Source organism: Thalassophryne amazonica, chromosome 23, assembly GCF_902500255.1.
Source record: "Thalassophryne amazonica chromosome 23, fThaAma1.1, whole genome shotgun sequence".
NCBI classification, from domain to species: domain Eukaryota; kingdom Metazoa; phylum Chordata; class Actinopteri; order Batrachoidiformes; family Batrachoididae; genus Thalassophryne; species Thalassophryne amazonica.
In genome coordinates, this window is record NC_047125.1 from 453,441 (window position 1) to 579,437 (window position 125,997).

Sequence of the window (125,997 nt, forward strand, 5' to 3'; positions counted from 1 at the left end):
GGTCTGACGCAGGTCTCTGATCTCGGGTCTGGACGCAGGTCCTCTGATCTCGGGTCTGATGGCAGGGTCTCTGGTCTCAGGTCCTGACACAGTCTCCGGTCTGACGCAGCAGGTCTCTGATCTCGGGTCGACGCAGGGTCTCGGGTCTGACGCAGTTCCTGATCTCGGGTCTGACGCAGGTCTCTGGTCTCCGGTCGACGCAGGTCTCTGATCTCGGGTCTGATGCAGGTCTCTGGTCTCCGGTCTGACGCAGGTCTCTGATCTCAGGTCTGACACAGGTCTCCGGTCTGACGCAGGTCTCTGATCTCGGGTCTGACACAGGTCTCCGGTCTGACGCAGGTCTCTGATCTCGGGTCTGACAGGGGTCTCCGGTCTGACGCAGGTCTCTGATCTCAGGTCTGACAGGGGTCTCCGGTCTGACACTGACAGAAGTCTAACTTGTTAATGAGTTTGGTTTTAGTTCGCTTTGGACTGCACACTTACGTGGACATGCGGTGTCGGAGGGAGTCCATGACAATCAGCCCTCTAGAAACATAAACATCACACGTGACACACGTCACGGCACGTTACTTGGTTAGCAGAGGACTCAAACAACGTTTTCTGCCAGCTGGTTCAAACTCACCGAGTCCTCGGCCTTTCTTCGCAGTGTGCTCCACTCAGGTGATAGCGGTTGTCTCTCTTTTTGGAGACGCTGCACTGTTAAGCTTCTCTCTGCAGGTGCAGCGTCCCCTGCAGGTGAGTGCAGGTCACTTGCAGCGCTGTCTGACATCCTGTAATAGCCGAGCATCTGGCCAGGCCTGGGTGACAGGGATTGAAGGTCATCGGGTTTGACGATTCCAGAAGCAGCTCGGGGTAACCACGACCGTCAGCGTTAACAATAAAACTGGCTCGTTTCACGGACCGCGGCAGGTTGTGATGTACCTGTAGTGGAGGCGGGGTCAGTGATGCCAGTGCTGTCGGGCCCCAGTGTGCACGTCGGTCTCAGTGTCAGCTCCTGCTCTTCTGCGTTGGGACACAGAGAGCTGAAGGTGGGCAGGGACACCGTCGAGGGGCTGAACAAACCGCTCTTCCTGCCAATTTGACCTCCCTAAGACACAAAACACACGAAGAAGAACAGTACTGACGGGTAACGCACGTGGTTACATGATGCCAACCTCACAAACCTTCACAAAGTCAGCACGGACACATTCCACCAGGTTGCCATGGTGGAACTATACCACTATACAGGGTACCACGATAACTAAGAATGACAGATGGTACCATCAGGATGTAAACAAACAAACAAACAAACACTTTGTGGCCCTTTGTAGTGCTTTGTTGCAATTTGTAGTCCATTGTAGTGCTTTGCTGTCCTTTGTAGTCCTTTGCTGTCCTTTGTAGTGCTTTGCTGTCCTTTGGTGAAGTCGGCAAATCTCGAATTAAGTCACATTCACAAGATTTTTGCTCTCAGATGTTGATTGTGATCATTCTGTCTGGGTTCAGGTTCCCAGTTCAAGAAGACGAAATACAACTTTAGTTGTTGTTGTTTGTGCTACTTACATCACTAGATGGCGCCCGCCGAATGGTTAAGCTCCTGGAAAGTAACAGATCAACAAAGGCCTGATCAGATAGGTGATGAAATCCAAAAGCGAAAGGAAATCATGTCAGGAAGCATCATTGTGTCAAAACACAAACAAACAAACAAAAACAAAGAGAGACATAAGGGGGCGGGGCAAACATAGCACATCAACAAGATCCTGCAGAAGCAGTATAAGCACGTAAAAGTATATAAAAAAATTGAAGCAGTGGTTTGTGCACAATCAGATCTTTGGGACATTTTCAAAGGTCAAGTTGTACAAAATTTGCATTTTCCAGTTTCTTATTAAAGTACTAAATTATGTTAAATATCTCCAAAGTCTGACTGCGGATTAAAAGCAAAAGCCTGTTTCAGTCCTCTGAGACATATGTCACAGAAGACCACATGTGGACTCCTGCTGCTGTGAGACATGCCCAGTGGGCTGGGCTACATCCTGCGAGACACACCCACACAGCCTTTGGGAAAAGGGGTGTAGCTAGCAGCAGCTTCTTTCCATTTAAAGCAACAGGCAGAGAGAAAAAAATTATGATCTGCTTTTTAGAGAAAACATGGCTCACAGCGACATCATGTGGAAAGGGGGAGTATTGCGGGTCAGGAGAGGTCCTACCTGAGCTGCAGGGCTTGTTCCACACATTCCAAAAGGCTCCTGCAACAGGAAGACCTGCTGTTTATCCAACTACGGGCCTGGCTGCCTGCTAACAACAGGAGGGAAGGAATCGGGTCCAAGCGGACGTACTCTGATCACGAGGCTGCGCGCTGATCACAAACCAATCATTTACCAATATCCATAATTACAGCACTGGAGCCATGCTGATATACACAGGACTACATCAAAACTCAAATTCTACACAGCCGTGCCCCCACCCCACCCAGCGAGCTGCTGACCAAAAGGGTTTGAACATATCAGACAGGCTGAGTGATGAACGATGCAACACACAGAATTAGAAGATTTCCAGTGTTTAAAATAAAAATTGTGTGTTAAGAACACAGAGGAGAGAGTCAGCATTTAAATACTAAAATAAGTATATTGACACTTACAATTTCGCTGGGACCACCCCTGGACCACCCTAACTGGCTGAGTACGGTCTAGCCCGTTGGCCGAGTACGGTCTAGCCCGTTGGCCGAGTACGGTCTAGCCCGTTGGCCGAGTACGGTCTAGCCCGTTGGCCGAGTACGGTCTAGCCCGCTGGCTGAGTACGGATTAGTCTGTTGGCTGTGCTAACTATGCGAAAAACAACAACAACAACAACAAAATTTTGTGATGGTAATATTTTTAATTATTAGCCTCTGGGATGTTTGTGTCACAAAGCCAATCTAATTGTCCAAAAGAGAAGAGAAAGAGAGAAAGAGGTAAAGAAGTCTTACGGGGAGGTGTCTTCATCTCCTGACAGACTCCAGTCATCGTCATGCTGGAAGGAAAAATGGAACCTTTAGTTGTACTTCACTGCGCTGTCACAAACAATGCTAAGAAATGGTAAGAAAGGCGTGTCACCAAATCAGGGTATGGCTCCGTCACCTTCCTCAGCCGGGGTCCGAACTTCACTCGGTCAACTGCAGAGAAAGACATTGGAACAAGACATCACATGCATCACATATTGATCAAAACACGACAAACAGATAAATTGTCTTCATCCAAAAAACAAAGAAATCAGCAAGGATCAAAGTCCAACAATCATAACTAAAAAGATTAAAAACAGATGTGATAAGGATCAAAGATAATCAATAATGTTCAACAATCAGGATCGTCACTCAAAAATGTGATAAGGATCAATGTTCATCATGATAACTCAAGACAAAACAGCATGATAAGAAACAAAGATCATCACTAAAGTTCAACAATCATGATCAAAGTTCAACAATCAAGATGATAACTCAAGACAAAAAAGCATGACAAGAATCTAAGATCATCATTAAACTTCAACAATCTGGATGATAACTCAAAAACCGTGATGAGGATCAAAGATCAATGTTAAAGTTCACCAATATGGATCAAAGTCCAATGATTAAGATCATAACTCAAGAAAAAACCATGTGATGAGAATCAAAAATCAACATTAAAATTCAACAATCTGGGTTAAAGTTCAGCGATTGGGATCATGACTCAAAAATGTGATAAGAATCAAATATCATCATCAAAGCTCCACAATCAAAATCCAAGTTCAGCAATCAAGATCAAAGGTGAGGACAAAAAACAGATAAAGTTCAAAGATCAACATTAATGTTCAATAATAATGATCCAAGAACAGCGATCAGGAACAAACATCAATAATAATTAATTTGACATATGCCCACATATGCCAGCATTTTTAATAAGGCTGGCATACGCAGGCTACATAAAGGTTAAATTAAATAAAAAATCATGAAGATTAATGCAATCTAAAATCAGTGACCAAGAATAAAGTAAGATCAATGGTCAAGGAAAAAACCACAGGTGACAAGGTCCAAAGATAAACATCAAAGCACAGGATCAAAGCTCAGGATTCTCCTCTTGATCAAAACAAGACAGACATGTACAGTAGGGCAAAAAAGTATTTAGTCAGCCCCTGATTGTGCAAGTTCTCCGACTTATAAAGATGGGAGAGGTGTGTAATTTTCATCATAGGTACACTTCAAGTATGAGAGACAAAATGAGAAAAAAATCCAGAAAATCACATTGTAGGATTTTTAAAGAATTTATTAGGAAATTATGGTGGAAAATAAGTATTTGGTCAATAACAAAAGTTCAGCTCAGTACTGTGTAACATAATATTTGTTGGCAATGACAGAGGTCAAACGTTTCCTGTAAGTCTTCACCAGGTTTGCACACACTGTAGCTGGTATTTTGGTCCATTCCTCCATGCAGATCTCCTCTAGAGCAGTGATGTTTTGGGGCTGTCGCTGGGCAACATGGACTTTCAACTCCCTCAACAAATTTTCTATGGGGTTGAGGCCTGGAGACTGGCTAGGCCACTGCAGGACATTGAAATGCTTTTTACGGAGCCACTCCTTCGTTGCCTGAGCGTGTGTGTTTGGGATCATTGTCATGCTGGAAGACCCAGTCACATTGCATCTTCAATGCTCTCTGTGATGGAAGGAGATTTTGGCTTAAAATCTCATGATACGTGGCCCCGTTCATTCTTCCCTTAACACGGATCAGTCGTCCTGTCCCCTTTGCAGAAAAACAGTCCAAAACCATAATGTTTCCACCCCCATGCTTCACAGTAGATATGGTGTTCTTGGGATGCAACTCAGCATTCTTCTTCCTCCAAACACGACTAGTTGAGTTTTTACCAAAATGTTCTATTTTGTTTCATCTGACCACATGATATTCTCCAAATCCTCTTCTGGATCATCCATATGCTCTCTGGCAAACTTCAGACGGGCCTGGACCCGTACTGTCTTAAGCAGGGGGACACGCCTGGCACTGCAGGATTTGAGTCCCTCTCTGTGTAGTGTGCAGCCTTTGTTACTTTGGTCCCAGCTCTCTGCAGGTCCTTCATCAGGTCCCTCCATGTAGTTCTGGGATTTTTGTTCACCGTTCTCATGATCATTTTGACCCCACAGGATGACATCTTGCGTGAAGCCCCAGATCAAGGGAGATTATCAATAGTCTTGTATGTCTTTCCATTTTCTTACAATTGCCCCACAGTTGATTTATTCACACCAACCTGCTTGACTATTGTAGATTCACTCTTTCCAGCCTGGTGCACATCTACAATGTTCTTCCTGGTGTCCTTTGACAGCTCTTTGGTCTTGGCCATGGTTGAGTTTGGAGTCTGACTGTTTGAGGCTGTGGAGAGGTGTCTTTTATACAGATAACGAGTTCCAACAGGAGCCATTAATACAGGTAACAGGTGGAGGACAGAAGAGTTTCTTAAAGAAAAAGTTACAGGTCTGTGAGAGCCAGAAATCTTGCTTGTTTGTGGGTGATCAAATACTTATTTTCCACCATAATTTACAAATAAATTCTTTAAAAATCCTACAATGTGATTTCCTGGATTTTTTTTTCCTCATTTTGTCTCTCATAGTTGAAGTGAACCTATGATGAAAATTACAGACCTCTCTCATCTTTCTAAGTAGGAGAACTTGCACAATCAGGGACTGACTCAATACTCTTTTTGGCCCCACTGTAAATAATGCAAACATAACTTTGGTCAAGGAATCAAAACAATCAGGATCAAAGGTCAGGACCAGAGATACGTTATCAAGATCAAAGCTTCCAGATTTAAGTGATTTGTTTCAGTGATCAGAAATAAAAGGTCAGTGATCAGGAACAAAGCTCAGGATTAAGGTTGAGCAACATGTAATAAATTTCAGGATCAGAATCACAGTTCAGCATTTAGTGTTGTGTGGGCCGCTGAAGAGGAGGTACTGCTGGCCCACCACCACAAGATGGCGCCCTGCTTGAAGTGCGGGCTTCAAGCACCAGAGGGCATCAGAGCGACCGGGAGTGACAGCTGTCACTCATCATCCGTACCAGCTGTCACTCATCCACTACTCAACACCATCACCATAAAGGCCGGACTGCAACTCCACCTCCCTGCCGAGAAATCAGCTACCATTCAGGTAATTCTCTGCTGTATCGATAACAAATAATAGTCTGATCTCATTTGCAGCCGTTTTCCTGTGACGGTGTACTTATCTGCGCTATTGGCATTTGGTGTGGACAGCGACGGCTTCGCCTCACACCCCAAACCAGATAAGTGGTTAAACAGGAGCTGCACGAGTGTGTGATTGGAGGTGGAGGTGCTCCCTCCTTAAAGAACACAGACTGTGGGATTACTGAGTGTGCGAACTCACACTCATCTGGACTGTCTCTGTTCTCTGCCAGCAGTACCAGGTCTGACTGCTGAAGAGAGCGGCCACCTGGGGCGCAGGGCTTGGCAGCTCCGGTGTTCTTCAGATCCGTTGGTGGTGGAAGCTGTGTGGGATCCGGCTCTTCTCTCGCCAGACGTCTTCTATCGTCGAGCCTGCCCACACGTCACCTTGTGTATAATTGACAGTCACCATATTGTTTTTGTCTGTACTTCGTTGTGCGATTCACAACATTAAATTGTTACTTTTTGGCTTATCCATTTTCCGTTCATTAACGCCCCCTGTTGTGGGTCCGTGTCACGACACTTTCCCAACATTTAGAGCAGTTCACATCTGAGGTCAGTGATAAGGATCAAAGCTCAGGATTAATGGTCCGTGATAAGTAACAAAGGGAAGCGATCGGGATCAAAGCTCAGGATTAATCATATGTGATAAGTAACAAAGGTCAGTGATCAGGATCAAAGCTCAGGATTAATGGTCCGTGATAAGTAACAAAGGGAAGTGATCGGGATCAAAGCTCAGGATTAATCATATGTGATAAGTAACAAAGGTCAGTGATCAGGACTGAAGCTCAGGATTAATGCTACATGATAAGTAACAAAGGTCAGTGATCAGCATCAAAGCTCAGGATTAATGCTATATGATAAGTAACAAAGGTTACTGATCAGGATCAGAGCTCAGGATTAATGCCATGCTAGGGCTTTGGCAGAGGAACGTCCCCTGAGTACCGAACTAGATGTGATCCTGACTGTGTCTGAGAAGGTGGTGGACTGGCTGAAGACTGGCTCCATTGTCCACCACGACCTCCTGGATCTGCATCTGAAAAGCGTCTCAGTGCCTCTGCTTCTGTGCGCCGTCACAGACGTGGGGCGCTGAGCGTGATGTAGTCTTACGTTCCCGCCGCTGTCAATGGGCCTGTTGTGGTGTCCCTCGTGGGTCAGTCTGGCTTCACGCTGGTCTGGGTTCTAACCACAACCTCGCCAACGTACAATGAGCTGGACTCCGGACACACAGACACGCTGGTCCTGAGTCTCATGTGTCATCATTTAACAAAGGCCATTTCTGTGCCCCGTCAAACATCACAAGCAGTGAGCCGCGACACGATGACCATGTGGCGAGGTGACGTCAGCCAGAATGGATCCCGTGCACACTCCCAAACCTGACCTCCCTCTGTTATGAGGGTTGAAGCAAAAGACAAAGGTCCAAGGTGTTGTTTCCAAATTATTCCTGCCCCCAATCAACAGGCAAAATCAGAAATCAGAAAAGCTGAGACATGAACCCTGACTCCGCCCCCTTGAGTGTATGAGCACAATAACTCAAAACAACCAGTGATCTCATCGTATATGTCTCTAAATTAAATTGGCTCAGATGGACAAAGTGGTCACAATCTGGACAACTTTGATCCATCACATTAAAAAACAACAACTTTGTTTTACTTATCTAACATCCCATATGTTTGTCTGCCACCTGGTAGACGGTTTGAGACACAGGATGAATGATTCTGATTAAATTAGGACCAGGTGAACTAAACCCTTTCTTTACTATTATGGTACATATGCTATAACTAGAGCCCACCAAAGCCTAGGTCTGTCCATTAAACCCCTGGTCTGTAAATCAGAGCCTAGATGTATGTATGTATGTATATGTATGTATATATATATGTATGTATGTATGTGTATGTATGTATGTATGTATATGTATGTGTATATTATGTATATATGTGTGTGTTACAGTGTTTTCAAAATACCTGTCTACAGTCTATGTCAGAATATTCTATTACTGTTAATCCCACTATGACTAATTAAATACACCGAACCATTTGTCTTGTATCATAGCTACCTATATGACGTTTGCAGAAAAAAAAAAACGTGTGAAAATCAGTTTAGTATTCAGAGAGTGGCTGCGCCTGCCAAACAGCGCTGAATGCCAGTCGGATGACCGCTCCAAGATGGCGGCCCCACGGCTCGTCAGCGCCAACAGGCGGTAGCGGTCGATGCGGCGTCTACCCTTTATTATGTCTATGATTTCACCATGACGACGTCGTTATTTTGGAGCCCCCCCCCCCCCCCCCCCGATTTGAACGTGTGATCTTTTTTTTTGCTCGGAAACTCTGTTTACATGAATAGATATCGTCACTGATTCTAAACTACAAACAGAAAAAGAATCACTGAAACATTTTCCATCCTTCTCACACACAGACAACAGCGGTAATAACTTATTTCTTTCTTCCCGACAAACACAACAACAAAGTGTGAATATGTTAGATCGGGTTCATAAAATCCACGCTGTGCGGTTTCGGCATGAGTGGACATTCAAGTGCCGACAGCTTAATGTACGAGCTGAGCAGCGGAGGAAATAAAACAACTTCCGCTCAGAGAAACGTTTTTCAAAATAAAGCTCGACGTTTCCTTTTGGCAAGACTAAAATGCGATCCGACACCGGATAAAGCGGAAGAAAATGGATGGATGAAATTACATAATTTAATTTCATGTGAGCGCTTAATAAAAGAGGAACATTAACAACAAAATAGAAGTCAGAGTAAATGTTTTCCCCCCTTCAAATACACTTTGCAGTGCAAGTTTATTTCCATTTCATTAAGTGGCATTTTAATACCTTTTCCCGCATGTTCCAACTTTTTCTGATTTTGGTTTGTCTTACACAGTGGGACATTTTATTTATTAAATTTTAAAATTTGTTGGAAATGTTCACGCAGTTGAGGCCATTTGTGGTGGATTGATCTGCGAACAGTTTAATATTTTTATTGGAATTCCTGTCCGCCTATGTGAATAAGACAATTTGAATGGGATATTCTTTATCTTTAGAATAAAATTAGCAACAGAAAGCACAATTTTGAAATTAACAGAGATAAAAAGATAAACACTTGTGGAGACGGTGAGTTCCTTTCAGCATAGAAGTATTTCTTCTGCTGTCTTGGGATTTTGTGACCTACAACTGTACTGATACAACACCAAGTCACACAACTCAAGTAGAAGTGGACTTATTTACATTTAGTCCAAAAGCCTAACTGGTAACACTTGAGGTGACCAAACACATAAATTGTGTAGTGGCCATTCGAGGGTGTCAACTACAGCCAGGTAGAGGTCAAAGAAGAATTACACAGGGGTCAAAATTTAACAATGCTCCAATCATATTGAAAACTACACCACATTATTAGTCTGATCATAAAGACTCCAAAAAGGAATAGTTTGAACTATCTATGACTGAATGTTATGGAGTGAAAATAGAAAAAAAAATGGTGACAAAGGTTGATTTCAGTTTGTACAGGGGTCAAAAGTTAAAGTTGCCCCAATGTTGGAAAAAAGTGATGCAAATTCTTGGTTGAGCTAAAAGGATTAATAAGTGGAATAGTTTTGACTGTTGAGTGTTTGGTCTCCAAAGTAAAGGTCAAAGAAGGTCAGTGTTTATTGGATTCTATGACATGTGACATATGTTACACTGTAACCTGATAACTGAGCCTGACAGTGCAGACTTTTCCTTTTTAAAACCCTATTAACTCAACCAATAATATGCATCCTTTTTAAAACTAAAGACCACTGTACAAACTGAAATTGACCTTTGTCACTATTTTTTAAAGTTGTTTTTTACCCCATAACATTCAGTCACAGATAGTCCAAACTATACCTTTTGGGGATCTTTATGATCAGACAAATAATGTAGTCTAGTTTAAAATATGACTGGAGCATTTTCAACTTTTGATCCCTGTGCAATCCTTCATGAGCCCCTAACTGGCTTTACCTATCATCCAGGGATGGCCACCGTATATTTCTGTGTGGGCTGAGACAGGATTGTAAGCACTGTTTAGCCACCTTAGGTGGTAGTGAAAGTCTGCTTGACCTGTGGAATAATTTTAGGAACACAACAGTGGTAAAGAAAAAGTTATTTGCAGTTCCTTTGGCACTTAACATGTTTTTAATCATCAGTCTGTCGTTTTTTAACAAGTGACACCAAAAACAGAGCGGTTTGTTTGTTAGAAGAATGAATCTCTTCTCAGGACGTCCCCAAAGCAGCACAATCATCTGAATCAAACACTGAGAATCGATGTGGACTGCAAAGACAGAATATTCACACTTGCATTCAGTCAGAACTCGCAGATCTTGGATGCATTTGATGGTTGATGTCTTGGACTTCAAACCAGGCTGCTCTCATTGCTGAGGAGCAGCTGGCACTGAATCCTGCTGACGAGTTCCTTTCCCAACACGGAGAGCAGTAATATCACTGTCCTTGTGAGCGCACCGCTGTTCTACCACGCCGATTCTTAGTTTCCCGTGTAACCTGGAACCACAACCAAACTGCAACTTTGGTTCCTTTGAGTAAAATTCAGAGTGTCCTTATAGACAAAACATGATCTATAAAAAAAAAAGTCAAATAATCTTTACAAAACTGATTTGGGCTTTTCCAAATCAACATGATTAAAAGTTGTTTAAGTCAAATGTGCTGTAGTTCCTGTGTGATGATGCCTGAACACCACACCAGTCTCTGCCCTCATGTGGTTTGGAGCTGGGCGCAAATCCAGTCACCAACCCCACGTGGAGGTTTCAGCACTCAGGACACCGCCCGCAGAGCCTGATTACGGCATGAATGTCCTACCCAGGATGGAGCAAATACGGGTTGTAGTGTCTTGCTCAACAGCATAAACAGTTCAGTTATACATGTCAAAATAAATGTTCTGTATTTTCCGGAGTATAACTCACACCTGTCAAACTGCCTCCTGAAGAGGAAAAACATATTTGTACAAAGCAGACCTTTATTCCATATGTGGAACTCACTTTTGGGAGTGAGTTTAACAACAGACAGGAACTCAGTGTCGCACATGTGCACACGACAGCATGGGCTGTTACTTAACATAAGAGACTGTTAAATTACAAAAATAAGCAAGATGGACAAATGTGTGTTGGAGAACATACTGGATGTTACTTGAAATGGTTTGGACATGAGGTCTCATCAGATGGACACCGATGGAAAAATGAACAGTGAATTTTTGCAGGAAGCCCCCAGCTTGTGGTGTGTGCCACAAGGACTATTAAATTCAATATAAATAAGCAAGATTAACAAATAAACATGCAGTGGACAACATGTTGGATATTATTTGATGCAGATGAATATGGATTGGTGACCCACAATGTTGAGTACATTTTTTTAAAATTTGCTCTTTTATTTGTCATTTTTGTGCTTTATTGTAGTGCACTTTTATTATCGGAGGTTCTTCTATTTAGTGTTTTGATTTCTGGGAAAGTCTGATATAATTAGCTATACTACTATAATAATAATGAATGTGTGATTTTTCATTGTATAAGTCACACTGACGTTTAGTCACAGGAGCTCCAAAAGTAGTAAATAACTAACTTATTCTCCGGAAAATACAGTGTGTGTGTTTTGTATTTATCATATTGTCCATAGTTGTTTTCACAATTAAATGTATAAAAAGTCCTTTCAGAAAGCTTTCTATCCCGGATGTTCTCTTGACTTTTGTCCACACTGTGTGGTCCGTCAGAATCATCCTTATTAGAACATTTGCAGCTTTACGTGGGCTGTGGCCCACTCAAGTTAGAACTCCAAGGATGTTCACGTCTCGTCTCCACATGTCCACTGACACATCTGGTAGGAGGGCTGAATGCCACACAGGGTCCGTGCCACTGTCAGGTACACTTTGAAACACTGCTTTGTTTCCATCCGTGGAAGCCGTTCGTGGTCGTCTCTGGAGTGAGATGGAGGTCAGTAGCTGTTCTCATGTCCGGTCAGGATGTACAGGTTGCTCAGCGCCGAGGGCTCGTCTGTCGGCGTGCTCTGAAGGATGATGTCCCTGAATAAAGGAGAGAAATATGTGAGAATGCCACAGTATAATGACAGTAATTCATTTTAGTGCATGGGTCTGACTTACGGCCAGTGTTGCCACAGTTACTTTGATAAAGTAATCCAATTACTGATTACTTCTTGAAAAAGTAACTTAGTTACTTTACTGATTACTCAATTGTAAAAGTAACTAAGTTAGATTACTAGTTACTTTTTTAGTTACTTTCTCCAGCTGCCGACAACAACCCTCTGCCACCTCAACATGACAATGATACCTGTTTTGCCAAAACTCACTTTATAGTCACCCTTTCTTGACTTCAATGAATATAAATACTTGTTTTATAAAAAGTAAAATCATCTTTCTTGACCTCATATTAAACTGTTGACAGCACTGTAACAGTAAAACTTGCCATTTCTAACCTACATTGTTTATAAATGTAACTATTAAATTCTAACATTTTTCTAACATTTAAATTCTCTATAAACATTTTACTTGTCGAAATTATTATTATTTAAGTAGTATTAGTAGTTGTAGTAAAAAAACGGCTTCAAACTGGACCTTTAATCTAGGGGTGCTGGGGGGGGCACATCCCTCCCCCACGCCCTCATATCCATCTGGATTCACCCCTGCTTGGCGTTGACGCACAAAGAATGGATAACATTTATTTATGCAGAAAAACATGACCAGATTTACAGGTAAGAAAGTTTTATTGTGTTTTCACATCATGTGGTCCCAGAAAGAGAGTTAGGTGCATTTGAGTGGAAAATAGTGTATAGTTTGTTGACGTGTAGTGGAGGATCAAGCTGTTTTTAAACGGCAGATACGGAGCGGCTCAGCTCAGAATTCTAAATAACAGGAAAAAAAAGCATAAAAATATCTTTGTAAAGCTCAGTGCAAGTGTGCTGTTGTCACCGACTTTAAGAGGTGAGGACGAGTCGTAGCTGCTGGCAGAAAACCGCGGATTGAAAAGTTCACAGCTCGCTGAAAGTGGAGAGTGCAGTTGAACCCCGACCTCCTGCCCATGGACCAAGTTTAATGCTGCTATCAACACCACAATGCAAAATAATAGTAACGCACAGTGACTTGGAGAAGTAACTTTAATCTGATTACTGATTTGGAAAGATTAACGCGTTAGATTACTTGTTACTAAAAAAAAGTGGTCAGATTAGAGTAACGCATTAACTAAGTAACGTGTTTTACCGCATCACTGCTTACGGCGCCAACAACACTTGATTGTGACCTACTTTAACTGGGACAGAAAGACCACAGAGGGCTCACGGGTGAAACCGTTAACATTTGGGGCCACAGAGCATGTCAGAGAAGAGTTTGAAATGGAACCCAAAATGCAGGCAGAAAAAAAAAAAAGGATGGCCGATAGTGAACAGTCAAATTATCTGGGGGTGGTAGACCAACCGAGGACAATCCAGATATCAGTAGAACCACCAAACAGCTGAGAGAGGACAGTCAGAATGTCAGGGGAACAGCAGGACAATCGACAGAAGATGGTCTTCTGGGGCGAAACGGGTGAATAGCCGACAGAGGACGACTGGGACGTCGGGAATGTCCGATTATGAGGTGAACAGCTGGAAAGCCAGCACAGGACAAAGTGATGATCAGTGAGAAAGGATGGAAGGCTGATGGTGGACAGATTGTAAGGAAGGCAGTCATAGCTGACACAAAGTAGGGCAGTGACAGAGGAGTCAGGTCTTTAGGTGGGTGACCCAGTGTTGGCTACACTATGGCAGAGACAGTCGGAGGATGGCTGGGTGGTCCTGCCAGAGGTCAGACATTATCTTCAGGACAGCCAGGTGATCTTTCGTGAGCTGGGACATCCTCTGGAGTGTGACTTGGAGAATCCAGCTAGGTCAACCCTCCAAGGAGGTGACTAGTGGGCAGCAGCAAAGGCGGCACGGTCACGTAAAATGGTATGATTATTGATGCCAAATTCAGTGGCATGGAAGAAACATTAATTCAATAAAAACAGAGGTCAAATGGAGATGTTTAAATAACAAAAATGTTATTTTAAGCATTATTTTAAACATTCAGACATAGTACTTACTAAAACTAGTGCAGTGCCCGTAGACGTTTGTACTTCAATAGAAAACTGGGAGCTTAAGTAGATTTCTCATGGATGGTCATATGAGGTTGTGTTTGAAGGTGGAATGTACAAAGAGGTGTACTTATATATTACTATTTGAATGTAGTATTTCATATTGGGGTTTTTTTTAATCAGTTTTATTATCAATTATAAGAAAATAAAAGGATTCCTATTAAACAGGTTATTGGAAGAGACAGACAGAATTAAACAGAACATTTATATATTTGAAACAGCAAATCCTCAGTACTCCACCTCCTGAACACAGTTTATTTAAACTTGAACTCACAGTAAATATAAGACTGTATTCGGCTTATTTACTTAATGAAACGTTGTACAAATAGTGGGAAATTCTAAGATTTTATTCAGCTGATGTACTGGCTGAAACATTGTACAATTGTAGGAAACTATAAGATTTTATTCACCTTATGCACTTACTGAAATTTTATACAAATAGTAAGAAATTTGTTGCGTTACCAAAAACCAGATTTTAGCAAATGTCTCCTCAGTGTTGTCAAGCTACACTCAGTCACAAGGAACACTGACAGCATGCCATTCACAGTAAAAGTATTTGATGGGATGCTGGCATTAAATGTTTTATTGTGAAATGGTGCCAGCAACATGAATTATCTGATGTTGTTTAACTTTGCTACCAGTAACATCATTGAGCCGGCCATCTTGGAAGTATGAATATTACAATGTTAATCAAAATAAAGGTTCCAAAATAAAGCTTTCGAAAATGACTTCCAAAAAATTTTCATAATAAAGGACGCACATCATTGTGCCATGTGCAAGCCACACCTGAAAGCACACAAACACACACTTTTATAGATAGATACGTAGATTAAAACAGTATGATCGTAGTTCTATATACCTACTGAATAATGACAATAATATTACTGACTGGAGAAAACAACAGATAAATGAGTTTTAATATGACAGTAATGTGCCAAATGTTATATGTCAGGTTGATGATAATGAGGTTGAAGATTTTAGTGAAGATTGGCAGATTCTGCCTGAAGTACCAAGGTGCTGGACCTTCTACTGAGACCAAAATATTCAGGGACTTGGAAAAGTTCTTCTACTTCCCTACCTGTTTGTTCCTAAAACTCTGAACACTCGCGTGTCATCGGTAATCTCTTGTGTTACCTACAAACACACAGGCAGAATTTATTGATGCTGTGCCAACATTAGTTTGACAAATTTTAAAAACCCGGTACCAGCACCTGACCAGGGCGTGGCTCGAGTGTGATCATCACCTGGTTGAATGAAAGCTCCTCCCTTTCAGGCCGTGTTTCCAGAACGCCAGCACGCTGTCCTGCAAACAAAACTGACAGAAAGTGTCACTCAGCTGCCGGTCCGATGCACCGCTCCGTGTTCTAATGGGCACGAGTTGTTTGTTTGTTTGTTGTTTTATACCCAGAGTTTCGATGGCGAAGTCAAAGGTCATTTCAGCAGCCAGCTCTTTAGATGGAAGTCCTTGTAGGTTCACAATCTTCACAGTCTCTGAATGATGAGAAAAGAGGTGCAACAGGTCATGAATCAATATGACAAATGTCTCAGCAATTTTTCCTGAGATGACAGGTGACTTACGTTCGAATGCGATTAGGACGGTGTCTCTGTCCATTTGGGTCACTTGTACTGCCCTGAATGACCCGCTGTCTACAGACGGGAGACAAACACAAGGTCAAAGACTCAATTCACCACATTTGTTGATGATGTGGATTAAATGTGGCCTGTTGGGTCTGTTTTTACTTTTAACAGATTGTTCTGTCTCATTAGTGTCACAGGTTTTTGGACACGTGTCCTGCGGCGTTACGTCCAGTTATGATTCCATGTCCAAAAACCTGTGACACTAATGAGACAGAACAATCTGTTAAAAGTAAAAACAGGCCCAAACAGGCCACATTTTGAGTCAAGGATGAACGCTGTGAAAACAGAACACTGACAGGACTAATATTTTTGGAGAAACTATGGATACTAGCTAATGCTGCTAATTACATTCTGGACTAACACGCCATTCCAGCAGGGGGCGGTAAATCATCATTATATTAAAAGCGTGAATCCGTGCGTGATTTTATTTAGTAAGTGGAATGTAAGTACATATAGAATTGTAAATATATGTTAGTAAAAATAGTCATGGATGACATTGAAATTGAAAACAATTATTTCCGTTGTGGTCCATTTAAAAATCAAATGACAAAATAGAAGTAATAATAAAATAATAATAATAATAATGATGATAATGATAGTGTGTATATGATAGAAACCTAATTTATAAATGCATTAAGACAGTAAATTTACTTTTAAAAAATGACATAATTAACGGAAATAAAAGGGTTGAGTTCTTCTAAAAACTGTGAGGGCTAAGATTCTAAAAACATTCTGGACTCACACACTATTCCAACTCATTATAGAAACTCTGCATAATATATTACCACCCTTGAAAAATGTCAGCTACATATTTTATAAACATCACCCAATCTAGAGCCCATGGATCCCACGGACAACACGCTAGTTACATGTAATATATTAAACTAAAATCCCAGGAACGGTTGGAGGTATGTGATCCTAGTGCTCGTCTATTTACACGGACTAATCTACAGTATCCACACACATCCCACCTGGCTCTGAAACCGGTGTTCCATTCAGCTCCACAATTTCAAATTTCAGCTGCTGACTGGCTGGAGGTTTTCCGTTACTGCAGTCTTTCACTCCAACACACAGCTGGGGAAACTCATCGGTCACCAACACCAACAGCTCGAATATCGGCAGAGACTCTGGCAGCCTCACGGTTATGTGCTGGTGAGAAGAAGACGGAGAAGCAGAAGTGTAAAGTTGAACTCCACCATACGGCTGTCGTCGGTTTCAAGCGTTTAGAAGGCAGATACTGATTTGTTTTTTAGTTTGGATCCTCAGAAGCAGCACAAACCTTTAGCTGCATGATTTCTGCAGCGGCTCATACCAGAGCAGCAGCACCAGGCCCGACGGCACTGCCCACACAGAAACGTACTGACCGTGTACGGGTTTCTCGCTAAGAGACAAGACTTCGTGTTACTTTATTAATGCTGAGCAGCCACACATGAAATTCTGCATCACCTACCTACGCTACATCTCCTGCAACCTTTAGTGTCGGGAATCTTCACGGACATGGAAAACTTCCTGTTGATGGAAAAGTAACACAGTTGGGACGAAAATCCACCTTTACTTGCAGAAACTCCCTTGCTGTAATGATTCTGTTTGACTTCCTTGATATAAGTCACCAAAGCCCAAATTGCTGAATTTCTGCATGCAGTGGGACACACCCACTGAGGCTGTCTCCGCTCTGGAAGACACGCCCACACATTCTGTAGCAGACCAACCGTCCCTCTCTTGACATGTCCTGTTAAAACCTAACATGAAGTATGACCTTTAGCTTAATTTGACCACAAACGCTCAAACATCATAACTGTTTAACTCAAACAGTTTGGAGCCGATATGGATTAAATATGGAGGAAGGGTTGTGTGTCAGTCTCGGGTAAAGTCCTTCCATTGGTGACCTGGGTGTTGGACAGTCGAAGCACGGCGGTCGTTCGTCTCACCTGTGGCTCATCCTCTCAGTGAAGCGGTTGGTGCTCAGGGACAAACTGCCCTGTTTCTTCTGCAGATGTCCTCTCTGGTCAAATAGCGCCGTCAGACTGTGGGAATAAAGCTGGGACGACTTCCCTACAGCACATACAGTTTTTAGTATTATTAAGTGAGCAGCAGAGAAGAATGACAAACTTACTGGATGTTATTTAATGCAGTTTGGTGAAAAGAAATCATCACATGAGCACAGACAGAGAAGGGAACAGTGGAGCTACCACTTCATGCAGCAAGAGGCAAAATGAATTTAATCGATACATTATTTATAATGCAAATGTAGCGGCTGCACTCTCTGCTTCTGCGTTGTGTTGTTGACTCCTCCCACTCACTCCCCTCAGGACGTGAACTCACAATCTCCAGGATTCGTCCTACTGAGGTTTCAAATCTTGGATTCTATGACTTGTGACTTGTTTCCCCGTAACATGATAACTAAGCATGGCACATGGTACAAACTGTTCCTTTAATACCACACTAACTCAACCAATAATTTGCATCACTTTTTACCAAATTGAAGCAACCTTAACTTTTGACCCCTGTACAACTGAAACCAGTCTTTGTCACCATTCTTGTTGTTTTTTTATCCCATGACTCCAGAACATTCAGTCAGAGATTGTCCAAACTGTACCTTTTTGGAATCTTTATGTTCCTACAAATAAATAGTTTAAAATATTATTGGAGTCATTTTTAAATTCTGAACCCTGTGCAATCCTTCAACTGACCCATACCTGGCTGCCTACTGAAAATTCAAGTGGCCAGTCTGTTTTTTTTGTTTTGTTTTGTTTTCCCAAAGAGTAGTATTTGTGCTGAATTTGGTGCTTACATCACCATTTGAAGGATTCATCTGTAAATATTCTGTTAACCGGTGCCGTCCTGTTCACACCGTGTGTGTGTCTCACAACAATTATACTGAATTCATGAGATAATGTCAATTTATGCTTTAAGCATAATCACAGACAAAGAAATCATCAAAAGTCCTTAAAAAATGAGAATGCATGACAGAACTGAACAAAATAATGCATACGTACACTAAAAAAAAAACCCTGATGTGGAGAAACTCTGCAGCAGAACCATCCCTTAGTTTATGCTGCTATAGACGTAGACTGCTGGGGGGGTTCCCATGATGCACTGTTTCTTTCTCTTTTTGCTCTGTATGCACCACTCTCGCATTGTAATCATTAGTTGATCGATCTCTGCTCCCCTCCACAGCATGTCTTTTCCTGGTTCTCTCCCTCAGCCCCAACCAGTCCCAGCAGAAGACTGCCCCTCCCTGAGCCTGGTTCTGCTGGAGGTTTCTTCCTGTTAAAGGGAGTTTTCCTTCCCACTGTAGCCAAGTGCTTGCTCACAGGGGGTCGGTTTGACCGTTGGGGTTTTACATAATTATTGTATGGCCTTGCCTTACAATATAAAGCGCCTTGGGGCAACTGTTTGTTGTGATTTGGCGCTATATAAATAAATTGATTGATTGATTGATTGATTGATTGATGTTCAAGAGCAGAAAATCACATTCAGCAGGTGAGAACTCTGAACTTTAATAGACTGTTATTTTCCATAAGTATTTCATTTATTAGATCTTGAGCTTATTGTAGGTTGTTTTATTGTTCAAGCAGCAAAATGTGACCGAGGAGGAGAAAAAAAACAGGATGAATTCATCACACTAAAATGAACCTAGTCATAATAAAAATACAAGCTGGATATTTTTATGTTATTTTTTTGAAGTTATTAGGCTGCAGCTATACGTTTTATTTATTTCAAAATAACTTACCTCTTATTTTATTCTTATTTATTTCAAATATGGGGAGTCAAATTCAGGCCTGCACTGTTCTCTTCAGTTTATATCAAAGTTTTTCCTGCACATGTCATGTAGTTTTTTCTTCTTTATAAGAGTTTGGTGTTTACATTGTTCTACAAAGTTAAAAAAAACAATAAAATGTTAACACTTTTCTTTATAGCAGCTCTGTAATTTCAGAATGCAACCAAAATGTAGGAATGGATGTATATAAACAAATAAAATGAAGATGACTACAGAAAAACATGCAGGATCATTATGCCCCCCCCAACACATTTTCCGTATCATCCAAAGTTTTCTGATTTGAGGTTGTAAAAAAAAAAACCAACTATTAAAAAATATACATAGCTGAACTGTGTATAGAAAAACTTTATAAGCTGTGTTATCTTTATTCATTCATTTTAAAGGTCAAATGTGTTTTGTGCTCTGAGAAGAATTTTATTTGTGGAAGACGGGACAAAACTGGCTCTGGTTGACGGTAAAGGTTGCAGACCCCTGCTCTGCTAAAACCCGGGCCCTGGCCCTGTGGCTAGAGAGTCCTATTAGCTGTTACTGACTACTGCTGCACCTCAACTCCTACCGGCTTCCGTCACACAAAGACTGCATTAGTCAGCAGAAGTTAATGAGTCAATCCATGTTATTCTACCAGGCACCAACTGAGAGTAAACTGCTTCTTTTTGGTAACTGAACAGATTATACAAGACGGAAACATTTCAATATTCTTTTGTAAACATTATAGAAAAGACTTAGTTTAGCTGGTTTTCTGTTGCTGTTCTTGTTGTATCTCAGTCCAAACAAGTGTTGTACTGAGTAGTATAAAAGTTATATTCCCTCTTTCTATTCCACAGTGTGGTCTTTCGGGTAGAGAGCATGATTTGTTTTATTTACTCATTCACTAAGGATATTTTTTTGTCATTTAGAAGCTGTTGTTTCTGGTAGCATAGCAAAACAATTGTTAATTTTGTGATAAAAGCATGGAATTTGGCACACATATTCTAAATTAATGTTTATTTTCAGATATGGAGCCATCCTGGAGTTGACCTCTAATGAGTTACAGGGGTCAATAAAGAATTACACAGGGGTCAAAATTTAAAAATGCTCCAATCATGTTACATGAGGGGGTTAGTTACCAGATATGGACATCAGCACGTTGTTCATAACATACAGCCACGGGCACCGCTGAGGGAGCAGCTGGAAGAAAAAAGAAGAAAATAAACAAAAAAAAATTGTCAACATTTTTGGGTGACTGACCTTTTTGGATAGTGTTATTTATTGATTTTATTATTATTATTATTATTATTATTATTACTGACCTTCTCCAGCGTATCTTCGTGGAGTTCGTTGAGGTTGAGTGTGTAGGTGCCCTCCTCTGCCCCAAGAATAAGATACTGATCTACAACGGAGAAATCATTCAAGGAACAAACGTTTCATTTTGCCACAACTTTCAGCCGTCAACCTTTCTGGCATTCGAGACCACTCCCCCCAGTTTGGACGCCAACAACAAACCTCTCGTCTTTGGCAGAATCCAGGTGACAGCAGAGTGGATTTTAAGAGGACAGCCATTAAAGACTTTGGAGAAACAGGCTCCCATCTATAAAACGAAACAAAACAAAGGCCTCAGACATGTTCGGGTTCCAACACAAACGGGGCATTCACGACGACAACTCCATTCATACACTCCAGCGCTACTCAAGGATCTTCCAAAAAGACCTAATGGTATAAATACATAGTCAACTTAGGTCACTTGTTATGGTCCAAGACTCACAACCGTAGAGTAAGACGAGAAGCACCGGGACCCTGAAGACTTTGACCCTTGTTCTCCTGCAAAGATACTGGAATGTCCAACGACCTAAAGACTCTATAAGCTATTCTGAGGTGTCTCCAAATCCCAAAGGCAACACTAGATAGATGGGAACCGTCAAGAGGTGGTTGCCACTCAGAACCTAGGGTGGTTTCATGGTGTCAACATTTGGCACTTGTGCATCCTGGCAGAACTGATGTGACCTATATGGGACCCGAGGGCCATTGGTGCTTAACCCCGGATGCTATAGTGTAAAGTGTTTGAGGAACTGACAACCCCCACTGCCTGGATGCAGCTCATGTCTGACACAGGTCACCCGGTCTGATGCAGGTCTCTGATTTCGGGTCTGACGCAGGTCTCTGATCTCCGGTCTGACGCAGGTCTCTGATTTCGGGTCTGACGCAGGTCTCTGATCTTCGGGTCTGACGCAGGTCTCGGGTCTGACGCAGGTCTCCTGATCTCGGGTCTGACGCAGGTCTCCGGTCTGACGCAGGTCTCTGATCTCGGGTCTGACGCAGGTCTCTGATCTCGGGTCTGACGCAGGTCTCTGAGCTCGGGTCTGACGCAGGTCTCTGGTCTCCGGTCTGACGCAGGTCTCTGATCTCAGGTCTGACACAGGTCTCCGGTCTGACGCAGGTCTCTGATCTCGGGTCTGACGCAGGTCTCTGGTCTGACGCAGGTCTCTGATCTCGGGTCTGACGCAGGTCTCTGGTCTCCGGTCTGACGCAGGTCTCTGGTCTCGGGTCTGACGCAGGTCTCTGATCTCGGGTCTGACGCAGGTCTCTGATCTCGGGTCTGACGCAGGTCTCCGGTCTGACGCAGGTCTCTGATCTCCGGTCTGACGCAGGTCTCTGATCTCGGGTCTGACGCAGGTCTCTGATCTCGGGTCTGAGGCAGGTCTCTGGTCTCAGGTCTGACACAGGTCTCCGGTCTGACGCAGGTCTCTGATCTCGGGTCTGACGCAGGTCTCGGGTCTGACGCAGGTCTCTGATCTCGGGTCTGACGCAGGTCTCTGGTCTCCGGTCTGACGCAGGTCTCTGATCTCGGGTCTGATGCAGGTCTCTGGTCTCCGGTCTGACGCAGGTCTCTGATCTCAGGTCTGACACAGGTCTCCGGTCTGACGCAGGTCTCTGATCTCGGTCTGACACAGGTCTCCGGTCTGACGCAGGTCTCTGATCTCGGGTCTGACAGGGGTCTCCGTCTGACGCAGGTCTCTGATCTCAGGTCGGACAGGGGTCTCCCGGTCTGACACTGACAGAAGTCTAACTTGTTAATGCAGTTTTGGTTTTAGTTCGCTTTGGACTGCACACTTACGTGGACAGGCGGTGTCGGAGGGAGTCCATGACAATCAGCCCTCTAGAAACATAAACATCACACGTGACACACGTCACGGCACGTTACTTGGTTAGCAGAGGACTCAAACAACGTTTTCTGCCAGCTGGTTCAAACTCACCGAGTCCTCGGCCTTTCTTCGCAGTGTGCTCCACTCAGGTGATAGCGGTGTCTCTCTTTTTGGAGACGCTGCACTGTTAACTTTCCTCTCTGCAGGTGCAGCGTCCCCTGCAGGTGAGTGCAGGTCACTGCAGCGCTGTCTGACATCCTGTATAGCCGAGCATCTGGCCAGGCCTGGTGACAGGGATTGAAGGTCATCGGGTTTGACGATTCCAGAATCAGCTCGGTGTAACCACGACCGTCAGCGTTACAATAAAACTGGCTCGTTTCACGGACCGCGGCAGGTTGTGATGTACCTGTAGTGGAGGCGGGGTCAGTGATGCCAGTGCTGTCGGGCCCCAGTGTGCACGTCGGTCTCAGTGTCAGCTCCTGCTCTTCTGCGTTGGGACACAGAGAGCTGAAGGTGGGCAGGGACACCGCGAGGGGCTGAACAAACCGCTCTTCCTGCCAATTTGACCTCCCTAAGACACAAAACACACGAAGAAGAACAGTACTGACGGGTAACGCACGTGTTACATGATGCCACCTCACAAACCTTCACAAAGTCAGCACGGACACATTCCACCAGGTTGCCATGGTGGAACTATACCACTATACAGGGTACCACGATAACTAAGAATGACAGATGGTACCATCAGGATGTAAACAAACAAACAAAACAAACACTTGTGGCCCTTTGTAGTGCTTTGTTGCAATTTGTAGTCCATTGTAGTGCTTTGCTGTCCTTTGTAGGTCCTTTGCTGTCCTTTGTAGTGCTTTGCTGTCCTTTGGTGAAGTCGGCAAATCTCGAATTAAGTCACATTCACAAGATTTTTGCTCTCAGATGTTGATTGTGATCATTCTGTCTGGGTTCAGGTTCCCAGTTCAAGAAGACGAAATACAACTTTAGTTGTTGTTTGTTGTGCTACTTACATCACTAGATGGCTCCCGCCGAATGGTTAAGCTCCTGGAAAGTAACAGATCAACAAAGGCCTGATCAGATAGGTGATGAATCCAAAAGCGAAAGGAAATCATGTCAGGAAGCATCATTGTGTCAAAACACAAACAAACAAACAAAACAAAGAGAGACATAAGGGGCGGGCAAACAAGCACTCAACAAGATCCTGCAGAAGCAGTATAAGCACGTAAAAGTATATAAAAAAAATTGAAGCAGTGGGTTGTGCACAATCAGATCTTTGGGACATTTTCAAAGGTCAAGTTGTACAAAATTTGCATTTCCAGTTTCTTATTAAAGTACTAAATTATGTTAAATATCTCCAAAGTCTGACTGCGGATTAAAAGCAAAAGCCTGTTTCAGTCCTCTGAGACATATGTCACAGAAGACCACATGTGGACTCCTGCTGCTGTGAGACATGCCCAGTGGGGCTGGGCTACATCCTGCGAGACACACCCACACAGCCTTTGGGAAAAGGGGTGTAGCTAGCAGCAGCTTCTTTCCATTTAAAGCAACAGGCAGAGAGAAAAAAATTATGATCTGCTTTTAGAGAAAACAGGGCTCACAGCGACATCATGTGGAAAGGGGGGAGTATTGCGGGTCAGGAGAGGTCCTACCTGAGCTGCAGGGCTTGTTCCACACATTCCAAAAGGCTCCTGCAACAGGAAGACCTGCTGTTTATCCAACTACGGGCCTGGCTGCCTGCTAACAACAGGAGGGAAGGAATCGGGTCCAAGCGGACGTACTCTGATCACGAGGCTGCGCGCTGATCACAAACCAATCATTTACCAATATCCATAATTACAGCACTGAGCCATGCTGATATACACAGGACTACATCAAAACTCAAATTCTACACAGCCGTGCCCCCACCCCACCCAGCGAGCTGCTGACCAAAAGGGTTTGAACATATCAGACAGGCTGAGTGATGAACGATGCACACACAGAATTAGAAGATTTCCAGTGTTTAAAATAAAAATTGTGTGTTAAGAACACAGAGGAGAGAGTCAGCATTTAATACTAAAATAAGTATATTGACACTTACAATTTCGCTGGGACCACCCCTGGACCACCCTAACTGGCTGAGTACGGTCTAGCCCGTTGGCCGAGTACGGTCTAGCCCGTTGGCCGAGTACGGTCTAGCCCGTTGGCCGAGTACGGTCTAGACTAGCCCGTTGGCCGAGTACGGTCTAGCCCGCTGGCTGAGTACGGATTAGTCTGTTGGCTGTGCTAACTATGGCGAAAAACAACACAACAACAACAAAATTTGTGATGGTAATATTTTTAATTATTAGCCTCTGGATGTTTGTGTCACAAAGCCAATCTAATTGTCCAAAAGAGAAGAGAAAGAGAGAAAGAGGTAAAGAAGTCTTACGGGGAGGTGTCTTCATCTCCTGACAGACTCCAGTCATCGTCATGCTGGAAGGAAAAATGGACCTTTAGTTGTACTTCACTGCGCTGTCACAAACAATGCTAAGAAATGGTAAGAAAGGCGGTCCACAAATCAGGGTATGGCTCCGTCACCTTCCTCAGCCGGGGTCCGAACTTCACTCGGGTCAACTGCAGAGAAAGACATTGGAACAAGACATCACATGCATCACATATTGATCAAAACACGACAAACAGATAAATTGTCTTCATCCAAAAAACAAAGAAATCAGCAAGGATCAAAGTCCAACAATCATAACTAAAAAGATTAAAAACAGATGTGATAAGGATCAAAGATAATCAATAATGTTCAACAATCAGGATCGTCACTCAAAAATGTGATAAGGATCAATGTTCATCATGATAACTCAAGACAAAACAGCATGATAAGAAACAAGATCATCACTAAAGTTCAACAATCATGATCAAAGTTCAACAATCAAGATGATAACTCAGACAAAAAAGCATGACAAGAATCTAAGATCATCATTAACTTCAACAATCTGGATGATAACTCAAAAACCGTGATGAGGATCAAAGATCATGTTAAAGTTCACCAATATGGATCAAAGTCCAATGATTAAGATCATAACTCAAGACAAAAAACCATGTGATGAGAATCAAAAATCAACATTAAAATTCAACAATCTGGGTTAAAGTTCAGCGATTGGGATCATGACTCAAAAAATGTGATAAGAATCAAATATCATCATCAAAGCTCCACAATCAAAATCCAAGTTCAGCAATCAAGATCAAAGGTGAGGACAAAAAACAGATAAAGTTCAAAGATCAACATTAATGTTCAATAATAATGATCCAAGAACAGCGATCAGGAACAAACATCAATAATAATTAATTTGACATATGCCCACATATGCCAGCATTTTAATAAGGCTGGCATACGCAGGCTACATAAAGGTTAAATTAAATAAAAAATCATGAAGATTAATGCAATCTAAAATCAGTGACCAAGAATAAAGTAAGATCAATGGTCAAGGAAAAACCACAGGTGACAAGGTCCAAAGATAAACATCAAGCACAGGATCAAAGCTCAGGATTCTCCTCTTGATCAAAACAAGACAGACATGTACAGTAGGGCAAAAAAGTATTTAGTCAGCCCCTGATTGTGCAAGTTCTCCGACTTATAAAGATGGGAGAGGTGTGTAATTTTCATCATAGGTACACTTCAAGTATGAGAGACAAAATGAGAAAAAAATCCAGAAAATCACATTGTAGGATTTTTAAAGAATTTATTAGGAAATTATGGTGGAAAATAAGTATTTGGTCAATAACAAAAGTTCAGCTCAGTACTGTGTAACATAATATTTGTTGGCAATGACAGAGGTCAAACGTTTCCTGTAAGTCTTCACCAGGTTTGCACACACTGTAGCTGGTATTTTGGTCCATTCCTCCATGCAGATCTCCTCTAGAGCAGTGATGTTTTGGGGCTGTCGCTGGGCAACATGGACTTTCAACTCCCTCAACAAATTTTCTATGGGGTTGAGGCCTGGAGACTGGCTAGGCCACTGCAGGACATTGAAATGCTTTTTACGGAGCCACTCCTTCGTTGCCTGAGCGGTGTGTTTGGGATCATTGTCATGCTGGAAGACCCAGTCACATTGCATCTTCAATGCTCTCTGTGATGGAAGGAGATTTTGGCTTAAAATCTCATGATACGTGGCCCCGTTCATTCTTCCCTTAACACGGATCAGTCGTCCTGTCCCCTTTGCAGAAAAACAGTCCAAAACCATAATGTTTCCACCCCCATGCTTCACAGTAGATATGGTGTTCTTGGGATGCAACTCAGCATTCTTCTTCCTCCAAACACGACTAGTTGAGTTTTTACCAAAATGTTCTATTTTTGTTTCATCTGACCACATGATATTCTCCAAATCCTCTTCTGGATCATCCATATGCTCTCTGGCAAACTTCAGACGGGCCTGGACCCGTACTGTCTTAAGCAGGGGGACACGCCTGGCACTGCAGGATTTGAGTCCCTCTCTGTGTAGTGTGCAGCCTTTGTTACTTTGGTCCCAGCTCTCTGCAGGTCCTTCATCAGGTCCCTCCATGTAGTTCTGGGATTTTTGTTCACCGTTCTCATGATCATTTTGACCCCACAGGATGACATCTTGCGTGAAGCCCCAGATCAAGGGAGATTATCAATAGTCTTGTATGTCTTCCATTTTCTTACAATTGCTCCCACAGTTGATTTATTCACACCAACCTGCTTGACTATTGTAGATTCACTCTTTCCAGCCTGGTGCACATCTACAATGTTCTTCCTGGTGTCCTTTGACAGCTCTTTGGTCTTGGCCATGGTTGAGTTTGGAGTCTGACTGTTTGAGGCTGTGGAGAGGTGTCTTTTATACAGATAACGAGTTCCAACAGGAGCCATTAATACAGGTAACAGGTGGAGGACAGAAGAGTTTCTTAAGAAAAAGTTACAGGTCTGTGAGAGCCAGAAATCTTGCTTGTTTGTGGGTGATCAAATACTTATTTTCCACCATAATTTACAAATAAATTCTTTAAAAAATCCTACAATGTGATTTCCTGGATTTTTTTTTCCTCATTTTGTCTCTCATAGTTGAAGTGAACCTATGATGAAAATTACAGACCTCTCTCATCTTTCTAAGTAGGAGAACTTGCACAATCAGGGACTGACTCAATACTCTTTTGGCCCCACTGTAAATAATGCAAACATAACTTTGGTCAAGGAATCAAAACAATCAGGATCAAAGGTCAGGACCAGAGATACGTTATCAAGATCAAAGCTTCCAGATTTAAGTGATTTGTTTCAGGTGATCAGAAATAAAAGGTCAGTGATCAGGAACAAAGCTCAGGATTAAGGTTGAGCAACATGTAATAAATTTCAGGATCAGAATCACAGTTCAGCATTTAGTGTTGTGTGGGCCGCTGAAGAGGAGGTACTGCTGGCCCACCACCACAAGATGGCGCCCTGCTTGAAGTGCGGGCTTCAAGCACCAGAGGGCATCAGAGCGACCGGGAGTGACAGCTGTCACTCATCATCCGTACCAGCTGTCACTCATCCACTACTCAACACCATCACCATAAGGCCGGACTGCAACTCCACCTCCCTGCCGAGAAATCAGCTACCATTCAGGTAATTCTCTGCTGTATCGATAACAATAATAGTCTGATCTCATTTGCAGGCCGTTTTCCTGTGACGGTGTACTTATCTGCGCTATTGGCATTTGGTGTGGACAGCGACGGCTTCGCCTCACACCCCAAACCAGATAAGTGGTTAAACAGGAGCTGCAACGAGTGTGTGATTGGAGGTGGAGGTGCTCCCTCCTTAAAGAACACAGACTGTGGGATTACTGAGTGTGCGAACTCACACTCATCTGGACTGTCTCTGTTCTCTGCCAGCAGTACCAGTCTGACTGCTGAAGAGAGCGGCCACCTGGGGCGCAGGGCTTGGCAGCTCCGGTGTTCTTCAGATCCGTTGGTGGTGGAAGCTGTGTGGGATCCGGCTCTTCTCCTCGCCAGACGTCTTCTATCGTCGAGCCTGCCCACACGTCACCTTGTGTATAATTGACAGTCACCATATTGTTTTTGTCTGTACTTCGTTGTGCGATTCACAACATTAAATTGTTACTTTTTGGCTTATCCATTTTCCGTTCATTAACGCCCCCTGTTGTGGGTCCGTGTCACGACACTTTCCCAACATTTAGAGCAGTTCACATCTGAGGTCAGTGATAAGGGATCAAAGCTCAGGATATGGTCCGTGATAAGTAACAAAGGGAAGCGATCGGGATCAAAGCTCAGGATTAATCATATGTGATAATTAACAAAGGTCAGTGATCAGGATCAAAGCTCAGGATTAATGGTCCGTGATAAGTAACAAAGGGAAGTGATCGGGATCAAAGCTCAGGATTATCATATGTGATAAGTAACAAAGGTCAGTGATCAGGACTGAAGCTCAGGATTAATGCTACATGATAAGTAACAAAGGTCAGTGATCAGCATCAAAGCTCAGGATTAATGCTATATGATAAGTAACAAAGGTTACTGATCAGGATCAGAGCTCAGGATTAATGCCATGCTAGGGCTTTGGCAGAGGAACGTCCCCTGAGTACCGAACTAGATGTGATCCTGACTGTGTCTGAGAAGGTGGTGGACTGGCTGAAGACTGGCTCCATTGTCCACCACGACCTCCTGGATCTGCATCTGAAAAGCGTCTCAGTGCCTCTGCTTCTGTGCGCCGTCACAGACGTGGGGCGCTGAGCGTGATGTAGTCTTACGTTCCCGCCGCTGTCAATGGGGCCTGTTGTGGTGTCCCTCGTGGGTCAGTCTGGCTTCACGCTGGTCTGGGTTCTAACCACAACCTCGCCAACGTACAATGAGCTGGACTCCGGACACACAGACACGCTGGTCCTGAGTCTCATGTGTCATCATTTAACAAAGGCCATTTCTGTGCCCCGTCAAACATCACAAGCAGTGAGCCGCGACACGATGACCATGTGGCGAGGTGACGTCAGCCAGAATGGATCCCGTGCACACTCCCAAACCTGACCTCCCTCTGTTATGAGGGTTGAAGCAAAAGACAAAGGTCCAAGGTGTTGTTTCCAATTATTCCTGCCCCCAATCAACAGGCAAAATCAGAAATCAGAAAAGCTGAGACATGAACCCTGACTCCGCCCCCTTGAGTGTATGAGCACAATAACTCAAAAACAACCAGTGATCTCATCGTATATGTCTCTAAATTAAATTGGCTCAGATGGACAAAGTGGTCACAATCTGGACAACTTTGATCCATCACATTAAAAAAACAACAACTTTGTTTTACTTATCTAACATCCCATATGTTTGTCTGCCACCTGGTAGACGGTTTGAGACACAGGATGAATGATTCTGATTAAATTAGGACCAGGTGAACTAAACCCTTTCTTTACTATTATGGTACATATGCTATAACTAGAGCCCACCAAAGCCTAGGTCTGTCCATTAAACCCCTGGTCTGTAAATCAGAGCCTAGATCTGTCCACTCAACATTTGATCTGTCCACTAAACCCTTGGTCTGTCCACAGAAGCCTAGGTCTCTCCACCAAATCTGTGGTCTGTCCACTAAAGCCATGGTCTGTCCAGTAAATCCTTGGTGTGTCCACTAAACCCTTGGTCTGTCCAATAAAGCGTGTGTGTGTGTGTCCTCACACTGTTCCTCAGACAGTGTCCGCTCTGCAGTCTGGTGTTTCTATGAGTGTGCGTGTGTCTCTGTGTCCTCACACTGTTCTTCATAAAGCGTCCGCTTTGCAATCTGGTGTTTCTGTGTGTGTCTGTGTCCTCACACTGTTCCTCAGACAGTGTCCGCTCTGCAGTCTGGTGTTTCTGTGTGTGTCTGTGTCCTCACACTGTCCTCAGACAGTGTCCGCTCTGCAGTCTGGTGTTTCTGTGTGTGTGTGTGTCCTCACACTGTTCCTCAGACAGTGTCCGCTCTGCAGTCTGGTGTTTCTATGAGTGTGCGTGTGTCTCTGTGTCCTCACACTGTTCTTCATAAAGCGTCCGCTTTGCAATCTGGTGTTTCTGTGTGTGTCTGTGTCCTCACACTGTTCCTCAGACAGTGTCCGCTCTGCAGTCTGGTGTTTCTGTGTGTGTCTGTGTCCTCACACTGTTCCTCAGACAGTGTCCGCTCTGCAGTCTGGTGTTTCTATGAGTGTGCGTGTGTCTCTGTGTCCTCACACTGTTCTTCATAAAGCGTCCGCTTTGCAATCTGGTGTTTCTGTGTGTGTCTGTGTGTCTGTGTCCCCACACTGTTCCTCTGCTCTGCAGTCTGGTGTTTCTCTGTGTGTGTGTGTGTGTGTGTGTGTGTGTGTGTGTGTGTGTGTGTGTGTGTGTGGTGTGTGTGTGTGTGTGTGTGTGTGTGTGTCTCCGTGTCCTCACACTGTTCCTCAGACAGTGTCCGCTCTGCAGTCTGGTGTTTCTATGAGTGTGCGTGTGTCTCTGTGTCCTCACACTGTTCTTCATAAAGCGTCCGCTTTGCAATCTGGTGTTTCTGTGTGTGTCTGTGTGTTTGTGTCCCCACACTGTTCCTCTGCTCTGCAGTCTGGTGTTTCTCTGTGTGTGTGTGTGTGTGTGTGTGTGTGTGTGTGTGTGTGTGTGTGTGTGTGTGTGTGTGTGTGTGTGTGTGTGTGTGTGTGTGTGTGTGTGTGTCTCCGTGTCCTCACACTGTTCCTCAGACAGCGTCCGCTCTGCAGTCTGATGTTTGCCTGCTGACTGGATCTTATCAGGAGCCACGTCTCCAATCTGGCAACATAACAGACAAAAGTCCAGCAGTTGGCGAAGTTAAAATTTTTTATCTTCTACCTGCTTGAACAAAAACAAGCAAAACAAGAAACCCTGAACATGCTGAGAACGGTTCATTTGAGCGCTGACCTCAAGCTCGCCATCGTCCATGTTGTGTGTGTGCACGTGGAGCTCAGGGTTGCTGGCCAGGTCCAGCAGCTCAATGACGAGGTTCCGGGTCAGCAGCTGGGTCACGAACGGATGCTGCAGGGAGACGTGAGAGCGCAGTGTTACTGTGATGTCACCATAAGCCACCACACTGATGACCGCAGCCAAACCAACCTGCAGCAGCGTCTCAGCTGACGGCCTTTTTCGAGGGTTTTTGATCAGCGCCATCTTCACAAAACTATGGAAAGCTGCACACCTGCAGCCAAAGTGGAACCAATTCTGGATTCACATCAAATAAACTCACTATGCTAAAGTGTTAGCATGCAGCCTATTATCACCTTGTACAATGTTAGCATGGGGCCTAGCATCAATCAAGACTGTGCATGCTAAAATGTCAACATAACGCTAAGGTATTAGCACAAAGCGTAGCATTGATCAACATAATGCTAAAGTGCTAGCACAAAGCCTAGCATCACTTGACGTAATGCTAAAGGATCAGCACAATCCCTAGCTTAGCTCCACATAATTCTTAGGTGTTAGCAAATAGCTTAAGATTGCGCCACACAATGCTAAAGGGTTAGCACAAAGCTTAGCACTGCTCAACATACAACGTATGATGACCTCCCAAGAATATTCAGGCTAAAAAAAAAAAAATGTTCCAAAGTGTGAACATAAAGAAATTACATATTCAAGTTAAAATTGTTTAAAAAAAAAAAGTCCCCTTTAAATCTGACAAAGTTTTTTTTTTTGTTTTTTTTTTTTTTTTTTTACAGGAAGATATGCAGAGCCTTGAACTCACCACTTGCTTTTCTCTTTGAGTTTGGGAGGCTGGAAGCTGCTCTTGGACATCAACATCAGCGCTCTGAAACATGTTTTTAGCACCATTTATTAAAAACAAACAAACAAACAGATGCTCCCGAAGTCCGCGCCTCACCTCATGGGGTGGAGGTCAAACATGGGCGGCTGCAGCTCGGCCAGCTCGATGGCAGTGATGCCCGTGGCCCAGATGTCACAGAGGTGGTCATACCCGCCCTTCTTCTCCACCGCCGCCACCTCCGGCGCCATCCTGGACACACAAAGACAGCAGGTTCGTTTTTTCTCCACAGCATGTGAACGCACCACCAGAGAATGAGTGGAAACCTGCTGCTGCTGAACAAACACCAGATCTGATCTGGATCTGACCCCTGGTGCAGCAGGACCATTCTGGTTTCTCTTGATTTAAGTGACATGTGACGTGCGTGGCTGTGGGCGTGTCTGGATTATGGGTGAGATCAGGTGGGCGTGCGTGCTTCGTCTCACCAGTAAAGGCGTCCCGATGAAGGACTTCCTCTTGGCCACAGAGGCGCTGATCTCTGCTGCCACCCCAAAATCAGCTGCAGAGAGAAGACAGACACGACATCACACCGAGGAGTATGTGTGTGTGTGTGTGTGTGCACACAAGTGACCCCGAAACAAGGCTACTAACCCAGTTTGACATCTCCGCGGTCCGTCAGGAGGATGTTGGCTCCCTGTACAGACAGGGGACACACACACACACACACACAAACACACACACACACACACACAGTCAGACTGATTACACGGTGACATCAGCACGCGGCGCACAGTGCATGCCGTACCTTTATGTCGCGGTGCATTTTGCCACTTTCATGTAGGTGATGCAAACCCTGGAAAAAAAGACAGCACAGAGTAAAATCAACACTGCATTTTCAGATCAGTATGATGTCTTTAGCCCTGCTGGTTGTAGAGACGTCCTACAAAATGTGTTTCTCTGAATAAGTGTTTGGTGATTTTGACCTTTGTTCTGCTGTAAACATCAACCATCAGGAGACACCCGCCCAACAAAAATTCCATCCACGTCTGGTGAAAATCTGCTCACCTGTGACTCAGACACTCATAACCGATTACACCAGCAGTGTAACAAAAACAGAGTTTGTTTTAGCAAGGGTCAAGGTCATTGGGGTCAAAGGTCAAAATTATAATCTATTTTTTCTTTTCTTTTTCCAGTCTTATGTCCAAACTTGACACATATATGTAGGTAAGAGTCCCAGAATTGCACGGACAATGTCAAATTTAACAAACGGCAGTCATTGGGGTCAAGGTTGTTGGGGAAAAGATCAAAATAGAGGTATTTCATTCCACTTTGGCACAAATGTGGTGTGTGTGTGTGTGTGTATGCTGACCCAAGAATTGACCTTAAAAGCTTTGCTGATTTGTCCCCAAAACTGTCCTTATAAAATTTATTTTCACAAGGTTCAAGGTCAAAGAATTAGACTTTTAGCCTGACTTGGACCAAACCTGCCTCACACTGAGGTGGAGTCCAGAAGTGTCCTGGCAAGGTCACCCAAATGTCAAACACTGGGGTCAAAGGTCAAATCAGCAGTCACTCACTCTGATTTGCACACACGTGTACGTAGGTGGGTTCTGGAATTGCCTAGATGACATCAACTTTGACAAAGGTCAATCACTGAGTAAAGGTCATTTGGATCAAAGTCATGACTGACTGTCTGTCTGTTTGGTCCTTTTACTACCAAACTTGGCAGAAATGAAGGTTTACCCCCCAAACTGCCAGTATAAAATTCACTTTGGCAAAAGTGTCTCACACTGAGGTGGATTCCAAAATTGCCCTGGAAAGGTCAGCCAGAGGTCAGTCATGTATGTGAAGGTCAAGGTCATTGGGGTCACAGTTACACCCTTTGAGCATTTCTAGTGTTTTCCTCAGCTGTCAATAACACTCGACTCCTCCCAACTACAAAAATCACTGGGAATCTCAAACTGAGACATTTTTAAAAGCCAGCATGTTTTTTCCATTTTGCTAGGCTCCTCCCACGTTTGATTAGCCAGATCAGGTGTTTTTCAGCCAATCAGCAGCAGGGGCAGGTGAGGGAGAGTGATGCTGCGTTCACTGTACCTCAGAACTGGGAAAGTTGGAACTCAGACCTCACCTGAAGCGTTTCTCCTGCACACGTATGCGATCTGCTTCTCCTTCAGTGGACCAGTCACTGCAAAGACAAACCCAAGTCAAAGCAACAAAAGATAAAACTCCAACTGTAGCAAACGCATCACAACCCCAATACTTTATAAATCGGCGTGCAGAACACACGTCTTTGGTGAATTCAGAGTATTCTCAGGAATTTATTCTGTAGTTCTTCACAAAGTCCTGCCAGACGGACAAAGTCAAAGTCAGCAGCCCTCAAATTACTACCTCCACCAAAGACAGGACTCTTTTGGCTCCTCCCTTTTTTGCTCAAGGTCACCACAGTGGATCTGATATGATCCACATGTTGACATGGAATTCCAAACCCAGCTCCTCTTCCACGTGAAAACTAGGACACAGGTTGCTAAGAACCTGGGACCTAATGAAACTATTTTAACCCATGACATTTTGGTGTAGATTAAAAGTTCAGGGATGAGGTGCCAAGTTCGGCAATCGGGATCAAAGTTCAGCAATTGGAATTAGAGTTGTGGCAATCAGATCAAAGTTCAGCATCAGAATCAAAGTTTGGTGATCGGGATCAAAGTTAAGCCACCTGAATTAAAGTCTGGCATCAGGATCAAAGTTTAGCAATCAAGATCAAAGTTGCATGATCAGAAGAAAGATTAGGACCACAATCACAGTCAAAAATGAGGTGTGCAATCAAAATCAACGTCATGAAGATCCAGATCAAAAAATGAGTGTTCAGGATCTCATGACTGTCTCTCCATAGGTGCACTTTGATCCAGATCTGAAGGGCAAAAATGTGTTTTCAGGCAAGACTGTTCCACAACAGTGGACCAAGTTTTTGAACTGGTTTGAGGGTTTAACATAAATAAAAAGAGACTATGTGGCCTTGGTGGATGCAGAAACTCTGGTGTGTCCTCAGTATAAATTTGAGAAGTCCTGGATGGCAGCTGCCCAGGCAGACAACTAGTCCATCCCCACCTCCAGGAAGTAAGCATGTGTCCTTGGTCTTCTCCAGCCAATGCGATTTTCAGCACTCAGGCACCTGAGTGCTGACGCTCTCTCACAAGGCAAGTCTTCCAACGGTACCCAAGGGTCATCCAAAGAGACCTGGCACCAAAGACATCCAGTCGTCACCTATAACTGTCCAGGTCTCTCAACCACACAGCAAGACAGGAAGCACCAGGAGTCTAAAGACTTGGGCTTTCTTCTTCTGCAGATATCAGCATCACCAAACACCTCTGTCCAACACCGTCAGCACTGCCCGCAAAGTAACAGCCAGGTTTACACAACCCCACCCAACCCAACATTGAACAGTGTTGGAACCAGAACATATCCCTGAGGAACGCCAGGATTCACTGAGGAAAAACTCAGATTGTGGCCCTGCTCCGCACAGCGCTCACAGTCTTGGTGTACAGGCTCAGTAAAATCCACATTAGTGGCAATGATTAAAGGGGTACCGTGGTAAATGTCCTGCAGGGAACCTCCACCGCAGAACTCCATGCAGATCCACAACTTGGTGTTCCTGCAGAGAAATAACAGCAAGTTACACATGAACTAAACGACAAACTTAAAAGGTCCACAGCAAATTATTAAGATGACTATGACTATTAACGATTACATTATGATAAGTCAGGGGACGAGTGAGGGAAGCCACCAAGACATCAAACACCTCTGAAAAAGTTGACCTTTAGGGTTAAATGGGACGGCTTACCCACCTCGGATCCTGAATGACAGGCAAAGGTCAGACTGTGTTTACGCCCGTTGTCTAAATTGAACAGGTATTAGACGCACAGAAGACAAACAGCACCTGTGGTAACTGCCGAAGTATGCCACAATGTTTTTGTGCTTGCACTCCTTCATCATGGTGATCTCCTGCTGGATGGATGTGATGTCATCACCTGAGCAGATACACGAGGTTTCTCATCACACAACTGCGACCCGGACTCACATGTGTTTACGGACAACGTCTTATATTTGGATGTACCACACACACACCCCAAAAGAAAAGGGTGCAATATAATTACTTGTCAAACAAACTAGCATACATGTGTTAAGCTACTGAGTTAGCAGAGCTGCTAACCAACAATAAGTTAACACGTAACAAGAATTTACTTTATTTGTTTTTCAAGTTAATACTTGGGTATGATTCTATAAGATCTGATTTGATTACATGACATGACAAGCTAGTATGACAGCTCGCGCATTAAGCTAGCACTGACAGCCTTTGTTGTGAGTGGGCTATTGTCGTGAGCTAGCTAGTGCAGGAACTTGACAGATTTACATTTTTAACCAGATCATTCTCATAACCTGATCGTCAGTGAGCGCCTGCTGGCTGGGCTCAGCCCAAAGAGGTAATGTGGACTTTCCATCTCCACCCTGTGGGCTCACCACCTGCAGGGGGAGCCACTGGGGTTGGGCGCACTGTCCCATGGGTGGCAGTGAAAGTCGATGGCCTCAACAGACCAGGCAGCAGAAGCTAGCTATCTGGGTGTGGAACACCACCTTACTGTGGGGGAAGGAGTCGGATCTTGTGCGGGAGGTGGAGCGATACCGGTTAGTTCTGGTGGGCCTCGCCTCCACGCACAGTCTCGGCTCCAGAACCACTCTCCTTGATAGGGGTTGGACCTTATTCTTTCTCTGGAGTTGCCCAGGGTGTGAGGTGCCGGGTGTGAATTGGGAGACTCACGAGTCCCTGGCTGAGCGCCGCTATTTGGAGTTTACCCCAGTAGAGGAGACGTCACCTCCCTGCGCTTTCAGGTTGTGCGTATGCACAAATAGCAGTTTGGAGTATTCGGCCTTGTTGGAGTCCCTGAATGAGTCCTGTATGGGGCTCCAGTGGCGACTCCATTGCTCTGCTGGGGGACTTAAACACATACATTGGGCAATGACAGAGACACCTGGAGAGGCGTAATTGGGATGAAACAGCCTTCCCGATCAAAACCCAGGGGGTCGTTCGTTACTGGACTTCTGTGCTCGTCATCAACTGTCCATAAGGAACACCATGTTCAAACATAAGGATGCTCATAAGTGTACATGGTACCAGAGCACCCTAGGCTGAAGATCGATGATTGATTTTGTGATCGTATCATCATCATTGGGGTGAATGGGAGGCATTATTGTAAAGCACTTTGAGTGTCTGGTGCAGATGGAAAAACGTTATATAAATGCAATCCATTTACCATCTGATCTGAGGCCACATGTTCTGGACAGTCGGGTGAAGAGAGGGGCAGAGCTGTCAACTGATCACCATCTGGTGGCGAGTTGGATCAGAAGGTGGGGGAGGACTTTGGACAGACCTGGTAAGCCCAAGCAGTGCGGGTGAACTGGGAATGTCTGGAGGAGCCCACTTTCTGACAGATCTTCAACTCACACCTCTGGTGGAGCTTTTCTAGCATCCTGTGGAGGAGTGGGCATTGAACCAGAATGGGTAATGTTCAAAGGTTCCATTGCTGAAGGTGCAGCGAGGAGCTGAGGCCTGAAGGTCTTAGGTGCCTCAAGGGGTGGCACCGGTGGTCAGGGAAGCTGTCTGACTGAAGAAGGTGTCCTTCTGGGATATGTTATCTTGGGGGACTCCGGAGGCAGTTGCAAGGTACCAACAGGCCTGAAGGACAGCAACCTCTGCTGTGGGGGAGGCAAAGCAGCAGGTGTGGGAGGAATTCAGACCAACCATGGAGAAGGACTTTCAGTCGGCACTAAGGTGCTTCTGCCAGATCGTGCGGCACCTCAGTAGAGGAAAACAGGGGAACCATCCAAGCTGTCTACAGTAAAGATGGGACTCTGTTGACCTCAACTGAGGATATAATCCGGCACTGGAAGGGACCCTTTGAGGAACTCCTGCATCAGACCGGAGTGCCCTCTATAGTAGGGGCAGACCTGGCAGCTGATGTAGGATTATCATCAATTTCCCTGGTAGGAGTCACTGAATTAGTCAAACAACTCCACAGTAGCAAGGCTCCGGGGGTTGATGAGATCCATCTAGAAATGCTGAAAGCTCTGGGTGTGGAGGGACTGTCTTGGATGAGATGTCTCTTCAACATTGCGTTGAGGTCTGGGACAGTGCCTAAGGAGTGGCAAACTGGGGTGGTGGTCCCAATATTTAAAAAAGGGGACCAGAGAGTGTGTGCTAACTACAGGGGGATCACACTACTGGTAAAGTCTACTCCAGGGTGCTGGAAAAGGAGGGTTTGGTCGATACTTGAACCTCTGACTAAAGAGGAAAAATGCGGGTTCTGTCCTGGTCCGTGGAACAATCGACCAGCTCTTCACTCCCACAAGGATCCTGGAGGGGACCTGGCAGTATGCCCATCCAGTCTACATACGTTTTGTGGGACTTGGAGAAGGCGTATGATCGGGTTACCCCGGGAGATACTGTGAATTTTCCACTCAGGATGACGAGCAGAATATTATTTTACTTCAGTGTGTCCATGTGATGTCACTGTTTGAAGTCCTGACCCAACATGACTTGAATACAGTCAGTTTGAAAGTGTGTTTGTGTAACTTTACCAGGGTCAAGCTTGACAATCTTTATAGCTGCAAGTTCAGACGTCTTGATGTTACGCCCTGAAAGAGATTCAAGAGTTAGGGGTTAGAATTTAAACACGTGTGCTTTTGGTTAAGATCACCAATGGATGCAAACTAAATCCACCGTGGTTAAATGTCACAGTTAAGCTCTGTGTTAGACGTAAATACTTGGCTTGGTATCAAGAACATGTGAATTATCACTGTCCTGACTACAGCCGGAAGAGGGAGACAGACAACTTGCTTCAATTGAAGTCTCTATTATTACCGTGGGAGCGAAAGAGTGATGTTACGAAAGTTACACTTCACCAAGCTTATATACAGGTTTTCAGATATCCTAAGCAGGTTCCCCTGATTCCCCAGTCATAACTCTCCTGCCGTTTCAAATACAGCTGCTACACTTATCTAACCACGGTCAAACTTTGAGACCTCTGACTTTCTGAGATGATAAGTTTAAATTCTCACACAAGCTTTACCAACAAACAGTCTTGTTAAAATGCAAGCATGAAACACAATATATACGAAGAACTTCTAATCCAACAAAAAATAAAGACACGCACTTTGACATTTCTCATCACCCATAATGATTTTTTTATACAAGTATTTTCCTCACAAAGAAGAAAGTGCAGCTAGTAAAACGTTAGAGCTGCGAAAAGGGGACTAGAGAGAAATTTACGTAGGAAGGTAAAGAGAAACCAAAGGCATTTCATATGGATGTAAATGGAGAAGCGCAGTTTGTCAGTAGTGATCAGGAAAAATATATGGAAAAACTTGTCAGAGACAAAAATAGTACAAGAATGTATTGTACGATGATGGTTTTAGAAAGGGAAGGTCGGACAAAATTATACTCTTTGGCTTAGCTTTTGACGTGCTGTACTTAGACTTTAGAAAAGCGATTCAGTTCAGCACGCCAGGTTGATTTACAAGTTACAAAAACGTGGTATCGTAAGTAAAATTAACTGTCGGCTGACAGATTTTCTTCATTGCAGAAAACAGACAGTGTGAGACAGTGGAGAAGTGTTAGCAGAGGCGTCCCACAAGGGTCAGTGCTGGGACCTGTGTTAATTTTGTTATTACATCCACAGCGTTTATTTATTTGTCTGTCTGTCTGTTAGTGGGATTATGCCAAAACTACTTCACGGATTCTCACCAAATTTTCACCACAGATAGATATTAGGGCATGGAAGACTAAATTTCAGATGTGAACCGGATCCGGATTGGCGGATGTCAGAAATCTCTAATTGCTCTTGTTTATTAATGACTTCCCAGAGAGTATATAAACAATTTGTAAAATCTTTGCATGAAGTCATATCATCCAATGTTGTCACTCGCTGATCATGTAGCACTGCAGAAGGATATCGACTGAAGGTGAGACGTGATTAAATATCAATGGAACTGAGTCATTTGAGCCCCGTTTATTTTTCACGACTCTAAGGTATCAGGGCCTGAGAGGTCACGAGTCTCCTCTGGAACCTAATAGAAGCAGATTTAATATCAGAAAGCATAGTTTCTCTGACAGATCAATATGTGTATGATGATTGATTCCTCTCTTTTCCATAAATGTGCTGCCTGAGCCAAACCACAGCTGAGTTTAGACCCTGCAGCAACTTTCAGGAATAGTACACGTGGATAAGACGTTAGCAGACATGAGGTGTGCTGATGTAAGATGTTCCTGCAGCCCTGAGGATGATTGATCACCTGCTGCTGCATTTTTTTCCCCAAACATGGTATCTGAGGAGATCAAGTCCTGCTTGGAACTCAAGCCTGCAAAAGGAATGCTAATGCTAAGTATTAAAGCAGCTAACACGTTTGTTGCATGCCAGAAGAAAACGAGGGATTCAGGGGCTCGCTGATGGTAACAAACCTTAGTTTTACACAGGACGCTGTGATCTTTGTGGAATCATCGGATAAGCTCGGCAAGGAATGACATCTGAGTTTGAGATGGTCCCGGATCAAGACAATGAATCCCTGGACTCAGCCGTCAGAAGTGTGTCTGCATGTGGTCAAAGTGTTGAAGTTACAGAGGCCTTCAGTGATATCTGCTGTCACATTCATGTCTCTGGGTCCTCAGGCTTTGAGACTGAGAGACACTTTAGAAGAGCTCACAGGTTCATGAGGTGCTTGGTGATGCTGATACCTTTGCAGAAGAATGAAGGTCCAAGTCTTTCAGTTCCTGGTGTTGAGTGAAGGTGATGCCTGGAAGTTTTTGAACTCTGTCTCTTTGGAGAATCCTTGGAATGACTTGATGTCAAATGAACAGATACTTAGTGAGACTCAGAAGAGGAGGATTGCTTGCTAGGGATGGAGAGACCACTTACATCAAGGATGAGTCAAGACCAAGACCTAATGAACTTGTCCTTCAAAGAAGATTCTGGGCAGGATGGGGACACTGGGACCTGTCCAGTCCCAGTTCTTAAGTAATCCAAGAACTATTGCTCCCATTGTCTTGACATTTACTCCACAATCCACAGCGGAATGGGACCAGTCTATGCCCACTTCCCAAATGTATTGTGAAAGTATTTTGGGAAATATGTGGATAAGACTGACTGAAAGAAAGTGAACACATTACAAAGAAACCAGCGACACATGTCCAGGGATTTATGTCTCACAGATCTGTCTCAGACTTTTACCCCACAGACTGAAACACCAGAACCGCAAAGAATCCAGAGTCTCAAGTGACTCTCTCACGAACAGTCTTCTGGTCACAACAGAGAACCACTCCCTTGTCTGCCGTCATCTCAGTGCGTCACGCCCACACAAGGTGCTCCATCACCACAGCGTGGACCTACCTCCAGCTCAGCTGGTTTCAGGTCCAGACTGAATTCTGCCAACTCGTTCCCATCTCTTCTCTGAGGCCAGGCTGCAGCAGCAGAGGGTTAAGTGAGGTAGACAGATCCTCACTCCCCAGACACATCTGGAACTCCCCCTGGGGAGGTTAAAGGTGTTCCAGAGACAGATGTGGTCTATAATCCATCCATCATGTTCTGGCTCACATCCCAGGTGGGCATGCCTGAAAACCCTCCTGAGGAAGGCGTCTTGATCACATGCTTGAAACACTTCAGCTGCCTTCCTTTCTACGTTGTACCAAGGTCCTTCTGATGTCAGAGCTCCTCACCTCTGAACATCTGAGTCCATGATCTCATTCTATTAGTTACGACCCAAAGTTCACAGTCATAAGTGAGGTTTTGGAACAGAATTCAGTTTCTCTTTTCGGTTCAGCTCCCGCTTCACCTCAAGAGTCGGAGGTAAAGCAGCATTCCTGCTGACATCTCTTTGATCCTGTTGTCAATGCTTTTAACTTAAAGCAAGTTTAAATTGGTTTTGATTTGTGACTCATCAGTGCTGATTAGTTCATGTTGGTTCAAACAGTTGCACAGTCAGATCAGAGTAACTACATTCAAAGAGCACAAACCTCCGACAAGGAGGTTCCTTTTATTTTTTTATTGTGAGGCCATTCCTTTGAGCTAATTTTCCTTATCTTTCATCGTGATCACAAAGCTTTACTCCTCACTGCTGACTTCTCATCTAAAACACCAATCTTTGATGTTATTTCTGATTCATCATCCTGAACACTGATCTGTGATCCTCAATGCTGACCTTTCATCCTGATCACTGATCTTTGATCCTCACTGTAGATGTTCCATGTTGATCACTGATCTTTAATCCAGATTTGAGTTCAACTCCTCATTGCAAACCTCTGAGCCTGATGACAGAGCTTTGATCTTCACTGATTATCTTTAGTTTTGATTGCTAAGCTTGGATCTTCACTGCTGACCTATCATCCTGATCTTCAACCCTGATCACTGAGTTTTGATTGTGATTGCTGACCTTAATTCTTACCTCTAATATTTGATCCTCAGGGCTGACCTTTCATCCTTCCTTAGCTTTGATCCTTATGACTGATCTTTCATCCTTCCTGTTCTTTGATCCTCACTGCTGACCTTTCATCCTTCCCAGTCTTTGATTCTCACTGCTGAAATTTCATCCTTCCTGATCGTTGATCCTCATGACTGACTTTTCATCCTTCCTGATCTTTGACCCTCACTACTGACCTTTCATCCTTCTCGATCATTGATCCTCACTGCTGACCTTTCATCCTTCCCGATCATTGCTCCTCACTGTTGATATTTCATCTTTCCTGATCTTTTATGCTCACTGCTGACCTTTCATCCTGCCCAATCTTGATCCTCACTGCTGACATTTCATCTGTACCGATCTTTGATCTTCACTACTGACCTTTCATCCTGCTCGATCATTGATCCTCACTGCTGACCTTTCATCCCGATCATGAATCTGGATGATTCTGACCACTAAACCCTGCAGTGAGGATTTATTTACTTATATACTTTACCTTACTGTTTGTGTGTTTTGCTTTGAGCCTATGATCAGGATCAGAGGAACTGGAATCAAGAAGTAAATCCTGACCTTTGATCCTGATCACCGAACTATTCTGCAGTCCTAATAACATCAAAGAAATCAGGATCTGAGAGAGGAATAACAAAGGAATCTGAATTCATGATTGAAGGCAGGATTCACTCCTTGATCTAAATTATTCCTTCCTTCAAAGCCCACATCTTTGAGTTTTATTGAAATCTACAGACGAATGGAAACAAAAAAACACAACATAACCTGCTGTCAGAGGCCAGAATTATTGCAATGACAGAATTTCAGATCTGATCTGGTTTCACATGGTCCAGGAGGACGTGGAGAAGGAGAAACTGCTTCTCACCATCCACATCAAAGAAAACAACATCCAATGGAGGAGCAGCTCGCCGCGGCACAACCTGCGACACGGCTGCAGGCACTTCCTGTTTTCTTTTCCTGTTCGACCGCAGGACTTCCTGTGACTGAAACGACAGGAACCTCTCAGGCGGTTCACGATGCAGCTGAGCCTGAAACAACAGGTGCTGGGGGTTACGTACAGTTAGAGGGCAGGAAACGGACGTGCCACTGCACCTCGTGACCACGCCCAGGTAACCTCTGGAGGTGCTTCGCTTTCTGTTTGAAGCACATGAACGAGGCCCTGAAGGAAAGTGGCCCCAGTACAGACTCACACCCCTTGACCTCAAAATGAAAATCTTTCATGAACTGAAAGAGGATCCAGGCAGAAACACAAACCTGCCGATGACGACTTGGACCCACATTAAGGGACGTGAATCACGTCCCCTCGATGTCCCCGACCAGAAGACTGAATCACATCACATCCTTCAGGTTTGGTTTGGTCCAGTCTAGAGAGCCTGTGACCTCAAACTGAGCACTGAGTGTCAGCTGAGCATCCTCTGAATAATGCTTGTGTCATGAATGTGCACTGAAAACCCCACGCAGCCATGTGTCACGTGCACTGGCAGCGCCACCAAACACGCTAACTGTGGGTGCTAATAATGTGCGATTGTCTCCGGCAAAGACACACCAGGCTGTATGCGTGCATGAATGCTGCACCAACGCAATGGTGCTGCTGCAACTCTACGCTGCTGCAGGGCAACGCTGCTGCAACATAAAGCTGCTGCAACTCAACACTGCCACATCATAAAACTGTTTCAGGGCAACGCTGCTGCAACATAAAGTTGCTGCAACAAGAGGCTGCTGCAGGGCAACGCTACTGTAACATAAAGCTGCTGCAACTCAACACTGCTGCAACATAAAGGTGCTGCAACTCAAGGCTGCTGCAATATAAAGTTGCTGCAACCCGAGGCTGCTGCAGGGCAAACCTGCTGCAACATAAAGCTGCCCACCTCCACCTGTCAGCATTCATCTTCAGTTCTGCATGGAAGCAGCAGCTTCTGTGCTTCAGTTGTGCGGGTGAAGCAGCAGTTTCACTTCTGCAGGTGAAACAACAGTTTCAGTTCTGCAAATGAAGCAGCAGTTTCAGTTATGCAGGTGAAGCAGCAGCTTCAGTTCTGTAGATGAAGCGGCTGCTTTGGTTCTGTAGATGAAGCAAAAGCAGCAGCTTCAGTTCTGCATAAAACACAGAAACTTCGGTTCTGTAGATGAAGCAAAAGCTTCAGCCGTGCAGATGAAAGGGAAGCTTCGGTCATGCAGATGAAACAGAAGCTTTAGTCCTGCAGGTTAAGCAGCAGCTTCAGTTGTACAGGTGAAGCAGCAGCTTTCATTCTGCAGATGAAGCAGCAGCTTTGGTTCTGTAGATGAAGCAGAAGCTTTGGTGCTTCAGGTCTGCGGGTGAAGGCAGTAGCTTTGGTGCTTCAGGTCTGCGGGTGAAGGCAGTAGCTTCATTTGTGCAGGTGAAGCTTCATTTGTGCAAGTGAAGTAGCATCTTCAGTTGTACAGGTGAAGCAGCAGCTTTGGTTCTGTCGATGAAGCAGAAGCTTTGATGCTTCAGTTGTGCAGGTGAAGCACCAGCTCCAGTGGTTCAGGCTGTAGTTGATGCTCATTTGCAATGAAAAGAAACCGAAAACAGCACGTCCGTTGTAACCGACGAACATAAAAAACAAACTGCAAAAACATGTCGGTAAAGCAGAGTTACAGTAAAAGGAGCATCAGTCTGTGTGATAAAACGCCTCATTGCTGCTGCTGTGTAAACAAAACAAAACAAACATCCAGAAACTATCATATTTGTTGTGCAGGCTCTAAGGGGCGCCGACAGCACAGAAAGTCAAATCTCAGACACCTCAATGTTCACAACAACACACAAACACCTTGGTATGTTGGAGTTCCTACTGGACACAAGCCTCGAGTGTCCTTGGTCCCACTGTGAAGGGGTTTGCCAGGAGAGATCTTGGTATGAGGATGTTTCAAAAGTAACAAACCCCAGCTAAAACCTCCACAAAGCGCCTAGGCACCAGGGCGTATGAAGAATATGGTGCAACTTCTCCCAGTGCTGTGGGGAGACATCTCCTCTGTAACAGCACTCAGCTGAGTCATCCACCAGATCAACGGTGTCATCCACCAGATAGTTCTGATCCTGGACCCCAGCAACAACACCATCAAAGGGCTAAAAGAATCCAGTGAAACTGCATCATTGTAAATTGGTCCATTGGGGAGAAGAAAAAAGATCTCTCACTGCTTCCCCTACTCAAACTTGAGAAGTGGGGCAGGAGATCAAAGGCAGTATTTGAGGAGAGGAAAGGTCACCATCTTGAAGAGAGCCCTCGGATACAAAGCCAGTAATGTTAAGGGTGCAGCTTTAGACCCCGGGTCTGGGGCCCACTGCACTCTAGTAGAAGGAAATTCAAGGCAAATGAAATGAAAAAAAAGACTGTCTGCCCTCAGGGTACCACTGACACCAATCAGGGTTTTAATTTTTGGGAGATTCATCAAAATGTGCAAAAAAATGTAACATTTTGAAATTTTTTAAAAAAATGAATAAATAATCCAGAACAACAATTAAATGGCCCAATTAAATCATGAAGAACATGGCGTATATTTTTTAATATAAACAAAAATATTTTAAATCAGATTTTAAAAATACTAAAATAAATATTTATGTAGTAGAAGAAAAAAATGCTTTTAAGATGAAACTGACGTACAGCGTTACAGCTTCAGTTTTCAGACTCACCTTGAACACATCCCCGTAGGTGCCGCACCCGATCCGGTGGATCAGCTCGTAGTCCTCTAACGGGTCCAGGAACGACACCCCGATCCGGTCCATGTTCCGCCCGGTGATCAGAGCCCCGGGTAACAGGATCGATCCAGCTGGACGACGACGACGCACGCGAGCTGACTGCCGCGCTGCCACACGCTCACGGACACGCGCCTGGCGCTGTGCGCGTGAGCTGCGCGGAGTGGAAAAAAATCACGTATGAGCAAAAACACTTCTCACTACGAGCACGAAGTGTACGCGGCCAAAACACACACACACACACACACCCCACAGACACGCGGAAATGAAACGATTTGTTTAAAATACAACTTTTTTTCCTGCAAAAAATAACAAGAGTCCTGCAGTTGAGTTTATTGGTGTACAATCAGGAGTTTTCTCCTTAGTGACTCTGATACTTATTTTTTAAGAAGAATTTCTGCTGCAAGCACAGACATATCCAATAGGTGGCAGTGTGGTTGACAGTTGAGACGCCATGTAAGTAACAGGTGGTTTTGGGATTGATGTGGTGCATCAAAGTTCATCCAGTTTTAACCACTTTCACCTCGTTACGTGTCCTTTTAAGTCGGCGAGTTACACAAAGCTCAGATTTACTGTTTTTGAGTTATTACAGAATTTTAAATGAAATAAACTTTCCAACGGGCTGTGCATCAGAAATCAAACAGATCAAATTAAACCAAACTATAAATGTTTGAATCATCTCACCAGTGACATCTAGTGGCCAAATACGTGTTACACTCGAGACGGGACACTGCTTGATACCACCTTTAATAAATCTGACAGTTGATTTAAACCGGTTGCCTAAGTAACCATTTGACAGTCTTCCCAAGGATCTCCGAACAGACCTGGTACCAGACTTCCACTCTTCTTTCACTGGTTTGCGCACGACAACCACACAGTAAGACAGGAAGCACCAGGACACTCAACACTTGGTTGGACCTTCATTCTCTCACCAAACACCTTGGTTCAGCAACCTCATGACTCCGTAAGATCTTCCCAGACATCTCTTGATCTCAAAAGTCGAGGACACAGATGCAAACGTCTCTACAAAATCAATCACCACATAGACACACTTCTGATGGGCAAGTTCTGGAAGTCATGAAAAGCCTGGATCGTAATCTTGACAGAGGACAATCACAAAGACACTTGAATTCAGCTTCTCGTGTGCTGCAATCAATCTAGAGGACCCAAGCAGCTGGAGAAGACCAAGGACCAGCCATGGTTTCACCGAGCTGCAGCAGATGGACAGTTGAGAGGTGGGTGTGGACCAGTTGTCCACTCTGGAGGTCGCTATCCAGGACCAGGGGCAAGTCTGTGGTGCAGTGTGCATGCTGCCAGTCCTGACCCACCAGGATAAGTGGGCCAAAATGCCAAATATCGAAGGCAATAAAAATCATCCAAAGATCAATAATTTGTGTCTAAATTGTCCACCTGCAGATGTTAAAATGGACATTTTATTTTTGGAGTGTGAACAAACAGAAACCACATCTGTTTTTATCAGGAATTTATTACTTGCAGACACAAGAACAAAAACCACAAATCGAGCAAACTCTTGCAGAGGCGACTTGCCGGTGCAGTGCAGTCGATCCTCAGCTTCGGCAGAACTAAAGGACGCATACCGTTAAAAAGAACAAAGGCAAAGTAAGGCAACATAGAGCTAGCAGAAGACAATCAGGTGGACGCCGTTACACAGTAACTATCCTAAAAGAAACCCGTCAGATCAAAAGTACAAATCCGTATTTACAGACGTCCGACTGTCAGTCACTTTGGCTTCTAGAACGTCAACAAGCTCCGGAGAAACGACCCATGGTGAGCGTGTACAATCTACAACGGCTAAACCCGCTGTCCTACGAAAACAGAACAAAACGTTCAGTCCTTCACTTCAAACGGGATCTGTGACAGCGGCGTCATCTGTGCACGGAACACGACGAGATCACTTCTTGTATGCCTGAGTGGAAGCGCCATAAAAACAAAAACAAAACACCGCTACGGATTTTCGCTAAAACTAATATTCGAGCGTTTGCGGCTCTTCACAGTATACACGTCTACAGCATCTTGCGCTGGCGCTTCATGAAGGACACAGAGTAATCGCCCGCCTGCGTGCTCTTCTGCCTCTTCATCTGAACTTGTGACTGTGCGGTAAGCTGCAGCTTGATGGCGCTAGAGTTCACTTTAGCCGCACACAGCAGCTCCTTCATCCCTTTCATCTTCTCGCTTTGGAAGGTGACGATGGGACCACCGGGTGAGGGCGCCTGCTGCTGCTGCGGGGATGATGGCGCCGCCTCTGGAGCAGGGGACGTTGGTTTTCCTTCAGTGTCTCCGCCCCTCACGCCCTGCGAGGAGCGCCGGCGGCCCACACCCTCACCGACCTTCTTTGGCTGGGCGTTCGGCGTCGGTGCAGGCGGAGATGTGGGTGCCACCAGAGGAGCAGCGGAAGGCGGGCTTTGCTCCTCCACTTTGGATTCGCGCCTGGGGCCTCGCCGGCGCCCCTCGCGCAGATCATCGCTCAGCTGCTCGTCGTCATCCTGAGACTCCGGCTCTTTGGTGATGATCGACACTTTCTGGCGCACCTGTGAAATCGGACAGAGTGAAGATCAGGCATGAAGCAGATCTCATGCTCACATTCAAAAGCCTGAACCTCTCGGAGTGTCTCACCTGAGCATCAAAGCGGCTCAGGGACTGAACCAGGTAGGTGGCCCAGCCCACGTGGAGCACCGGTGTAGGACTGCCCTCCTCCCATTTGCAGATACCGTCATAGAATTGTAGCAGGTGAGCAAAGCATTCGGGGTCCTGGAGTGCCGAGAGGGCTGCTGCCTGTTTGGGATGGTCCTGGAAGAGACGGAGAGATGAATTCACCCATTCATCCCAACCTGGGGTGGACAAAACCCGACTGTAATTCAGGAGAAACGGTGTGATGGCGTTCAGACAGTTTCACATGCTTGATTTGGTGCCTTTGGTTTCCTTCAAAGGCAAAGCTTTGGTCCAGATTCCATAAACGCAGCCTGCGCTGGCTCGCAGGTCGTTACCTTGTCGGCTCCTTCGCCATCCTCGCCCACTTCTCCAGCGCTCTCGGCTGCAGCAGATGTCTCCTTCAGTAATGTGGGGATAACATCGTTTGCAATGTCAAAGAACTCCTTGTAGATCTCCTCATCCTCACGGAAGTAGTTATAGCTGAAGGAGAGAGAGAGAGAGAGAGCGGGAGGGAGTTTAGTAACGGCAGCAAGGTTCGGCTTAAGCCGCTTTTATTGAGTCATGGCAACAACATAAAGCTTGGGTTGAGAGAGGCTCAAACCAAATCCCCACTGATTCTGGTGCTGGATTTTGTGTGAGATCAATATCAACTAAAACATTCAGAGCAGCAGCACGTTTCTCTATTTGTAGACGCTGTGGAGGTCAAACTGGACGAACAATGGAGAGACAGGAAAAGGAAGCTGAATAATGGAAGGGAATGTGAGGGCCGGCCTGTTTCCCGCCTTCTCCGTCACTGATGGTATTTTTAACAGATGCTTACAAGCAGCAGCTCACGAGCAGCAGTGTTGTTATAGACGAGGAGAGCTGTAACTGTTCACGCACACAACCAACATCAACGGCACCTTCACTGCCACCGTGTGGTCCGGAAATCTCCAAACAAGAAGACAATTTTGAGCACCAAAACATTTCCATCATAAAAAACAGCAACAGAAAATTTACCTCTTGGGAACTTACTGCTCTAACAATGCACTTAGTTTGGTGTTTACACTCCTTTTTTTTAAAAACTCATTCAATATTTATTGTTCACTGGGAAGCATCCACCTGTTGCCAGGCAAATTTAGTTAAAAGCTAATTTAGCAGCTAAACACAAAGACTCATGAAGCTCTGCACATGGATGGAAATCTAAACATTAATATTGCAGCCAATAACTACTTCAAGTTCAAAGGCGTCCTGAAAATGAAGAAAATGAAGTAACACTCCCTCTGTGCTCTGAGCTTTTCCATCCCCAGTTTGGCCACTGCTAGCTCTCCCCACATACACAGAAAGCAGGAATGTTCCTGGGTAAAAACACCAATGGGTAAAACACCAATGGGCCAAAGCACCCCCCCCCCCCCCCCCCCCCCACACACACACACACACATCATAAAGGCTTGTTTTAACACCTAGACCACATGACAGAAAAGTGAAAGTCGCGGCCAGTAGAAGGTAGTGAAAGTGGTTCTGTGTGGCTGCTGCCATGACTGCAGACAGGGGTCACACCTACACACCTCAGGCCTTCTGCCAAAATCAGGTAAGTCCACATGAGCTTTGGCTTAATAAACCCACTCCCAGGCACAAGCATTCCCACCGATATCCAAGTCTGTGTCGCGACCGGTGTCCTGTCACAGCTACATTTGTGACAACTGACCAGTGTAGCAGAATTCAGTAAGCTTCCGGTCTGGTCGTGCTAACACGTAAAGTGTGAACTCACTCCTGCATGACCTGAGCTGCCTGGGCCCAGGCCCGCAGAGCCTCCCGCACGTTCCTGTGTCTGTAGTGGAAACCAGCCAGGTACATGTAGGGGTAGATGTGCTCGTTGTTGTAGTGCTTTTGGGCAGAACCTACAGCCTGCAAAAAATAAAATAAAACTAGCAAAAAGTCACACAAAACAAAATATTCATCATTACATATTATATGTGCTAAAACTTTTGTGTACTATAGGATTCCAAAAAACAATAAAGACAAATTTGCCCATTCAAGCAAACAAGAGATTTCTTGGTTTAATATCTCACTTTTAGGTCACGTTGTGAGAAGTTTTCACTGAAGCTGCTTTTTTTTTTTTTTAAATAATTTATTTGGATTTTTATAATTGCAATGTCAGAATAAAACATGAATAAAATCCTACAACTACGTTTTTAAGAACAAATTCAATGACTTGTAAGACTTTTTAACCCCGTGTTAAATTAATGCTCATAATATGTTCACATGACATGGTCCTGTTTTTGTCCACATCAGTCAATCAAACATAGTAGAGAAGCTTGAATCTTCGACTGGACTGGGTTGCTTGACGCGAGGACCCAGTCCAGTCGAAGATTCAAGCTTCTCTACTATGGAAACCACCTGGACAACTGAGAGCCTACACAGAATCAGTGCAAACACCATGACCAGTGAGTCCTGTATTAAATGTGACACTGCCACACAGTGGCCATATTAAGAACTGCACAGCTACTGTCCAAATACTTAGGAACCTGACTGTATTTACATTAGATGAGCCTGAATTTGGTGCAGATGTTGTTGCCGTGGAAATAAATGCTGCATCTTAACAAGTTTATGAAATCCTAAAGACTTACCTTCAGGTGAATTTCCAGGGGGTTCCCTTTGCCTGGGATTGGATCCTGGTCCTCGAGGTCAGCCAGCGTGCCCATGGCCATGGGATACCTGGGACACGTTACAGAGGCAGGGTAACTAATGCACAAAGCTTGTGCAGCGCGCACTGCATTTTTACTCACTTGACAAACTCACCTGTCCAGGTCACCGCATTCATAGAGCAGCCACAGGAGTTTCTAAGAAACCAGACACAAAACTTTATTTTTGACACAATACAGTACTGATCTGGTGCATCAAAGGTAACCAGCTTCCAATCAGGTTTCCCTCACTATGTGCCCTTTTAATATGGTGAGTTGCAAGTCGACAGCGTTCAGTGTTTTTGAGGTATTACATTCAGAGCCCGGAGGAGATGGACCCAATCGATCACTGCATTATACAGGAGACACGCTGAGGCTTGTCCCAGGAAAAAGCCAGATGCCCATATTTCATGGTAAACTCAGTCCTGGTTCTTTCTGAGACCTAAACGATGGCCAGGGTGTAAGTAAAGTCTGGTGCTCACCTGCTGCAGCTGCAGAAGCTCCGAGCTGTCAGTGTGGAGGTCCAGAGATGGGTTGATGGCACAGACCATGAAGGCCACCTCCATGGCTCGGTCACACTTCATGTAGGAGCCTTTAAGATAAAGCCAACTCTGAAGGAGACAGACATTATACCGTTATTTACTCATTTAAGGCGGGGACACTGAAGCACTGCGTGACCTCACCTTCTCATTCACGCCCAATGTGACCGTTTGTCCTCGCCGATCCTCATTACCCTTTCCATGCCAGGTGACCTCGGCCGTCTCCTCGCCGTTTTTGCCAAAGATCACCCAGGCGTGGTCCTCGGACAGTGCCAGGTGGACGTCCTTCAACCCCAGGACTTGGCAGGCAGCCACCACAGCAAAGGCCACGCCCGAGCTGTCGAGTTTGGTACCTGAATCAAATTTCAAATGAACAATCCTCCATGTGTTGGTCCTACAAACTATGTTTGATTTGACAGAACAACCCTCTTAACTATGGGCCATTCCACGTGACATCAACTTCTTTCACCAACTATTTTCTGGAGTATAAGTCACAGAATCCCTCAGACCAGTTAATAATAGTGACAACAATAACCTGCTGACTTATACTCAAATACGGTATGTGGGGAAAAAACAAACAAATGAATATATAAATTCTACTTACTTCATGGATTTGCATTGTTTTCACATATTTTATAGATTATGGGCCCAATATTTAACATCCAAAATTTTATGTTCATACAAATATTTTTCCTACCAGAAGCTTAAAAAAAGCATGCATGGCACTTTTTTGGAACACACTATTTTATATATATGTTTAAATAGATAATATTATATGCTGCTTTGACTTATATACTGAAAAATCACTTTCATTATCAATAACAAAAATTATGACTATTTATGTAGAACTTTCCAAGGAATCAAAATGGGAAAAAAAAAACAACCTGTGCAACTTTTGAGTTTTTCCTTTTCAATAGTCATTTTTAACAGGTGCAATTTATATCCAGAAAATACATTAATTTTTTTATTTTTCAGTAATTTGAAGGTCCAGAGCTCTAACAACAGCTGATGCTATGATTTGTTTTCAGCGGATGTTCCACCTTCACCATTTTAAAGCAAATAAAAGTTTATTTGGTTATACTGTATTTTTCTTTCTAAAAAAAAAAAAAGATGTTTGAAAATTATTTTTGGATCACAGGTAGATGACATCACGGTCTCATAAAATCCAAAATAACCATTTCCTACCTGACCTTTAAGGGCCCCAAGAGAGAGCAGTTTGGGGATCGGATCCACTTTGAGCCCAATTTTCTCCATATTAAAAAAACGATTCAGGATAATTAATTCTGCACTAAAATGACTAGTAGACCCCAGGTATGGGGTGTGTTGGGGGGGGGGGGGGGGGGGTGGCATTGCCACATCATCATGGATTTTGTTATTATTTTAAAAACTGTTCTTTGAACATCCATAAACTGAAAAGGATGTAAACAGGGAATCTTTTATTAGGCTTAAATGGACAAAACGTACAGGTGGCATGAATCAACAAACAAATAAAATCAAAGCATTATGTTATATTTAGAGAAATGGATCACCAAAGCTGGCAAGAAAACAGGCATCTGTACCCAAAAATAGTGCCACGCTCTCTTGGTTGGACCCTTGTGGATTGAAAACTATTTGGAGTAGGAACCTAATAGTTTGTATTTTTCACATTTGGCCTATAACCTACAAAATATGTGAAAATAAAACAAACCCGACATCAAGACCTGGAACCACCTGCTGATTTCTTATGAGTGTGTTTGTGTATTTGACAGCTGTTATTTAAATTTGTGGCAAACTACACGAAGGCGATGAGAGGCCAAACGGGCCAATCAGAGGAACGTGTGATGACTGACAGGTCAAATAATTGACTTTAATTTGTATGACCTGTGTAGAATCTGTCGGGGAAGACGTAATGAGGCTACCTATAACTGGTTACCATGGTAATACACTCGACCATCATTCAACTGCTGTGAGTGTTTGGGGCAGGGAAAAATGGCCCTGGATCAGGCTGGAACCTACAACCTTGTGAGGTACTTTACATTCGCCCCAGATCTTTGTTTCCCACTGAAAACCCGGGTAAGACTGGAGGTTCCGTACCAGTGATAAGACTGAACAGAGACTGTATGTGGGCCCGGTCCTTGAAGTACGACCTGCTCAGACTGTTCCAGATGACGTCAGACACTTTTTTCACCAGCTCCCTGCTGGACCCCGCAGCAGTCCGTCTGAACTGGGACAGATCTACCGCACCACGGATCTGGGCTGTGAAGCGCTCGTACAGTGCCGAAATCATGCCGAGCTCCACCGTGGGGAAGCAGGAATTGGGACAGTCCGGCTCCAGAGGCTCGAAACGGACCCCCGGAACATTTATGGGGACGACCCGGTTCACAGCCAGGAAGTGCTCGACAAACCCCAGGACCAGGGACAGAAGAGTCAGGTCCGGCTCGGGCTTCAGGAGCTCAGCATCAAACAGCTGAACCACGCCTTCGATACCTCGGAGGGGAAAGTGCTTCTTCTGGGCCGAATGCAAACCCATGCTGCCTGCCGACCGTCGTGCCTCAGATCCACTGCAGAGATCCACACCTGCAGAAGCAGATTCAGCACCAAGTCAACATTTCACCGCAGAATTCATCATCACACAAGAAAAAAGCTCACTGAAGAAATGCTCAAAAAACAAACAAACAAAAAAACAGAACAACAACACAGCAGGATTACAAATCAATGTCATCAAAGTGCAACATGAGTTTGGATTTAGTCGAAGAATTGCTCTTCTGACCATCATGGACCCAAACACCTTCTCCATCATGTTTGATCTTAATTTTTTTCTTTAACCCGCATTAACTTAACTGACCTCAGCAAACCAACTCGGAATAACACAAGATGGTGATTAAATTTTGCAAATGACTGATTTTATTCATTTCTTGCAGACCTATTGACTACTAATCTGAAACACTTACACAAACACCCAGAATTTCCACAACAGCTTCATTCACCTTTTCTGAAACAAATAAATAAATAATAAAAATCACTGAATATTGGGCCTATAAATGTTACATTGTAATAAAAAAGCACATCTGTAAATTATCTGAAACTTTTAAAACATAGCTGAGTTTCTATAATGAACTGCACATAATGTATCAAGCATACACTGATTATTTTCAGAAATATTTAACATAAAGGGATTCTAGCCATGTTAAATGCGTATTTACTCATTTATTCAAACAGATATAAATATCACATAAATGTGTTTTGATTCAAATGTCTGTCAGCTCTATTTCTGTGATGTATGATTGTTTATTGAAACTCATTTTAGGAATATTTTATGTTTATATTGTCTGCATGTTTGGAATTGGATGTTTTTCATTTTTATTGACATTTTAAAACTTATCTCAAACTGATAATGTAAAGCAGTTGGATTTACACACATAATTATTTGTTAATTACTGCATATTATTATTAAACGCCTGATTCCAGCATTAAATTTGTTCTTGGTGTTGACCAGCAGGTGCCACTAGAGAGCAGTGTAATACTTTATTATACTGAATCTTTTTTATGCGTTTCTAACTTACTTTGCGTCACTTTATCAGCATCTGTTTTTAGTGTTTTATCTTGGCCGAGATCTGCGCTCTGGGGGCCCAACAAGCTTATGGAACATATTGATTCAGAAACACATTTATTTGAATAGTGACGTCAGCTGTTCGGCGATCAGTGGGCGGGGCGGAACCGCTTTCAAGACAACATTTAACGATATTATGTTGGATTAAAATCAAACAGAAATGTTCGGTCAAATTATAACAGACCGGAGGCGCCCGTTATCTGAGCGAATGTGCTTAAAGAACTGAATTAGCGTTAGCCTAACTAGCTAACTTAAAGTCATCTTGACGTAAGCAACATATTTAGATTCGTTAACAAAAGTGTTTGACTAAATAATGCTCTAAAAAGTACAAAAATGCGAATCTAAGTGCTGAGTTTAACGAACCGGGACGTGATGGTGACGACGAGGCACGCAGCCAAATAACGGACAGCTAACAAGCTACTTGTTAGCTAAACTCTACACTTCACCCGAATGCTAACCCGGCTAATGCTAGCGGTCCCGCCACCGATCTTTATATTTGGGCCTCATCCACACTCAGACTACAAGAAGCCGCTACGTACCGGTTTTCTCACACAATCACCCACATGTTCTTGTTTGTGTCCGTTTCTTTTACCGCGCAGTTCAGTCTGTGTGAGCCTGAACTCACGCACGGTGACACAGAGCTTCACGTCCACGCAACAACGCAAATTTAACAAACACAGGAACAAAGCGCTTCAGCGCAGCAGGCCCCCGCTGGCCCGATCCCCATGTCTGTAGATCTGCGATAACCGCGCCGACGCTGTCCGGCGGGCATTCTGGGAAATGTAGTTTTTATGTGTTGAGTAGCGGCTCTGAACAAAAAAGAAATAAGAAGAAACAAAGAATGATGAGCGGGGGAGAGAAAGGGAGTGAAGAGAAAAAACGAAAGAAAGAAAAAGCAAGGAGGTGGGGAAGAGAGACAGAAAGAAGAAACAAGTGGTTTTCAGAAGGTAGAGATGCCAAACAATGTAGAGGTAAGATGCGTGATCAAGAGAAAGAAAGACTAAAAGAATTAACTTTTCAGAAGGCTTGAACCCATAAGTCTGCTTGACGACAGACATATAAAGAACCATACACTACTGCTTACTATGTATTGAAATATGGGGTGCCCCAGGGTTCTGTTTTAGGCCTGTTCTATGTGTCTATATACTGTCTCTTCTTGACAGAAAGAACAAGACACTACTTCTAAATCTTCTGCAATGAAATACAGGATACCTCAGAGTTCTGTTTGAGGCCCAGTGGATGTCTGTGTTTACTTAATTTCCCCCCTGCTTTTTTGTAGTATTTGTATTCCATTTGCTTACTTCTTCCTTGATACATTCTTCATATGTCTGTGTTGTGTTTGAACAGACATATAAAGAACCGAACACTACTACTAAATCCTACACAGTACAATATGGGGTACCTCCAGATTCTGTTTAGTTATTTTGTGATTTTTTTTTTTGTTTTTTTAATAAGACATGTAGATTAGGAGAATTATAAGAATTATGGGTAACAAACCATACTGTGAGCCAACAAATCCATTGTTTGCCTGTTTACAAATTTTAAAATTCTGGGACTTGGTTGATTGCATCACAATACAAATTACATATAATGTTAAAATAAACTTGCCTCAATATGAAAATTCATTAAGGTATAACATGTCCAGGATCTGTTTAAAATGAGGGACTCCAGTTATAATTTCAGAGGGCTATTATTTTTGAGAAATTAAAGATGAATTAAACTGCTGTAAAAAGTCATTATGTTTTTGTTAAAGGTGTTAACATTTGGAATAATTGTCCTGATAATATTACATTACTTAGTACCTTAGTTGGCTTTACAAAAATTATAAAATTACTTGTTAGAGTTTGAAGAATTCGGTTTACCGATTTTGTTATTGCTTTTGGGTTTGTGCACTATTGTTTGTCTGGTTGTATTTTGAAATTTTAGTGCATTGATTAAGTTATATAGTTTGTGCACATTTCTTTGGTATTTGTTGTTATGAGTATATTATGCACACATTCTTTAATTTTTATAGTATAAGGGGTGGGTATTTATAAGCTGTTTCTGCCTACAACCTTTTGGCCACATGGGTACACTGTTAAATTGTTCTTTTTAATGAGTTTTTGTTATTGTTCATCGGTGTGCCGAATAAATAAAATTCATTCATTCATTCATGTTGACTAAATTGATTATAGGTCTGAGTGAGCATATGAATGTGTGTCTATGTGTTGGTCCTGCAATGGACTGGCGACTTGTCTGGGGTGTACCCCGACTCTAAGCCAAAGATTGCTCCCCATGGCCATTAATTGGAATGATGTGGTATACAAGATGAATGAATGAAATTCAGATCAAACTGAGATATTGCTCCTGTGAGACACAGACTTCAGTAAAACCAGTATATAAAGTATATAGGATTCATGTCATTCAGCAGTCACCCTACACTGGACAGAGATATTACCAAGGATGGCATTTTTTTCAGTTTACAGAAAATAGTGACAGTTCTGTGTATTCTGTTGTTGGCTGATGCAGAAACATTGTTTCATACTTTTGTTTCATGTTACTTTTGTTGATTATCAATATTATCCCTTTTTGTTCTAACTTGCTGCATACCAGTATTATAGAATTGGTTCATAATGTGACTGGTGGAGTTCCAATCAGAATGTTTGACCATATCGTCCTTGTTGGAGTCTCACTTTGCTGTCTTCCTGATCTGCATTTTCTGTAATTCAATCTGCCCACTGTATCAGTATCAGTCCAACTTTGTTGAGTCTTTTAAATCCAGACTCAAGACTCATCTGATCTCTCTAAAGGTGCATTGACACTTGCACACATTTAACCCCCGAACTTCTGCACAATTCATTGTGACAATGCCACCCACTGTGTTCCCAGCTGGATGCCGTGCTTTGTGCTGCTGGATGCTGCGTATATAAAATAATTATTTCATAGCAAATTAATCATTTTCTCTAAGAGTTTGGCTGATGAAAATGCTTCTAATCGCTTCCGGAATCACAGAGGACCGTTCCAGCTGCAGCTTTTTTCTTTCTCTCTCGTGCACTTCATGAGGTGGAGAACGCATTTGGAATAGTCTGAAAGGTAATTATTTATAATATTTATATTGTAATAGTGGTGGGTCATTGTTGCGTACTACTAGATGCCACATGACTTTGGGGGAAGGATTCAGTTTCATCAAACTCTAATTTTGAGCAGTACAGTATGAGCTGAATGTAGGACTCATCTGTCAATGAACATGACTATTAAATTAATCAGACAAATGCAGGCTCATTTGGATTACAGTAGTGTTTCCTTCATATAGGTAATTTGTTGTTTTTATGTCCGAGCTGCTACCTGATGGTGTACTGTCCGGATCACCTGGATTGCCTCCTGGTGACACTTTCTTATAAAAGTCTTGTTTTGGAAATGGGGACTCCAGGAGAACTGTTTTGAAGAGGATCTTTCAAATAGTGGCAGGATGAAGAAGATGTCTGGCTGGTTCAGAAACAAATAGAAAATTTGAAATTTTGTGGCTCACATTCACAGTTCTTTTTTGGTTTGCACTGGGCCTTGAATGACAACATTGACATTACATTTGAGCCCTGCGTGGCCCATTTAACACTGGCTGTCACCCAAGAGAGGCACATCTCTTTCATATTTGGGCCAGTTCAGGTCCACATAAAACTTAATTTAACCCATGTCACCGATAGCTCATATTTAGGCGACATGAGGACCACATACATAACACTTTGTGTAGTCCAAGTCAGCCTAGGCTCATAATATTTCAGCCATGTGAGACCCACACTACACTTTGTGTCACCCAAATCATTCCAGGCTCATAGTGTTTGAGCCGACACACAATACACACAAGTGCCAGTACTGTACTAAGCGCCTAAAGTGATGCAGATTCAGGTCCAATTAGTGTAAAATGCAATGAAGATGACTTCTTTAAAGTTACTTTAGATTTTTCATTATTACATCAGTTTCTAGGTGTCATCATGTTATCGGTCACGTAGTATTTCCAAAGAATGGACAAGCAGCATCGACGGTGAAGCTGTGCTGTAATAACAAAAGGAGCCAGCAGGGGGCAGGGACGTGCCGTCATGTCGTATTTGGCTGAAAGTGGAACGAAAGTAAACCAGTAAACGATGACATCATGGAAAATAGGCTGTAAGAAAAAAAACCATCAACTAGAAAAAAAATGTATAAAACAGGCATGAAGTTACTTAATGCTAGTCCTTTACCATCAGGTTATCGACGCTTGTCTTCATCAAAAACAATTAAAAATAAAGATTTATTAATTCCGTGAATATGTATGTGTTTTGCGCCGCCGACTCGTCCATGTCATATATAATAGCTAACGACAGACATAAAAATACATTTATTTATTTTTTTTACAGGTGTAAATAATAGCCTCGGCCGTGAATACCGCCATATTTGTTGTGCGCGATGCATTCTGGGAAGCCAAGGGGGGCAAACTCTTCTCTACATTCACGGTGGAATAGCTGAAAGATTTCTTAAAGCAGTCCAAAATAGTCACCTTTTCAAGACGTTTTACCTCCTTTATTAAAAAGGCGCTGTTGTGTTTAGCCGCCGTGGCTTCCCAGAATGCACCGAGACTGTGGCGTCTGTGTTCAGGAATATTCCTCGTGCTGCCTTCACTTGACATCAAACATCCCTACTTCAGCGACAAATGTCGTCAAATACAGTTGTCCTGTGCAAAAACTGGAAATGTAGAAAAAACGAGTCTTGGCAGAAATAAACGAAAACACAAATTCGACCATGTGAAAAAGTTTTCTTTCTTACTGTCACACAGAGAGCTGTGTTTATGAGCAGGAAACTGAGCTGTCGGACAGTGTGCGCGGAGCGTGAAGGCGTCCTGAGCTCTCCCCTCCTCCACCCTCCGCCTCGTTCAGAGCTCCTCGGACACACCGCCGACAAGCGCACGTCTGCTGCCCACCGAGGACCACCGTTTTCATCCTTAACGGCGCACATTTAACCGCTGCCGTGCGGCTGTCGTGTACACCGAGTTAAAATGGATCCACCGAATCAATCCGGGCTGATTTCGTCGTCGCAGGGGGTCGCCGATGGACAAAATTCTGCTGCCAGAGAATCAAAGCTATCCGGTAAGAAAGAGTTAGCATGCTGGTTGATGTGGTTTACCCCCCGTAACGTAGTAAACGACAAATACATATATTTATTTATTATTAATCCTTGTGTATTTGGTGTTGGTTTGTAGCTTTTCGCCCAGTTTTATTTTAAGTTGTTTTGTGAAAACACCTGTCACGAGCAGCTTTAGTTCTTCCGCGCCAAACTCCACGTAGAATTCCCTCAATTTAACGGTACATTATTGGCAAAGAATCCATTAATATCTAATGCTTGCAAGTATAATTTAAGATATTTTTACTAAATAATTCGGCCTTCATATGCATGAACTAAGTAGCACGCAAACGCGTTAATTCTGCTTTCTTAGTGAGCAGCGTTATGATGTTCGAAAGTAAAACTGCGTGATTGGCAGCGACATCTTGCAAACTAACATTTTATTAAAATTCGTGCTGCTCATCGCACTGGATGTGAGCCGAATTTAAGGGCGTGTTTTTAATGAGCCTTACGTAACGATGTTTGAGGTGGATGTGCTTGTTAAGGACCAAAAAAAGACCGCATGAATGTTTGATCAATGAAGTCTGGTGCTAATGTGGAGCTGCTGCTCTGCACTGCAGATGCAATGCTACTGGAACACTGCCATTCAAGGGAGGACCTCTTAAAGGCACACTGCTCACTTTGTGTCAGTATTTTGGTCATGGCAATCAATATCCGGACATAAGAGCTCATAAGACATAAGAGCTGCCTATCTGCTTCTTTTGGAATTACAAACATCATTATTATTTTTTATCATAATATTGTCAGCATTATGAAAAGGGTGCTGTGTTGGAGGGAGTGACCCTTACTGTCTTACCCTCCCTCAGCTGATAGGAGGCGAAATGGTGTGATCAGTGTCGTTGTATGCAGATGAATCAAAAACTGATAAAGGATGATGTGATCACTGTCTTTTGTATACAGATGTCTCAAAAACCCAATGACTGAGTGCTTTGGGTGAAATCTGTGGTTATGTAACCGGCAGAAGAGTTGGTTCATTAACTTTTTAAGCCACCAGACACACTCATATGTTGGGACATAGCTACTTGGTGGCCACTTCTTAAAAAAAAAAAAAGTAGAAAAACAAACCGTAGTAGAAAGTTAACACTTTACAGAAGAATACTTGGTGAAGGCAGCATTTTTTTTTTCCCCCTGCAGCTTCATTTTTCGAAGCGACAACCTGGGCTCACGTCCAAAAGGAAATTGCAGATAAAGCAAGAAGGACATTAAATCATCGGCTGTCCTTCTTGTGCTCAGATGGAATGCATTGAAGTTGGCATGGATAAGATTGCATCTTTGGAAGAAGGCGGTGCCAAAATGGGAGTGTCATCAAGGACCTTTCCTTGGAGTGTGTTTATTATTGCAAAAGTAGCCCTGTCACATCTGTGGGGTTAATGCCCAAATTGAACTGTTTTTTTTTATGTCAGTTTATGGGTTTAAATGGGTACAAAGACTCTGGATCACTGTGTCACAAGCAAGTGTAAAGGTGATGCTTGAAAATGGTTGTAGGGTCGACCACAAGGTGTGGGTTGGTTTTTGACTGACCAGTAAGGGTGTCCGGTTTCTAAATAACAATCCTGCTCCAGCTCTGTCAAGCAGCTAATAAACAAACACAGAAGAAATTGTCTGAGTAGATGGCGCTTGGGTCAGTGGGAATGTGTGTGTGTGTGTGTAGTAGTAGTTTGCCAAATGTAAAATAAATAAAATGTGATATTGAATCTAATTTTAGCTAGAAGGCTAACTGATTCTAAAACTAAGAGTTTATTTTAAAAAGTTTGCATTATTTTGAGGTTGGTTTATATCCAATTAGCTTTATAGTTATTGAAAATAATGGAAAATTAATTGAAAAAACTAAACAAATTTGAATCTGCTTTCATGACAATGGCAGAAAAACCATTATACGGGTCATGAGAGCAGAATCGGTAGTCTCTGAGAGATGGCGACCATTTTGCAGAGTTAATGTCGTGGACAGTAATTTTCTCTGACATGTGGTCTGGTCTTCCAAGTTGAACACAAGGATTTTTCATGACCTCTGTTGTTTTTTTTGTTTGTTTGTTTTTGTTTGTTTGTTTTTTCTGAGACTTTACACAAACACAACATTAGCATTGCATTATGTTATTTTAAGAAGGGTACCACATTTTCTGGAGTATAAGCCACTTGATTTATTTTTTAATGGGCTTTTGCTGTCCTCTGACTTGAACTGTAGTGCACCATAATGATGAATAATAACTACCGATACATCAGTTTCACAGGAGTCAAAGCAGTAAACAGAATAAAACACTAATATTAAAAGAATTAACACCAATAATAAAAGTACACAACACCAATGCACAAAAATCCCCAAATTGAAGAGGTGATTAAATCACGTTTTTCTTGTCTTGTTTCTAATGCTGTGGGCCAGCAATCCAGCTCTATTTGATACTCTTTTCTTTTGTAAACTGTGTAAAATAACACCCAATATGTTGGAAAATACATGTTTATTTGTCCGTCTTTCTTATTTTTGGTATCTGACAGTACTTGCTAAGTAACAGCACAAGCTGTGATGTGCACATGTGCTACACTCAGTTCCTGTCTGTAGTTAATATTGCCCCCAGGGAAACACTGTTACATAGTGAGTTCCACATACAGAAAAAAGATGAAACTTGTACACCAGTGCAACTTATTGTTTTTTCTTCTTCACAGTGCCTTTTTTTTAAAATTATTTATTTATTTATTTAGACAGGTGCAACTTATACTCCAGAAAAAATGGCAAATTATTTTCATCTCACTGTAAGATTATGGCAAAGTTTCCACGGGGGAAGAAGTTCATAGGAAACCCTGAGACATAGTGATTTGGTGCTAGTTACACCTACTGCGTTACTTTTGTAACAGGCGAGTTAATGAGAATGATTTTGTATTTTATTTTTTATTATTGCAGGAGTTACTCAATCCAAGTGCTATTTGATGGCATTAAATTTGCTTGGACAAGCCAAAGAACAGGATGAGTAATCAAAATCACTTTGCAATTTACAAGGCGACAAAAGAAAACAATTTTGAAATGTAAATATCTAGTTACTGCATCTAAGTTAATCAAAGTATTTTTTCACCGTGTGTCAGAAAACAAGAAGATTCATGGTATAAATGGTTCTTGACTGTGTTTTGAGGGATCATCTTAAACCTTTCTGCGATGGTTCAGTCAGATGTGGGTTTTGTCTGTCAGGACTAGAATGTCTGCATCTGGAGTGATTCTGTTTAAGGAGACGTGCACGTGCAGTGCACTACAGAAAACCGTTTAGTCATTGCAGCTCCGCTGAGTCACTGCAACAAAAGGGCCTGCACTCGTACGCATACGTGATTATGATTGATGGAAGATGTCACATTGTTGTTTGTTTTTTTTTTTTTGTTTTTTTTTAGTGCGCTTCTATGGTTTTGTTTTGGCCTCTGTTTGGTGTCTTACTCTTCTTCTTACAGGTCTTCTTACTCATTATTGCAGAAAATACTGCAGATTTTGATTATATTGTGTGGTGACTTGGTCCTTCTGTCAGAAGAAGAGTTAACATTTTGATGGTCATCTTATTCTGAGAAGTACTCAGTCCTGTATAGGCCTGTTGATGCCTGTGCTTATCTCCAGATTGTGCAGCATGAAGTGGCAGGTCATGTAGTTACAAAACCGTTAACTGTGTGTGTGTATGTGTGTGCGCAAAAGATTGTATTTGGTGCCAATATGTCAAATTAAGGAGCGTTATGCTGGAAAGAACATGAAGTGTTAACAGCAAGATGAAGCCTCGAGATTTCGAAACTAAGAGCCAATAGCCTAGGGGCGCCGTGTGCATGCACCACCAACCTAGCAACGCGACGATGTAGTCCATGATGCTGTGCACTGACTTAGTGTACTTCTAAAAAAAAAGAGACTATGTAGTTCCTCAGTCCACCGAAAAATCACGTTAGAAATTTGTCCACCTTTTCATCCTAACAGCTCTTCATACCTCCAGATGGCTTACGGCATAGTGGATTTTTCTTTTTTGTGTGTGTGTTAGCAGAATTAGCAGCGTCAATTAGCTCTTTCAAATTGTCTGCCATCAAAACAAACTCTGCAGTGTTTAGCTAAATGCTTCCCCCAGTAGTGTGAGCATGCGCGGTGGTCGGGGCGTGTAATAGCACCAAAATTACATACTAAAAAAAAGAACTGTTGCATGGTCAGTGAAACACAGCAGCAAATGGTATGAATAATCCATGTCATGTGACAAAACAACCCACCAATCAAATGACAAGAATCCACTCAGCCGTTATTTAAAAAGTAATATCGTTGATGATTATTTATTTTCTATACCCGCTTACTCCAAGTAAGAGCCACGGGGGCAGGAGTCTATCCCACGGTGTAGTACCGTGCCCCCCCAACACACACTCACAGGACAAGTTATGATGACAATTTGGGTCAAAAGACTTGATGTTGAAGTCTGAGCATCAATATCTTACTGCTCACAAAGTGAGTAAAAATGATAGCTACTATCACAGCGTTAAAGTAGATCAAAGTAAAATGAAGCCCCATGGGTTGTCTTTAAAGATGTGTCCTCCTAAATGAACAATGATCCACTCTGTTCGTATCCACAGTCACTAACTGCAGTGTTTCTGAATGTTTTAAGTGTGCCTTTTTATCAAATCCCAATGAGGTACTGCAAGCGTATTCTTTGTAAAAAGGTCTTGATGTTTTATTTATTTATTTATTTTTTGTCCATACGTCGCACCTTGTCATTAGATGCCGGAGCTGTCAGCTGACCCGGGTCACGGTGTCATCGTCTCTCTCTGCTGCTGGGCCCATTTAATGAGTGCCACTAATCACAGAGGAAGTGGCACACTTCAGAATGAGGACCTCATTTCTCAGACTCCATTGCGTCAGCCTTTCAGGGGAAGTTAGTGTGGCGCTGCTGTCCATCTTTGCAATGCTGAAGTAACGCAGTTGATTTTTGTTACATTTGGCTTTTCCTGCCATCCACGTTAAAACAAGTACACGTTAAATCAGGTGACTTGTCTTAAGCTTGTCCTTTTAACCATTCCTGTTTCACTATTTTAGCACTAAGGTCTGTGTAAAATTAGGTGAACAACAACCATTGCTTGATGCTGCTAATATATCCTGTATACGCCTTTTGGTGCCAGTCTACTCCTCTTGGATAGGGTGCCATTCCACCTCAGGTTACTTCCCCATCTAATGGGGCTATGCCACAGAGCACCGTTCCTTCCAGTTTAATCCCAAACAGCTAATTGGGGTGCATCTTGAAGCATCATTGTAACTTTTGGATCCATTTTTGTCAAATTTATACAGACTTGATGACAGTAACTACTATCTATACCATCTGCGCCAGATTTAAAATCGGGATGGATTTTTTGAAATGTTCAAAACATTCAAACATTTTGGCTCTTGAAATTGTTGATAGTGTGCAGTAATGTCCAGATATTTGCAGTCATGAGCACGTCAGACGTGTTTGAACTTCTTTAAATGGGGTATTTGTAGTAACTACAGCTTGAACCTTGTTTGCTCCATCGGGTAAACATTTGAAGCCGAAGCAGCCCTGATGAATGTAGTGGTTTTTGTTCAAAGTTGAACAACTTGATCATGTCTGGTCAAAGAGGCAAACCTGCAGCTGCTGCTATGTGGCAAGATTAAGCCGTTTCATCCTGTTTTTGCACTTTTTTTGGATGGTGGGCGTTCGTAGTAGAATGGCTCCCTGTAAAGTAGCATGATCGTCCGTCAAAGTCTGGTCTACTGTTTGGTAGCCCACTGAGCTACCTGCTCCACATTGTTTGATTAAATGAGCGTTCATCTAATTTTGGAAGTAAAAACGACAAATTAGCAACAAATGTTTCATCTATTTGTATATTATGATTTGTTGTTACGTCTGCCAAGGACGTAATAAAATCATCAGAATTTATTTATCTGTCTGTCTGCCTGTTAGCAGGATTAAGTTAAAACTACTGCACAGATTTTGATGAAAATTTGCCCCACAGATATCATGGCATGAAAGACTCCATTAAATTTTGGAGGTGATCTGGATTCTGGATCAAGATTTCACTTTATATAGGCTGTGAAAGATTACGTCAACACTACTCCACGGATTCTCACCACATTTGCACCACAGATAGATATTAGGGCATGGAAGACTCCACTGAATTTTGGAGGTGATCTGGATCCGGATGTGTAGACGTCAGAAATCTCAGATTGCTCTTGTTTAATCACTTTTGTTTGGATTAAAAGACAACTGAAGGCATCACCATACGCTGGAATGTTATGACAGTTTTTCATTGTTTTCTGGCATTTCGTAGCGTATGGAAAGGTCAGTAATTGAGATATTGGTTGTCTTAAAAACAAACTTGATAAATCAGAATGTTGGCCTGGTGGTATAAGTCATTTGAAGATGTCACAGTTCCAGCTGAGGACAAAGTGGTTTTAATTTTGAGTGCATGTTTAATCCTTGTCCCAGGGATTTCCTCCTGTAAAACACCACCGTTGTCACAATGTGGCAGTTATTTCAAAGAAATGTGCCGTAAAACAGTCAGTGGTAATATCTTTTACCCCAAAAACCATCCATTGAAATGCAACAAACATGTTGGTTGTTGTATTTACAATTTTTTTTATTTTTAATTCAATCCTCAGTGTGTGTCCGTTAATTTGAATATAATTGCCGCGTGTCATCGTGTTTGTTTTGATGTGAGTACTGACGTCTAGTGTCTTTCAAGCTTCTTACTTCTGTTCCGCGACCCCACCGTCGTGGCGTAATCGCGAGCAGAGCTTCAGGCCTGTGTTGCGGTTGAGTAGTGAAGTTGTGGCAGGTCGGAGGGTGCTGGGTGTGTGAATCTGACAGAAAGAATGCTGCACCGCCCGGACACCCTGACCGGCTCGACCTGTATGGGCTCCGGTTGAGCTGAAGTACGGCGCCGCTCCTCCCTGAAACACGTGCACAATCCCAGTCCCGAAGTCTGACTCAGGTTTTAGGTGTGCACGCCTGGCAGGCCCCACCCAGTCACACTGCCAAAGAACAGTGAGCTCTGCTCTCTGAGCTTCACTTGTGACTGAGGATGTGTAAAATCAAACCCTAACCAGTTTTCCGAGTCAAATGTCTCTCTTTGTGTTCCCACGTAGCAACAATAAGTGCATGCCTTAAACGTATTGGAACTTCTTACTGGAGAGTGAATGCATGGCACATCTTATTGAGTTGTTCCACACCAAATCGGCATCCTGGGTGACCTTTGAAGACTTTGATGTCAATTTGACAAACTGTAACCATAAGGGGTGTAGGGAAAATCCCACGGATTTCACTGGAAAGTACCAAGACTTATGCCCCTCTACATTTTAGCTGCCACGCCACTTTTCCTGCACTCACACATCAGTGTTGCAGCTTGTGATGGTTTTTGAAAGGTCATATCTTTATTTCCAAATGACATGGAAAGCTGACAGCTGTCAGTACCTTCACACATTACCTCCACTTAATGTATGATTACTGGGAAAAATATGCAGCTCATAACTTTGAATGTTCACGATAAACTGTTAGGAAAATCACTGCGCAGTTCTCAAAAATATGATTTAATAAAGACCCGAAGATGGGCGTCTTGCTGCTGCTTCTTCTTCTTTCAAGTTTATTGGTGGATTGCAAGCCAACATGGTGCATCACCGCCACCTACTGCGAAGGAGGTGTTCATGAACCAAGACTTCAAAAAATATGTTCGTGAACTGATTTGTTTGTAAAGAGAGCCGTTCGAAACCCGAGGTCCCACTGTATGCGTTATAGATTTTGACCTCGAGGTGTGGGGTCAGCTGTAGATCTCAAATATTCTACTGGATATTTGTGATTTGAGAAATTAACTATAGGCGGATGCAAGCATTTCCAGAATATACAACAGATCACAGCTTTATAGCAATTTATAAATGGTCATGGTACAAAAAAAAAAAAAAACTCCTGTTGCATCTCAAGCTTTGAGGATTCTCATGACTATGTAGATGGTTAGCAGTGAGAATGGGGTGGTCTCCGTTGCAAATTTTGCATACCATACCATATTGTGTACGTTTTTGGTACAGTAAAAAACCTGACAATCTGAAGACTATTGTGAGCAATTGGGAAAGATTTTAAAAAACAAAGCATTGTGATGTGATGAATCACGATCTACACAGTGTGAATAATTGGGTTGAATTGGTGCAGATTGGGAGTACTCTTGTGTAACAGTATATAGTAATGGGGACCTACGGTTCTCTGAACCTGCTCAATGAAAAGCGTGTCCCACTCTTCAACAGAAGACAGTTGTAGATGTCATCGGACATTTTGGCTTTTTGGTACCTGTCAAGTCAATTTCTAGTTTTCTGTCTCATGTAGGCATAAAGTTCTGACCTTTCATAAACTCTTGCAGGCATCCATGAAGAATGGGACATAATTCAGAAACCCCTTGGAACTTTTTTCACTAAAATTTTAAAATTTTTCAAGGTGCCATTAAAGGTGTTTGCGGTGAAGTTTTCATCAGAATCTGAAGTGGTCACCCAGACGCCGTGGAATGACTTTTCAGTCATACAGCATGGTGTAGAGTTGCTAAGGCTGAATAAGTTGTGAAATGTTTTACTGGGTGCGGTGGGTCAGCATGATGTTCTGCCTCTTGGATGATCATTCTTCTGTCCTTCTTATTTTTTCAGATTCCTTTCTTTCTTCTTCGCCTGTATCTCTCATTCAGTCTCCTCAAGGCAAGTGTATGGTTGTGTTTTGCTGCTCGTCTGCTCTCTCTTTGCTGGCCTGCTGCTGTTCCGCTCCCCCCTCCATCCCTCTTTCTAGTGCCCCTCTCCAGCACGTGACACTCAACATAGAAGTGCGGTGAACCTTTAACGAAGCCTCGACCCCTGCTTCTCATCTAAATATCTGCCAGCCGACATCTTCCCCCAGCACGACTTACCCTCGGGTTCATGCATGAATTCACTGCTGGCCAAGCAGCAGTGACATATTGCATTTGTAACTTTCTTTTTTCCGCCACCGTCCATATCTTGTGCTCAGGAAACAAATCCACTCGAACCTGCTGGTTGATTTTTCTTTATTTCCTCCTGATGGTTACAGATGATAACCGGCATATCAATCAGCACCTGTTCAGATGTCTTGCACATGCTGATTTTACCCATATGTACAGTGTCTCTAAAAACAAATCACCTCTCTGGACTTTTACATGTGTTTATTTTTAGTGACTTCAAAATAATTTATTTTTTTTAACATAAAAATGTTCACATAACCTTTAATTTCCACAGCATAATCTACATTAATTAAAATTGATAAAAAAAAACCTCATGCATTCCTTCATGGAGCTTCTCAGCTATGGACCCCCCAGGACCAAAGATTTGTGATCGACTCAAACTTGAATCTTTAAAAAAAATACTGTTTTTTAGTCGACTGGTGATGCAACAGACAAAAGTCGCTTTATACACCATCTCTGCTGTCACAGCCACAGATGTTTATACGGGCCCTGTTTTCCACCGGGCACAAAGCACCACATGGTGCAATGCAAGTGTTTTTGCTTGTTTCCACCAGACGTAGTTCCAGTTTTTACATCTACGATCTCTAAATCACAAGTGCACTTATGCTCATGTATTTGTTAGTCTAGAAAAGAGGTGTGTTCAGGGCATTTGCGCCATAGACTGGGGTTGGGCAGTGAGACGATTCAATTGTCCATCATGATGTGCAGACACAATCACGATGCCACAACCTACGCCTAATTCTGTTGTCCTTGGTGTAACATTTTCCTCAGAGATCAAATTGCACACAAACTGCACTCAACAAAAATATAAATGCAACACTTTTGGTTTTGCTCCCATTTTGTATGAGATGAACTCAAAGATCTAAAACTTTTTCCACATACACAATATCACCATTTCCCTCAAATATTGTTCGCAAACCAGTCTAAATCTGCGATAGTGAGCACTTCTCCTTTGCTGAGATAATCCATCCCACCTCACAGGTGTGCCATATCAAGATGCTGATTAGACACCATGATTAGTGCACAGGTGTGCCTTAGACTGCCCACAATAAAAGGCCACTCTGAAAGGTGCAGTTTTGTTTTATTGGGGGGGATACCAGTCAGTATCTGGTGTGACCACCATTTGCCTCATGTAGTGCAACACATCTCCTTTGCATCATCCGTGAAGCGAACACCTCTCCAGCGTGCCAAACGCCAGCGAATGTGAGAATTTGCCCACTCAAGTCGGATACAACGACGAACTGGAGTCAGGTTGACACCCCAATGAGGACGACGAGCATGCAGATGAGCTTCCCTGAGACGGTTTCTGACAGTTTGTGCAGAAATTCTTTGGTTATGCAAACTGATTGTTTCAGCAGCTGTCCGAGTGGCTGGTCTCAGACGATCTTGGAGGTGAACATGCTGGATGTGGAGGTCCTGGGCTGGTGTGGTTACACGTGGTCTGCGGTTGTGAGGCTGGTTGGATGTACTGCCAAATTCTCTGAAACGCCTTTGGAGACGGCTTATGGTAGAGAAATGAACATTCAATACAGGAGCAACAGCTCTGGTTGACATTCCTGCTGTCAGCATGCCAATTGTACGCTCCCTCAAATCTTGCGACATCTGTGGCATTGTGCTGTGTGATAAAACTGCACCTTTCAGAGTGGCCTTTTATTGTGGGCAGTCTAAGGCACACCTGTGCACTAATCATGGTGTCTAATCAGCATCTTGATATGGCACACCTGTGAGGTGGGATGGATTATCTCAGCAAAGGAGAAGTGCTCACTATCACAGATTTAGACTGGTTTGTGAACAATATTTGAGGGAAATTGTGATACTGTGTATGTGGAAAAAGTTTTAGATCTTTGAGTTCATCTCATACAAAATGGGAGCAAAACCAAAAGTGTTGCGTTTATATTTTTGTTGAGTATACTATGTACTTTTAAGTAGTGTCAGCCAGAGAGCGCACAAGTAAAGGATGGCAGTAGCTGTAGTGTACCATACACAGCAGTTGTAAAGCAAGATATCAAGAAGAGTTTGCCTACCTGGAGTTGTGCATACATGTGAGGGGGACACTTAAATACACCTTCTCCTGACTTGCCTTATGGCAGGTAGGCAACCTGTTCCAGAAAGAGCCATGAGGGTGCAGGTTTTCTTTGCAACCACTGACTCCACCAGGTGATTTCACTGATTAACTGATTCCATCTGCTCAAAGTGATATTAATCAGTAAAATCACCTGGTGGAGTCAGTGGTTGCAAAGAAAACCTGCACCCTCATGGCTCTTTCTGGAACAGGTTGCCTACCCCTGCCTTATGGTGTGCAGGATTCGGCTGCTCCGACGGCAGCCAGATGACAGGTTGTTGGGAAACATCAGCTGTGTATTACTCGGCTCAGAAGGGTAATAAATAAATGGCAGTTATTTATCATTTACCAGCCAACTTTGTGTTAAGCACTTTAAAACAACCACAGTGCACCAGAGTGCTGTACAGAAGAATAAATAAAAATAATTACAAAAGACATGTCACATAAAACTGTAAACAAAATACAACTAAAATAATAAAAATCCATAAAACATGAGTAAAAAAATAACCATACGACAAAAACAATAAAATTAAATAAATAAATGAAGTCAACATTTTAATAGGTGTCAAAGGCCAAGGAGAAAATTTAATTTATAGACACCCCCCCCCCCCAACAATTTCATCATACATCATTATAGTTAACTGCTGAAATGATGACTTTCCAATTGGGTAGACAGCGCCCAACGCTTCCGTCAACCAGCAAAAAAACATGGTCTAAAGTCCAGCGTGGAGTGTTCCTGGTATTTAGAGGGCGTCCTAGCCTAAAGGCCTCACATGGCAGATTCCCAACGCCTACACTTTGCACACATCTCATCTTCAGCCGCTTATCTGGAATCAGCTCTAGCAGGGGACCCCAGACATCCCTTTCCCATGCCACATTGACCACCTCTGATTGGGGGATCCTGAGGCATTCCCTGGCCAGTGTGGAGATACAGTCTCTCCATCTAGTCCTGGGTCTTACCCGGGGTCTCCTCCCAGATGGATGTACCTGGTACACCTCCCTAGGGAGGCCCCCAGAAGGCATCCTTACCAGATGCCTGAACCACCTCAGCTGGCTCCTTTCAACATAAAGGAGCAGCGGCTCTACTCCGAGCTCCCCGCGGATGACCAGACTTCACCTTATCTCTGCACACAGGGATGTGCAATATCACATCGTTGGACCATGACGTGAACACCAAAATTAACAACATAACTAATGCAAGGCAAAATTTTAATAACTGTGGCTGTCAAATATTTCAGCACTGCTTTTATTTTATCTTTACTGGGGCAGTTTGGATGGTGGCAGGTGGACGAACCGGAGATCTTGACTTTACACAGTGTGGGAAACAAAAGCGTAGGGTGTTGATGATGCATCATTAGGATTAGAGCGTGATTGATATATCAGTTGGTCGATTAATATAGACCAATATGGGTCTCGCACAAACGTAACAGTATTGGCGTTATTTTTTGCTAACGTGGAAGCTTTTATTTTTTCAAATAAACAATGCAGAAAAACTCTTTGGGTGTTGGAAATGGTGTCATTACATAGTTTGTCCAGGAGATGGTGGTCCAATAGCCTTGTTTAAAATACTGTTGAGCATGTGCTTGGTCCCCCATCACCCTGGGTCACATGGTCACATTAGCTGCAAGAGACGGAGGCAGAGTGAACAACTGCCGTTCATATTCAATCACAGTGGCCATTTTACAGTGGCAAAGGACATGTGGTCCCTATGCTAACAGCTAGGCGGGGCCAAACTAGACGAAGTTTCTTTTATGCAAATGCTGGCTGGCAGGACATGGTGACTGCCAATCCAAGTGAAGGCAGCAAGACATACTTTAGCTGGTTGTTGGTCATAGTTATGGTTAAATATTTTTAATAAACTTCACTCTGAAACTGTAAAACATCAAGTCTGTTACGTTTCTTTGTCATAAGGGTTTGATAATGAAATGAATTATACGTATACAGTATATCTGCAGATATGTTGGTATCATAACATTTTTACTGTAGAATTATTTTTTTCCTACTTTACTTATTTGGGCACCTTAAAACAGTAAAAATATATAAATGTCTGCGGAGGTGAGTGCTTTCTGTGGGCACTCCATCATGTCCAAACAAAGAGGCTTTGCACAAATTGGCTCATTCTACATTTTCCACTTTTTCTAATGTATTCTCAATCTGTACATGTGGGGGGATTCAAGGACAAACCGAAAGTGTATAGCAGCTAGAAGTCTGATCCGTTTAAACCTGTACCGCTTGCTAGCAAATATGATTTAGGTCGGCAGTATCCACTGCTACTTTAAGATAATCCCAAGATTGCCACTTTATTTTAGGAAAGCAGGGGCGTCGAAGTTCACATTGTTCGCGCGGAGCAGAATCCTAAAAATGGATGGGTTTGGTTCCCCCGAGGGGGTGGGCCTACCTTCCCCCAGCCCTAGTATCTAAAGGCCCGGCCCGAGTGTCAGGTGGCAGTGGAGGAGGAGTGGCACTGGAGAAACCATCCCACTGCCCAGTGGTCTGGGCCTGCTGTTGCCTGTGGCTGCTCACACGCCTCCACTCCACTATCCGCTTATGGCTTTGTAGGCTTTCTGCATGTTTCATATTTTTGCTGAAGCTTTTAAAAAGTAGGTTTTCTTTGGCTCAGCCACTTATCATTTTGAGGCTTTTTTTTTTGGTCAGTAGTTTGTACTTGTGTGAATAGTCAAAGCTGTCAGTTAAAGACTGTGTCTAAGTGCAGAGACACACGTAGTGACACATTCTCCATATATGTACTATATTCCCTTCAGAATACATCTACATGGAATTTGAAATCTCAGCTCTTCTTGACTTTTGTGGTTTATTATCACACATTCAGCATCAGTGTGTGGACAGTCTAGCAGGATTATCACTAAAGAAAATGGTTTACCATTAGTTTGTGAGTAGAAACAGGCAAAGCAATGCAGATGCTGCGTGGCTGTTGGACTGTTACAAAATCAGCGGATTATCCGCTTTCTTTCAGAGCCAGAATTGTAGCATTGTCGTAGGCAGGCTAGTGTTTTTTATTTCTTCTTCTTCTTAAACTGAGCTTGGGCTGTGCGATTAAACATCCTTTGCTGTTTGTTTTTTTTTTTTCCCCTGAGAGTATGAGATGTTTTGGTATTTGTTTACCAGAACAGCAGCAGAGGACAACAACACTGTTGGCAAGCTAGAAAGTCTATTCACGCGGCCCAGTTTGAACAAGGCGTTGTATTGTGGTGCCGAAGAGACGGCGGTTGTGTCCAAAACAAAGTGCACCAGACAGTCGCTGTCACATAATGTTAAAACGGTGTGATAATGACCCGATTAGTCGACGACCGTTTGAGAAGCCGAGTCACTTGACTCGGTCATGTGTTGTTAAAATGGTTGCGTGTCAGATGTGGCGGCGGCCACGTTGTGGTGGAAACACCACCACCTGACTATCAGGATGTGGGTGTGCGCTCCCCGAGAAGAAACTCGTACACATTTTAAAGCAGACTATAGTGACCTGGTGAACTTTGACATCAAAATTAAGACGACAGAGGAACTGTGGGCTCTGGCAAACTGTTTTGTGCTCCAGTAGTAATTTTAATCAGACGCGCGTTAGTTGTATAGACATTTGTGATGATGACAGTAAAAAGGTCACGCTCACAAAACATGGAAAATGAGGCAGAGGTTAACATACCTCACAAATGGACAGAATGGTGTTGTAGTTTTACTTTTTTGGGCTTTTGATTCAACCTTCTGAACAAAAAACCAAAAGAAACAGGTGGAGCACACTGTATTTACCAGACCACTGAGTCACACCTGAGAATTACCATATTATAACTCCCATTAGCCCAACAATCTCTCAGAGAGAGAGAGAGAGAGACGCACCAGAGTTCGGCTGTCTACAAAAAAAATTACCTATGTAATAGCTTTTATAGGTAATTTTTATTTTTGTAATAATATGTAAACATTTAAATATATCTAAGTAAACCTCTCTAATGATTTGCTTGACATTTTTAATATATGTAATAATAATCACAAACCTCATGAGGACCGGACAGAGACATGCAAAGGGCCGCATGTGGCCCCCGGGCTGCAGTTTGCCCAGGTCTGGTCTAGTGGTTATGGTGTTGGGCTTGAGACCAGAAGATCCTCGGTTCAAATCCCCGCCTGACTGGAAAATCACGAAGGGCCCTTGGGCAAGGTGTAGTGAGCGCCTTGTATGGCAGCCCTGACATCGGGGTGAATGTGAGGCATAATTGTAAAGCGCTTTGAGTGTCTGGTGCAGATGGAAAAGCGCGATATAAATGCAGTCCATTTACCACAGTATCACTTCATGCAAGAAGCAGCAAAATGGATTAAATTGCTGTATTATTCATTTATAAGGCACAAAATGTAAAGGAGCAGCACTAGCGAGCTAATTAATGTCACTTCAAGGGCACAACATATGACTAAACTACTTCTTTCAGCCATGAACAGGCCATTATATGTGAGGTGAACGTACCACACAATGAAATGTTTGAAAACCCGACGAATCATTTATATATTTACAAGAACGCTGCTTTAGCCATCAGAAACTAAGCTATTTATTTTTTGTTACAAGTGCAAACTCCTTTTTTTAAGCCACTGAACACATGATCATATGTGAGGGGAATGTATAACATAGTTTAAACACAAAACATTTTTTTGTGTACATTTATAAAATGAACTCGGGCTCTGTATTAATTTTCTTCTTGTTAAAAGCTGTCCTTGTAATTCAAAATAGGGTTTCTTCCAAATAGAGAGAAAAAGGTCCAGCTTCATTTAAAAGTGTGATCTTCCAGTAAAAGACGTTACAGTATTTCTTCAGAACAAAGGAGTTTTTTTCTATCATGATCTTATTCTGGTGGTTCTGAGCTCCTCTTCTTGAAGCAAAGCATCTTGGGACAGATTTACACCACACCATAACTTTGGGTGAGAATCAGGGCTCTCCCTCTCCCACTGGCTAAAGGCATGGACCGGTGGTCCCGCCTTGTGGGTGGCTTCTCTCTCTGGATGGCCTTCTTTCATGGATCTTCTCAGCTACGGACCTGCCAGGACCACGTTTTGTGATCAAATGACAGATTGTTTTATTTGGGTTTCTTTCTAGAGCTCAGTCAGCTGTTTTGGACTTTTCGTCTTCCTCGTTTAACTGTGGATTATCAAACTGACTTTTCAAGCACAGCACTGACCTCTTGTGGATTACTTTCTGTGTGGAACGTTTCCCAAAGTGACAGAGCGGTCTAACACAAATGTACGGTAAGTTCATTTTCAAATCAGCTCACAGCAGCATTTATCCGTTTCCTGTTCACATTGCTGTGGAAATGAACGTCTTTTCATTTGTGCCGTAACAAAGCGCGCACACACAGAGACGTGAACATTTGTCCATGTGCGCTGTACCGGCACACATGCACCACACATGAAGACATGAATGTTCGTTCCATAAGACATTTATTCATATATATTTGCTTGAAGCGATCATGACTGCTAATTATATTTTAACTGAGCAGACATGACGAAAAGCTCAAAATGGTAACACCATGACGATCTCTTGTTTAAAGAACGCTTTAAATGTGACCCGACTCACCTCATTTTTTAAAACGAAAAGGCAGTTTAATGGTGCGTCTCTCATTTACAGTGTGAAGAAAATACGTGGTCTTGGATTGTGATTTTATATATATATATATATATATATATATATATATATATCAATTCAATCAATCACTTTTTTTATATAGCGCCAAATCACAACAAACAGTTGCCCCAAGGCGCTTTATATTATAAGGCAAGGCCATACAATAATTATGTAAAACCCCAACGGTCAAAACGACCCCCTGTGATCAAGCACTTGGCTACAGTGGGAAGGAAAAACTCCCTTTTAACAGGAAGAAACCTCCAGCAGAACCAGGCTCAGGGAGGGGCAGTCTTCTGCTGGGACTGGTTGGGGCTGAGGGAGAGAACCAGGAAAAAGACATGCTGTGGAGGGGAGCAGAGATCAATCACTAATGATTAAATGCAGAGTGGTGCATACAGGGCAAAAAGAGAAAGAAACTGCATCATGGGAACCCCCCAGCAGTCTAAGTCTATAGCAGCATAACTAAGGGATGGTTCAGGGTCACCTGATCCAGCCCTAACTATAAGCTTTAGCAAAAAGGAAAGTTTTAAGCCTAATCTGTCGCAAGACATTTCAAACTAGTTAAAAAACCTGCGACTTATTGCTTCGGAAAATACGGTAAAATATGCCACAGAGAAGGCTGCAGTGGAGGGTTGAGAAAATGGGTCTAGAATTCACATGTATATTCTTAAATAGGGTGCTACTACTTCATGCAAGAAGAAGCAAAATTAATTTAATTGGAACATTTATTTATAATGCAAACACTGCTTTACCATTCAGAAGCTAACAAGCTCTCTAATGTTTGTGTACAGACTATGGTAGGCAAGGTATGTACAGTATACTTAAATGTTTGAAAACTCTGCATTGTTTATTTATAGTGCAAACACTAAAAGCGATCACAAGCTAACAAGCTAATGTTATTGTAGGGACAGAAAGAACTTGATTAAACTGCTTATTTTATCCAGTGAACAGATGATCAGGTGAGGTAAACGTGCACTATAATTAAATGTTTGAAACTGCATTAATTATTTATAGTGCAAATACTAATAGTGATCACAAGCTGATGAGCTAATGTTATTGTGGGGACAGAAAGACTTGATTAAACTGCTTATTTTAACCACTGAACGTATAGTAATAGGTGAGGTAAATGTGAACTATAATGTTTAAAAACGGCATGTTATTTATTTATAATGCAACTACTGCTTTAGTGATCTGAAACTGATGAGCTAATTAGTGTTGTTATACGAGACACAATATGCCAGCGAACTGCTTCTTGTCACCTCATACATGAGGTAAATGTGCCATGTAACATTTGAAAATGTTTTGTAAATGATAATAGCCTTGGCTAATGAAAGATAATGGAACTTGGCTTGCTGACCTCCTATTGATGTTCTTGCTGAGTCCAAACAAGTGTTGTGCTAAGTATTATGAAAGTTGTATTCTTTTTAAACCAGAGCATGGACTTTCAGTTTGAGAGCTTGAATTCTTAAATGTATTCTTTCTGTAAAACAACCTAGTTCTCTCATTCAGCCATTGCTCTTGTTTTACAGCATTTGCCATTCAGCTTAATGGTGCCTTACCGCTATTTTTAGTTCTGAAGTGTGGATCGCAGTACGTCGATCAGTATGCAGGAGCAGCTTGTCACGTGTGTAGATGGTGCCATCTTGTGCCCATAGATGATGTTTTTATGTCCCTTCGTAATATAAGGCACAGGCCCTCCCAAAGGCATTTAAAATACGCACAAAACAAAAACCTACCTATCATTTGGAAAATACGGAATATGATCATTCTGCACAATATTTGGGGGAAAAATTATTATTATTTTCCCATCACTTGAAAAGCTCTGTTTGGAAAGAATGACTCATTAAATCAAATTTTTAATCATAATACACATCTAGTGAGTAGTAAAGTCTTAAATTCCACTACGTTCACTCTGAGTGCCGCATACATTCCCACTGAATGACAAAGCGACGCCAACAAAAGAACCCATATATATATATATATATATATATACACACACACACACACCAATGTCCTTTAACCTGAAAAACTCACAAGTCCTGTGCTGGCAGTTTTTGGGTATGGCCGTTACCGGTGCATCAGTGTGTCTGCAACCAAACTGAAAACAAGTGAATGAACTCGCCTCCCAGAGCCAGTTTGGAAACTAAAAAGTCTGTAAGTTTGGAAACAGCCATTATTAAACAACATTATTCATTTAAGGAATGAGTGTATAGAAGGTAATAGACACATGGGGCTTTTTGGGTCTGATTTAAAAAAAAAAAAAAAAAAATTACTAATACTGTGTTTTTCCTAATCCTTCTCTCACATTACCACAGTGCTGGCACCAAGACGTGGTGGCATCCCAGTGGGCCCACTGTGTCCTAGCTTAGTTCCACCACAAACTCAAAAATGCATTCAAAAGGCTGAAAGTCTCTTATGTCATATCGGTATTGATGACTGTACAGGTGCTGGTCATATCGTTAGAATATCATGAAAAAGTGGATTTATTTCAGTAATTCCATTCAAAAAGTGAATTCCACACAGACTGATATATTTCAGGTGTTTTAATTTTGATAATTAGAACTGACAACTAATGAAAACCCCAAATTTAGTATCTCAGAAAATGAGAATCTTGTAAAAAGGTTGAATATTGAAGACACCTGGTGTCAGACTCTAATCAGCTGATTAACTCCAAACACCTGCAAAGGTCTTTAACTGGTCTCTCAGTCGTGTGGGCTCCACAATCATGGTGCAGACTGCTGACTGGACGTCTTGTCTGGACTAAAGACAAAAAGGACTGGACTGCTGCTGAGTGCTCCAAAGTTATGTTCTCTGATCATTTCCTTTGGAACTCAAGGTACCAGAGTCTGGAGGAAGAGAAGAGAGGCACAGAATCCACGTTGCTTGAGGTCCAGTGTAAAGTTTCCACAGTCAGTGATGGTTTGGGTGACATGTCATCTGCTGGTGTTGGTCCACTATGTTTTCAACGTGGTCGTCTACCAGGAAGTTGTAGAGCACTTCATGCTTCCTGGTTCACCAGCAGCCTGGGCTCTCATACCACCTGGTCAGTGCCACAGACTGATTGACTCTGTGCCACGCCGCATCGCTGCAGGAATTTAGGCAATAGGAGCCCCGACTACGTACTGAGTGCTGGACATGTTCATACTGTTCATGTTCATACTTTTCAGTTGGCCAACATTTCTAAAAATCCTTTTTTTTTTAATCTTAAGTAATATTCTAATTTTCTGAGAAACTGAATTTGGGCTTTTCATTAGTTGTCAGTTATAATCATCAAAATTAAAATAAACTCTTGAAATATATCAGTCTGTGTGTAATGAATGAATATAATATACACGTGTCACTTTTTGAATGGAATCAAGATCCAAGGTGGAGTTGAGCCTATCTTGGTTTATGTTGGTTGAGTTATGGAGGTTCTAGAAGGAATATTTTGCACCATGTGTCATATTTAGTTATCAGTTTCCATGGTAACGTACTAAATGTCATAGAATCTGGTGGACGTCAACCTTGTTTGACCTTTACTTTGGTGATCAAACATTCTATTAGCTCAACCAATCTGCATCACTTTTTACCAAAATTGGGTCAGCTTTAACCTTTGACCCCTGTACTGCCTGAAATTGACCTTTGTCACCATTTTTGTTGTTTTTACTCCAAAACATTCAGTCATGGATAGCCCAAACTATAGCTTTTTGGAATCCCTATGATCAGACAAATAATATGGAATACTTTTCAGTGTGATTGGAATATTTTAAAAATGTTGACCCCCTACCTGGCTCCAGCTACCGCTCTGGGATGGCCGTCATATATTTTTGTGTAAGTCATGGGACACTGATGCTGTACTCTAAATGTCGTTTGGACACCTTAAATGGTCCAGATGAGGTCCGAATTGGCTTTGGGCTCATGGTCGAACAACCTGTGAATGTTAAGGATGTTCTTTAGATGCTAAACGCTGTGGTGGTTCATGTTATGAACCACCACAGCGAGTGCTGGAAGCCAACTGCCAAGGGAGACAACTGGTCCCCAATGCTTGAAAGTAACCACCTTGCTGGTAGCTGGTGCAACCAGGTGAAATGTGGGCGTGTCCATGACCTTGTCCAGCCACTGGGGTCCTCAACACTGAAGCACCTGCGTGATGCACCATGCACAGAGAAACCCGTCACATGGCCAAAATGTGACGTTCGGTGTCCACACCTACGTAGTTTATTACATTAAGTAACGGTTACTTACTACTTCTGCATGAATAATCACAACAGTAGTCCTGACATGTAATTGAAGATTAGGTGTAGAAAAGTAACATACAGTGTTGCAAATAATCTATCAGTCAAACCACATGAATCGAGTAAGTGAGTGAGATCGGGACATTTGGATTGATGTTGGTTTCTTTGTATTTTAGAACAAATTAACAAAGAATATTTACAGTATTTTAGATGTCGTGTGGAATTATGACTGCAGTATTTAACATGCGGTATCTCACAAATTAACTTTTTTATTATTATTCTAAATTAATGTGCCATTAGGACTTGGTATATTTACCTCCAAATAGGCAGGTCTCCACTTCATGGCTGCCCAAACCCATTTTCTGTAGAGTCCTACTAATATATCAGTTGACTAACAATATAAACTGATATAGGTATCAGTGTTATTTTTGCCAATATGAAAGCTTACTTTACCAAATAAACAATGCAGAAAAATATATTGGCTGTTTGGAAGTTGTCATTAAGTAGTTTGTCCAGCAGAGAGAGCTCTGATGGTATTGTTTACAATGCTGACAAGCATGGCTGGGACCCCACCACCCCCTTGGCCACATTGGCTATAAGAGATAAACAAAGCAACCAACTGGCATTCATTTTCAGTCAGAATGGTCATTTTACAGTGACAAGAGACATGTAGTTGCTATGCTGCCAGCTAGGCAAGGACAAAAGAAACACAGAGATGTGACACCGTGACTGCCAATCCAAATGAAGGCATATGAGCATGACGACGTAATAGATGGTTCTGGTTCTGCTTAAGTTTGTGTAGCAGTAAGAGCTTTCTGTAAGATGTTAAGATCCCATCCATTATACATATTTTACCTTTCCATGCAGTGCATGTGTGCTTTGGCTGCAGCATTAAGGCCTCTCTAGATAATCTTTACGTCGTGCATGAGAGTTGAGTGTTGGTGATATATGTGCTCTCCCTTCCTTTTTCCTCTTCGCTGTCATTTTTCCTGCATGCTGATACAGACAAAAGGGTGGTCCTTGGCTTGGACCACCCCTCTGAAGGTATTGCCACTTCTCTACGCTTTCCTTCTCAATCCGGCTCTTTCTCACCTGGTCGTTATGGAAGTGAAGCGGGGCTTCCAGAGGGACAACCAGATTCACCGATTAAGATGTCTCCAGTATCTGAACGGATAAAAGCTCTGGAAGCACTTGCTGCTAAGGAGAAGGTGACCAATTTTAGAAGCGATGGAGGGTTCTCCCACTTCAGAGACCGTCGTTCTGAAAAGTCTCCCACTGAAAAGGTTCCCCAAACCTTCCAAAAGAAAGGAGCTTCGGCTGAGCAAGAGTCACCAGAGTCCCCCTTTGAAGTACTTGGAGATTTTAAACAACTGAATGAAATGGAAGAAACAGAAGAGTGGATGAAGGCTCATGTACCACCAGTGCCAAACCTCAAGGCAGATTTAGGTAAAGGTGTTCCACCTTCTGAAGATGTTTCTTCAAAGGAGGTGAAGGAGGCTGAAATAGTTGTACCTGCTGCGCCAGTGTGCTTTGTTGGCATCCCTGATCCTTTCATGGATTCTGTTGAAGTTGCAAATGTAAAAGAGTTGAGTAATCCACTGCAGCAGCCAAGTGTAGATGAAGAGTCTGAGTTTGACCTTAGGTTCTTACCAACCGCCTATATGTGGGATCATCAGGAAAAAACAGGTGCCAAGACCGCTTCGGTCCATGAGTCTATATTACCAGCTACACCGGCACCTCCTGTGGAATTGGGTTCCGAATCACCTCCATGCTCACCACCACCATTTGATACCAATGCAAAACCAAGTGATTTGGACATGAAGGAGACAACTTGGCCTGAAGACCTGGAGCCACCAGAGGTGACTGAAGTGGACAGCTCGGGCGATTCAGATGATACGGTTATTGAAGATGGTATTCCAAGTTCTGTTGACCCTCCAGCTTTTGCCCCAACAGATTCAATTTATGCCACTATGACCAATGCTCCCAGTGTCTCCAATGATGAGAAGAAAACCCCACCGGCAAAGTCAGAGAGGAAGTTAATGCAGGTTCCAACAATCAATGTCATTGAAACTGATGAACCAAATTACAGTGATGATGAGATGGAGCTTCAGGCAGAAGATGATGATTATGAGGTTGTAAACAACCAGGACAAAGAGTCTTCGAAAACACCTCAACCAGAGCCAGACAACATGACAACACAGCCACCAAAGAGCCACCCCTTAGAAACTGAGTTCATGGAAGGCTACTCTCCTCCATCCTCACCCGTGGGCTCAGATGTTGAATATTCTCCCAAACGCAAACTACCGAAAGCAGATCCTGAAGCAGAGGAAGAAGTTTTGTTGAAAAATGATGACCTGTCCAATACCGGGGCACCAGAAGATGACTCAAGAGCTAATTTATCTCAAGAACAGCCAAAGGAAACACAGGTCACTTCCAGTCGATCGAGGGATGAATCCCCTCCTTTCACTGTCACAAATGAAGATGTGCTGTTCCCAGACAACGGTGATGAGTGGTCGGATGAAGTCCGCGATATCACAGGTCTGCCTTGCAAGACTGATCTTGGGTCTAAGGATACGGCCCCCGACACCCAAACTAACGTGGATGAAAACCTCTACATGGCTGATAAAGAGGCTCATTTTGAGACCGTTTCTCTTTGTAAATCCCCCTTCTTGCAAGATGATGTATATGATAGACAATCATTTGATTACGATTATGATGAGGATACTTCCCCTAACTTGGATGGTGACGAAGGCAAAGAGCTAAGCGGGGCCCAGGAGGGGATTCTTCCTGATTCATCTCAGATCAGTTTTAGTTCCAAAAACATTGCACATGATGAAACTCAAAATCTGGATGATGAGAAAACCTTTGAGCTATCTTCAAGAGAATATCCACAAGACCCATATTCCTCATTCCAGGGTGAGCTATTAAACAGCACTGAAGAGCCCATTCTCAGTAAGACAAGAAATGACACTGAGAACAGCGAACCTCCCACAGAACAGAAAGCCGTCCCAGATATCGAGCAGGATGGCAAAACAGGTCACAGTGTACCTGAAGCAACAGACAACCCAGAAACCATCGAGCCTGACGTCTCCGAGTCTAGGCCAATTGACAGCTTTGTGGAGTTCATGCAGGAGTGCCTGAAATCCAGACTAGTTGATGATCCTGATAATGTTGCCTCCAAAGAAGTTTTCAAAACTGAATCGCCTCCCCCTCAGTCCCCTCCCACCACCGTGATGGATCTGGAGCAAGAACAGCTTACGATCAGTGCTCTCAAAGAGCTGGGCAGCAGCGAGGAGGAGGATGAGGGTTTGGTTCTCCACCCAGAGGTTTCTGGCCAGGATGACTTTGGGCCAGATACTGCGTCTGCAAACCATTCCTCCCATGCTCCAGTTCCTAACCCTTCATCTCTCCAAACCGGTCTTGCTTTCGACAGCATGTGCTCCAAAGAAGTTGACGCAATCAATGACTGGGTGGCTGAAGTGTATCGTCTTGCCGAGCATGTCTTGACGGCTGTACTAACCCACGTATCAGGTAACGCCTCCTCCTTCTGGGCAGTAGGCCCGCTAACCTCATGCAAACACCTCAACATTGGACCTTGTACCTTCCTTCTGCTCTTAAAGGTTTGCCTGTTTTTGGAATGTTCTTGCATGTGGAAGCGGTGATTGCTGCAAAAAATAAAATGCGCACATAACTCGTGATTACAGTGTGTTGGACAGTATTGCGAACCCACATTTACAATTGTGAATGCCAAGTGTTGGTACAAGGTGTGTTTTAGTCACATCCTCATTCATTTTTGTCGGTGTGCAAGTTCTGTTACTGTTCATCGCGAGGAAAGAGAAAATTAGCATGATTGGATTATTTGGACCAAAGTCCATAGGTCTAATGCCATCATGATGTGTGCACAGTGAACCGTCTGATAAAACTGAAAAACTGTTGGATTCCTTTTTCTGAAATTTGGTACAGACTATCCTTGGGGGACTGGTCATGGTAAGTTAGATGATTTTTTTTTTTTTTATGTATTTTACTAATTTACTTGCTTTATAGAGGACATAGCTGTTGGCTGCACCTCCTGTGGGACGTTTAACATTTTATAAACTTAAGAATGTTACCATCAAACGATCCTTTGGCATAATCCAGATCACTGAGCTTTGTGGATTAGAAGTGCTTGGTAAAAATTATGGCACAGAAAGCAGTCAGACAGCGTCATGAAAAATGTTTTAAAACTGTTTTTATGTTTTCCTTCTTTCCCACTCGTAGAAAGTCCAGTAAAGGTGTTATTTTTTTGTTGCCGGTGTCGCAGACCAAACAGTCCCCCTTAAAAATTGGTCCCCTTTTGCATACTGTGCATGCGTCGGCAGCAAATCACCGATTACCACCTCATTTCTGCTTCAAACTGCCTCCAGTCATCATCTGTCTCAGCGACAGACATCTGAAGTGATCAAAGGGATTAATGTGATTATTAACCATCAGATGATAAAGTAAAAGCTCTTAAATCTTTCTAAAGTCAGTTTTAAGCAGAAATGAGGCGATAATCTGATTGCTGCTGACACTCAGTATGTAAAAGGGGACTGATTTTTTTGGGGGGGGCATTCGGTCTGCAACACGGGTATGACGTCCCAGCTACATGTTAAGCTTAAATTAAAATACAGTGCAGACGGTTTGTGTCTTTGAAAACTGAGCAGCGACATGAATAAAGGGGCAGCAGAATTTCTGCTCTCCAGGTAATCCGTACATGGCCAAGGTCGCTAAATTGCTCGAGCTTTGGTTTGATCGTCCCACACCTAAAAACTGGTGTTGTTGTTTTGTCAGAGTTGTGGTATCAACGTCTTGGTACCAAAGTATTGTTTTTTGTCGCATCCTAGACATGTCTATGGGATATTACATCAACAAAACAGAGTTGTTTTTTCAGTTGATTTGGTGCATCAAAGTAAACCACAGCCTCATCTCTTCATCCTCATTGGGTGCTGTATTTATTTGGGGAGTTCCAAAATGAGCATTTTTTGTTTTTGAGTTATTGTCTGCACACACTGACTGGGATGCACTAACATCCAATTTTGGTGGCATAGGTAAAATCCATAACAGAAAAATGAGTGTGATTGAGGCGCTTTTGATTGAGATATAATGCAAAATGTACACCAAGCTTTTCAATATTCAAAATTCAAATGTCCACAAAATCCACAATCCGGATCAAACTTTGTCAGGTGATAGTGTCAGTCTGCTCCTCACTTTCAAATATGAGAGTGATTGGAGCACGTTTGATTAAGATATCATGTAAAACATACATACATTAAATGGGGTTTTCTATGTTAAATTGAAATAACCACAAAATCTGGATCAGATCCGGATCAAACTTTGTCAGTCGATAAAGGATACCATGTGAAAGACCTTTGATCTTTTTTGACAGTTATGAATTTTTGAAAATTCATTCAATGTTAAAGATAGGGATTTCTCCTGACTTTGACTTTTGACCCATGACCTTGAAAATAGAATCAGTTCTTGCCCATCAGGATATGAATCATCAGTAAAATTTCATAGCGTTATATGAAAAATTGTGGGCTGTTAACAGTCAGGCTAACAAACGGGTGAAAACAGAACCTCCTCCGGTTTCTTTGGCGGCACTAATAACTGTGTGCCTAATGCTGGACAAGCAGCTGAACAGGGTTCAGCTCTGTCTTGGGAATTACAGGCTCTGGATTTTCTGAGTCATGAGACCATGTCCTCACACTCTGGTACGCACCGACACTGTGCTAACACCTTTGCTCTTTCTCTATAGCAGTTAAGAAGTTATACCAGCTTTTTCAAACAGCTCGACACAGCAAGGAGCGCCAGAAAAAAGCAAAAAGCTGTCCCTGGTGACGCGTTTTAGTCCGATTCTGGACTTTACAGCTGCAGACTGCAGTTGTTCCACAGACCGTAACATGTCTGCATGTGGTCAAACGATCCTGGCCTGGTTGGACAGCATGACCCTGTCCTGATCTCTGTCCTTTAGGCGTTCAGCAGTGGTCCGCTCCAACCAACGGGGCAGAGGGTTAAATATGGCACCCCGGTGTTGACTTTTAGGAACCCTGTAAGTGACACAGTACAGTCAATCCCCCAAGTGTCACCATTCTGACTCCGTGCAGCTTTCCACTGCACCTCATACCCGCTCAGTCTGTGCGCTGATGTAGGTTAGCTAACATAGTTAAGTCAACATCGTAAGGTTTTGTGTTTCAAAAAGGGGAAAAAAGTTCTGTTGAATTACCGTATTTTCTGTAAAATAAGTAAGGTTTTTTATTTTTTAAGTCCAGTCTGAAGGTGATTCTGAAGAAGCTGTGTGAAATTCAGCATCATCATTTTGAGCCTTATTTAGACGACAATGAGAGAGACGAAACCAAATCATCAGACACAACAGGGTTATTCCCTAAGTCTGACTACAGTGACGGTATTGGCAGAGTTCAGAACACAGAATGGTGATAATAAAATAAATAAATAATGCAGGTAACACTTGCATTCAGGAGTTTACAGTTTGGTGTTCCTGCCTTCATTTTTCCCGTCTTACTCTTTTTGCACTGTGCCGTAGAGCAGGAATTGCCCGTGTGTGTGCCAGAGAGTTGCAACAATTTATCAGTTATTAATCACCAACTGTGTTGATAATCAACAAATCATTTAGTCCTTTAAAAAAATGTTTTAACCTCAGATTTCACCTCCTTAAGTGTGAATGTTTTCCACTTTCTTTCCTTCTCTCCAGCCGTAAATTTAATATCTTTGTGTTGTGGATAAAATGAGGAAGTTGAGGATTGATTTTGGGAAATGCAAAACATTTTACAATTTGCTGAGTTTATGATCAAGCAACTAATTTATTAATCTCAGGGTTCTCACCAGTGCAGTTGAGCATATGGGGCCCTGACGCTGTGATTTAACCACCATAGGGGCTTTTCTGGGGTTTTTTTTAAATGACATGTCGTACATTCTTTAACGTCCCAGTTAGCAGGAAATAGTGTTTCAAAGGTTGATAATTTTCTAAATTTTCTCCGGGGGATGGCCCTGGACCCTTCTACAATACTCACGCCTGCAGTGCTAGTTGCATGGCTATGCCCCGCTAAGTTCCCCCCTATGCTGTGAAGAAATCCTGGTGAGAACCCTGAATCCCTCACTTGGGGGGGTAGCAGGAAGGAGAGGAACAGTAGTAGGCAGCAAGCCAGCAGCATGCAGTGTTTCTGGTATTTATATTTACAAAAAGGCCACGCTCCATGCACCCAAATTCCATTCTCCAGGCTATGAGGAAAATGTCCTGAGAATGCACAGATGAAGGACGGCAGTGAGTCTTTATTTGTATATGAGAATGGCGGCGATGCCGTTTATCTGTGGTGCACCTGATGGGTTTAATGTGAGTTGTTTAATGCGTGTGCTGTGTAGTCATAAAATAGTCACACTCTGCTGATTGCAGATTCATAATCTTATATTTTATCTTAATAACTAGATAATAAACACTGCAAGATATTTTCTCTGGTGTTCCTGCTAGCCCCGCCCATCAGTGAGCCTCCTCCTCACTATTCCGCGTGTGCACACCGGCTGGTATTCAGACGGTAATCCTGACACATGCTCGTATTTCTGCACGTGTTGCTCGCCTTAAATAAGAGTTGGCACACAGGTGGAGGCTTCGTGCACGCTCAGCACTGCTGAGTGGAACTCGCCTCCTGCAGGCTTTTGCATGTTTTTATTGTTCCACACGTGCAGCTTGGGCTCCCTGTAGGAAGCGCCCGCAGCCTGGAATGTGTAAGAACAGCAGCAGCTGAAGGACAAAAAAAAAAATGTTGGTTTGTTGAATTGTGATGTCATAAAAGAATAAGCACAGTAACGTAGTATTTCCTGTTGTGTTGGGGGAAGAGGGCTCTGTGTCACTGAATCCCCCCGGTAATGAGCCTTGGTGCTATTTCGGTGCTTCTCTGCAGTGCTGTCCTACAGAACATCCAGGAAGTATTCAGAGCGCTCCACTTTTTACACATTTTATATCACAGCCTTATTCCAAAATGGATGAATTCATCTTTTTTCTCAAAATTCTACACACAATACCCCATAATGGTGATGTGATTTGTTTTGTTTTAGATTTCTGCATATTTATTAAAAAAAAAAAAAACTAAGAAATCACGTGTACATAAGTATTCACAGCCTTTGCCATGAAGCTCAACATTGAGCTCAGGTGCCTCCTGTTTACACTGATCATCCTTGAGATGTTTCTACAGCTTAATTGGAGTCCACCTGGGGTCAATTCTGTTGATTGGACATGATTTGGAAAGACACACACCTGTCTACATATAAGGTCCCACAGTCGACAGTCAGAGCACAAACCAAGCATGAAGTCAAAGGAATTGTCTGTAGACCTCTGAGACAGGATTGTCTGGAGACACAAATCTGGGGAAGGAGACAGAACATTTCTGCTGCTTTGAAGGTCCCAAATGAGCACAGTGGCCTCCATCATCTGTAAATGGAAGAAGTTCAGATCCACCAGGACTCTTCCTAGAGCTGGCCCCCCATCTAAACTGAGTGATCGCGAGAGAAGGACCTTAAGGCCGTGTCACACCTTGACAATTTAGCCTGCGTGTGCTGACCGTATTAAAAACTCTGGCACACGTTGTCATACATCTAATGCAGCTGTCACACCTTGACGATTATCCAACGTCTGCCAACAGTCCAACCAGTGGTTATCATCCAGGTCTGATCATCCGCTGATCAGGTCATCACAGTCCTGAAACACTGTGATGATTTAAACTTTTGAAGCGCTAGTCGATCGTGATCTGAATGAAGTGCTGTGTGATCTCTATGTGGTGATCACCGACAGCCACGGTGCTTTAAATGTTTAAACAGTGCATAAATCAGGCGTGATCACCCTGATCAATCGATCAATCAATCAGTCAATCAATTTTTTTTATATAGCGCCAAATCACAACAAACAGTTGCCCCAAGGTGCTTTATATTATAAGGCAAGGCCATACAATAATTATGTAAAACCCCAACGGTCAAAACGACCCCCTGTGAGCAAGCACTTGGCTACAGTGGGAAGGAAAAACTTCCTTTTAACAGGAAGAAACCTCCAGCAGAACCAGGCTCAGGGAGGGGCAGTCTTCTGCTGGGACTGGTTGGGGCTGAGGGAGAGAACCAGGAAAAAGACATGCTGTGGAGGGGAGCAGAGATCGATCACTAATGATTAAATGCAGAGTGGTGCATACAGAGCAAAAAGAGAAAGAAACAGTGCATCATGGGAACCCCCCAGCAGTCTAAGTCTATAGCAGCATAACTAAGGGATGGTTCAGGGTCACCTGATCCAGCCCTAACTATAAGCTTTAGCAAAAAGGAAAGTTTTAAGCCTAATCTTAAAAGTAGAGAGGGTGTCTGTCTCCCTGATCTGAATTGGGAGCTGGTTCCACAGGAGAGGAGCCTGAAAGCTGAAGGCTCTGCCTCCCATTCTACTCTTACAAACCCTAGGAACTACAAGTAAGCTTGCAGTCTGAGAGCGAAGCGCTCTATTGGGGTGATATGGTACTACGAGGTCCCTAAGATAAGATGGGACCTGATTATTCAAAACCTTATAAGTAAGAAGAAAAATTTTAAATTCTATTCTAGAATTAACAGGAAGCCAATGAAGAGAGGCCAATATGGGTGAGATATGCTCTCTCCTTCTAGTCCCCGTCAGTACTCTAGCTGCAGCATTTTGAATTAACTGAAGGCTTTTTAGGGAGCCTTTAGGACAACCTGATAATAATGAATTACAATAGTCCAGCCTAGAGGAAATAAATGCATGAATTACTTTTTCAGCATCACTCTGAGACAAGACCTTTCTGATTTTAGAGATATTGCGTAAATGCAAAAAAGCAGTCCTACATATTTGTTTAATATGCGCTTTGAATGACATATCCTGATCAAAAATGACTCCAAGATTTCTCACAGTATTACTAGAGGTCAGGGTAATGCCATCCAGAGTAAGGATCTGGTTAGACACCATGTTTCTAAGATTTGTGGGGCCAAGTACAATAACTTCAGTTTTATCTGAGTTTAAAAGCAGGAAATTAGAGGTCATCCATGTCTTTATGTCTGTAAGACAATCCTGCAGTTTAGCTAATTGGTGTGTGTCCTCTGGCTTCATGGATAGATAAAGCTGGGTATCATCTGCGTAACAATGAAAATTTAAGCAATACCGTCTAATAATACTACCTAAGGGAAGCATGTATAAAGTGAATAAAATTGGTTCTAGCACAGAACCTTGTGGAACTCCATAATTAACTTTAGTCTGTGAAGAAGATTCCCCATTTACATGAACAAATTGTAATCTATTAGACAAATATGATTCAAACCACCGCAGCGCAGTGCCTTTAATACCTATGGCATGCTCTAATCTCTGTAATAAAATTTTATGGTCAACAGTATCAAAAGCAGCACTGAGGTCTAACAGAACAAGCACAGAGATGAGTCCACTGTCCGAGGCCATAAGAAGATAATTTGTAACCTTCACTAATGCTGTTTCTGTACTGTGATGAATTCTAAACCTGACTGAAACTCTTCAAATAGACCATTCCTCTGCAGATGATCAGTTAGCTGTTTTACAACTACCCTTTCAAGAATTTTTGAGAGAAAAGGAAGGTTGGAGATTGGCCTATAATTAGCTAAGATAGCTGGGTCAAGTGATGGCTTTTTAAGTAATGATTTAATTACTGCCACCTTAAAAGCCTGTGGTACATAGCCAACTAACAAAGATAGATTGATCATATTTAAGATCGAAGCATTAAATAATGGTAGGGCTTCCTTGAGCAGCCTGGTAGGAATGGGGTCTAATAAACATGTTGATGGTTTGGATGAAGTAACTAATGAAAATAACTCAGACAGAACAATCGGAGAGAAAGAGTCTAACCAAATAACGGCATCACTGAAAGCAGCCAAAGATAACGATACGTCTTTGGGATGGTTATGAGTAATTTTTTCTCTAATAGTTAAAATTTTGTTAGCAAAGAAAGTCATGAAGTCATTACTAGTTAAAGTTAATGGAATACTCAGCTCAATAGAGCTCTGACTCTTTGTCAGCCTGGCTACAGTGCCGAAAAGAAACCTGGGGTTGTTCTTATTTTCTTCAATTAGTGATGAGTAGAAAGATGTCCTAGCTTTACGGAGGGCTTTTTTATAGAGCAACAGACTCTTTTTCCAGGCTAAGTGAAGATCTTCTAAATTAGTGAGACGCCATTTCCTCTCCAACTTACGGGTTATCTGCTTTAAGCTACGAGTTTGTGAGTTATACCACGGAGTCAGGCACTTCTGATTTAAAGCTCTTTTTCAGAGGAGCTACAGCATCCAAAGTAGTCTTCAATGAGGATGTAAAACTATTGACGAGATACTCTCTCACTTACAGAGTTTAGGTAGCTACTCTGCACTGTGTTGGTATATGGCATTAGAGAACATAAAGAGGGAATCATATCCTTAAACCTAGTTACAGCGCTTTCTGAAAGACTTCTAGTGTAATGAAACTTATTCCCCACTGCTGGGTAGTCCATCAGAGTAAATGTAAATGTTATTAAGAAATGATCAGACAGAAGGGAGTTTTCAGGGAATACTGTTAAGTCTTCAATTTCCATACCATAAGTCAGAACAAGATCTAAGATATGATTAAAGTGGTGGGTGGACTCATTTACTTTTTGAGCAAAGCCAATTGAGTCTAATAATAGATTAAATGCAGTGTTGAGGCTGTCATTCTCAGCATCTGTGTGGATGTTAAAATTGCCCACTATAATTATCTTATCTGAGCTAAGCACTAAGTCAATTCAATCAATCAATTTTTTTTTTATATAGCGCCAAATCACAACAAACAGTTGCCCCAAGGCGCTTTATATTGTAAGGCAAGGCCATACAATAATGATGTAAAACCCCAACGGTCAAAACGACCCCCTGTGAGCAAGCACTTGGCTACAGTGGGAAGGAAAAACTCCCTTTTAACAGGAAGAAACCTCCAGCAGAACCAGGCTCAGGGAGGGGCAGTCTTCTGCTGGGACTGGTTGGGGCTGAGGGAGAGAACCAGGAAAAAGATATGCTGTGGAGGGGAGCAGAGATCGATCACTAATGATTAAATGCAGAGTGGTGCATACAGAGCAAAAAGAGAAAGAAACAGTGCATCATGGGAACCCCCCAGCAGTCTACGTCTATAGCAGCATAACTAAGGGATGGTTCAGGGTCACCTGATCCAGCCCTAACTATAAGCTTTAGCAAAAAGGAAAGTTTTAAGCCTAATCTTAAAAGTAGAGAGGGTGTCTGTCTCCCTGATCTGAATTGGGAGCTGGTTCCACAGGAGAGGAGCCTGAAAGCTGAAGGCTCTGCCTCCCATTCTACTCTTACAAACCCTAGGAACTACAAGTAAGCCTGCAGTCTGAGAGCGAAGCGCTCTATTGGGGTGATATGGTACTACGAGGTCCCTAAGATAAGATGGGACCTGATTATTCAAAACCTTATAAGTAAGAAGAAGAATTTTAAATTCTATTCTAGAATTAACAGGAAGCCAATGAAGAGAGGCCAATATGGGTGAGATATGCTCTCTCCTTCTAGTCCCCGTCAGCACTCTAGCTGCAGCATTTTGAATTAACTGAAGGCTTTTTAGGGAACTTTTAGGACAACCTGATAATAATGAATTACAATAGTCCAGCCTAGAGGAAATAAATGCATGAATTAGTTTTTCAGCATCACTCTGAGACAAGACCGTTCTGATTTTAGAGATATTGCGTAAATGCAAAAAAGCAGTCCTACATATTTGTTTAATATGCGCTTTGAATGACATATCCTGATCAAAAATGACTCCAAGATTTCTCACAGTATTACTAGAGGTCAGGGTAATGCCATCCAGAGTAAGGATCTGGTTAGACACCATGTTTCTAAGATTTGTGGGGCCAAGTACAATAACTTCAGTTTTATCTGAGTTTAAAAGCAGGAAATTAGAGGTCATCCATGTCTTTATGTCTGTAAGACAATCCTGCAGTTTAGCTAATTGGTGTGTGTCCTCTGGCTTCATGGATAGATAAAACTGGGTATCATCTGCGTAACAATGAAAATTTAAGCAATACCGTCTAATAATACTGCCTAAGGGAAGCATATATAAAGTGAATAAAATTGGTCCTAGCACAGAACCTTGTGGAACTCCATAATTAACTTTAGTCTGTGAAGAAGATTCCCCATTTACATGACAAATTAATCTATTAGACAAATATGATTCAAACCACCGCAGCGCAGTGCCTTTAATACCTATGGCATGCTCTAATCTCTGTAATAAAATTTTATGGTCAACAGTCAGACAAGTCAGACAAAAGGTCTGAAAATTCACAGAGAATCGATCGGGTCATCTGACAGCGATGGCACTTTAAACATTTAAATCATCACAGCGCTTCTGTGTGTTCAAAGCGTGTAACTGGCATGAGAAATGCACCTGCAGCAGAAAAACCACAGAGGGACTTGCTTTAATATACTGCATTTCCAGCCACGAATTAAAGTATTTTTCAACGTCATTTTCAAAAATCGTGAGCTTTACGTGGATTCATGTCCATCTGTGATGGTGAATTGGACTGAAATGAACAGGTCAGATTTACAGTGTGTGAATGAAACAGTCGATCTGCATGAGGACGCAGATTTCAGCCAATCAGTGACCAGCATTAATGGACAGCTTTAGACGTATGAGTAAATTACAAGAAACGTGTGCCAGCAATCACATAACTAACCTACAACTTATGTCCAGCATGTGCGGGACGTGTGAGTTACATGCTGGCATGCGTTGAAAATTCTCAGCGTGCCCAAAATTTTTTGAGGAGCTCAGCTTATTAGGACGAACATGGAGAGTGGAGAGAGAACAACCTTCCAGAAGACAACCATCTCTGCAGCAATCCACTGATGACAGTGGACAGTTTCAGTTTGTACAGGGGTCAGTTGCTCCAATTTCAGCAAACAATTATGCAAATTATTGGTTAAAATAACAGGATTAATAAGTGGAATAGTTTTGACTGTTAAATGGTCTCCAAAGTCAACTAAGGTTGACGTCCATTGGCTACTATGACATGTGACACGTGTTACCCCGTAATGTGATAACTAAGCAGTGACAAATGATAAAAACTCTTCTTTTTAAAACCGCATTAACCAATAATTTGCATAACTTTTTACCAAAATTTGGAGCAACTTTAATTTTTGACCCCTGTACAAACTGCAACTGACCTTTGTCACCATTTTTTGCTGTTGTTACCCCATAACTCCATAACATTCAGTCGTAGTTAGTCCAAACTATACATTTTTGGAATCATTATGAGCAGACAAATAATGCGGTATAGTTTTTCAGTATGATTGGAGCGTTTTTTAAATTTTGACCTCTGTGTAATTCTTCATTGACCCCTACCTTGCTACAGCTACCACCCTGGGATGGTTATCATACATTTTTGTGTAGGCCATGATACACTGAGGCTGGATTCTAAGTGCCGTTTCATCCTCTTAAGTGGTACAGAAAACCTGCTCTGAATACTTATTTATATGTGATTCCTTAGTTTTTTATTTTTAATAAACTTGCAAAAATTAAAAGAAAAAAATTCATGTTGTCATTATGGGGTTCTGTGAGTAGAATTTTGAGGGGAAAAATGAATTTACTCCATTTTAGAATAAGGCTGTAACACAATGAAATGTGAAAAAAGTGAAGCACTGTGAATACTTAACTGGATACACTGCTGAGTTGCTGTGTATTTAAAGCAGTGTAGTGTACTGTGTGTGCACGGTATTACGCGGTAGGTTACTGTGTTAGGCGCGGTGCATTTGGCGAGCGTGACATGTTTCACTGGGTGTGACTGGTTTTCATTGTATTTTGATGCATTGCAGCACCAGTTTTTGATGAACTGTTTGGAAAAGAAGAAAAATGGTTCTATCTTTTCATGCCCTCGTAAATTGGGAAGACGTCCACATATTTGTGCAAAGCTTGGTGCCAGTCATGGCGAAAACTCCAAATTTTAACCTTTGATCTCCAAGACCTTGACCTTTGCCAAAACAAGCCCTTTGAGGGAAATTCTGTGATCTGTGAGGAGGGGAGGAAGACCAAAAAAAAAAACTGCGCTCACGAAGGTGCTGAAATCATTGTGTATGACGATGTAGGTCATCGTTCGTGGCCGTAAAAGGACACACCCACTTTGATGTGTGACAGGCAAAAGCGGAGCGATCTGCTTTTGGAGTGGGCGGGGCCACATCAGCAGTGGCTTTAATAAGAGCTGCTCTGTGAAACCAGGACACTGCTTCCCAGCAGCCACTGGGACCTGAACGGGGGGAGGGGGGGTCAGCCTGCCTCCCAATGGGTACCAGCTGCAAAGCATCGTGGGAGAATGCAAACCCCTGCAGTGTAGGGTGTGGAAACCCCGCTCACTGCTGCAGTGTCAAAGCAGAATTCTGACTTCCAGACACAGAAAATCCATAACATGTGTCGACGTGTGGTTTATTATTCTGCACACTCTTTTTTTCTTTTTTTTTTTCTGTTCCACCTCATGATTCCCAGCGGGAACATGTAGAGGAATTAAAAATGATGACGTCTGACTGCAGTGATGCTCACTGACCACCGTGAACTGGTTTTCTGTTGCTCATTCTAATTTTTTCTTGTGGTGTTTTGCGTGTACAGTGGCTGTGCGTCGTGTGTGTTTCTGTTCAGGTGGCGGAGGCCTGAAGCCTCCTGAGGCATCTCCACCACTTCCACAAGCCCTTTTTTGTATGTTTCTGCTTCTTCCTCATGCAGAGGGAAGGAGCAGCACGGCCCATTCCAGGGTTACATAATGCGCTGTATAGAGGTTATCACTGCTGCGTGCACGGCGCCTCACAGCACACACCAAAAAAGGAAAAAAACAACTGGGTTGCTCTATGCCTTTCTCAGATGTTCTTAAGTGAAAGCTTAGATTTATGGTAACCAGTCTTCTTCTTCTTTTATTGGAGCAGCCTGATTCAAAGCTGGTTGTGATTGGAATCATTTTATTAAAAACATTTTTTGGAACAATGACTTAATTTGTATTCAAATGTAGTCCAACTGTGCCCTGTGTTGGGAGTAAGGAATCGTAGGAAACCCCAGCCTCAGAACCAAATCTGGTTTCTCGGTGGTGAACTTTGTCTGGTTAGAAGACTGAAAATGTATTGCCCTTATTTTTATTTATTTTTAAATCAGAAAGCTCCTTGTTACTATTGGGACCCAAGTAGTCCATGAGCCTGAAGCCAATTTTGACTTGATCAGTACCACATTATGGGACTAAATGACACTTGAGCCTCCGTAGTAACAATGGCCTATATGGTGGACATCCCAGGGTTCGACACAGGGCTCAACTTTTAAAAATGAAAGGAAATACTTCATTGACCACAGCTACCACTCTTGGATGGCCACCATGCATTTGTGTAGGCCATCATATACCCAGGCTGGATGGTAAGTGATGTTTGGGCACCTTCAGTGGTACCAAAAAATTGGCTTGGCCTATGGACTAAAGACCGTAACTCCCTATAACTGCATTATTTATGATTTACAGGTTTAGAAACAAAATCCGATTGGTTTAGCTCTATCCTAAACCTGTGCCTTTGCTTAACGTCCTCACCCCTGGTCTGTTGTTCCCCCTCCCTCTGTGTCTGTGTGCAGTCAAGGATCTGATCCACTGGCGGGACCCCAAGAAGTCGGGCTTGGTGTTTGGGCTGTCCATGCTGATGCTGCTGTCGCTGGCAGCCTTTAGCATCATCAGCGTGGTTTCCTACCTGCTGCTGGCCCTGCTCTGCGTCACCATCACCTTCCGCATCTACAAGTCCGTGGTCCAGGCTGTGCAGAAGTCCAATGAGGGGCATCCCTTCAAGTAAAAGTGGATCTAAATAATGCATTAAAAATTCTGGCAACCAGGCATACAACCTGTCCAGCCCCACCTCCTGAAAGTAGGCAGGAAGGTGATATGGGGGCATCCCCTTGGCTTTTTCTACCACTGAGGCACCTGCCTGCAAGTTCGCACCCAAGAAAAACGTGCCGCATGGACAAAATGTCATAGCTAATTTTATGGGATTCCAGCAACACCCAGTGATGCTCTGGAGAGACTGAGTACCAGAGACATCCAGTTGTCCCATTTGATCACTAGTTGGCATCTAAGTCTCACAACTATACAAAAAGCACCAGAACCCGAAAGAGCCAGTGCTGCTTTCAATTTATAGAGACCAGGGCCTGGTTTCATAAAGCAGTCTAATGTTGTTTAGTCAACTAAACTCATTTGGTTGACTAATTTTTTGATGTTATTCATTGCACAAAGCGATTACTCAGCACAGGTTTTGCATTACCCGACTGCAGTTTTTAGCCTGGTACAAAGGAATCTTATTTTAGTCGAAACTTAAGTGTCTTACCTAAAAAAAAATAAATAAATAAATAAATATAAAAAAAAGACAGCTATTGTGTACCACCTCTTGATGGAACACTCAAGTGTACCCCTACATCACTCGTAATCCTTCAAAAGGAGAAGAAGAACTGCTAGGCTAAGAGCTTAGCACGTGATTCTGCAGTTTGTATGTGTCCATAAATGTCAATAAAGCCAGTTAATGAAACACAGGCTGGATAGTTCATGACAACGACCAACCCAGAAGTAAAGAAAACCATCACACATTGGAGGCGTTTCTTGGCAGTGGCACTCATGAGGCCGCTGTGCCCGTGAAAATCATTGACTAACGTAAGACGGCCAATCTACAAATTTAGCCATCAGTGTGAAACAGTGATTAGATGGATAATGTTGGGTGACTAACTGTAGTCAACTCAGTAAGTTTAATAGACTAAAAGACTAGACTGCCTTGTAAAACCAGGTCTAGGAGATCTTACTGTCGGGTAACGTTATATCCAGGGTTGACATGTTTCCCACAGTTTTAAGGCACCTCTCTGCAGGTAAGCTGACAAAATCGAGCCACAAGGACGAGTTCACTTATGAAATGACTGCAGATGTTCAGGCTGTCAAGGTCCAGGGGCATTACGTCGAGACCTCTGCATCAGTGTCGTCATGTCTGCTGACATTTCATTTCCATCAAATAACTTGAGAAAGCTTTCAGCTTCTCACTTCAGTTTTTGTGAGAGTCAGGCTCTATGAGTGGTAGGTTCCCTCCCATAACGTGGGCCACCGCTAATCAAAGATAGTGGCTATCACAGCTAACTTAGTTTGTTGTTTAGCCTGAGAGAATCCAACCCAGCTTCAACAGACTCAGTCCCTGTTCTGCCTTCTATCAGCTCCAAACACAGATCTGAACTGGAAAATGGCATCATATTTTTCCTGACCAAATAAGGAGATAAAGACGAAAGATGGGAGTGTGTAGGCGTTAGCATCACCTAGTGGTGAGGTTGCAGATTGCATTATTATTCCGTCATTCATTATAATTCGGGTTTCCTGCACGTTTATGCTTCTATTCCGATGGGGATTCATGTCCTTTTGCTTTTCTTAAGCATTAAAAAACTGGTTAGCCGGCACTAGCAACCAGTATCGAGGAGCAACCGCTGGTTTCGCCACTTTGTTTTTCTTCTTCGGTCATCTGACATTTTGCAAAATACAAATATATATATATATATATATGTGTGTGTGTGTGTGTGTGTTTGTCCCTTTTTAGCTACGATATTAGCCTGAGATAGGAAGCACTTAGTCTTAACTCTGAAAAGGCATTGACTTCCTGCTGCAGGTAATTACCCATGATAACGACTTCCTGCCGGTGTGCTGTCTTCCTGTTCAGCCGAAGAGTGCTAAATAATGACGTGGTTTCAACACAAGCCCAGCAGAGTGCGGTTATTAATGGATCCTGGAGCAGATCATGCGTGCGCACTTAGCCTCATTTTGTAACCGCCCCCCTCTCTCTCCGTGCAGGGCGCTCATAGATAAGGATGTCAGCGTTGCCCCGGAGACCTTCCACAAGCACGTGGACGCCAGTCTGACCCACATCAACCGAGCCCTGAAGCATCTGAGCCGCCTCTTCCTGGTCGAGGACCTTGTGGACTCCCTGAAGGTGAGCTGCTCCAGTCACATCCCACGAGTGCGGCCTTTTATTATACCGAGGGGGACATCGGACGCATCAAAATATTACAGATTTAAAATGAATCACCAGCTCTGTTTGTCATGTAGAGAATCACTTAGTAAGAAATGAATTGGTTTGAGAAAATTTGGATTTTTTTTTTTTTTTAAAGATCATGAGCAGAATAACTTATTTCCAACTTGCCTTATTGTCACCAAACTGCATATGCAGCATGCATCATGACCCCAGAAGCCTATTCATTTTGAGGTCAAAAGGTCAGAGGTCACTGGTGCATGCCTTGTGCCAAATCTTCTGTGCAGCTACTTCTCAACTGCCAGGTTTTAACGAATGTAGTATGCGTGTTAGTCACGGTGGCCCCAGGAAGCCTATTGATTTGTGGGTCAAGATGTCAAGGTCAGTGGTGCATAATTTGTATAAAACAAACAATAAATAAATGAAATCTTGAGCATAATGGCTTATTTCCTGACTGGCCGATTGTCACCACATATGTGGTATGTGTGTGTGTGTCACATGGTGACCCTAAGAAGCCTGTAAAGTTTGGGTTTGAAAGGTCAACATCACTGCCCTCTACTTTGTGAAACCTGCAGAAAAGCACAACTTGTTGGCATTAAGCTCGTCAGCATTTGTCCAGGGCACCGTGACTTGGTGCGTGTTTCCAAAGGATAATTTAAAAGGTTGTCATTCTAGTCTCATGGGCAAGAGGGCCAAAAAGTGCATTGGCTGAAAACCCTGCAGTGACTGCATGTTGTGGCAGTTCCCGCCGCTCCAGGAGGGAGGCCGCGGGTGCATTCCTGAAGGGAAAATCCTCATTCACAAAAGCAAGCTGTCGCTTCGTCTGCATCATCTTGTGATGTTCTTAAACGAATGACGTGAGCGTCGGGGCTGGATTGTGGCCTGAACTTTAGTCCTATAATGAGCATAAAATCCCTCTGATTCCCTGCTCGGGTGGGATCAGGAGCCAATATGAAGTGTGTGGGAGAGCTTAGTTTCTGCTGGCAGACGGAGAAGAAAGGCCTCTGTCGAGCTGCCGTCCAGCCGAGCAGGATTAATCCTGTCTGCTTTTGACTATGCTGTGGCCCCTCCCTCATATGTGTGTGTGATGCCATGTTGCAGCTGAGTGACAGCGTTTCACTGCTGATGCACAGGGACATTCTTAGTATGTGCAGAGGTCTCAAGAACTGCATCCACCCAGGTGTCCTCCTGTGACATTTTCGTTCCCATGGAATAACTGAAGAACGCCCCGTCTGATTGAAACCGTTTCTCGAACTGGGGGAAGCTAGAGGAAGGTTTCCTTTGGAAATGGGGTCAATAGCCCACATACCAGTTTGAAATTTCCAGTCATCATTGTCACGGACTATAAAACCACACACCAACTTAGCATTCAAGTGGGGGGTGTGTGCCATGTTTAGCACTGCTCTTGTTTAAGCCAGCATTCTGTGGACCGGTTGTAGTTGGAAGTGATCGTGGAGAATCAGATTAAAAGGCTTCTACACATTATGAACCAGATTCAAAAACGACCATCAAACAAAATAAAAGTAAACTCGAGGAAAAATGCAAAACATCTTCTTGTTGCTTCACTTCAGGGAGCCTTGGTGGCTTCTCTCTGGTCGTGCAACATGTTGGTGCACTACCTGAAAAACTTGCAGGACGGGTATTCAGTTAGTCTGGTGTTTTTTCAACAAACATTAAATTGTTTTAATATTTTTTTTCTTCTTCCTTGTTTTATGTTTGTCTCGTACGAGCGAGAAGTGTTTAGTGTTTTCCTCTGAACCTCTGGTTTTGTTCCTCAGCTGGCTGTGGTCTTGTGGCTGTTTACGTATGTCGGCGCCGTCTTCAATGGAATCACCATTCTCATTCTGGGTAAGCACTGAGGGAATGAATAGCGCCACCTTCAGGGGTTCACGTCTGCACGCTCCTGTTTGTAATCTATTACTTTTCTCATCATACGATCACTTAAATGTACTGTGACTGTGGGCGTCTGTCTGGAGCTAGATCTCAGAAACCATTTGGGGGGCTTCCTTCATATCTGGTGTGATTTTAGTTCTGAACCCTGGTCTGGTACCTGTATGGACATGTGACCGTCAGCTTTAACGGTTTCCTGTCTGTCTCTGTGTCCCCCAGCTGACATCCTCCTCTTTGCCGTGCCTCCTATCTACGAGAAGAACAAGGTGAGACACACACACCCTGTCCCGTCAGTCCCCAGCCCCCTTGTTGAGCTGTGATGACATCATGGATGACCTCACTGGATGAGCACAGTCTGCGCTCGGACACTGAAGGCTTTTTGCCTCCTTGTTGTTGAGCTCACTCTGCTTTTCTGACTACTGAACGTCTTTAGTACCAGGTCTCTGTGGAGGATCCTCGGATAACACTGAATTAACGAGCCGTTACTTACGGAGACTCGGATGAGGAGGATCGCTTACACTATGAGGGAGCATCAGCTTCAACCATGTTGGCCACGTGACGCGTTTCTCTGGACACGATCCAGCGCGCAGGTTCCTGAGTCAGCGGGTTTACGTGACACGAAGAAAATGTTACTGCGTTAGTTTGGTTTTTGTTGGACTGAAATTGGTCTACATGTAATTTTTCATAGCCGGTCTAACACCTCGATGTCCATTAACTCCTGCATGTATACGCCTGCCGTATTCAAGTTGGTGTTGGCATTCTGCACATATTCCACAAGTTCCTCCCAAATGTTTTGACCCTGATGTAGGCAATGAAGATTATAACTCGATTAACAAGTACACAAAGTACAAAATGTACCGCATTCTGGCTTGCTGTTTACCATGCCAGCTAGTGATGGGTCAAACGGAAGTGGCTCAGTACCAAACATCTTCAAGGGGTGTGTGTGAATGTACTGAGCGGCTGGAGAAGGTCTGAGAGCAGAGGCTGGTGCCACGCATTGCATCATCCGCCACACTGTGGAGCAACACCTGGTAGACAACACCTCCGACCCAAACCCTGGCAAGATCCTGGACCAAGAAATATACCACATGGTCACAATGCTGGAGCTGATGTTACTTGATGGTACCCCTTATCAGAACCTCCCTAAATAACTGTTGCTCCAGCAGTACCCTAGGACCATCCTCAGAGATCTGGTACCAAGGACATCCAGTCAGCCATCATCACAGAAGACAGCCAAATGTGAAACAAAGCAGGTTCCACTAGAAATCTGATTGGGAACGTGCTGTTGAGGATGTGTTTCTGGAACACTTCCTGATGTCAGGGTGTTCAGGTTCCACCGTGGAGTTCTGGGCCTGTTGATACACAGAGTTATTGTGTCGTGTCAGATAGCCAGTCTCTTCCTGTTGGGTGGTCCTGGGTGACTCGGGTTCACCTGGACCTCCTGCATAGGTACGGGCGTGGTGTACCACCTCTGTCCAGGGTTCTGCTGACTCCATGAGCTCTTGAGTCTCTCGAGGACTCAGAGGTGATGTTAGGAGGTCCTTTGAAGGGACGAGGAAGGAGCTGGTCATGGTTCCAGGGGTTTTAAGATGCTGTCACGTCTGTCTGACTGCTGCACACCAATCTGTTTTGTTTTGTTTTTTTTCCCCAGACTCAGATCGATCACTACATTAACCTGGTGCGTACTCAAGTCAACAACACTGTTGCCAAGTAAGTCCTGAGAAGATCCTGGATGTGCTGATCTATTTTCCAGATGTTACCAGACGGTTCTGTAAAATAAAACCGCCTGTCACTTTTTTTATCTTCCAGGTTGCAAGAGAAGCTTCCTGGAGCTGTGAAACGTAGCAAAACCGAATGATGAATTCCATCAAAGAGAATCCTCGATGTCACAGTCATCCTCATCAAACCCCTCCCCTGCTAACTCCTCCCCCAGTCTAACTCCTCCCCCTGCTCCGCCTTCCAGCCGCCACCACACTGAACTTTGCTAGATAGGGAAAAAAAAAAACTCTGAGCTACTCAATATTCAATGTACAACTACTGCGCAGCTTAAAGTACAAGCATTAGAAATGAGCTTCCTGTGCAGACAGGAAGCTCTTCGTTTTGGCAATGTGACGCCACAGCGGCCCGCCTGTCTGTGGGCGTGGCATAGGGAAAAGGAGACAGGGTTGAGTGAGCTAGACTGAATCTATGACCTGGTTTTGTCATTCACAGCGAGCAGGAAGTGGATGATAAATGTCTGTATTTTAAACCAGGAAATTTCTCTGAAGACACTGAAGAAAAAAACAAGGACAAAATCTTTGCAGTAGCTCACTTTGTCCTGCTCTCTTGCTCCATGGCAGTTGTCTGAATTTTTAGAAGCTGTGACCTGATTGGCCTTTTTTTTTTGTTTTGTTTTGTTTTTATTTATAATGTAATTTTCTGCCATGCACTGAACTTTTATTTTGAAAAGCCGTGAGCAGCGTGTGATTACTGAGCCAGCGGTGATAATTTGGTCTAGTTCACCCCGTTTTGATCAAATAGTTTGTTTTGTAAATACACCTAAAAACAAATGAGCTCTGCTGTATTTCAGCGACTTAGCCTCGCTTTTTATATGGACGTTCCCTCACGTACAGCGGGCGTTAACACATTTTGTCGTACCTGTTTAAGCCACAGAGTGTTGAAGTCTCACATTTATGTGTAAATTTTTATTCTTCTTCAGTACTTGTCGTCGTGGAGTTTAATTATAGGGCACACGCTTTGACTTCCTGCTAGCTTGCTAACAGTGTCCTAAGGCTTAAGAGTATTTTGTTTTTTTTAGAGTGCATATAAATAAATTCCCGATTGTGCGTCGGGTTGACTTATTTCCTGATTGGTCGTCCTCTCAGCTGAATGCGTTTTGTGGAGGTTTGCGGGTGTCGCAGAATAAAGAACGCGTGCAAAAAAGAAAAAGCTCTAAAATAGACATTTTTCAATTTAAGGATTTTATTTGCATAAAACATAATTTGATTTTTGTACTTAGAATTTTTGATCAGCTCAACTCAGAATTTCTAGTTCGAGGAACACAAAAGTAATTAGTTGTAGAAGAAGGTTGTGTAGTTTATAATTTAGGCCCCGCCCCCACCAGTTAGCTGTTGAGTAGGTTCATTGAACTTGTAACTGAGTTGAGCTGAACCAGAATTTTGTTTTGGTCAAACAATAAAATGCAGTTTGACCAAATTTTTAATTGAAATTGACAAAAAAAAAAAAAAAAATACGTTGAGGAAATTCCAAGTTTTAATTTAAAAAAAAATTTTTAGGTTTGGCTTTTTCTATTTTGCAGTGCAGAGTGCGTTTGGACTTTTATTCTGGAGGTCCGTCTGATCCTTTGTCTTTAGTGACGGCCGTGAAACTGGACATGCAGATTTGTTGAATATGATTATGGTTTTGTTTTGGACTCTCTGTGTTAGCGCTACTGCTACGTTGCAATGGAAGCGACTGACACGCCGGGTACGTTAGCGGTTCTGTTCCCGAGTGCTGATTGGTGGCCAGCGATGGAGGAGTTCATCAGCGTTGGACACAGTAATGACTCGTGCTTTGACTTTGCTGACGTCTGCCTGCTGAATGTTTGATCCGCCCCCTCCTCCCCCTGCGTCGTGGAACATTCCTCCCCGTGCATGTTAACATCTCTCACCATGATCACCGTCTGCTCGCTCGCCTCACCAATGTCTCCACGATGTCTTCACAGTTAAAGCCAAAATATGCAATGCTTCACGCTCGCCTCCAGCCCGAACAAATCCGCCATGCAATCTCGATGAATTAGCCTGAAGAGAGCTGCTGCTTTAACGCCTCACCAGCTGAAGCCCCGCCTTCTTTGCTGTCTGCAAATCACTTCTGTCAAAAGCAGGAAACATCTGAAACGGGTTCCTGGACTTTTAGGTCAATATTCTACAAAAAAAAAAAAAAAAAACTATCTAGTGAGTGTTAGAACAGTGCGACTCGTGGGAAATCCAGCCTCGATGAGAAGTGTGCCACCTGTTTGTTTTACAACATCACATCAAAGCTTCTTTATGAAGGTGTTCTTTAATGCCTTGTTCTTAAATATGGGTTTGTTTGATTGCTGAGCGATATTCATTAACTAGGTTTTTCCCCACACACACACACATACACACACACTTGAACTACATGTGGCCTGTCTCCATTTAACTAATTACGACTAAAGCACAGCGATTTTTGGGGGGGAATAAAAACATTAGTTATGTTAAATTTCTTTTGCTTTAAAGTGAAACAGTAAAATTTTTAAAAATGTGCATTTTTAAAGTTTTTGATTTGACGTAAAAATAAAATGAATCCTGTAAAAGAAGAGGATAACTGTTTTTTATAGGCCGTGTGTGTGTGTGTGTGTGTGTGTGTGTGTGTGTGTGTGTGTGTGTGTGTGTGTGTGTGTGTGTGTGTGTGTGTGTGTGTGTTTTCTTTCCCCAAGAAAATTCTGATTGGCTGTTGCCTCATGGGAGATGTAGTTCTTCATTAGCCAAAAAAAAAAAAAATGAGCTCAGAGCTCATCGTTCATGAGCTCATCCAGTAATTAATTTATTTCAAATCAATTTTATTTATATAGCGCCAAATCACAACAAACAGTTGCCCCAAGGCGCTTATTTCAGAATACGGACAGAAAATCTGGCAGACCTGTTTCACGTTTTCTCATTTTTCTCAGCCTCTGTGAAGCAGACTGAGAATGAACTTAACCACGAGGGCGGGGTCACCATCTCGCAAACTTGACTTAATTCCCTGTGGTCTTCGCCAGCTGCATCACATGATCGGGCTCGGTACAACCCCACTGTCTGATTTTAACACTAAACGTGTGCCTTCACCAGCAGGAGCGCACTAAGAATATTACCGTGTGAATTAGCCATTAGCAACTCTGATATTAGCTAACAATCAAAGCTAACGGTATTTTTTTTTTTTTTTTTAACTGAGGTGTTGTCCCAGTGAATATTGGGACACGTAGGTGACAACTGTAAAAATAACTATTTGCACGTCTATTTTTGTGCGCCTTTGTGGGGAAGCTGGTATTAATGACCTGTATTGCAGCTGGCCACTAGGGGGCACTGGTACCATTGTTATTCACAGTCTGTGATCATGGATTCAAGCGGAGTCGGGTTGTGATTATTTGAACGTGAGACCGTTACATATTGTAGCTTTAGCGGTTTGACGACCTGCCTGAGATACTAAAACTCACTTGTGTAACTAGATCATTAATTTTATTAGTTTGTGTTCAACTTGCTGATTATGACCCCGCCCCCTTTAGCATGTTGCTTTCTGCCCGTTTTGGTCAGGTGTGGGCATGTTTGAGGATATTGGCTCCGTTTTGTAATTGCAATGACTTTGATTGGTATTTTGAAGCTTTGGGAAAGATGTCAGGAAAAAAATGTCTCTGTTCTGATGTCAAAGTGAAATTAATAAAAACACATCAAAGGATCCTGGTCTGATGATGTCATCTGTGTGAACAATGGATAGGAACTCTATGTAGCGCATGTACACACCACATCATGTGCTGTTACTTAACATGAGGACTTCTTAAATTTATAAAGCAGCAAGATGGATGATTTTAAATGTGTTGGACAATATATTGGATGATATTTGACGCAGTTTGGACAAAAGAACTAGTCAGGTGGACATGGATTGCTGACTGAGCTACGTGGAAAAGTGAACAGTGGGTGTATGCAGGAACTCCTCATACCATACTCTGGAGGAGATCAAAGGTTTTCTAGAAAATCTTTGAAAGCAGCCGTCCTCGGCACCATCTACAGGAGACCGAAGTCATTTCATCTGCAGCGACGAGCAGCGAAAAAAATGTTCGTTGGCAAAATGTTTCTTGATGACGAAGAATCGTTCCATATCCAGCGTACACTGAGGCAGACCATCTTTTCCCAAACGCCAAGAATCGATTACGTTTTCAAGATCAGCCAAGTGAAACGGGAGCAGACAGGCATAAAAATCACACTGGTGGTTCTATCTGGTGCGATAAAATATGGGAAAGCTTTTCTGAACGTGGCTGTCATTTCCAGTTTTGTAAATAAAGATTTTGACCCCAAATTTTACAAATAAAACTATTAATAATTTTCTGGATATCCCGGGGTGTCCAAGTCTCCCCCACCCCTTATTTGTGGCTGGATCCATCCCTGATATGATGTCCACACAGAAGACTTTTTGTAATGATCCTGGCTGCGCTTGCAGGTGTTCTTGGTCCGCTAGCACTATGCACTAAGGCGTCCACGAAAAAATAACCAGCCAGCGTGTTGATCGTTTATTCAAAGATCATTGAGGAGAGAATGCATATGTCAAATGTTTGCCATGTACAAATGAAAGGTGAGCGCCCCCCCCGTCCCTGGTGCCCCGGCATCACACACAAACGCATCATGTCAACAAGTCTACCTTTCATCAAACCAAAGCATACTTCATATTAAATTATTAAGTGCTCAGAGTTGTAAATGTGACCCCATGTCTCTGCCGTCACTGGATGTTCCTGGAACAACAACTGGGACGAGTTCCGGCGGGTTGTCTTCCTACAGTCATTGAACGGTTTCATGTGTCCAACCAAAGCAGATGCACCAAAAAGACGTGTTCCTCAAAGATTACAGAAGAACTGTTTGTTGATGGAAGCACAATCCCTGAGTTCCGCTTTCCAGGCAAATGGCGGCCGCGTTGTTTCCGTTGCATAAACTTTGTACGGTGACAGAATTAATCGGTACCAAAGCTGCCGGACATGTTACCAAGAGACCAACAAATGAGTAAATCTAACCAGCGATTCTCCAACGTGTAACCGCCAATGACTGGGTGCATCAAAGTGCTTTTGTAAAGAAAGAGTATTTACAGAGCGACGGTGTAGCAGCGGCTGGTGGCGTTTGCTTTGAGAACTAAAGCAGATGGAAACAGATAGACGTTCACGTCTGTACGGGAGGGAGGGGATGGTGGTTGGGACATTTTTGGAGCAAAGTGCTGCGTTGTCTTCAGATGCGCTATCAAAAAAAGTCATTGGGCTTTGCTGAAGCCTCTTGTTCCTGAGAGCTTAGGATTCTGGGCCTGACCAGAACCAGCCCTGGGCCAGAAACCGGAACAGATGAGTACACATAAAAACATCAAACTGGGCACTCATGGGAAACCCACCTGAACGCTGACGGCACCCAATCCGCCGTTGACCTCGATCAGGTTTTATCTTCAAAAACTTCAAAGCAGTAAGACTACGGCTGTCTGTTAAACCGACGGCCGCTCCAGACGCCGCGGCCGTTCCTCTGGTTTAGGTCTTCAACTCAAAACACTCCATGAGCCATTTGGTTCCACCCAAAGTGGTGAAATGACACTCTATACACCGGGGCCTACGCAAAAAAAAAAAAAAAAAAAGTATGATGACCTTCCAAAAGTGTCAGCTGTAGCCAGGTAGTGGTCAGCTGAGGCGGGGGGGCAATCATGTTAAAACTTGGACCAGAAAAGTTATCTGTTAATAAAGATTTCAAAAAGGTATAACTAGGACCATCTACGGCTTAACATTCTTAAGTTATGGGGTGCAGGAGTCAAAAATTACAGTTCCATTTATGTATAAAAATAAATAAAAACTGTGTATGTTATTTGGCTGTGACAGACTGGCGTCCTGTCCTGGGTAGACCCCGCCTCGCGCTCTATGACTGCTGGGATAGGCTCTGGAACCCCGCAACCCTTAATTGGACTAAGCAGTTGAAGATGAGTGTGTGAGTGTGTATATGTTATTTGGCTGAGCTAATAAGGTTTCTTATTTTAATTTTTTAAAGAAAAGATATAGCTAGTACCATGCCCGGCTTAATGTCCTTGAGTTATAGGGTGCAGTAGTCAAGAATTATAGTTACATGTTGGTAAAATAAATAAATATATTGTGTATATTATTGGTTGAGCTTTTTTTTTTTTTTTAATGGTATAGCTATTACTATGTACGGCTTAAAGTTTTTGAGTTATGGGGTGCAGTCTTCAAAAATTACAGTTCCATTTTGTTATTAAAAAAATGTGTATATTATTTGGTTGAGCTAATAAGGTGTTTCTTTTTAAGAAAAGGACCATCCACAGCTTAATGACCTTGAGTTATGGGGTGCATGAATTTTTTTTCTTTTTTAAAGTTGTGTATATTATAGATTGAGCTTTTACTTTATATATATATATATATATATATATATATATCGCTAGTACCATGTACGGCATAACGTCCTTGAGTTGTGGTGTGCAGGAGTCAAAATTTATCACTGCTGGGCAATTCTACGGTAACGGAATTATAATCTGAGCTAATCTGTCGTGGCTAGATGCCATATGTCCAGATTTTGCTGCTGTTGTAATTCCGTTACCATAGAAGTGCCCTGCTCTAATTTTGTTTAAAAATTGTGGAAATTACTGACTGAGTTAATACTATTTTACAAAAGGAAGCGTTTGCACCATTTGCTTTGTTATCACATCAATTATCTAAAGTTATAGGATCAACAGATGTTGACGGTCATCAAAACTGTTCCTATTAAAACTCATAGTAACTGGACTAATGGTTTGACCTTTAATTTTGGACTGCTTTACAAACTCAAATTAGAGCTTTACACCCCATAAATCAATAACGTCATAATCAATAACAGAATCAATTCTAAATATATTGAGACTGTAATCCTGACTTGACCCCGCCTGGCTAAACCTGCCAGTCTGCCAATTTTTTGGTCAAAATACGCCACAAACTCATGAAGGATGTGGTTTGGGGGTGGGGCACTGATCCCGCTACGCTACGTTCAATCAAACAGTCAAAATGAAACAGTTCTACACTATCTCAAATTTTATAAAAAGTAAATATTTGGTATGCAACACGTAAAGTGTGTCACTGAGTGATTGTCAGAACCGTACCGACGCACCGAACACGGATTCTGGAAGCATCTATCAGCCCGACACTGATCTTTATTATTACCGCGATGGGGTTTGGCTGCTAGCGTCAGATTTAATTAACTACTGACTGGATTTGTCTGTAGTTTTGGATGTCATTAGCATCATTTATTCTCACAGTGAACATTACACACATCGCGATAAAGCCCTTTCCGATCTCCTGGTTACATTTTTTGTTTATCACACTGAGTCAGCAAAGATTCGTAATTAGCATATGTTAAATTCATTGTGAAGAGTTTGTTATTAAACGCATCATTTTAAATATTTTGGAGTGTAAAACATGAGGAAACTAACCCCACCCTCAAGTTTAAAATGGAATCACCGCTGTGCTGCTAATGCTAGCTGTAACTGCAAATACGTTACTAGGCAACCGCTAACGGAGCCTGGGTTCCATGCTATTTGTTAAGCTACCTGTCACCTTAGCTAATGGAGCCTGGTTTCCATGCTATTCATTAAGATAGCTGTCTCTTCAAAAGCTCTGACCGTTATAAGTGCTAGTTAGTTGATCGCCATTTAAGTTAGAATTTTGGTTAGCTGCAGGTTCAGCGGTCACGCGAGCCTCTTGAGAAATCTACATTAGCGTCACCCATGAGTGCCACAATTTGTTTTTTTAATCCATGGAAGATGTTTTATGGTCATGACATCACCTCTGTGGTGGTCGTGTACCACCCGCGGCCCGGCCTCTCAGGTCCAGACTCAAGAAAGAAAGCAAGGCCCGTTTGTGAAGCAGAACCGGCTTCTGGAAGCCCTTTCTAAGGAGGTGGGCTCTGAGCCCGCTCGGTAAGTCCAGGGTTCTGGGGAGGCGAGCTGGGCTGTCGGGCCTTCTGGTTATAGCTGGCCAGAACCTGCTGCTTCTCCGCTGGACTGTAGTTCAGGGACTGCGGGTGCACCTGCTGGATGTGCCGCTTGATGGTGCTAACCTTTAGCGTAGCCAGAGTGGCGCCACACACCGTGCAGATCAGCCCGTGCCGGAGGCAGTCGTAGTCCATCAGGTACTCCATCAGCCAGCGCACCTGGTAGTTCCGCCGCTCGTCCTTCCCAGGGTAGTGACTATGACGAGAGGGCATGGCCGCACCGGCTTTGCCCGCCCCTCCGCTCCCCAGCTCCTCCTTCACTGTTTTACTTGCCGTTGTGACATCGGGAGAGGTGTCCTCGTTCGTCACTCCTGCAGCCTTGTTGAGGGAAGTTTCTGCCAAAACAGAGAGTGAGAGTGCAGCTGTAGTTCAAACTCCGCCTGTCACAAGCCACGCCCATTTGAAGTTTCTTAGTTTAAAGCTTGTGAGCGCAATAACTTCTTTCCTAATTGCCTGATTGCCACCAAACTTGGTATGTGTGTTAAGTATATTCACATCAATGAGCCTATTGACTCTTGGGTCAAAGGTCATGATTAATGGAGCATTCTTTGCAAAAATGTTGTGAGCACCATAATTTCTTTTTTAAGTGCCTGACTGTCACCAAACTTGGTATGTGTGTTTGGTATATTGACACCAAGAAGCCTATTGATGTGGGGGTCAAAGGTCATAATCACTTAGCTGTACCTTGGAAAAGCCTTCTGCAGAAATGCATCACTTGAAAAGTGGCCCTTGTCAGTGGTAGTTGTTTCAACTTTATCCAGGGTGCTGTGGGTTAGTATAGACTACGTGTGTCTCACCGTCTGGACTCTGCAGTCCGACACTAGGATAATCTTTGGTCCAGGCTGCAGCCATGGCCTCCCTCTCCTCTCTGCTCAGGGTTGTGGTCTCCGGATGACATTCCTGGATGTGACGACGGATGCTGCTGACCTTAGTTTCAAGTAGGACCTGAGAACACACCATGCAGAAGGTCCCCTGGCACTGAGGCCCGTAAGCCACCAGGTAGTCCAGGCGAAGCCGCCACGGGTTGCCCCCACGTAGCCGCCTCTTCCTGGGCTGGCGGATTGTCTGGGGGACTTGAGGAGTTCCAACACCTCCGTCCTCTCCAATAAGACAAGTGTCCTGAGTTAAAGTGCCGTCGGCGTCTGGGTAAGAGTCAGTGTTGGTCTGGATGGTCTCCATGTCCTGATCAAAGTGGTCGACCCCAGCTTCTTTGGTGTTGGGCTCTGAATTGATTAAGTTGTCTGAGTCTTCTGTGGAGGTGCAGAGACAAAGAGGACATGATGAAGTCAAACTTAAATCTCTGGTTTAAGTCATAATTAAACATTTTATCTCTTGTCACTTTGATCCATAGCATTCTTTGATCTAGACTGGTTACAAGTGAGAGCATAGTAAAAGTAAAAATGAAATCTTTTATCTTAAAATTCCATGCTCGGCTGACATTGTATTTCACATAGAGCCACTAGGTGAATTCACATGATTGGTGGAGGAGGTTTTTTGAGTAGAGAGGAGATCATGATTGTCACGGAAAACACACTAGATGTTTCTGGGCTAAACAAAATGGGGATAGAGCTGCTATCTTGGATTATTACAACACTGAAAACCACATTTGCAGGGGCGGCACCAGAATTTAACGAGGGGGTGGAGTGTTGTATGGCCGTGGTAAAACACATATACTGTTAGCTTGACTATGGTTTGGAATGGCAACAGCAGGAAGTCACAAAGGTTATCGGGATGTGTCACATATGTCTCACCGTGAGTCTGAGCCCACGCCTGCAGGATGCAGTGCTTCTCTTCAGAGCTGTACACCAACGAGTTGGGGTGGGTGTCCAACACGTGGCTCTTGATATGGTCCAGGTGGAGCGAGGGCAGCTCGCCTCCACAAACCATGCAGACAAGCCGACCCGCCTCTGCCTCATACTTCATCAGGAACTCCTGGCGAAACCAGGCGTGCAGCGAGTCGTTCAGGTAGCGTTCCAGCGTCCGGGTCAAGTGGCCTGGAAGGTTCTGCTCCTCCTCCTCCTGCTGGAGCTGGGGAACTTCAGCCACTTCCAAATGTGCAGACGGACTGACGGGGGGCTCCTCAGGTGTGTCAGGTTCTTCTGCTGAGGATAAAAGCACAAATGCACGACTGTCAGTGTACCGCTGTAAAGAAAAGGTTCAATACCTCCAAAGATCGATCAGTAATTCCTACACCAAACTGAATCAAACTTCTTGATGTTCCCGTTTGGCCGACAACAGCTGATGTTATATTTGTCAAACTAGTGAAAACCATGTGTGTGTGTGTGTTGTGTGTGTGTCTGTACTGGGGGGGGGTTGTGCATGTGCAGGAGTTCTGTGGAGGGGGGGGGGAGCATTGCTGCCTACATGCACTACAATCATTGCGGGGGTTGTATATATGGAGGAGTTATGCATATGGAGGTTGTATACATATGTAACGATCACTATAGTAAGAGTTGAGGGTTGTGTGTGTGTAGGAGAAATATTTTCTTTGACTCTGCTTACATAAAAATTATTTTCTTTGCTTAAACAAAAAAATTATTTGACTCTGCTTACATAAAAATTATTTTCTTTGCTTAAACAAAAAAATTATTTGACTCTGCTTACATAAAAATTATTTTCTTTGCTTAAACAAAAAAAATTATGACTCTGCTTACATAAAAATTATTTTCTTTGCTTAAGCAAAAAAATTATGACTCTGCTTAAATAAAAATTATTTTCTTTGCTTAAACAAAAAAATTATTTGACTCTGCTTAAATAAAAATTATTTTCTTTGCTTAAACAAAAAAATTATGACTCTGTTTACATAAAAATTATTTTCTTTGCTTAAACAAAAAAATTATTTGACACTGCTTACATAAAAATTATTTTCTTTGCTTAAACAAAAAAATTATTTGACTCTGCTTACATAAAAATTATTTTCTTTGCTTAAACAAAAAAATTATTTGACTCTGCTTACATAAAAATTATTTTCTTTGCTTAAACAAAAAAAATTATGACTCTGCTTACATAAAAATTATTTTCTTTGCTTAAGCAAAAAAATTATGACTCTGCTTAAATAAAAATTATTTTCTTTGCTTAAACAAAAAAATTATTTGACTCTGCTTAAATAAAAATTATTTTCTTTGCTTAAACAAAAAAATTATGACTCTGTTTACATAAAAATTATTTTCTTTGACGCTGCTTAAATAAAACAAATTTCACTGCTTAAATAAAAATTATTTTCTTTGACCCTCCTCAAACAAAAACATTTTATTTGACGCTGCTTAAATAAAAACGATTTTCTCTGACACTGCTTACATAAAAATTATTTTCTTTGCTTAAACAAAAAATTATTTGACACTGCTTACATAAAAATTATTTTCTTTGCTTAAACAAAAAAATTATTTGACTCTGCTTACATAAAATTATTTTCTTTGCTTAAACAAAAAAATTATTTGACTCTGCTTACATAAAATTATTTTCTTTGCTTAAACAAAAAAAATTATGACTCTGCTTAAATAAAAATTATTTTCTTTGCTTAAACAAAAAAATTATTTGACTCTGCTTAAATAAAAATTATTTTCTTTGCTTAAACAAAAAAATTATGACTCTGCTTACATAAAAATTATTTTCTTTGACGCTGCTTAAATAAAACAAATTTCACTGCTTAAATAAAAATTATTTTCTTTGACCCTCCTCAAACAAAAACATTTTATTTGACGCTGCTTAAATAAAAACGATTTTCTCTGACACTGCTTACATAAAAATTATTTTCTTTGCTTAAACAAAAAAATTATTTGACACTGCTTACATAAAAATTATTTTCTTTGCTTAAACAAAAAATTATTTGACTCTGCTTACATAAAAATTATTTTCTTTGCTTAAACAAAAAATTATTTGACACTGCTTACATAAAAATTATTTTCTTTGCTTAAACAAAAAAATTATTTGACTCTGCTTACATAAAAATTATTTTCTTTGCTTAAACAAAAAATTATTTGACACTGCTTACATAAAAATTATTTTCTTTGCTTAAACAAAAAAATTATTTGACTCTGCTTACATAAAAATTATTTTCTTTGACCCTCCTCAAACAAAAACATTTGACGCTGCTTAAATAAAAACGATTTTCTCTGACACTGCTTACATAAAAATTATTTTCTTTGCTTAAACAAAAAAATTATGACTCTGCTTACATAAAAAATATTTTCTTTGCTTAAACAAAAAAATTATGACTCTGCTTACATAAAATTATTTTCTTTGCTTAAACAAAAAATTATGACTCTGCTTAAATAAAAATTATTTTCTTTGCTTAAACAAAAAAATTATTTGACTCTGCTTACATAAAAATTATTTTCTTTGATGCTGCTTAAACAAAACAAATTTGACTGCTTAAATAAATATTATTTTCTTTGATGCTGCTTAAATAAAACAAACTTGAGTGTTTAAATAAAATTATTTTCTTTGATGCTGCTTAAACAAAACAAATTTGACTGCTTAAATAAAAAATATTTTCTTTGCTTAAACAAAAAAATTATTTGACTGTGCTTACATAAAAAAATATTTTCTTTGATGCTGCTTAAACAAAACAAATTTGACTGCTTAAATAAATATTATTTTCTTTGATGCTGCTTAAATAAAACAAACTTGAGTGTTTAAATAAAAATGATTTTCTTTGACCCTGCTAAAAACAAAAACTCTGCTTAAATAAAAATGATTTTCTTTGACGCTGGTAAAATAAAACACGTGACCTACGTTACCACTGAACCATGACGTCGGCTGTCCAGACACGATCTGATACCGCCACCTAGCGTCAGATATAGAAAACTACCACCCACCAGCTGCATGTAGGTCAGAGTCCACCTGCTCAGCTTCTCCTAGAGGTGAAGACCTGGCAGCAGCAGAGCTGTATGACCTCTGACCCCCACCCAGGCTCAGGTGGCTCTCCCACCCGGAGCGGATCACCTCCTTGTCGGCGGCGCTCCACAGCAGGGAGTCGGGGTGCTTCTGTCGAATGTGCCTTTTGATGGTGCTGAGCTTCAGGGTGGCCAGCGAGCTGCCGCACACCATGCAGATCATCCCGTGACGCTGGGGGTCAAAGTCCATCAGGTACTCGCTGCGCCAGTACTCGTGGTAGTAGCGCCGGTGGTCGCGGCCTGGAATTCGGCTCAGGCCTGTGCGTGAGGCTCGTTTGACCCTGGGTTTGCGTCTAGCGGGTCCCGGACCAGGGTCTGGGGAGAGGAGGAGCGGGTGGTTCGGACCCTCGGTGATGCTCCAGTAGCTGATTCCCGGGGACCTGACCCCTGGGACCCCTTGGTCCACGCCGGCCTCTGATTCGTCCTCGCCGTGGCCGTTGGTGAGACCGTCCTCTCCTGAGTGGCACAGAGACAAGACAGATGTCTGAGGGACTTCTGGCGCCTTATTTGATTTCAGCCAGTAAATAACACCAACAAAACAAATAAAACCACTGCAGCTCAATTTATTGACCAGCGCCACCTTTTGGTCGTTTGATGGAATTGCACCAACAACATCTTTTGCTACTTTTTATACAAATTGTTCCATCTCTTAAAAATCACATGGTATTAATTCCACTTAGCGCCACTATGGTGCAGCTCGGTGGAATTACACCTGAAACATCAGTTAGTGTCATTTAGTTTCTAACTTCCATCATGTATTTGAAATTATTTTCTGACATTTTATAAGATAAATTATTAATAGAGGGGAAAATGTCAAATTTCTTGTCTGTTGCAGCCCTAAAATATAAACATTGATGAGAAATATTAACATTTCATTAGAAATTTTTGCAAGAATTTTGTTCACATGAAATAAATTGAAGTCTCGCGCTGTCACAGCAGCCCCCCACCCCCCCCGCAGGGCCCCACTCTTCTTATAGAAACTTGTGTTAGCGTTATGTTAGTTATTTTACATACATAAAATAAATTGTAGGCGGAAACCAATGTGTTGGTACTGTTAAATCTTTCTTGGAGCCATAATCACAGTGGCTGGGAAGTGCAAAAACAAATTTACAAAGTTCTGAAACAAATTTACAAAGTCCTGACACAAATTTACAAATGGCCAAAACAAATTTACAAAGTTCTGAAACAAATTTACAAACAGCTGAAACAAATGTACAAAGTCCCAACGCAAATTTACAAATGCCTGAAACAAATTTACAAACGGCCAAAACAAATTTACAAAGTCCCGAATCAAATATACAAAGTCCAGAGACAAATTTACAAATGGCCAAAACAAATTTACAAATGACGGATTCTGACAGAAGGGAAATGTAACAAATGACACAAATTCCCCTTCTATTAGAATCTGTCATTTGTAAATTTGTTTTGGGACTTTGTACATTTGATTTTGGACTTCCCAGCAACCGTACATAATAAAGGTAAACCCTCCTTTTACTCTTTCGCTGGTTATTTGACTTTGATATTTAATGTACAACCAGTAATTTAGATGATGGGAAAACAGAGTGCTGCCACAGTTACATCTGCCAGCTGACAGTAGCGGGCGGAGCTTAAATGCTCGATGGCTCTTTGATTCAGTTATTAAAAATGTTAAATTGTTTCTCTTTTTTGTTTCCTTTGTATTTAACAGCACCAGCCTGATGACTCTAGACAAACTTGAACTCCCCCCTTTCAGCCAGCCCTTATGATGTCACAAAGTGCTCCCCGCCTCCTGTTATTGGTCGGCTGTTCCCGGGGCGGCCGCCAGGTGGCAGCAGTGTGTGTGATTGTGTGCGTGTGCGTGTGTGTGTGTGTGTGTGTGCGTCTGTGTGTGAGCCAGCCAGCCCTGCCTGTGTGCTGTTGAGCCTTTTGTTTACAGGAGCCACAGACGGAGGGGCCAGGCTGCGTCCTGACCCGGATTAGCGCCTCTGACAGCCGCCGGCGGCCCGTCGTTGTGGTGTGAACGCACAGCGGACTTTTACCTGCGGCGGCGGCGTCCCGCGGCGCGGCTTCGTCCTCGCCGCGGATTATGAGTGACAGAACCTCGTCAGCCTGCGTGGAGCGGCGGAGGTCCACGGGCTCGTCCATCCCGCCGCCTTCACAGCGCCGCCGCTGCTGCTGATCCGGACATGTCGCTCGGTCGGACGGCGGCGCTGTTCGACACGCGGCTGGCGGACAGGCGCGCTGTCACGAGGAGCCCGCGCGCCACGATGTGGCCCCCACGCGAGCCGCGCACGAGCCGAGTGAAGTTTTCATACGACCGCGGCGGTTCGCTGCTCCGAACGCTCCTGCTCGTCTTTAGGGTGGGGAGCCAGACTGGAGGGGCCCCTGGGGCTCCTTAAGGGGCTCCTGGGTAAATTTAAAGAGACAGTAGCAGCGCGCGCGCGCCCACACCGAGGCGGGGGGGGGGGGGGGGGGGGGGGGTTAAAAAAAAAACCCACACACACACACAAAAACACCAAACAAAGGGACGAGCCGCCACGAGGGCCCCGACTAATTCAAGTCAACTATTATAGATTAATAAAACGACATTTGTGGAATTTACAGAAGAGCCACGAGGAGGGCGGGGCCTCATTCCAGTCATCGTTATTGATAATAATCATTATTAATGGTGTGAAATTTAGTCAAATATTTTCGACCATTATATATAATTTGGTCGAGAATATTTAGTAAGATGATTTAATTATTATGGCGAACTTGTAATTTTATTGAAATACAATAACCTCTGAACCCAATGTAACCATGAAAGTGTGCAAATGTAAATGTTGGTTATGATATTGGGCAATCAAAGGTGATATATGTCATTTTTAAAAGGATACGATTAAATGATTAACAAACAATTAACAAACTTTTAATTAATATAATTACTTTATTAGATTACATTGGTTAAATTATACTTTCTTAACAATTAAATCTATTACAATTTAATCCATACACTTGTTGTCTTAAACTGATATGGTTAAATTACAATTTATTACATTTACAATTAACATGATAATTTAACAAATAGGATTACTTTATTGGAATGAACTGGTTAAATGATAATTTATTAACAAACAGAATTAGAATTTAATCAATAGAATTACTTTATTGGAATGAATTGGTTAAATTATAATTTATTAACAAATAAAATTATAATTTAACGAATGGGATTACTTTACTGGAATGAACTGGTTAAATGATAATTTATTAACAAATAGAATTATAATTTAATCGATAGAATGACTTTATTGGAATGAATTGGTTAAATTATAATTTATTAACAAATAAAATGATAATTTAATCAATAGAATTACTTTATTGGAATGAATTGGTTAAACAATTTAATTTAATTTATTAACAAATAAATAATCTAAATGTTAATACATTCATTTATAAACAAATAAATCTGGGGGGTTGGGATCAGTGGTCTTCTGTGCATTTTTCTTCTTTTTTTTTCCTCTCATGATGTCACCATCCAGAGCAGGGGTGAATCCAATGAAAGACTCGTTAGCAGACTTTTAATGAGTCTTTCATTGGATTCAGGTGTGTTGGAGCAGGGAGACAACTAAGAGTGTCAGGAAGGTGGCTCTCGAGGACCGAACTTGGCCACCCCTGATCCAGTGTATCAGTGGACAGATTTGGGGACAACTTTTGTTCCTTTGTGGAAAAACCATGAGTGCTTTGTGGTTCTGCCTCAGTATTTCTTATGATCTCTTGAAAAATTCACTTTGATATGTAAAGCACACTTCTTGATCGGTGTTCACGTGGATGTGACGCGGGTCAAAATGGCATGACTAGATTACAGTTAAATTTGGTGAGGAGGAAGACATTTCGTGAGGAAAGAATGCGTTAAGATTTGGTGTGGATCTGGATCTACACTTTGGTCTGTGATCCCGATCCCACCTTAACACGTTTGAACATTGAACTTTGATCATGGATCAAAAATCTGGTTCAAATGTCAGTGCACAGGATCAATTATCAGCAATCTGGATCAAAGTTCAGGATAAAAAAGGAGTTATCAGGATCAAAAATCACAATCAAACATCAGCAACCCAAATCAAAGCTCAGTCACTGAGAATAAAGTTCAGTGATCAGGATCAAGGGTCAGTGTTGAAGATCAAAGTTCTGGATCAAAGAAGAGTGATCAGGACAAAAGATCACAATAACAGGCCAGAAAACCAAATCAAAGCTTAGTGACTGGGAAACAAGCCATACACGAGGATCAAGGGTCTGTAATGATGATCAAAGTTCAGGAGTGCAGGAGCAATCAGGATCAAAGATCACAGTCAAAGGTAAGCAATCCAAATCAAAGATCAGTGATTGGGATAAAAGGTCACTGATCAGGATCAAGCGTCAGTAAGGAAGACCAAATATCAGGATCAAAGATCACAGAGTTCAGCAATACAAATCAAAACTCAGTGACTGGGAAACAAGTCACAGACCAGGATCAAGGGTCTGTTATGATGATCTCAAATCTCAGAATCAAAGAGGAGTGATCAGGAACAAAGATCACAATCAAAGGTAAGCAATACAAATAAAAGCTCAGTGACTTGTATAAAAGGTCACTGATCAAGATCAAGGGCCTGATGAAGGTAAAAGTTCAGGATCAAAGATGACTGATCAAGATCAAAGATCACAGTCAAAGTTCAGCAATCCAAGTCAAAGCTCAGTGATTGGGATAAAAGGTCACTGATCAGGATCGGGGTCTGATGAATACCAAAGTTCAGGAACAAAGATGAGTGATCAGTGTCAAAGATCACAAAGATCAGCCATCCAAATCACAGGTCAGTGTTTGGGGTGAAAGGTCATTGATCAGAATCAAGGGTCAATGATGAAGATCAAAGTTCAGGATCAAAGATGAGTGATCAAAATAAAAAATAACAAGCATAACAAGCCATCCAAATAAAAGCTCAGTGATTAAGATAAAATGTCACTGATCAAGATCAAGTGTCAGTGGTGAATATCAAAGTTCAGAATTGAAGATGAGTGATCAGGATCAAAGATCACAATTAAAGTTCAGTAATCCAAATCAAATCTCAGTGATTGAAATAAAAGGTCACTGATCAGGATCAAGGATCAGCAAACAAGATCAAACAATATTAGGAGAGATTTCACAATGAAAGGTTCATAAGTATTTGGACAGTGAGGGTTTTTATCATTTTGCCTCAGTTCAATGTCACAATGGAGTTAAACTTACACCATGAAGATGTTCTTGATTTTTCACATTAAATTTTTATCAATTAAAGCCTTTTTATACACAGTTTTACTAGATCCCATAAATTAATGGACAAAGTAAATTAAAGGATTGTTATTAAAGCGCCGTCATTGTTGTCCCCTTTAAAACAAGACATTGGAGTCCCTGTCCACAGTGAATCCATGTCCCCTTTAAAACAGGACATTGGAGTCCTTGTCCACAGTGGATCCTTGTCCCCTTTAAAACAGGACATTGGAGTCCTTGTCCACAGTGGATCCTTGTCTCCTTTAAACAGGACATTGGAGTTCTTGTCCACAGTGGATCCATGTCCCCTTTAAAACAGGACATTGGAGTCCTTGTCCACAGTGGATCCTTGTCCCCTTTATAACAGCACATTGGATTTAATGTCCACAGTGGATCCATGTCCCCTTTACAACAGCACATTGGAGTCACTGTCCACAGTGGATCCTTGTCCCCTTTAAAACAGGACATTGGAGTCACTGTCCACAGTGGATCCATGTCCCATTTACAACAGCACTTTGGAGTCACTGTCCACAGTAGATCCTTGTCCCCTTTACAACAGCACTTTGGAGTCACTGTCCACAGTGGATCCTTGTCCCCTTTACAACAGCACTTTGGAGTCACTGTCCACAGTAGATCCTTGTCCCCTTTACAACAGCACTTTGGAGTCACTGTCCACAGTGGATCCTTGTCCCCTTTACAACAGCACATTGGAGTCACTGTCCACAGTAGATCCTTGTCCCCTTTACAACAGCACTTTGGAGTCACTGTCCACAGTGGATCCTTGTCCCCTTTACAACAGGACATTGGAGTCACTGTCCACAGTAGATCCTTGTCCCCTTTACAACAGCACTTTGGAGTCACTGTCCACAGTGGATCCTTGTCCCCTTTACAACAGCACATTGGAGTCCCTGTCCACAGTGGATTTATGTCCCCTTTACAACAAGACATTGGAGTTCCTGTCCAGAGTGGATCCTAGTCCCCTTTACAACAGGACATTGGAGTCCCTGTCCACAGTGGATTTATGTCCCCTTTAAAACAGCACATTGGAGTCCCTGTCCACAGTGGATTTATGTCCCCTTTAAAACAGCACATTGGAGTCCCTGTCCACAGTGGATTTATGTCCCCTTTAAAACAGCACATTGGAGTCCCTGTCCACAGTGGATTTATATCCCCTTTACAACAGGACATTGGAGTCCCTGTCCACAGTGGATTTATATCCCCTTTACAACAGGACATTGGAGTCCCTGTCCACAGTGGATTTATATCCCCTTTACAACAGGACATTGGAGTCCCTGTCGACAGTGGATCCGTGTCCCCTTTAAAACAGCACATTGGAGTCCCTGTCCACAGTGGATTTATGTCCCCTTTAAAACAGCACATTGGAGTCCCTGTCCACAGTGGATTTATGTCCCCTTTAAAACAGCACATTGGAGTCCCTGTCCACAGTGGATTTATATCCCCTTTACAACAGGACATTGGAGTCCCTGTCCACAGTGGATTTATATCCCCTTTACAACAGGACATTGGAGTCCCTGTCCACAGTGGATTTATATCCCCTTTACAACAGGACATTGGAGTCCCTGTCCACAGTGGATTTATATCCCCTTTACAACAGGACATTGGAGTCCCTGTCCACAGTGGATTTATGTCCCCTTTAAAACAGCACATTGGAGTCCCTGTCCACAGTGGATTTATATCCCCTTTACAACAGGACATTGGAGTCCCTGTCCACAGTGGATTTATATCCCCTTTACAACAGGACATTGGAGTCCCTGTCCACAGTGGATTTATATCCCCTTTACAACAGGACATTGGAGTCCCTGTCCACAGTGGATTTATGTCCCCTTTAAAACAGCACATTGGAGTCCCTGTCCAGAGTGGATTTGTGTCCCCTTTAAAACAGCACATTGGAGTCCCAGTCCACAGTGGATTTGTGTCCCCTTTAAAACAGCACATTGGAGTCCCAGTCCACAGTGGATTTGTGTCCCCTTTAAAACAGCACATTGGAGTCCCTGTCCACAGTGGATTTATGTCCCCTTTAAAACAGCACATTGGAGTCCCTGTCCACAGTGGATTTATATCCCCTTTACAACAGGACATTGGAGTCCCTGTCCACAGTGGATTTATATCCCCTTTACAACAGGACATTGGAGTCCCTGTCCACAGTGGATTTATGTCCCCTTAAAACAGCACATTGGAGTCCCTGTCCACAGTGGATTTATGTCCCCTTTAAAACAGCACATTGGAGTCCCTGTCCACAGTGGATTTATATCCCCTTTACAACAGGACATTGGAGTCCCTGTCCACAGTGGATTTATGTCCCCCTTAAAACAGCACATTGGAGTCCCTGTCCACAGTGGATTTATGTCCCCTTTAAAACAGCACATTGGAGTCCCTGTCCACAGTGGATCCATGTCCCCTTTAAAACAGCACATTGGAGTCCCAGTCCACAGTGGATTTGTGTCCCCTTTAAAACAGCACATTGGAGTCCCTGTCCACAGTGGATTTATGTCCCCCTTAAAACAGCACATTGGAGTCCCTGTCCACAGTGGATTTATGTCCCCTTTAAAACAACACATTGGAGTCCCTGTCCACAGTGGATTTATGTCCCCCTTAAAACAGCACATTGGAGTCCCTGTCCACAGTGGATCCATGTCCCCTTTAAAACAGCACATTGGAGTCCCAGTCCACAGTGGATTTGTGTCCCCTTTAAAACAGCACATTGGAGTCCCTGTCCACAGTGGATTTATGTCCCCCTTAAAACAGCACATTGGAGTCCCTGTCCACAGTGGATTTATGTCCCCTTTAAAACAACACATTGGAGTCCCTGTCCACAGTGGATTTATGTCCCCCTTAAAACAGCACATTGGAGTCCCAGTCCACAGTGGATTTATGTCCCCTTTAAAACAACACATTGGAGTCCCTGTCCACAGTGGATTTATGTCCCCCTTAAAACAGCACATTGGAGTCCCTGTCCACAGTGGATTTATGTCCCCTTTAAAACAACACATTGGAGT

The 125,997-nt window shown here is 42.8% G+C and overlaps 4 protein-coding genes and 2 long non-coding RNA genes across 11 annotated transcripts; 1 reads left to right on the plus strand and 5 right to left on the minus strand.

Moving 5' to 3' along the window:
* Positions 1 to 979: 979 nt before the first annotated feature.
* Positions 980 to 2,929, minus strand: LOC117504874. Its single transcript, XR_004558932.1, has 3 exons — positions 2,184 to 2,929; positions 1,540 to 1,573; positions 980 to 1,087 (listed from the first exon to the last, which is right to left on the minus strand). It is a non-coding gene; the product is annotated as an uncharacterized LOC117504874 (long non-coding RNA).
* An 8,834-nt stretch (positions 2,930 to 11,763) lies between these two features.
* map4k2 (mitogen-activated protein kinase kinase kinase kinase 2) lies at positions 11,764 to 46,939 on the minus strand. Its single transcript, XM_034164409.1, is given in 37 exon segments — positions 11,764 to 12,191; positions 15,371 to 15,428; positions 15,538 to 15,606; positions 15,697 to 15,783; positions 15,871 to 15,939; positions 16,902 to 17,079; positions 17,210 to 17,223; positions 17,226 to 17,273; positions 17,276 to 17,311; positions 17,381 to 17,439; positions 17,859 to 17,982; positions 20,818 to 20,878; positions 21,001 to 21,080; positions 21,194 to 21,278; positions 22,803 to 22,844; positions 22,942 to 23,114; positions 23,237 to 23,359; positions 23,362 to 23,401; positions 23,853 to 23,886; positions 24,492 to 24,530; positions 25,250 to 25,292; positions 25,365 to 25,424; positions 27,329 to 27,339; positions 31,487 to 31,563; positions 31,693 to 31,806; positions 31,885 to 31,966; positions 32,510 to 32,572; positions 32,645 to 32,776; positions 33,010 to 33,014; positions 33,016 to 33,083; positions 33,176 to 33,218; positions 33,330 to 33,377; positions 34,651 to 34,712; positions 36,112 to 36,176; positions 36,462 to 36,552; positions 39,158 to 39,214; positions 46,682 to 46,939. Coding segments are annotated over 37 exon segments (2,625 nt in total). The 5' UTR covers positions 46,779 to 46,939; the 3' UTR covers positions 11,764 to 12,103.
* A 1,292-nt stretch (positions 46,940 to 48,231) lies between these two features.
* men1 (multiple endocrine neoplasia I) lies at positions 48,232 to 57,017 on the minus strand. 3 transcript variants are annotated; one of them, XM_034164375.1, is made up of 11 exons: positions 56,749 to 57,017; positions 55,551 to 55,591; positions 54,694 to 55,176; positions 52,765 to 52,973; positions 52,564 to 52,692; positions 52,200 to 52,240; positions 52,028 to 52,115; positions 51,169 to 51,305; positions 49,754 to 49,898; positions 49,383 to 49,556; positions 48,232 to 49,297 (listed from the first exon to the last, which is right to left on the minus strand). In XM_034164375.1, the coding sequence occupies exons 3-11, from the start codon at positions 55,127 to 55,129 to the stop codon at positions 48,773 to 48,775; spliced, it is 1,884 nt and encodes a 627-aa protein (XP_034020266.1). In that variant the 5' UTR covers positions 55,130 to 55,176; positions 55,551 to 55,591; positions 56,749 to 57,017; the 3' UTR covers positions 48,232 to 48,772. The 3 variants fall into 3 exon arrangements, with proteins under 3 accessions (XP_034020266.1, XP_034020265.1, XP_034020264.1); XM_034164374.1 differs by lacking the exon at positions 55,551 to 55,591; XM_034164373.1 differs by lacking the exon at positions 55,551 to 55,591 and having other exon boundaries at positions 54,694 to 55,161; positions 56,747 to 57,016.
* A 3,966-nt stretch (positions 57,018 to 60,983) lies between these two features.
* Positions 60,984 to 107,299, plus strand: rtn3 (reticulon 3). Of its 3 annotated transcripts, XM_034164361.1 has the most exons (9): positions 60,984 to 61,305; positions 69,966 to 70,013; positions 83,181 to 85,706; positions 98,806 to 99,013; positions 101,036 to 101,174; positions 102,992 to 103,061; positions 103,323 to 103,369; positions 104,755 to 104,813; positions 104,913 to 107,299. In XM_034164361.1, the coding sequence occupies exons 1-9, from the start codon at positions 61,215 to 61,217 to the stop codon at positions 104,959 to 104,961; spliced, it is 3,237 nt and encodes a 1,078-aa protein (XP_034020252.1). In that variant the 5' UTR covers positions 60,984 to 61,214; the 3' UTR covers positions 104,962 to 107,299. The 3 variants fall into 3 exon arrangements, with proteins under 3 accessions (XP_034020252.1, XP_034020253.1, XP_034020254.1); XM_034164362.1 differs by lacking the exon at positions 83,181 to 85,706 and having other exon boundaries at positions 61,026 to 61,305; XM_034164363.1 differs by lacking the exons at positions 69,966 to 70,013; positions 83,181 to 85,706 and having other exon boundaries at positions 61,031 to 61,305.
* LOC117504863 lies at positions 105,505 to 108,915 on the minus strand. Its single transcript, XR_004558915.1, has 2 exons — positions 108,307 to 108,915; positions 105,505 to 108,274 (listed from the first exon to the last, which is right to left on the minus strand). It is a non-coding gene; the product is annotated as an uncharacterized LOC117504863 (long non-coding RNA).
* A 3,685-nt stretch (positions 108,916 to 112,600) lies between these two features.
* si:dkey-106g10.7 (uncharacterized protein C11orf95 homolog) lies at positions 112,601 to 120,090 on the minus strand. 2 transcript variants are annotated; one of them, XM_034164377.1, is made up of 5 exons: positions 119,763 to 120,090; positions 117,667 to 118,200; positions 114,601 to 114,948; positions 113,647 to 114,099; positions 112,601 to 113,184 (listed from the first exon to the last, which is right to left on the minus strand). In XM_034164377.1, the coding sequence occupies exons 1-5, from the start codon at positions 119,866 to 119,868 to the stop codon at positions 112,748 to 112,750; spliced, it is 1,878 nt and encodes a 625-aa protein (XP_034020268.1). In that variant the 5' UTR covers positions 119,869 to 120,090; the 3' UTR covers positions 112,601 to 112,747. The 2 variants fall into 2 exon arrangements, with proteins under 2 accessions (XP_034020268.1, XP_034020267.1); XM_034164376.1 differs by having other exon boundaries at positions 114,601 to 114,951.
* Between the last annotated feature and the right edge of the window lie 5,907 nt (positions 120,091 to 125,997).

Bases quoted from the DNA above. Each gene is read 5' to 3' on its own strand.
- men1 (XM_034164374.1), bottom strand. From the start codon at position 55,129: ATGGGTTTGCATTCGGCCCAGAAGAAGCACTTTCCCCTCCGAGGTATC. The intron at 52,116-52,199 runs GTGAGTTTGTCA...AACGTGTCCCAG, and splicing joins GAATGCGGTGACCTGGACAG to GTATCCCATGGCCATGGGCA. The intron at 49,899-51,168 runs GTGAGTTCACAC...TCTCTCCTTCAG, and splicing joins GCAGCTCAGGTCATGCAGGA to CTATAACTACTTCCGTGAGG.
- rtn3 (XM_034164361.1), top strand. From the start codon at position 61,215: ATGGATCCACCGAATCAATCCGGGCTGATTTCGTCGTCGCAGGGGGTC. The intron at 85,707-98,805 runs GTAACGCCTCCT...GTCTGTGTGCAG, and splicing joins TGTACTAACCCACGTATCAG to TCAAGGATCTGATCCACTGG. The intron at 101,175-102,991 runs GTGAGCTGCTCC...TTTGTTCCTCAG, and splicing joins ACCTTGTGGACTCCCTGAAG to CTGGCTGTGGTCTTGTGGCT.
- si:dkey-106g10.7 (XM_034164376.1), bottom strand. From the start codon at position 119,868: ATGGACGAGCCCGTGGACCTCCGCCGCTCCACGCAGGCTGACGAGGTT. The intron at 118,201-119,762 runs GTAAAAGTCCGC...TGTGCCACTCAG, and splicing joins GCGGGACGCCGCCGCCGCAG to GAGAGGACGGTCTCACCAAC. The intron at 114,952-117,666 runs GTGGGTGGTAGT...TTTTATCCTCAG, and splicing joins CTCTGACCTACATGCAGCTG to CAGAAGAACCTGACACACCT.